The 141,999-nt window shown below is 53.8% G+C and overlaps 1 protein-coding gene and 1 non-coding gene across 3 annotated transcripts; one reads left to right on the forward strand and one right to left on the reverse strand.

Annotated features, from left to right (window-relative positions):
- The first annotated feature begins 5,355 nt into the window (after positions 1 to 5,355).
- On the forward strand, positions 5,356 to 105,373 carry PRDM5 (PR/SET domain 5). 2 transcript variants are annotated; one of them, XM_036240952.1, is made up of 15 exons: positions 5,356 to 5,448; positions 18,149 to 18,232; positions 31,307 to 31,429; positions 42,030 to 42,198; positions 44,839 to 45,013; positions 46,677 to 46,798; positions 48,949 to 49,028; positions 51,814 to 51,898; positions 53,051 to 53,208; positions 60,805 to 60,898; positions 65,258 to 65,418; positions 68,898 to 68,991; positions 80,441 to 80,526; positions 99,585 to 99,689; positions 104,475 to 105,373. In XM_036240952.1, the coding sequence occupies exons 1-15, from the start codon at positions 5,356 to 5,358 to the stop codon at positions 104,637 to 104,639; spliced, it is 1,794 nt and encodes a 597-aa protein (XP_036096845.1). In that variant the 3' UTR covers positions 104,640 to 105,373. The 2 variants fall into 2 exon arrangements, with proteins under 2 accessions (XP_036096845.1, XP_036096846.1); XM_036240953.1 differs by lacking the exon at positions 99,585 to 99,689.
- On the reverse strand, positions 59,285 to 59,387 carry LOC118616629. The gene has a single exon (XR_004956622.1). It is a non-coding gene; the product is annotated as a U6 spliceosomal RNA (small nuclear RNA).
- Positions 105,374 to 141,999: the final 36,626 nt, after the last annotated feature.

A 141,999-nucleotide genomic window follows, 5' to 3' on the forward strand; every position in this document is an offset into this window, starting at 1 on the left:
TCCAGGGAATACACCTGTCACACAGCCCGGTGTCTTCCCGTTTGGTTTCCCATAAGCTGACGTGTACCTTATAACCAAGGACAGAAGTTACCTTCGGGGCACAGAGTGCTCGTCACTTTCAGACTAGCTTGTTTCTTATTTTGGTCACGTATACGATTTAAATACTGTCCTTCACAAGTTAGGTTCAGGTCTAAAAGCTTAAGATTGACAGGCCTATTTCAGTGGCAGGAAATTTTGTTGGTGAGTTAGAAATAAGTGACAGGCATAGACTGTGACCTGGTTACAGAGACTCGGGAAAACCAAGTAAACCAGTGTCCGTGAACATCATGGTCGTGAACTCACCTAGGAGGCCAAGTACAAAGGGATATTCTTCATTCAGATGTAAAATATAGAATTAATATAGTACTTGTATACAATGGGAAAAAAGAGAGAGAAATTCTAAAATAGGATTGTCCAGCAAGGCTAATTTCCCATGACAGCACACTTAGCAAAGGCGTGTGGAGTGAGAAGCTTACCTGTCTGATGATGAAATACTACGTGAAACTTTGAACTGCCAAACAGGAGAAGAAAGAAACAGTTGATAGAGGGGAAGCCTTGGGGAGACCCCGGTTCGATGGGGAATGATGTCATTGGTTGTGTATGTGCCCCTTTCTTTTGAGAGGTCATCAAGACATCAGCACTCAAGCTCATATTTATTTGACATAACATTTTCTATGGAACAAGTTGGTTTCTGTCTCTGTGGTAAATAATTAGTAAGGCATTGCTACACTAATAATTATTTTTACTCTCTACCTAGCTTCAGAGCTTATAAAACATGCTCACTTAATCTGTGATTCTTCCTTATGCATTTGGAAAGGTGTGTTAAGAAAGAAGCTTAAAAAGAAAATAATAGTTGAGCACTGTAGTCATCCTTTTATTTTAATAAAGGAAAAGGGAGTAAAACAAATTGTGAGGTTTTGACGAACATAGGAGCATTGGTATTGCTTTGTTGATTAATTACCGATTCCTTTTAATATTATCATTTCTGTGGATTAAACATGTGTGGCTGAGCTAAGCTGTGGTTATAAACAGGCCACAAAGAATCTGCCAGAGTCGGGGAAACTTTCTGTGAAGACAGAGGTGATCCAGGGGATAGCCTTGAAGAATCGCATGGCTGGGTCTTCTCTTCGACACCACTGATTGGACCAAGCGGGAGCATCTGACCATGACCTTGGCCAATCATATTGTCTTCCCAGTTTCAGGGGAGGGGTTGGAGGAAAGCTGGGAGGGGAGATGAAAGGAATGGAGAGAGAAAGAGAGAGAACCGGAGAGTTCCATCTGTTCTAGAGCCTCTGCTAAGCCTCAGGGTAGTGTCTCTGGAAAGTGAGCCAGTCTGTCAGCCGGACCTCGAATCCAGGACATGGGCATCAGCCGGTCCTTAATCTGAATGACCTCACCACTACATGGGGGATGAAAGCGCCTGAGATCCATCACCTCTCTGAGATTGATAACGGGGCTAAGAAAATGTTCTGTGTAGGGCTGTTATGGTAGGGTCCTTAGGGCTTCAGGATAATGGACCCAAAGAACCCTGTCTAGTTTCTGGAACATATGAGGCCCCATACATGAAATGATCACCCTTGTTAGTTTCCTGCCCTCACTGTCCCCCAGCTTCCTGTTACCCCTCCATATTCTCTCCACCGCCAGCGTTGACTTTGGGGGTGTGGCGACCACTGCTTTATGCTTTGGCTTCTCTTTTTATAACATTACTCACGCTAGTCCCCAAACTGCTAGGTTTCTTCTAATTAAAGGAAGCTATGGTTCTTCCCTGGTTCTGCGTATGAGTGATTGGTGTCACCAATAAACACCAAGCGGTTGTGCCCAGCCGGTGTGGCTCAGTGGTTGAGCGTCGACCCTGCACCAAGAGGTCGCCAGTGTGATTCTGGTCAGGACACATGCCCAGGTTGTGGGCCCGATCCCCAGTGGGGGGTGTGCAGGAGGCAGTCAGTTGATGTTCTCTCTCATCGATGTTTCTATCTCTCTCCCTCTTCCTTCCTCTCTCTCTAAAATCAATAAAAAATATTAAAAACAAAACAAATCAAGTGGTTGTGAGAAACGGAGCGAGCGGACTTCAGGCATCGGGCGCGGCTGCAGGACGCTGTGTGGAACCCACGCCAAGGAGAGATGGTATCGGAGCCAGCATCCAACTCTGAATTTTATTTTCAAAGATTTTTTCTTTTCTTTTTGTGACCCCCACCAAATAAATTGTTACTCTTTTCTGCTCAGGAAGGTTGGTTTTCTATTCATTCACTACCAAATCCTTCTGACTCTCAGGGAAATAAAGACAAATAAACCTCAATGTTTCTTTCTATCAGCCTTTCATTCTAGCAGGGCCGTTGGAAAGAGTCAGTGATAACCCAGACACAATCAAAAGAATTCGACCGCGTGTGCTAAAATAATTAATTCGTGTGGAATTATAACTCAGGTCTTTCCTACCATGGAGACAGGCCTGCGCCGGCACCCACGCTCGCCCTGAGGAACTGCACTTGCCTGAGACATACCAGTTTAAAGCTTCTGCTAAATGCAAGGGTAGAAGAAAGAGGAAACGTAGAAGGAGATCAGGAGCATGACAGAGCTTTCCTGTCAATACTTTGATTTCCTTATTTTTTTTTAAGGCCGGATTGAAACTCCTGATATAAAGCAGATTTTAATTTCCCATTTTTCAAAGAGAATATTGAAAGGTCACTTCTAGCTTTTCAAGTCTTCGGGGATGACTCATTGCACCAGCACCGTCCTACAGGCTCACGCCCCACCCGCTGCTCACTCTGGGCCTTTGGATTTGGCAAACACATGCCTGTTTGTGTGTGTGATACATTGTTTCTATTGCTGTCTGCCCGGCCGAGGGGGAGGGTCCTCAGCAAGCTCTGTCCAATGGAGGAAAAGAACTTCGCCTGCTTTCATGAAATTCACTGTTGGCTTCCCAGCAAAGTCCCTAATGCGGATTTGTGAAAGATCTGGAAGGTTTCTCAGCTTATTCCTTTCAGATTTATCTTTACAAACGTACTTATTTTTGTGCTGTTCCCTTATTAGTAAAGATGAGTATATTCAAGCCCGGCCGGTGTGGCTCAGTGGAGTGAGCATCGCCCCATGGACTGAGAGATCCCTTCCTCTCTCTCCAAAAAATAAAAATAAAAAATATTTAAAAAGACTACATTCAGAAAGCTGAGCATTCTCCAGATGGCAACTTTGTTCCCCGGGAACACAGCACGCAACCACAGGGAGCTGGGCCAGCGCAGGGTCGTCTGCGAACACGTCTGTGAACATGTCTGTGCCCAGAGACACATGGCAGAGCATTTGACTGAGAACCAGGTGGCTTCAGGGCCGGAGCTACAGGTCCTCTGATAAGGGACATTCCCTGGGACAATCCCTCTGGTCTGGTTCCAGCTGGGCCCGGTGGACCTGGTCTGGCCTGGCTCTAGCCCTGGGTTGAAGGGCCCCGGGGAGAAGCTACCGAGCCCCGACCCTTTGAGGCACAGCAGTGTTTTCCAAGCATACCACTGGGTAGTCTGCAAAGCTCAGCACAGCCCCCGAATTCACTTTTAATTAATGAATATTTATTAAACCTGTATGTTTCAAGATCACCTAATTTCACATTTCCCACAAACTTTGTGTTTCTGTGTTGACTCATGTCCTCCCACAGAAAGTTAGATGATATCTTCAGCGGTGGGTCAAAAAGGTCAAAACTCGGGAGAATGATTAAGGCATTGTCCTTCTGGCCTGGCAAACCTCCCTGAAAAACAGATTTGTGTACGAAGGGTCATTTGTTCTATTATTTAAAATCTCCAAACATTGCTATTGTTGCTTTTCTTCGCAATGCTTCAAAAACGAAACTTTTTCTAAACTTTAATAAAATCCTTCTACTTGGGAAATTGGGAACTGTTCCAAGGATTTCCTCGGTCCTGAAGGAAGAGGGAACATTTCCGTGGTGTGCGTTGTGAAACCCCGAGGACAGGCCCAAAATGGAGTCACTTAGGCTAAGCCCCGCAAGCACACTGGTGCTACACTTACACTTTCGGCTCTCCCAGAAATGGACTCTTACACCAGCCGATCACCAGTGGTCTGATCAGCACTAGTGAGGTCACCCGACACCCCTGCAGGGCAAGGACCTCGAAGGAACCAAACTGCTATGTTGTCTAAACCTCCTTCCCGCTCCCTTCCGCCTGCAAAGTCTTTCATTTTGTAAAGTTTCCTGGAGGTCCTATCCACCAAATTGGATGCTACCCTATTCATGGGTTGTTAAATCAAGTCAGTGCGATCTTGAAAATATATTCAGTTGAATTTTGTATATTTTTTTAAAAGAGTGTAGTCTCTCATTTGGCCAAAGTTCTTATATTATCGGTTTATAAGGAACATCACATGTTTATGGGAACATCAATGGTTTCCCAGAAAAGATCCCAGATAGAAAATGACCAAGAATATCAAGAGAAAAGAATAGAAAGCTCCCAGCTCGTCTGGAAGGATGAAACAGCCTTTTACGTTCCTTCTGAGCACACTGCAGTACCTACCAACTTTATTGCATACACTAAAACAAGACCGGTGTGCAGACTTTACTGCCGTGATCGCGGATCCGTGGTTTCGCCGATTCCTCCCACGTCCCCCACCTCCACGGAGGTCTGCGTGAACATCTATTAGGTCTGGGTGATTTTCAAGCAAGAGACAGCTCAGGAATAGTGTATCTTGGGAAGTGTAAGAACTAACCAGGGGTTGGCACCATTAAAAAAAAAGGAATTTCTACTCCATGTAAATATTTCTCGACAAATTTTGAATTAACTTGAAATGAGTTGGTTGCAGGGCGTGCACACCCTCTTTCTCTGTACGTTAAACAACATACTTCAATTGGTCCCCTCAAACAACTATAACTTCAATCCCCTCAAACAAGCAAGAAACAACAAAGTTGCCTCGCTCAGCTGTTTGAAAGATGCGTGTTTCTGGATCCTTCTGGGTAAAGCTGTTTGGAGGATGCCCGGGCTGGGGCTGTGTCAGGCCCACTCCGTTGGGCATCCCGGGAGTAAATCTCCGCCCCAGAGCTGGACAGGGCGGGGGCGCTCGGTGGAGGCCGGGGCGCGGGTCCGAGCCGCCACCTCGGGGCCAATCAGCGCGCGGCGCCCGGCGCCCCTGCCCGCTGCCCGCGCCCCCGCCGGGGCAGCACAGGCGGCGGCTGGGGCCCAGCCAGGGCGGCGAGGAGGGGCCGGGCCGCGGGGGATCCTGGAATCGGGGGAGGTGGGGATTCTGGGAGGAAAGCTCCATTTCCTCCTTCCCGCCGCCTTGCCCCTCGGCCGGCACCCCAAATTTCGATGTGCCGCCCCCCGCGGCGGGAGAATGCTGGGCATGTACGTGCCGGACAGGTTCTCCCTGAAGTCGTCCCGAGTGCAGGACGGGATGGGGCTCTACACGGCCCGCAGAGTCGCAAAGGTGGGTGACCTGGCGGCCCGCGCGCCCGCCTCCCCGTGCGCCCTCCGCAGGCCGGGCGCCGCCGCTTCTCGCCCGGGGGGTCGCCGGCGGCGGGGTGCGGGGCGGGAGCCCGGTCCTGCGGGGCGGCCTTGCCGCCGGACTCCGGCTGAAGCGCCACGTCAGTGCCGGCCGCGCCCAGCTGCCCGGTCGGGGGCGGCACTGCCCCGGCCCTGCGGCAGGATGTCTGTCCTCCCGCTGCAGGAAGTGTCCTCCTGCAGCCTCCTCTTCCCCGGGCACCCGCTTCTCCGCGGTGGCTGCGCCCGCGGGCGGGGGTCCCCACGCGCGCACGCGGCCCGCCGCCTTCCTTGCTTCCTTTCGGATGAACCCACGCGGCCCGAGGCGCCGCGCCCGCCCCGCGCACCGCCTGAGTCTGTTCAGACCCCTCCGGCCGATGCTGGGAGCTGCCAACTACAGGGCCCTTTTTCTCTGCCTCCGGGTTTCTCTCTGACCAAGTCTCTCCTTCCAGAAGTTTAGAGGCACGTGAGCAGGGGAGCACATTGCGCTGCACCCCGGGATCGGCCTGGGAGCGCTGGACGTGGCCAGCCAGGCCTAGGAGGAGAGATGTGAAAACTCCAAACCTTTGGATTTGGTGCACTTACGTTACAGCCCCTTCTCCCCGGACATGTAAAATCTGGAACCACAAAGGCAGGGCTGAGGGCCCCAGGGGAATGTTTACTGAGCAGATACTTTGCGCCAGGGTGGTACCTGGTACAACACCCACGTGAGCAACTTCACAGCACACTCCTGAGAAGTGTTCCTCCCTGAGTAGGAGGTGCAGACACAGGACCCGCAGGGCCTCGTTTCCTGCTGGGCTAGCGAGCTAGGCTTCCAACCATGTCTTCTGAGCCCAGGGCTCACGTTCCTGGCAGATGGTTCCCTGCCAGCTTCCCAGAGCCCCGCCCCACCCCCATCCTCTTAACAGATATTTTTAAAAATGGAGGTGTGGGCAAGAGCAGGCTGTGCAGTAGGGCATGCTATCAGGGGTGGGAGACCCAGGATGCCTTCTCTGGGTATTGACCTCCCCCGCCCCTCACCTAAGAGCAGGTGAAGAGGGACGGACACGTCTCAGAGCACTCCCCTGACAACACCCCCTGTAAGCAGCCTCCGGGGCACAGCTGGACAGAGGACCCCATGGTCATGGTCTCCGATGGCAGTTGGGATGACGCTCAGAGGTGCTCACACAGTACGCACTTCATCTGAGTGGGATGTGCCTGAATAGATGTGTTTGCCAAATGGATGAATGTGAAAGTCAACATTCTCTCAAAGCAGAAGTTGAAATTCTGCTTTAAATTCTTTCTCACAAGATGCAAAAATTCCCAGGTGGGTTTTTCTTAAATATCTCAGGCCTAAATGCAAACACTTAAACGTTATTTTGTTTAATGTTACCGATAGCAATATACTAAGAATTGCACAAATATTAGAATGATTACATCATGCCTGTTTTTTGCCTTATATTACTTAGGCTTTTAAAAAATAGCTGGCCAGTGTACTTTATTTTGATATATTTAATAATTCCAACTTATTTTTTCACGTCGTCGGTTGTTTGGACGTTTTTATTGTTTTGGAGTAGAGAATAAACAGCTTCCCCATCATCAGATCACTGCATTTACTACTGCGGTGCTAAATACACACTTAGGTTTTCCTGGCTCCTGTCACTTCAATATGTGAAACACGATTGTCATCCAGTCACATCTAGAATGCTTACCGATATTCCCGGTGGATGTGCAGGTGTTTGCAGTGCATCCACTGGCATTCTGTGAGTGACAGGTTTGTTATGGTCATAAGACAGAGAATCATAAGGCCATGATCACAGACAGGTGTCTGGATGCCAGGGAAGATGGAGAAGGAGGCTTCCGCCGCCTCACCTTCCCCAGGCCGAGGAGGGAGCTGGGACTGGATCCGGATGGAGGTGAGCGGTCAGGCTGACGCTGAGTGTCGTACATCTACCTGTTTGCATCTAGCTTCTTGGGTCCTCGGTGTCCCCCGTCACCGGTACTAGGTCTAACTCTGGCCACAAGTCAAGGGGTCTGAGAAGAGTATTTCAGCAGTTAAATTAAGGATCTTAGTTTGACGTGCTCGGATTCTCTAGCAGGCTTCGGAGTAGATCACGCTGGGTATTTGTGGTGGTGTGCAGACGTTCCGTCACACGGTCAGAACAGGGATGTGTGGGTGACACTCCTGTTGTAGAAAAGTCTCGCAATCCAGCCGTTCGCGGACTTCACATTCGCGTGTGGAATCGGACCTTCCTGAGGCTCAGGAAGACCCTGCTGGAGACCCCGCCCCCACTCCACTCACCTCGCTGACTGGGGACTCCCTAACCAATGGGACCCCTGAACCCTGCTCTATACACCCTCTTTGTGCAGCATGTGCCAGAGTGGGGCCCCCCTGGCAGAGTCGAATTCAGGCCCCACCGCAGTCCTGCGAGGCTTTTGCTTGCGAGTACCTCTTTGCAGTCCTGGTGCCTCTCGTCTGGGGGGGGGGGGGGGTGAGATCTGCTTGGTGACCAGGAGGACTTCCTTTCCTGTCCCTTGGCTGACACTGAGGGCATGGGATGAGGGGTCGGCGGGCAGCTCTTCTGGGTAAGCCATGGAGTGGCGGGGGGACTAACCAGACGGACTCCTCCCTGCCCGGGCCGACCCTGTGCTCAGAGTCATCTCCGGAGCGCAGCTCCACGCTTCAGGGAAGAAACGGAATTCCCGGGTACGACGTATGCAGACGAAAGTGAAGTCCAGCTGCCCCAAGCTAGTGCGTTAAGTGCATATACAATAAAGCGTTAAGCAAACACTCCCCTACGTTACATTTGTGATATTACAACCATCTTTTCCCTTGCTGGCTTATGCAGTAGTCTCCCCTCATCTTTGGGGGATACGGTCCAAGACCCCGAGCGGGACCGCGGATGGTACTGAGCCCTGAATATACCGTGTTTGTTCCGACACCTGGGATAACATGGAGTTGATAAATGAAGCACAGTAAGAGATCAACCACAACAATAATAAAATGGAGCAATTCCAAGAGCAGGCCCTGATGAAAGGTCTCCGTGCTCTCTGGTCTTCGTGTGGGATGCCCAGCGCGGACGAGGGCAGGTGGATGACGAGGCCCTGTGACTTGGCTGCTGTTGACCTCCTGACGTCCGGAACAAGCACTCGGAGCTTCCTGTGGCGTATCCGAACCCCAGCATCACTACTGTTAGGATGTGGGGTCCTTGTTCAGTAAAGTCAGGGTGACTTGTACACAAGCACTGTGATCTTTGGGGGATACGGTCCAAGACCGTGATCCCTCCCTGTCCGTCTGGGAACCACGGCTTGGGCGGGGGCAAAATCAAGGGCAAGGTGTCCTGTGACAGAGAGGACACAGCTCCCCCCCTCCCACCACACCTGCGCCCTGTCTCCAGCCGAGGCCAGCGCCTTGACCAGGCGTCGGTGGTAGCGACACGTGGTGAGGTAACATCTCGAGTAACAATGCCTGACATAAAGGTTTCAATCTGAGTCTTTGAAGGTACAATAAGCTGGGAAAAAAGGCAAGTTGGATCGGGTTAGAAAAACATGGGAAAGAGGAAACTTCAAAGGAAAAATAAGTGGAAGCCTGGAGGACAAACCACCTACACATACACGTCAGTGCAGGGAGGGATCAGCTTGGCCGTGACTCCCAAAGGAGCCGGGCCTGCCTGCCGGGGCCACAGGTCCGCCCCAGATGTTTGCTTGGATTTCCTGGGGGCTGACGATAAGGAACCTGGGAACACAATCGGAGGGGAGGCGGTCACCGGCCAAGCCCGCCTCGGCGGCGACTCCATCTGGCTTTCTATGCCCTGGTGTCACGGATTAAAAAAAAAAAAAAAAGTACAACTAATCCACTTAATGTTTCCCGAGAAACTTCATCTTTCATTTATTTGTGTTAACAACAGCTACAGTTAATTCTTTCAACAAATATTTACGGAGCCCCTGGACTTGTTAGGCACTGGGCTGGCTGCTAGTGACAGAGGGTGAGTGACAGAGGACAGTCACTGGCTGCTTACACAGCCTGCAGTGGGCTGATTATTGCCCTCGTTTGAGGAAGGCTATATCAATAGTAAGCGAATCAGTCAGAATTGGAACTCAGCTCCCCCGGACATCCTTTTCACTGACACAACCCTGCCCTTTCTCTCTGTGCGGATAAAGTGCTGTTTCTATGCTCGCGTACCTAATGCAGCCACCTACTCAAACACTTTGGAAGCATTATTCTACCAACAGGTGACAAGAGTAAACTCATCTCATCCTCTGGCATTTCTCACCTAACAGTATCTGGTGGAAATCCCTCCAAGTGCTCTTTCTGGCTGGAGTGTGTTGTTTTTAACGACCAACTGTATTTCTGGCTGTGGATGTGCCCGCCCTTCACTGATTTAGGTCTTGTACACGGTTGCTCCTGCCTCTCCACGGCGCGGGTGAACCCAGTGGCAGTGTGGCTGCCGTGGGGCGCGCCCCAGAGGGGCAGGCAGAGGGCAGCCACTGAACACGGCAGGTGGAGTCTGTGCTGCGATCGGTCAGTGCAGCGGAGAAAAGGCAAGTGGAGCTGGGTGGGCTGACATGGCAGAGTGTGTGGGTGTGCAAGGGGGTGCTCTTCTAAGCGGGCTCCAGCCACCCAGCAGGGAGCTCTGGGCAGCGACCTGAGGGAGGGACAAAGTGGCCAGACGTGTTTCTAGAGGTCAGGCTTTCTTGGCAGCAGCGAAAGCAGGGCCCTGGGATGGGAGCTGCCTCTCGTGTCCGGACAAGGAGGCTGGTGAGGCAGGGGTGGGGTGAGCGGGGCTGAGGGTGGGGAGCAGGCCAGAGAGCCAGTGGGGGAAGGGTGTGAGCAGAAGCCACGTCCCTGTGGCCTTTCGGCCGTGGTAGGCACCAGCCTCACTGGGACTGACGTGGGGAGCCGCTCGGGGCTCTGAGCAGAGGGGGACGTGCTCTGACGAAGTTTACTGAGGGTCACTGGTCTGCTGAGAGCAGGTGGGCCCCGGGCAAGTGTGTCACCTGGAGACTTGCCAGGGTTCCACTGCGGCAGGCCACGTGACAGGTACGCGGCTGAGACCAGGACGGTGGCAGTGCTGTAGACGGCGGTGACAGAATGTGCTGCCGAGATGAGGGGGAAGGGCAGGGAAGGTCAAGGACATCCCGAGGACTTGAGCTGGAGAGAGGGGAAGGGCAGGATTTTCCAGTTCATCACTCCGCCTCCTGCAGGGAACACCTCACACCAGTTCTGGGCCGGAACTGGAGGCTGCCCCTCGCCCAGATGCAGCGGATGCTCACGAGAGGCAAGTCTTTCGGGGTGCAGTCACCACCTAGAGTCCCTCCTTCCTCCCAGCTCTCGGGCACTGCCCATGTCATGTTTACTTTCTTTTTGGTACGTGCCCCTAGCGGGAACCGAACCCGGGACTCTCTGGTCCGCAGACCGACGCTCCAACCGCTGAGCCAACTGGCCAGGGCTTCGAGTTTATTTTCTTTGGGGGCCTCTCCGGAAGGACGGGTCTGTGACAGCCGGGGCATGCATACACCTGTTCTGACCCCGCCTATCAGTGGGGAGAGAGAGCTGGAGGCAGGAGCCCCACCCCTGGGAAGCATCTTCCTCCCTGAACAGGAGACCGACAGGTGGGCTTTGCCATCAGCTCACTGGCTCAAAATGTCAGGGCGCGAGACTTTGCCATCCTCCGGGCCTCTGAAAGGCTGCGGTGGCCTAGCTCTCGCGCTGTTATTCCAGGTGGAGAGAAAGAAGTAGCTAAGGCTTACCCGCTGACCTAGCTCTTGCGGAAGAGCTTCTGTGGTTTCTGCTTGCAGGTGGCTAGCTCTCCTCCCTGTCGAAATGGGCAGGTGGTACATGTTTTTCTCCCTGGATACATTGGTACCCTCAACCAGCTCAGCGCTCTGGTACCGAGGAGAGGGGGTACAGGCAGGCAGTCACAGTAGGGAGAGAAGATTGGATGGTTTGCAGAACTGCACTCTTTAGAATCGCACTTTGTGGAAGGCCCAGCTGCACGGCCAGGGAGCACACAGGCACTGAGATATAATTGTGTGCCTGGTGGGGATCCACGCTCCTTCTGTGAAAAGTCATCATTTCACATATAAACGAGTCAACTGCAGGTCAATGCGCTCTCGTGGATTTCGGCTCTGTGCATCTATTTTCTTATTTGCTGCACCATTTCAAAGTAAATTACAGTCTTTAAGACAATCGAGTCCTCGATATTTCAGCGTAAGAGCATTCTCCTCAATAGCCATAATATCATTTTAACACCCAACAGGAATAACAGCGATTTCCTGATGTCTTCGAATTCCAGCCCATATTCAGATTAGTCCCATTACCTCCAAAATGTTTTTATAGCTGTTTGGTTTTGAACCGGGATCCAATCAAAGACCTCCTCTTTCATTGCCTTAGGTCCATCAAATCTCTTCTAACAGCCTCCCAGCTTCCGGCCTCCCCCTTCTTAGACAATGACTTTCTGAAGAGACGGGGCTCATTGTTCGGGGAGGCTCAAGCTGGTGGCTCCCCCAGGGCTGTATTAGCATGTTTCTTCGTCTTCTGTGTTTCTTTTCATCTGGAAGTCAGACACAGATGATTCTACCTTTTTGTGTGTTTGTTTTTACTCCCCGATGTTGTGTGTTCAACACCTGTCCCCGTCCTGAGGTTGCCTTCTCCACTGCAGTAAATGCTGCTGCTTTGGTGGTGGGAACAGGAGGGGACACCGGAAGCCACCTCCTCCCTCTCACGTGTCTTAACCACATGCATGATCCCCAGGTGCTGGGAGCAAGACAGGATGAGGGATGATGATGACAGGGAAGAGGTCTGCGCATGCTCACTCGCCCTTCACCTCTGGAGGGGGCTGGAGAGCCACACCCCTGTCACGTGTCCGTGGCAGACAGCAGGCCTGGAGGGCTGGACCGGGTCACGGTAGCAGGGGTGCGTCCTCTGAGGTCCGAGCACGGCTAGTGCGCCAGCGCTGGGTCCGTGTGACTTTCCTGTTGTGAAGGTCCTCCGTGCTGGGCCACCAGTCTGAGCGGCTGCGGCACGGATGTGTTTCACTGTCCACCTTCGCCTGAGGGCCTCAGCCCCTGCTGGGAAGCTTTGCCTCAGTCATGTTATTAGAATTTCAAAGCGGTGACTTCACTCCAAGGTCCCTCCTTTTCATGAGCTGGCTTTCCCCCCCCCCCCCCCGGGAAGAAGGGCTGCCCTCGGCGTCGGCCGCTGTCGGTCCTCCCCGACAGTTGTCACGAAGGCTGGACAAGTGCCTCGTTCTGTCTCGGTCATGATGTGAGTAAGTTAACTTCTAATGATGGCACATGTGTTTTTTTAAAAGAACAGAATTTTCTTCTGACAGTCATCATGGACTTCAGAACTCGCTGTGTGTTTCGATCCGTCATACTCATGTTCTCCAGTTCTCAAACGGCTCTGAATTCGGCTCGTGGGAGTTCTTTCCAACAGGACCGAAAAGCTAGAAGAAATCTTAGAAACCAACTAATCCAAATTGCTAGGTTTTTTGTTTGTTTGCTTGCTTTTTATCTTTTTAAAACATTTGCAGAGTGGGAGGGAGAGAGAGAGAGAAACATTGATGTGAGAGAGACACATGGATTGGCTGCCTCCCGCACGACCCTGACCAGGGCTGGGGACTGAACAGCAACCAAGGTACATGCCCTTCACCGGAATCAAACTCGAGACGATTGGGTCCTCAGGCTGATGCTCTAACCACTGAGCCAAACCGGCCAGGGCCAGATCCCTAGGTTATGTCGGTGAGGAGACTTGCCGTCCTGATACATCACAGCTGGTTAATGGCAGACCAGGGAGGGTTAGGGTTCAGACCTCTTACAGCCTCTGTGGGTGTGGTCCTCTCTCTCCTAAGAGGAGCAAATCTGCAGAATGTCTTGCTTTCAACTTCTTTCTCATTATATTAAGCAAAATAACAGAAAATGGCCCACATGTTTGCAATCATACATTTTTGTTGTTGTTGTTTATTAAAAGTTATTGTCTAGCCCCGTGGGTGGTGAATTGAATGGATTAACCATCTGCTTTGTTCAGAAACAGCAGAGACGCACCAGTGTAGGAGGGTGCTGGGCCCGCTGAGAGGCAGGTTGGGTGGGGACAGTTTGGGGGCTGTAGGTTGAAAATGTCTGGCGGTCTCATTTTATCGGGCCTGCACACGGTTTTGAAAAGTTGGGGTGACATCCAATATAGATAAGTAGGGGTTTCACATACACGCCGGAGCCTTCAGCCTCCCGGAAACATTTGTGGCTGTCTGGCAGCACTGGGCCCCCGTGGTGATGCCGCGACATTCAACCGGAGCGGAAATGCTGTCCAGTGCGACCCCCTGCTGGCCCCCCTGGCCAGCTCCTGACCCGAACCTGGCGGATTTCTTGTCGGATGTTTGTTGTTTCCTGCCCAGCCTTGTACACATTTGAGATCGTGGCCTTTGAGATAGAAGAGGAGAATTCTAGGAGGGCTCTGGCCACGAAACCACGGGCTGAAGGTCGTGTCCGTCACGCCTGCACACGGCAACAGCGCGAGGGTGGGCGAGCTGGCTGTCTTCTGCCGCTTGTGTGAGCTTGCCACCTGCTCCGCCACAGAAGGTTAAGCCCACGGCGACAGGAGTCCGCTGGGAAATGCTCGCATTTTGAAGAAACTAGTTTGAGACATCAGTTTCCTTCCTATCATCAATATGAACCTCACCTGAGGTGTTGAATATGCCAGGGCATACATATGCATATATATAATGGATATTATAAGGAATCATATAACAATTTTTATTTTTTGCAGGTTGAAAACAGTCACATATTGACAATTTCATATGGTTCAACTAAAAGAAAGAAATATATATAAAATACATACATAGTACGTGCCCCAAATCTTCCTTTCGTAGCTGTGTTACCCAAGGTGGTTTGAAGCCCAGGGGACAGAGGCCACTCTGGGCTCGAAGTCCCATAGGAAGGGTTCGTGAGTAAGGCGGTGTGTACAGTAACGTGACAGCCACAGGAAGGGCTGCTCCTGTGGTGGAGACCACTTGAACCACGAGAGCAGAGGTGGGTGGCAGGTGCCGGGGCCTCCGGGGAGGCTTCCGAGTGAGAGAGGGTTAGGTTCAGGGTCTCCACCTGAGCTACACTGACTGTTTTTTCTCATCTGCCGTGTTTCTTTCCGCTGGGGCCATGGCTGATGCGACTTGGCTCTTCGCAGTTTTGTAACCTTGCAGCCACCGGAGCGCACGTGGGTTTGGTCAGATTGTTCTCCTGCGTGCACAGGTGCACTGGGGTGCTCCCATCCAACCTGGATGGCTCCGAGTTCTCACAGGCGCCTCCTCCGTGTGTGTCCGTGTCCGTGGTTTTCACACTGGGATGGCAGCCTGTGGGTGCGTTGAGAAAGTAAGTCCCTGGGTCAGCGCGGGTGTTCCAGCAGCAGTGGTTGGAACAGGGCAGGCAACCAGGGCGTGCACTGCACGGCGTGAGGGTAGCACGGCTTCCCGCGGTGTCTGCTTTGGTGTCATACGCGTGTGTTTGTGGGCGTCTGTGCCTATGCTGGCGAGATGCAAGGTGTGTTTCCTACAGTGGGCTGAGGAGAGAAGTCGAAGCCGTATTTCTCATAGTCGGGTTATGCTGGGTGTTTGGTCACTGTCGCTAGAGTGCGCGTGCCCTGGGGTGAGACTCCTGCTTCCTTTGAAGGTTCAAAGCTGGACGTCCTTCGGGTGTGTATTTGGCATTCCTTCTTCGTCATTCCTTTGCAGAACTGATCGGTTCATTGTTTTTCCTCCAAGTGCACACTGGCTGTCCTGGGTAGATCGAGTCGCATTGGAAAACATGCACCCAGGCGGTCACCTGCAATAATGATCGAGCCTGAACCCCGTGCGCTAATACCGAATCCTGGAATTCACGACCAGAACTCTCCTGTTTCGGTCTGCCTTCCACAGCGGCTTCTCATCAGCCAGTTTCTTCATTCAGTCCACAGTGTGGAGTGACTGGCGTGGACAGGCCCCTGGCGGGGCAGTGACTGACCGTAGTCCGCTGGGTCGGGCCGTTGTCTGTCCGCGTGTGAGTGGTGGTTGGGAAGGGAACAGCGCCGGAGCCCTCTGCTGAGAACAGACCGCTGTTCCCAGTCCTTCCTCTGACCTTCGCTAGGTGACTGACCCTGAGCAAGCAGGTGACCGGAGCTCCCGGAGTCCCAGTCTCCTTCCTTGTTAACCGGGGACTTTCTCCCATGGGCCACTGGGCGTGTGGCAGGCGGGTTCAGGAGGTTCCATTTCATGTCTCGTACCGCTTACTGAACCGCCATTCAGTACTGGCGAGGTCCCCTGTGAGGTCCTGTGAGGTCCCGTGTGAGGTCCCCTGTGAGGTCCTCTAGTGAGGTCCCCCGATGAGGTCCCCTGGTGAGGTCCCCTGTGAGGTCCCCTGGTGAGGTCCCCTGGTGAGGTCCCCCGGTGAGGTCCCCTGGTGAGGTCCCCCGGTGAGGTCCCCTGTGAGGTCCTCCGGTGAGGTCCCCCGGTGAGGTCCCCTGTGAGGTCCCCCGGTGAGGTCCCCAGTGAGGTCCCCTGTGAGGTTCCCTGTGAGGTCCCCTGTGAGGTCCTCCGGTGAGGTCCCCCGATGAGGTCTCCCGGTGAGGTCCCCTGTGAGGTTCCCTGTGAGGTCCCGTGTGAGGTCCCCTGTGAGGTCCTCTAGTGAGGTCCCCCAGTGAGGTCCTCCAGTGAGGTCCCCTGTGAGGTCCCCTGTGAGGTCCCTCGGTGAGGTCCCCCGGTGAGGTCCTCCAGTGAGGTCCCCTGTGAGGTCCCCGGTGAGGTCCCCTGGCGAGGTCCCCTGTGAGGTCCCCCGGTGAGGTCCCCCGGTGAGGTCCCCTGTGAGGTCCCCTGTGAGGTCCCCAGTGAGGTCCCCTGGCGAGGTCCCCGGTGAGGTCCCCCGGTGAGGTCCCCTGTGAGGTCCCCCGGTGAGGTCCCCTGGCGAGGTCCCCTGTGAGGTCCCCCGGTGAGGTCCCCTGTGAGGTCCCCCGGTGAGGTCCCCTGTGAGGTCCCCCGGTGAGGTCCCCTGTGAGGTCCTCTGTGAGGTCCCCCTGTGAGGTCCCCTGGCGAGGTCCCCTGTGAGGTCCCCCGGTGAGGTCCCCCGGTGAGGTCCCCTGTGAGGTCCCCTGTGAGGTCCCCCGGTGAGGTCCCCTGGCGAGGTCCCCTGTGAGGTCCCCCGGTGAGGTCCCCTGTGAGATCCCCTGTGAGGTCCCCCTGTGAGGTCCCCTGTGAGGTCCCCCGGTGAGGTCCCCCGGTGAGGTGCCCCGGTGAGGTCCCCTGTGAGGTCCCCTGTGAGGTCCCCTGTGAGGTCCCCCGGTGAGGTCCCCTGTGAGGTCCCCCGGTGAGGTGATCATGATTCCCTTTCATAGACGTGTCCTTGGGGCTGTGTCCCACCTGACGGGTGATGCTGGGTGTCCAGTGTCAGCGTGGGGTGGCCTGGGGCGCATGGAGCTTCGAGTGTCTCTGGAGCCTGCTCCCTGACCCCACGCCAGTCCCTGTGTGCATGTATGAAGAGCAGTGTCCCGTGTCGTTGGGGAGCTGTGCTGGGATCTTAGGACCCTAGTCTCGACTTCAGGACTCTCAGGAGCGTTTTCTGCCCCCAAGTTAATAATGAAGACAGCCCTGCTGCTCAGACCTTTCCTCCGTCTGTAAAGTGACGGCGGGGTTAGCTGGTTGTAAGTCCTTTAAGCTCTAACATCTTACTGTCCCCAGGGGCTGGGTTTTCTATTATTCATTAAGTAATTTGTATCCCTTCAAACATTGCTTTGGTGGTTATTCCTACCCCCCCCACTTGTTCATCCAAAGTGTCCCTAGGGTTTGGTGGCTTTTCCGTCCTCCTCCTCCTTAGGAAGGAAGGCTGAAGGCCAGGCACAGCAGGTTGGGAGGGCGCTCAGGGGGCTGTGTCCTCCTGAGCACCTTCTCCAGGACCCGCGGCCAGCGACTCCGCCCCCCGCCCACGCCCTTCTCCATGGGGTCCTGCACGGTCCCTCCCTCCTTGCTCCGCTGCCTTAGTAAGCAAAGGATCGCTTACCTGTTACCTGCCTCGCAGGTCCCCCGGGTGACCGCAGCCACCTGTGCACCAGAGGTTCTCACCTGGGAGCTGGTCAAAGTGCAGCCCCCGGGCCCCTCCCGGGACCGTGATCCCCGCTTCGGTCCTCCGGCAGGGGGGCGGCAAGCAGGCGCGCTGAGGTCACTGGTGTCTGGCTGCCCTTGGCTGTCGGGAAGATGGGCAGAATTCAAACCGTGTTCATGAGTCTCCCTCTGAGAGCGGCAAGCTTGCTTCTTTTTCCTTCATAATTGGGATGAATGTATGATTTTTATGGAAACCAGGTGACTCTCCGCCTGGTGGGCTTGTCTCTCATGTCAGGCAGAACCCAGCGCCTGTCATTCAGGACCACGGGCCGGAGGCAGGGACTCGGGGCCTTGTCAGAATTTGAACGTTAGGCCATTTGACCCCTTTGATCTTGGCTCCTGGATTGTTGGATTCAGGACCTTGGGCTAAGCACAGACTAAGTTGGATGTTAAAATATGGACATGTTTTGTGCTGTATAAATTGGTATTTTAAATCAATCGTGGGGCGTGAAGAGTCAGAGAAAAAGTTTTTAGCGGAAGGGGAAGAGCAGCTTGTTCTCAGTGACTTGACGGTTGTATTAATGCCTTTTCCATACGATGATCCCCACTCAGGGTGAGAAGTTTGGACCGTTCGCCGGGGAGAAGAGGGTGCCGGAGGACCTGGACGAGAAGATGGACTACAGGCTGATGTGGGAGGTGAGGCCCTGGTGCTGCTCGCACACTTCAGGTCTGTCTCTTCCCCCATGTGGTGCCTTTACCAGGTGAGCTCTCGACACTGACTCCAGGTGACCTGCAGCACTGCAGTTCCGACCGTAAGGAGCCGACTAACCGAACGGCTAGCACGTGAAGAAAGTCCCGTGGCGCCGTCTTCCTAGCACTGGGAAGTGTGTGGGGCTCATCACTGGGAAGGAAGCTTCCCAGGCATCAGGAGGTTTCGAAATACGCGCGTGCTTGCCCTGCACTGAGGCTTTGGTGTCTGTGCGCGAGCCTACACCCTTCCTTCACCTGTATTTCCTAGTTGTCGTTCCGAAGGCGTAGAAACGGGTCTGAGCTCCACGGGGGAATGAAAAACCCCGCCTTCAAATGCACCTTCCTTGGGAAACGGGACGCGTCTACCTCGACAGGAGCAAACTGCGCTCTTCGAGCAGGTTGTCCGCTTTCCTGCCCTCCAGACCGTGTGGTCTTCGAGGACCTGAAGTCACAGGTCGTGGGGGGCACGGGCTTTCCGTGCCCGGGCTCACTGCCTGGCGTCTAGAGGTTTCGCATTTGTTGATTTTCCCAGGTCTTCCCCCTTGAGGCTTGATGAGGACACCGTCCTTCTTACCTCCGAGGTCGGGGGGGGGACCAGGGCAGTGACAGCCGGCCGGAGAGCGGCCTGTCACGAGCACGGATGTCAGCGTGTCCGAGCTTCATTTCCTTTTTCCAGTAGAAAAGATGTTGTGCCTCTGGCTAAATAACATGTTCTCGAAAACATAGCTGCCAAGATATATGATTACAGGATCTGCAGGTGTTTTCATAGAAATTGTTCCTCTCCTGTCATTACAGTAAAGTATTTCAAAATAAATGTGCCTACCAGGTGAGGTGAGACCCCTTCTATAATTGAGCCTTAAAAACAATAAATATGGATTTGGGGGGAACCTCCTTCCCAAGCCCCTATACTCCACTTCACGTACACACGGGGGTGGCTCCTAATTAACAACCCCTCCCTCCTCCTTCTGACCACAGGAGACGGGGCAGGGGCGGTGAAGACAGAAATACCTGCCTCATTAATAAGGGCGCAGCATCCCCTAGTGCAGGGCCCCAGAAAAGCTGAACTGGAGAAAGCGACTGGGGTCCGAGGCCAGTCTTAAATCTTGACCTTTGTAACTCATGTGGCAAGAACTGGGCCTGCAAGGTAGGTTCTGAATATCCTTGTCCACCAGCTGCATGGACACCTGGGACCCACTCATGTGGGGGAGCCCAGTGAGCCTGGACAGGGATGGTCCCAGCCCGAGGAGAAGGCACAGCTGGGAGGTGGGCGGGCGCTGGGCTTGCAGAGCAGTGACTGGCAGGATCCGTGGCGGCGAGAAACCCGGAGCCCACTGACCCTGATCCATCTCCCACGGAGGATAAAGTGAGGACAGGGTGGGGGGTGGGGGTTCTTCATGAGAACACGGGCGTGGAGAACTGGGGTTCCTTTCTCATCCTGAGGAATGAGGCGCTGTTTGGAATTCTCTGCAAAGCAAAACCAGGCCTGGGCAGTGGAGCATGAACGCATGATGGGAAGAGTTAGCAAGTTGTGGTGGTGGATTCACAATTTATGTGAAGATCCCAAGGGCCGCGAGTTGCCATGGCATCTTTGAAGTGAAAGAATAAACCAGGAGGACTTATCTATCAGAGACCACACTTTTATAAACACATTCTGACTTATACTGTGGTCCAGGCATGGGGTAGACCAGTAGCACTGTGTTTGACAAAGATGTCATCAACAGCGTGGTGGGACGGGATGGCATTTGCAATAACAGTGCTGGGTAAAAATGATATCCTTATGGCTACAAAGGTATTCTGACCCTTAACTCACACCATATGTAAAAAATCAATTTAATATCATTGTAAATGTAAACATGTCAGGTAGAACAATGAACCTTTAGGAGAAAACGTGGAAGAATACCCCCATGGTCTTAGGGCAGGCGGAGGGTTCTTAAATAGTAACCAACAACACTGGGAAGGGAAAAGGGGTGCATCGGAGACCAGCGAGACGAAGAACCGTGCGTCAGAAGACTCCACGAAGAGAATGAAAAAGCACGTAACAGACGAGGAGAAGTTATTTCTACTACATTGGTCTGCAAAAAGAGCGGTGTTCCAAATGCATTGAGAACTAAAAATCGATTTCACAATAGAAAAATGGGCAAAACACTGGAACAGGCACTTCACGCAAGACGATATCCAAATGGCCAATAGGCATGAATGATGGCCAAGCTCACTGTCATCTGGGACATGCAAAGCAGCAGCAGAAGGAAGTCGTTGAGGGCATTTCATTGGGAGCCTGACATGGTCTGTTCACATCTTTAGAAACGCCCTGTGTCTGTGCGAGAGCAGGCCAAGGGAGGCAGGAGTCTGCAGGGGCACCGGGCATGAAGGAGCCTGTTCTGTGGTCAGGGTGTGGTTTGATGGGGGCTGGGCTTGGACCTTGGCAATGGGCTTGGTGAGAAGTAGCCGGCTTCTATGTCCAGATGGTGTAGCTCCGTGGTTGAGTGTCGACCCATGCCCCAGAAGTGGCCGGCTTCTGGTTAAGTGGGGGATCACACACACGCACAGGGCTCGCTGATGCATTGTGTGGTGGAAGAGAAAAGTCCGGAATGTTTCTGAAATGTTTGGCCTGAGCTACATGGGTGGAAGGTGGTGACGTATCTGACACAGGGCAGTTGGAGGTAAGCGTGAAGTAGTCCACCGACTACTGCACCGTGAACTTTTGAAGACAGAGCGTTATCCTGCTCATCCTTACCTCATGGTATCTGGAACATCAATATAATATAATTGGATAAAAGTACAGTTTATGTCATAGCCAATAATTAATAGCTCATTGATATTCAATGCATATGGTGAATAAATGCATGTTATTTTTAACATGGGCATTCTTAGAAGATGCAAAATTTAAAGATTGAAAAAGATGGCTCATCAGTTCCTACTTGACTCCTTGGGTTTTTCTGCCTTGTAGACGTTTGTTTGTGGGGAAGACGATGATTTGACTGAGAGGTGGTTTTTGGAGAAGCTGGTTGGTTGGTTATTAAACCGGACATTTGTTTAGATGTTTTCCTCTCTCTCTGCAGTTATTTTGTGATTACAGCTGTTCTGCTGTTTGGGAACTTGATTCAGCACCAGGTTTCCAATGTGTTTTAGTTTTGGGGGAAAATGTTTTCAATTGTTTAAAATCTTTTATTTTCCTTGATTGTTTATGGGAGTCTTTTGAGGTGTTTGGAACAAAGACTTGTCTTCACCAAATGTTTTTCTTTTGTGGACGATAACATTTCGTCTTAGGTTCCAAATGGAACCACTCAGCGTAGCTATCTGGGGGCAAATACCACCCAGGAAGCCTGGTGGGACCCAAAGCAAACATCTCGGTCCTTCCTGCCGCCCAGTCCTCCCGCTGGGATGAAACAGCAGAGGGGCGGCGCCTGCCTGCGGAGTCCTCGTGGTTTCATGGCCGTCTCCTCTTCCCACAAGGAGGCTCCCAGCGAGTGTGTCGGCCAACCTCTGGCCATTCCACCAGGCCCGACGTTTGAGGAGAAGAACCCTGGAAATCCACGCCAAGTAGTTTGGTTGAAAAGCAAGAAACACAACAATATCTGCATTGTTGTAGACCTTTCACCGTATTTGTGGTTCTGATCACAACTCTCAGCACTATAAGAGTTTTATCAGTAGATGCGTTTGGCTCCGAGAAACAGCAGCTACATCCTATTTAAAAAACGCGGAGTGTGTCAGGTAAGAGGAAGTTCAGTAGCGTGGCAGGCTCGGGAGCGGTTGATCAGTTAGCTTCACGATGTTGCCCACGTTCGTGCCATCTCTCTGCGCTGCTGACTTTCGTGGTGGCTGGGTCCTCGAGCTGGTGGTGGGCAGCAGCAGGGTTCAGACAAGGCAGTGTCCTTGGGGGCGAGGACACCTGCCCTGTGGTGTCTGGGTCCTCGAGCTGGTGGTGGGCAGCAGCAGGGTTCAGACAAGGCAGTGTCCTTGGGGGCGAGGACACCTGCCCTGTGGTGTCTGGGTCCTCGAGCTGGTGGTGGGCAGCAGCAGGGTTCAGACAAGGCAGTGTCCATGGGGGCGAGGACACCTGCCCTGCTTCTCCACGCGTCTCCCCCAATGCAGGGGGCGGGGCAAAAGTAAGTTCATGGCTGTTTACGTGGAAAATAATACAATAATAAATGATACTACAGGGATAGACTCTGTCTGCGTACTCACCACTGTAGCCTACGTTTGCCCGCCCTGTCCATCCCGTCATCTTGATCGGGATGGCGGAGAGGCTGCCCTACCCCCTACCGGTCAGGCAGAGCCCAGAGCTGGGCGGTCAGCTTCCAGCGGGGCGGCCCTGGGCACGGATTTGTCTTTGAGGAAGGAGGGGGGTGTCCGCTCCCAGGCAGAGTTCTCCACGGGAACGACGCGTCTGTCGTCTGTTCAATCAACAGCTACTGTGTCCTGAATGCGTCCTCCGCCCTGATGGTGCGTGAGGCGCTGGGTTACCTGGGGGACACGTCCGCCTGGCAGAGAAGGGACGTGTCCGTCCGCCCTGATGGTGCATGAGGCGCTGGGTTACCTGGGGGACACGTCCGCCTGGCAGAGAAGGGACGTGTCCGCGTCTCCGTGTTTCCCTGTTCTCCAGGGTCCGAGTGGGGAGCGTGGCAGCTCACTCAGTGCAAGTCTGTCTGCTTCTCAGGACCTGCTGGAGGAACAGGCTTCGCAGGTTCTTCCTAAAGGGGGCGCAGGTGTTTCCGTAGGGGTGCCGCGCGGGGGGGCGTGTCGGTGAGGGGGTGCGTGTGCCAGCCAGGCGCAGGACACTCATTGTCACTACACAAGGCACGTGTGACGACAGGCGATATAAACGAGTGGAGCAATAGGCATGAAGTGAAAGCCCTCACTCTCCGCCCGGGGACTCTGCAGATCGCCTGTGCATCTCCACACATATTTAAGACCAACAGGAATTAGGACTTTCACGTTTATCTTATTTCAACATAAGCGATACTGCTGTTGCTTATCGACTGGCGATCGAGAGACTTCTTCACTAGTTAACAGTTTACACAGGAGGGTCGGAGGCTGGGTGGAATTTTTATGGCAGCTTTATTGAGATATCATTCACATACTGTAAAATCCACTCTTTAAGATGTGCAACTCAGTAGTTTTCCGTGTGCTCACAGAACGTGAAGTCATCGCCACGAATGTTGGAATATTTCTATCACTCAGAAACCCTGAACCTATTAGCAATTGCTCTTGACTTGTTTATGTAAACATTACCTTTTTATATAACATCTCATGTGACGTTATCTCTGAGAGGGCCGTGTTTCTCTAAGTCATCAGAACACAGTGTCCCCTTTTGTCCCCGGAGAGCTGACTTTGGCTCTGTCTCCTGCACGGCCCGATTTCTCACGGAGACTGGAGTGAGCCCGTGCGACCGGACCTGGGCCCCGAGACCACTGCCGCCTCCCAGCTGCTCTGCCCCTGGGCACCGGAGGACCGGGGTGTGGGGTGCCCTGGGGGGTGTTGGGCTGACATTGGCTCAGGCAGAACGCCTGCCCCGTGCTCGAATCGCCCACCTGGTGAGCCCAGAACCGGCTCCTTTGCCGTCTCAGAGTCTTCCCAGCCCAGCGCCCAGGCAGCGGCCGCCCAGCGGTGGGGTTGGCAGGACACTCGGACTCTTTTCCGTCTTGCTTTCCTCTGCTGGTGTGGTATAGGCCTCGGCCTCCAGGGCGGCCCGAGCCAGGCCCTGGGCGAGCTGACAGGAGAAGAGCGACCTCGTGCCTTCGGTCAGCAAAGGGGCCCCAGGAAGGGCTCGTGTCCTGCTGGTCCTGCACGTGCTCCGCCCCCTCCTCACGGCTCTGAACACCTGGCTCAGGTGTGGTGCTGCGGTCACCACACACCGGGTGTCTGTCCCCGCTCCCCGGACTGCCAGCTCCTCACAGTGACTAAATGTCGTCATCTTAGATTTCTAGGTGCACACAAATCATGTTTGTTGAATGAAATGAAAAGGGGTGGAGTCTGTACCTGTGCCCCATGCTCACCCTGGTAGGAGCTGATGACTTTGGAGTGCTGGGCGAGTGGAATGCACACATTTGTCTCCGTTTCCTTTGTGACATCATCAAATGGTTCTGGGGACCTACATCTGGTCGGGGCGGCAGCTGAGTCTCCTGGGAGGCAGCAGGATCCCTCCCCTCCCCTCTCCGGCTTCTCCCCTGTGTCCCCTCTTTCTTCCTCTCCTTCCTCTCCCTTCCCCCTGCTCCCTGCTTTCCTGCTCCCTGCTCTTCCTGCTCCTCCCCCTGCTCCCTGCTTTCCTGCTCCTCCCCCTGCTCCCTGCTCTTCCTGCTCCTCCCCCTGCTCCCTGCTCTCCCTGCTCCTCCCCCTGCTCCCTGCTCTTCCTGCTCCTCCCCCTGCTCCCTGCTCTTCCTGCTCCTCCCCCTGCTCCCTGCTTTCCTGCTCCTCCCCCTGCTCCCTGCTCTTCCTGCTCCTCCCCCTGCTCCCTGCTTTCCTGCTCCTCCCCCTGCTCCCTGCTTTCCTGCTCCTCCCCCTGCTCCCTGCTCTTCCTGCTCCTCCCCCTGCTCCCTGCTCTTCCTGCTCCTCCCCCTGCTCCCTGCTCTTCCTGCTCCTCCCCCTGCTCCCTGCTTTCCTGCTCCTCCCCCTGCTCCCTGCTTTCCTGCTCCTCCCCCCTGCTCCCTGCTCTTCCTGCTCCTCCCCCTGCTCCCTGCTCTGCCTGCTCCTCCCCCTGCTCCCTGCTTTCCTGCTCCTCCCCCTGCTCCCTGCTTTCCTGCTCCTCCCCTGCTCCCTGCTTTCCTGCTCCTCCCCCGTGCTCCCTGCTCTTCCCCTGCTCCACCCCCTGCCCCTGCTCTTCCTGCTCCTCCCCCTGCTCCCTGCTCTTCCCGCTCCTCCCCCTGCTCCCTGCTCTTCCTGCTCCTCCCCCTGCTCCCTGCTCTTCCTGCTCCTCCCCCTGCTCCCTGCTTTCCTGCTCCTCCCCCTGCTCCCTGCTCTTCCTGCTCCTCCCCCTGCTCCCTGCTCTTCCTGCTCCTCCCCCTGCTCCCTGCCTCATCCTGCTCCTCCCCCTGCTCCCTGCTCTTCCCGCTCCTCCCCCTGCCCCCTGCTTTCCTGCTCCTCCCCCTGCTCCCTGCTCTTCCCGCTCCTCCCCCTGCCCCCTGCTCTTCCCGCTCCTCCCCCTGCTCCCTGCTCTTCCCGCTCCTCCCCCTGCTCCCTGCTCTTCCCGCTCCTCCCCCTGCTCCCTGCTCTTCCCGCTCCTCCCCCTGCTCCCTGCCTCTTCCTCCCCCTCCTCCCTCCTCCCTGTCTCTCCCTCCTCTTCCTTCGCCCTCGTTGAGAGGGTGTCCTCCCTGACACACTGCTGTCATGTGGACCCTGGCCGGCTTCTCTGCTCTGGGGCTCGGGCACTGGTTACCTGAGCCTGAGTGTTCCCTGAACACAGATCACAGATCCTGCAGACGCCAGGTCTCCTGGGGTTGACATGAGGGTTTTTTCCCAATATGGCAAGTGAGGTTCCCATGTGCCTTGTTCGGTCTCCACACTCGCCATTTTATTTGCTTGTCTGTCTGGTTTCTTCGTCTGGCGTGTGTGCCCGGTCCCGATGCCAGCCGTCTGGATGCTCAGACAGGAGCAACAGCGGCTGTGTTTGCGCTCAGGGCCGTCCACTGGGTGGCGCGGGGAACTCGGGGGGCAGCAGGCGGCCTGGCCTGGTTCGCCGCCCGAGTCTGTACGTGCTGTTGTGCGCTTCCTTGGTTCTCCGTCTGTTAGTCACCAGGCGTGGTGCTAATTTATATGTTGTGGATTTAACGAAATTTTTCCAGAGTTCGGCACAGCATTGGACGTGAGTCAGAGCCACTGGCGGCGGCGGAGTCCCCTGCCTTCCCCGGAGGCTCTCCCGCCACCGCTGTCTGCCTGAGACCCTGGCGGGGACACGGTGCTTTCGCCCGATACGAGGAAGATGGATGTGCGTGGACTTGCGGAAGCCCCTGCAGTGGTCTGGCCTGCTGTTTCCCGGCGCGTGATGGCTGAGCACAGGGAGCACGGTGCTCTTGGAAGAATGTTAGGACAGCTCAGATGACGAACGCTTTGAAGGGCCTCCGCGTCACTTTTCACTTCGCAAGGACGAGTCATGTTTTTCTTTAATTCAATTATTTTTTAAAAGATTTTTTAAACTGATTTTTAGAGCGAGGAGAAGGGAAAGAGAGAGAGAAACACTGACGTTGGAGCGGAACATCGATCGCTGCCTCCTGCAAACCCCCACCAGGGGTGGAGCCCACAACCTGGGCCTGTGCCCTGACCTGGAATCGAACCGGCCACCTCTCCATGCTCAGGCGGACACCCACCCATCCAAGCCACACCAGCCAGGGCTAGAAGCATGTTTTTTAAAAAAATCTTTCCTTCTGACGGGCCCTGGGGATCAACTGAAACACATACATAGTCTCGTGTCCTCGTTTAAGATGGTGATGTTGTATTTTTCAATCTCAGACATTTCAAGACCCGAAGGAGGGTCGTATTGAAATACGGCCCGGGTCCCACATTCTGTCTCCAGTCGGCATTTTAATATGCAGTTTGCAGGTGAGCAGAGGAGGAATGTATTCTCGTGCACAGAATGGGCCGTAGATCTCAGGCTTCTGTGCCGTCTTTGATCCGCTGGAGATGCTCTTCACCGGGACACGCTTTCTCTCGGGAGGGTGTGCAAGCAAACTACCGCAGAGCGCCCGCTGACGTGCCACCTGGCACACTCGGCACTCGGCGGACCTCTGCAGCAGGTCATTGAGCATGTCTTCCCTGAGTGAGGTGGCATGGCTCTTTGCCTGGCCCATAGCCAGAGCACCTGTCACCATTCTAACATAGTCACCCACCTCGGTGGGTGGGCTCACCACTCACTCACCTGGAACCCTAAAAGCTCTGGAAACCAAATTTCTTTCCTTTCAATAACTTCCTCAGGAGCCAGCCTGGCCGGTGTTTCCATGCGGCTGCTGGTAGCCTCGTGGGTCCTGCCCGACTCCCATGGCTGTTCGTCCTCCCAGCTACCGAAATGAGGGCGTGTTCGGTCACCCCCCGCACGAGGTCATGACAACGCAGTACAGGCGCGGTATCACCTTTCTAAAGCAAAATCCGTCTCCCAAAACAACAGGGGAAGGAACTGCGATACTTACGGGACATTGCCAGTTCTTGTCGATGGGCTTTCTGAGGGCAGAACCGTCAGAGGCAAACAGAAGGCGGAACCGTACCCAGTGGGCAGTCGGTGTTAGTGGGGGAGGACTTTGTTAGACGGTCAACAGCACGTATGTTCACAAGACAAGCTGACAACGCTCCCGTGCACGAGTGGACCACTCGCCCGGTCACACATTCGGGAGGTGGAGTCCTGGGTCCAGGGCGTGGTCGTCAGAGCTCGGGACTCGGGCTTTTACCCGATGTGCTAACAGCCGATGAAGCGAGGTGTCTGTGGACAAAGCATTTGTCCCTTTGCAATTTTAGCTGACTTGTCTTAAAAAGTAGTTTGTTGCAAAATTGAAGACTCTCTCTTAGGGAAAACCCAGTTTTAAAAACTCAGACCAGTACCCCGTGTACCTGCTGAGTGGCACCCCCCCCCCGCCGGGGGCTCCTCTCTGCGTGTTCTCCATGGTGCTCCTCGGGGGTCCTTACGCCTCATGAGGCGAAATTAATAGAGAACATTATTCTTGGTCGGTGCTTCCCTTATGTACATTTGACGTCTCTGGATGAAAAAAACATAATTTAAGACTTGGAGAAAACTGATGAAATGGGAAATGTAGAAACATACATATTTTTAAAAAATTTTATTAGAGGAACTGATTATAAAGAATTAGAGTTGTCTGGCCAGTGTGGCTCAGGGGTTGAGCATCGACCCTGCACCAACAGGTCGCTGGTTTGATTCCCAGTCAGGACGCATGCCCAGGTTGTGGACCAAATCCCCAGTGGGGGGCATGCAGGAGGCGGCCAATCGATGTTCCCTCTCATCCATGTTTCTGTCTCTCTCTCCTTCTCCCTTCCTCCCTCTCTAAAATCAATAAAAGAAAAAAAAATACATTAAAAAAAAGCATTAGAGTTAAAATTTGAAAAGACTATGTAGTAGGTCCCGTTCCTGTTCGTCTTCCCCTCTCCTTCATTTAATAGAAAACTAAATGTCTAAGCATGAAGGCAAATAAAGCAACATTCTAGACCCCTTTTCTGTGAACATTCCCCATCCAGATAATAAATATGCTCCTGTGTCTGCAGTCGGCCCTCTTGAACAGAGAGAAGATTCACATTTACACAGATCGGTATCGATAGCCTGGCTTCACTGTGTTGTGCTCACTGACCTGCCAGCACGTCCTTGTGTGGAGCTAAATCTTTGTGCCTCTCCTCTGCCCGGTGCTGGGCAGGGAGACAGAATCCGCGGTGACTCAGAGTCAGTGCCGTCATCTTCGGTCTGGAAAGGGGCGGACAAGGGCAGCGCTTCTCCCGGACACGGAACAGTGATGTCCGGAGCACAGGACAGCGACAGGGACCCGCCAAGTTCCTCCCCGGTGAACGTTGTCATTTCATATGAAGTGGCCAAGTCACTGTCGTGTGAACGGCTGTGCTGAAGCAGGAAGGTTTTCATTTTCCCGAGAGGTGTCCTCTGCTTCCTACGTGTTCTGCCTCTTTGTACAACTGGCTTCGGCGCCTGTGCAGAGCAGACCGAGTTGGGGTGCGGCTGGTGTTACCGCAGGACGAGAATGTGGCTGTCATTACGGGCCGCAGGTATGCGGGAGACATTCCTCAGCAGGATGGTGGCCAGTGCATTTCATGTCCATGAAAATTCCAATAAAAGGAGATGGTATTTAGATGATGTGGGTTTTTTTGTTTTGTTTTTTATCCTCACCCGCGGACATTTTTACATTTTTTACTCGGATAGAGCGGGAAGGAGAGAGAGGAAGAGAGAAACATCGATGTGAAAGGGACACATCGAGTGGCCGCCACCCACATGACCCAATCAGGGCCGGGGACAAACTGCAGCCAAGGTACATGCCGTTAGCGGGAACCAAACCCGGGTCTCTGTGGACCGCAGGCTGACTCTCTAACCGCTGAGCCAAACCGGCCAGGGCATGGACGATGTGTTTTGATAGGAACAAAGAATACACGTTGGCTGCAAAGGTTGGTTAGATGCTGGAATGTGATACGAAGGAACTTTGAATCTTCTTTCTTTGTGAGACTTTAAAAATGTTCCATGTATTGCCTCAGGGTGTGGTATCAAATTAAAGTAGATAAATGGAGCCTTTAAGAACAGCCATCTGGCCCTGGACAGTTTGGCTCAGCGGTTAGAGCGTCGGCCTGCGGTCCGGAGAGACCCGGGTTCGGTTCCCGCTAAGGGCACGTACTTCGGTTGCAGTTTTTCCCCGGCCCTGGTTGGTCGTGCGGGTGGCAGCCACTCGATGTGTCGCTTCGCGTCAATGTTTCTCTCTCTCTCTCTCTCCTTCCTCTCTCTCCCTCCCACTCTATCTGTACAAAAAATGGAAAAATATCCTCGGGTGAGGATAAAAAAAAAAAAAAGAACAGCCATCTGTCTGCAGCTTTCGGATTTGGTTGCTCTGGAAAGAGAAAGGCTGGATTAGGTTGTCTCTGGACGTCTCCGGTAGACGTCCCAGGAGGAGAAGGCTGCAGTGCAGATGAGCGTCCTGTGAGCAGATGACCGGACAGCTGAAGGACCTCCGTGGATGGTCTGTGGCCTGCAGGATCTGACCTGTGCTCCCTGTCGGATCCCAGTGCCCCCCACTTTCTCTGAGCTCCTTCTGTTCCAGCCGTGGCCTTGTTGCTGTTCCTCCAACAGTGTCTCTCTACCTGCCTCAGATCTGTGCCTTCTCTGCTGGACACGCCTTCCCCCGCCCTCCCCTGGAGTGTCCCTTTCATTTGGAGCTCCTCCCGGACACCCGCTCGGAGCCCTGCCTGGGCACCTCGTCGCCAGAGCCCGTGTGTCTCACCCCTTCCTCCTGCTCTGCTCGGTGGGTCTCCCCGTGCTTCCCCGTAGGTGGTGCTCGTTAGAGGTGCTGGGACCCGGGCCTTCGTCTGCCTTGTTCGCCCAGAGAGTCCGGCCGTAAGCAAGTTCCGGGCACAGGGTAGAGACTCAAGTGTTGGTCAAATGAGTGAACGATTGTCCAGGTGCACGTGACAATGTCTTTTCCGGGCTGGTTGTGCTTTATCTTATACAACAACATCTTAGAGATCTGGAATTTGTTTTTCCTGCCCCAAGTCTGTGTCACGGTGGGTTCCTTGGTGTTGGAGATCTGGAGAGCTAAGTGCTCCCTCGCTGTCCCCCACCCTGGATCCCGGCTGCACATCATCACACAGCGAGCATGGGGTGATCGGGAGATGTTTCATTAGGGAGCCAGTGCCCTGCACCCACAGTGCCGGGTTCCGGGGAAGCTAGATTTGAACCACCCGGGTTGAAGAATGTCCAGTGTGGTACCTGCTCCTTCGGCAGGTTCCCCCCACCCCCAGTGCAAAGATGAGTAGAACGGAGGAGGAGGGCTTACGGCATGAAACAAGCAAGCCAGAAAGACAAAATGGAACTAGGTTTGTTCACCCGCGAGTTAAAAAATGTGAAATCATGGCCCTGTGCACATCAGCTCCTCCCGGGAGGTCCGCGCGCTCCCTGGTGTGGGAACGGGTCCGCGGCAGGTGCAGAGGGGAGTGGAAAGGGTCCTCCAGCCCCCCCTCCAACCGGGAGCCCAGCAGTCACCCTCTTCTGCGGTGACGGTACCCCCTCAACAACGGCAATTGCGACACATGAATTAAGATAAACCGACAAATAAGTAATCTTGACCGGAAGGGGGCTGTCAGCACAGGATGTTTCTGAGAGTTGATTGCAATTGTGAGTCACCTGGACGCCTGCCAAACACAACAGTAGGCTCAGTCGGTGCGTCTGTTTATGGGGAAGCGGGGGTGCTAATCCGGCATCCACTCAACACCTGTTAATAAGAAAGGTGTGCGCTTGCCCGAAAACGCCGCATTCCAACCTTGACGTGTGTCCAAAGGGCCGCCGCCGACCTCACAGTCACCTCGGGGGCTTCTGTGTTCCAGGTCCGTGGGAGCCAGGGGGAGGTCCTGTACATCTTGGATGCCACCAACCCGCGACACTCCAACTGGCTTCGCTTCGTTCACCAGGCACCGTCGCAGGAGCAAAAGAACTTGGCTGCCATTCAGGTGAGCTTGTTGGCGTCGCGTGTGCTAGGCTTGCTCTCTGTCACAGCTGCACCCCGTGTTTCCGGGGGCCTTCCCGTTGGCCTGCTCGGCCACAGGAACTAACTCATAGCAGCGCACACATCTCGGTGCGTCACCGTAGCAGGAAGGGCAGGACGGGCAGCACCTTGGCCTCCCCCGCTTCATGGCCACCCCGGAGGGGAAGGGTTCCGCCCTCTGATACTGTCCGTGGCAGGTCACGCTGTCAAGCACTGTTCATTCATTCCCTGAGTGTTTGCTGATACCTTTTTAATTTGATTGCTTATTTGGCTCATAGCACTATAGCCTGTGTCATTGTTTGCGAAAGGCCTTCTGGAGAAAGGTTCCTTGGGTTTATCCCCACAATCAGACTTTGGGCTTCTTAAGGAAAATGTGTTAGTCAGGGTTCCCCAGGGAGACAGAGCCCGTGGGGCCTCTGTTAGTCTGTCTGTCTAACTTCCTACCTACCTGGAGGGAGGGAGAGGCACAGAGAGAGTCACTGTACGGAAGTGGCTCAGGCGGGGGGGGAGGCCGGCAGGACCCCAGTCTGCAGAGCCGATGTCCCACTTTGAGTCCAGAGGTCACGGGCTGATCGAAACCCGGAGGGAACGGATGTCCTGCCTCACAGACTGTTAGGCCAGAAGAGCACATGCCCCAGTTGGGAGGTCGTCAACAGGGGACTTCTCTCTGCTTGGGGGTGGAGCACCGTTTTGTTCCATTCAGGCCTTCGACTGCTGGGACGAGGCCCACCCACACCATGGAGGGCAGTCTGCTTTACTGAAGCCCGTCTATTTAGATGTCAATCTCACGCGAAAATCGCCTCACAGAAACACCCAAAGGAACGTTAGGACAACGGTCTGGGCACCCGGTGGTCCAGCCAAGTTAACACAACATTAACCTTCCCCGGTGGGGCAGGTAGTGCTGCCAGGCTGGACATAACCTGGGAGTTGGACTTAGGTGATCCCTCGGCGGGAGTCCAAGGGAGAAGAGAAGTTTTCAGAGGGGCTCTGCTATTGGAAGCTGTTGGGCTAATGATGAAGAGAATGCAGAGGTGTCATCTTCTGCCCAGACATGGACGGGTCACATGGGAAAACCCAGTGCCTGGATTTTCAGCTGCGGAAGGGAGGAGAGAAAGAATCGGGGAGGTGACATTTCTTTGCGTATTCACCTTCTGCGATGTCCTGGACACTCGGTGTCCATCGTGGTATTGACGCCCCGAGAGCTTACTGTTTACAGAGCCTTATGCCACTATCACTCGGTTCCAAGCATCAAACCTGCAGAGGCGAGAGGAAGCAGATTGGGTGTTCAGGTGACCAGAGGCATGTGACCTGATGGCAGGGGCCACCACACCTGTTCAGTACAGATACGTACTGGCTAACCAAGGTGGTTGTCCAGTTATGTCTCTCTTTGTACGGAAAAATGAGAGAGGACTCTTTCTAGAGGGTTGGCTTGGACGGAAAACCGCATCTTTTGGCAGCCAGGTGTATTCAAACCGCTTTAAAATTATTTAGGGCGTGCGTTTGTCCAGTCAACCAGCCACCAATGTAGACAGAGCTTTTCTTAATTTGGAGACATTAATTTTTGTGTTTTTTTTTTTTTTTCAAGTATCTTACATGGTATTGTAGTTTCCGGAGGCAAACTGATCTCACGTGATCTCAGGTCATACTTTTAATTTATAGGTTCAGTCTGTGTTTCTTTGCAAATGTTTCTAACTTCAAAATTGCCTCTGGAACTCTGAAACTGACTTTGTGACCTGCTGTTTTGTAGGTGCTTTAATGCTGGTCTCAGGTGATATGAATTTTATTTCCCATGTAGCTGCTTCTCCTCTCTGCCTCGGTCATGACTTTAAGCTTTGCGAGTCCCTGTAGCTGAGTTCCCATCGTTCCTGTTTGTCCCGTCAGATGGGAGCTCTGTCCACTGCCCAGACTCTCGGGGTGTCAGGTGCTGGGCTTTGAATCCTGCTTCGGAGTCGCCCCGTCCTGCTGAGAGGGACCCTCTCGGGAGGGGCAGGCGTGGATTGATCTCCACCTTATTTCCTGCAGTTGCCCTCTTGATGCCTTGATTTTTAAATCCTCACCCAAGGATATTTTTCCGTTTATCTTCAGACACAGTGGAAAAGAGAGAGAGAGAGAGAGAGAGAGAGATCGACGTGATAGGGAGACATCGACGTGAGAGGGACACATCGACTGGTTCCTCCCACGTGACCTGGACCAGGGCCGGGCACAGAACCGCAACCGAGGTACCTGCCCTTGACCGGAATCGAACCCATGATTCTTTGGTCCGTGGGCCGACACTCTAACCGCTGAGCCAAACCGTCCAGGGCTCCCCCTCGATGCTTTATAAAACTTTCGTAATCTTGGCGCCTCGTACAGGTCTCTGTTTCTGAGCGGCCACAGTTCCCAGCCGCCTGGTTTCCACGTTTTCTCCGGACACCGGGCCGCACTTCTTCCTCCGCGGCGGTGCGTGTCCTTCCTGGCGGCCGACGGGCCTGCGCCGTCCGGGGGGTCCCTGCTCACCTGACGGTGAGGTGCGCAGACCCGAGCGGACCAGGCTGGCCCGAGGCTCGGGAGCTTCACACCGGGACTCAGTTAGAACACAGCTCCGAGGGCTGTCCGTGTGCTTGGTGCGGAAGGAAGGACACAACCTTCTTCCCATTTAACCCAGCTTGGCCTTTGCAAGAGGGGACAGATACACAGTGACCTGTTCCTGGCCGTGGAGCGAGGTGTGGCTCTGTCAGCTCCCCCGAGGTAACGTTCTTCCTACCTGAACAGTAGCTGGAGTAGCCGGTGGCTCAGAGCTCAAAATCCCATGTGTCCTGGGGGCAGAGAGTGTAACGTTTGGGTCACAGCGAGCGGACAGCCTGCCATGGGCGGGGCGGTCTCCCGGGGCCTGCGTCCCAGCAGCCCTGAGCTGGGAAGAGAAATCATAATGTTTCCTGCATCGCGTTATGAATCCCTTGCATTCCAAACTGCATCTGAAATTTGGGGTATTCAGGAAATTTTTTATTTGAGCCGTATACCCCGGGAGGAGAGTAAATGAGAACCATTTGTGGCTTTCTGGGTTGGAAATCGTCGATGCTTGGTCCAGTTTTTTTTTGGACACGGGATTAAGAATTTGAGGTCTGTTTTCGCCGAGGATTGGAGCTTCTTTTGGGAGACTCGATTATATTTTTAGTTCTGCGAGTGGTTTGACTTTGGAAAGTTTGCTTTGGACTGAGGATTGAAAGTGTCTGAATTACTGAAGAAGGGTCTGGTAGGCAAACGGCTCTTCCTACAGTCGCACGTTTCAGAATAATCCAGCGAACGGTTTGTTCAGACTTCTGAAGACTCTTCCCACATAGCCCGGAAAGTTCTGACGATGAGAGATGCAGCTTAAAATGAACCAAAGAACCCTTAGCTCCGTGAGCAATGGGTGGTTCTTACTAAATGCTAATTTTGCTACACTCAAGGGAAAAACATGGATAGGTAATATTTGAAAAAATATTTGACCTCGTGTTTTATAGGGTTATTGAATGTTCCTGATCTTTTGTGGTAGAAAACTACTTGTTTAAATACAGAATTAAGTCACTACTTGGAAGTCGAAGGCCGGGGCGGGTCCCTCACGAGGGTGGGAGGGTCTGGGCCAGTGGAAGAGGCACGGGACCTTGAGTGGCTAGCCACACAGCTCCGCCCCATTTCTGAGCTCAGCGTGGATCCCCGTTACCAGGAGACAATGTGGTCACTTAGTATTTGCTCCCAGCTCTGCCTCATGTGAGAACCGACACAAGCAGTTTCCAGAACCTTCTCTGGGGACCTTTCAACATGGCAGAGTTGGGGGACCAAGCGAGTCTCCAAGCAGAGCTGCAGTTTGGATGCCACTGAGCACGGACAGGACTCTGTGCCTTGTCCTCCTCCCCCAGGCCCACGGGCGTGTCATGGTGTCCGTGCAGACGTCGGAGCCGTGGCACCGGCCACGCGGCCAAGCAAGCGGCCCGCAAACAGAAGAGTCAGAATGGCCCATGTTCTGTCTCCTCTGATCCGGTTTCTCTTGTTTGCTTCTTATCAGATTTACGCAAGTAAGTGTCTCCAGTATCTTCTAGACTTTTATAGACGAGTAAGGTCAACTGTCTGACAATTTTCTGTAGTCACACCATGAAAACATCAGGTGGCAGCTTGCAGCTCTGTGTTTTGCTGCGTTGCCTTCCGGGGGGGTGTGGATTTGCCTTTCAGTGGGGAGACTTTCGAGTAGAATGACCAGCACCTGGTCCTGTGAGGGCTGAAACACCAGCCCAGCCGTGGTCACGCGATCGTGCGGGGAGCAGGGGACTTCATTCCCGATCCGTTTATTTCCATTTGGGCCGTCTGTAGTTGACTGGCAGGGTAGGCGATGTCTCCGTGGTTTATAGCAACACAGATTTACTTCTCGTGTGCACAGCCTGGCTGCTGGGGGCCGCCTGCCCCACCGCTCGGTCCACGTGGTGTCTGAAGGAAGGACTTGCATTTTCCTGGCGGAGGGGAAGCCAGCAAGGGCCCAGCCATGTGATGACCCAAAGCCTCTGCTTGGACATGGTTCACTTTGCTCAAAATCATGTGGGTCAGTGCACGTCACCCCGTGAAACCTGATCTGTGCACCCCCGGGCAGCTGAGGGGTGTCCCTACAGGGGGGCGAGCATGGGGACGCCGTGATGGATGACCGTGTGTGTCATCTTACAGTGCTTTGGTTTCAGGGTTAGGTTAATGTTAACAGGTCGACATAGATCGTGCTGTGGAAACCCTTGTTTTCCCTGGTGGTTACAGCTTCGTCCACCGAGGTCTCGACAAATGCCACCGAGTTACAGGCTGAGGCAGAGGAAGGGTTTTTGTAAAGAAGGCCTCAGGGAAAGGTTATTAAATAGGAAATTCGTACTTGTTTTCGTATTTTTCCTTTTTTTTTTTTTTTATCCTCACCCGAGGACATTTTTCCACTTTTTGTTCAGATAGAGTGGGAGGGAGAGAGAGGGAGAGAGAGAGAGAGAAACATCGATGTGAAAGGGACACATCGAGTGGCTGCCACCCACACGACCAACCAGGGCCGGGGACAAACTGCAACCGAGGTACATGCCCTTAGCAGGAACCGAACCCGGGCCTCTCCGGACCGCAGGTGGACGCTCTAACCGCTGAGCCAAACCGGCCAGGGCTCGTATTTTTTCTTATCTCCACCTTCATTGGTTGTCTCCTCCTTCTATTGATTACTGAGTAGGAGTCCACCCCCCCGCCCACACTGGGCTAGATTGTGTAAATGCACAAGCCGGCACTTGTTCCGAGGACGGCCCTGTGTGTCGCTGTGCCCTAGTCCTTCGAGGTGGGCAGGCTGGGTTCCCAGTGCTCTGCCTTTTCAGTGCAGTGCATTGTGTCGGCCACAGTCGGGGTTGTCCTGACGCCGTCCACACGCGGCCAGCGGCCAGCCGACAAGTAAACCAAACCCAGGGGAAGTCCCGGACAGGCGCAGCTGAAACACCACCTCACCCGAGGCCTCCCTGGAGTTCTCTGCGTCTGCACCCGAAGGAGGTCAGAGCTTCCTTCAGAACAAGAGGCTTTTACTTTTGGCTCTTTCGAAACAGCAGGACGGAGCCTCAGATGCCTGCGTGCGTGAAACCTGTGTCCGCGCGGCTTGGCGGTTAGGAAGGGACGGGGGCAGGGGCACGTTGCCGGAGAAAAGCCGCGGTCTGTAAGTGAGGCCGACGTGGGGGTGGGAGAGGACTTGAAAAGCAGGTGCATCTCGCAGAGACCCAGGGTCGGAGCTTTGAGACGTGCGAGCACCAGGAAGAACCGGGCGGGAAGGCACGGCCAGTTCCGGGGCCCTGCCGGCTGCCGGCGCAGAAGCCGTCAGGGTAACGGAATCCTGTCGAGGGGCTCACGCTGTTCTGTGTCGCTCTCAGGGAGGCCCCACCCTACAAGGCTGTGCAGCCCAACTTTCCTTTAACACCCTAGTTGAATGTTCCCCTCGATTCCTTACCACTGTGCCTTTCAGTGGGGCGAGGCCTGACCAGTGACCACGTCGGCCGTGTGTCTTGTCCCTTAGAGTCTCCGCGGCCGCACTGTGATAGCTCTGGGAGGGGTGAGCTGACCCAGGACTCGTCATGTCACAGACGAAATGAGAGTTTCAGGGATGATGAGGGACTGGCTCAGGACGACAGAGCCCAGAGCCGTCCTCCGCATCCACGGAGCCGCCTCCTCGTGTCTGCCGCGGACCAGTAGCTACGCTGAGAACGTGTTCATGTCAGATGTCGATGGTCCACAGAATGTGATTTCCTCCTGTGCACGAGACTGAGGCAACATAGTTAATAGTAGGTTCTGAGCCCAGTGTCTGACGGAAAAGGGAAAATTACTTTCTGAGTCACTGAGAAGTAAACAGAAAGGATACAAAATTAGATGGAGACAAATTCCCTTCAGGGCATACATGCAGTGGGTCGTTTTAGGCTCACCGGGAACACGCGTTACCCAGTAGGACAAACGCACTGCGTGGACTGAGTCTCCTTCCTTCTGACGCAGCGGCACCAGCCGCCCTCCGTCCCGGGCCATCCTGACTGTCCGTCCGCTCTGAACCTCCCCTTGCCGCCAGACCCTGTTGCTCACCATCCGCTCTCTGCCTGCGCCCACCCGGCATCCTTTGTCTGTTCTGTGTCCTGAGGTAGGCACCGCTGACCCCTGTAAAGGTGAGGTGCGTGGGCTGGGAGAGGCTAAGCTAGCCTTTCATGAGGACACGTAGCCGGTCGGCTGTGCCCGGGGCGCCCGCGCGGAGTCTCTCTGCCTCCAAAGTGGAGCGTGTCTGCCGATGGCCTGGCATTTCCCTCCCTCCCTGGCAAGGTTGCTATGGCCACGTGATGACACATGAACGGCTTGAGAAAACCGCCAAGTGCTCCATCATGTGCGGGACCGTCATCTCTTCTACGGGGCCGTGTCCGCGTCTCAGGAATGGGCAGTGAGGTCAGGCACACGTCGGCCGAGGGGCGTTCTCGCTTCTGCTTCACGGATGAGGAAACCGAGGCCACTATGACGAGGAAGATGTCCACACAGCTGGTCCCTGCTCTGGGCCAAGCCCACTCTGGGCACCTCTCTCTGTCCCTCCCAGGCCGGGTTCCTGCTCCCACGTACGGGCGTCCGTTGCCCGTGGACTGAGCCCCGTGATGGCCCTTCCCAACCAGTCTGCTCGGCCCTGGCGCGGGGCGGCTGGGTTACTGGTGTGGGATGAGAGAGTGATGTGGATGAGCACGTTGTATTTAAGACGATTTGCATGACGTTAGCCACTCAGAACGGGTTCCAGTTGACGACAGCTGTATTTGCCCGGCACCTCTTCTGTACTTGTGCGGCAGAGGCGGTCACGGTGGTGCGCACGCCTTTCGGTGGCCCTGCCTCGGGGAACGCTCTCGTGGCCGCTGAGGATTTCATCGTCTGTGACGTCACCAACACGATGCGTCTCATAACACCTCAGCCACCACCGTCTTCCCAGCTGCTTCCAAATAAACAGATCAGAAGTCTACTGTGCTTTTTTTCTTAAACAATTTTTTTTTTATTCTCACCCGAGGACATTGTTCGATATTTTGTTCAGATAGACTGGGAGGGAGAGAGAGAAACATCGATGTGAAGGGGGCACATTGAGTAGTTGCCGCCCGCACAACCCAATCGGGGCTGGGGACAAACTGCAACCGAGGTACGTGCCCTTAGCGGGAACCGAACCTGGGTCTCTCTGGACCGCAGGTTAACGCTCTACCGCTGTGCCAAACCGGCCAGGGCTTCTTAAACAATTTTTATTTGTATTTATTTATTTATTATTTTAATCCTCACCCGAGGATATTTTTCAATATTTTATTCAGATAGAGCGGGAGAGAGAGAGAGAGAGAAACATCGACATGAAAGGGACACAGATAGAGCGGGAGAGAGAGAGAGAAACATCGACGTGAAAGGGACACATCGAGTGGTTGCCACCCACACAACCCAACCAGGGCCGGGGACAAACTGCAACCTAATTTACGTGCCCTTAGCGGAAACTGAACCCGGGTCTCTCCAGACCGCAGGCCGACGCTCTAACCGCTGAGCCATACTGGCCAGGGCTTCTTTAACAATTTTTATTTTTTAAAACTCTCCCCCTCTCCCTTCTTCTCTCTCTAAAATCAATAAAGAAAAAATATAAAGACACAAAAAATAAAAACAAAGTGCATTTGCGGATCCAAACATTAGAATGGCCACCCCGGCTTGAGCACCAGGTTGCAAGTGGCTAAGGACAGCAGGGACTTGATGCTGAGCCTGAGCGTGGCGTCAACACACCTGGCTCCTTCCTGCCAAAGGGCGGGAGAGGGGCCGGGAGGCGCCTGCAGGTGCGCAGAGCCCCCTGGAGAGCTCCGGCATCAGGACTCTGCTTCCCCCACGGGGGCCCTGAAGAAGGAGACGATACAAGGCAGAGTTCTCGGGGGATTAAATCAGTTCAGGGAGCCAGGGGAGCGTTCGAAGAGGCTACTTCTTACACTGATTCAGGTCGCTCACGAAAAGGAAGAGGCTGTTGGTCTGGGCAGCAGTAGGACTTAAACGAAATAAACAGACATCTAGATCGTCCCCTTAAGAGACCAGACCGGAGTCCTAGCCGTAGGACGTTCCTCCCATCACCGAGTTTGTGGCACAGAGATAAACCTGCCGTTGGTTCTTGTAGCCTGGAGTGCTGGCATTGCCCTTACTAAAGGGAAGTTGTAACTGCTGTGCTACAATCTTCTTGTGTTGTAGAGTGTTGTAGAGCCCCGCACAGGCATGCCGGGGCTTGTGGGTACCTCCAGCTAATGTGTCATGTCTTAAAATGTAAAAAATTGCTCTCTTTTCCTGGCACTGTGAAGGCCATCTCAACATTAGTGATGCACACGTAAGGGAGACATTTCAATGAACTTTCTTGGATCTTGACGAGATAAGCACTAGGATTGATGATTGTGTTCTGAAATCTTCAGTAGCTGCAGATTGCTTTGGGGACCACACCCTGGGAGGCCCTGCTTCCCAGTTCATTGAAAAAGGGACCCCTCCGTGGGCTGAGCTGCAACACCGTGTTTTGTTTGTTTTTATTGCACCAAGAGTAACATTTGTATGGACGTCCAGTCACTGTTCTTAATTGGACATGCTTCCGATGTTTCCGGAGGTATGAATTCAAAACCTCCCTTTGTCTCAGTGTTAGGGGAACCTCCTTTAATTAACTGAAGCCAGCGGTCAGACTTGCTTCTGGGCTTTGACCATCTGAATCGAGCCTCCCTGTGTGGTGTCCGATGACTCTGACCATCACTTGTCTCTTCCGGGGCGCTTTCTATAGACATTGTTTTCAAAATTACACAGTAAGGTGTTCGTGGGGGAAATATCTAAAAGAGTGTTGACTACAGACTGCCCTTCTGCCGACAGAGAACCGTAAACACTCCGATGCGTATTTTCCCAGTGTTTCCCGGGGGCTGCGCTTGTGTGTACATACATGCATACGGACATACCGACACACAGTCCTCCCGCCGGCCCTCCCCGCCTCCTGAGATGAGACTGGAGGGCTGGGATGTCACCAAGGGGGAGAGAGCCCGCTCTGGCTGTGCTTCATTGCGTTTCCCTCCTGGTGAGCGTGTTGCCCTGCCCCTCCGCCCCTCCGCCCGCCACCAAGGTTCAGGAAATTCAGCCTGTGCTTTGCCTCTCTCCTCGGCAGCCCCGCCGGGAGCCCACCCAGAACAAATCCCTGAGCCTGTACACGTGCTGGGTGCTTCTCGAGGGGACGGAGCAGCGGCTGGCTCTGTGTTGCAGCTGATTCCTCGGGTGACCTCTCCCGGGGTCCCCTGGGGAAGAAGCTTCTCCGCAGCCTCCCTCGTCTCTGTCCGTGAGGGGGCGGGATTCCTCCTGCGGTAGTTATCTGTCATTGCAGCCCCATCTGGTTTCCATCTTCTGGAATTTTCTGAGAGGCCTTGGTGTGTCCACGGAACTTGTTTTCTCCTTCCTTCCGTCGCTGGGGTGGGGTTTCAGTGCCGCGATGATTCAGCCGATGCTTCGAGCCGCCCAGGTGCCTGGTCTCTTCTGTTTCTGGTCCAGCATTTTGGAAATTCGTCCCAGGCTCGTCATTTGCGGTTCCTTGGGTTTGTGTGGAAACCTGACCGTTTATTTTTCTCCCAGCGCTGCGTTCAGTGTTATTCAAAATGACATCATTTCCGTCGCATTGCTCTCTGGGTGCAGGAATGACACCATCGCTCACCAAAGTGCTTTCTGCTGCATTCATGGGCCTCACAAGGTGGCCTGCGGAAGGCCAGTTAATGATGCAAAATTCACTTTTAGAAGTTTAAATAATTATCCCTCTTTTATTTGGTATGTCTAGATGTCACTGTCTATAATATACATTTGTGCTTTATTTGAAGCTGCCTGAATAGTATGTTTCCATTTCAGTACCCAGATGATCTGGACGCATAGAAAGAGTAACAGTAACTTTTTAAAGGTGCATGGTCCTTAGTGTTTCTTAAAGTGATTTAATTGTTATCAGAAGTAAATGAATGGTTCGGCAGTTATTATTATTATTATTATTATTGAGATAGATTTGTCATTCAACACCGTATTTTTTTAAAATTTTGCCTCAGGAAGGAGAAAATATTTTCTATCTGGCAGTTGAAGACATAGAAACAGACACCGAGCTGCTGATCGGGTACCTGGACAGTGACATGGAGGCCGAGGAGGACGAGCAGGAGGGCCTGACGGCGACCCCGGAGGGGGAGAGCCATCAGGGAGAGTCCACACCTGGCCACACAGGTACCTCTCTCATCGGCGCCTGAGCGAACAGAGGTGGAGGGGAACCGGACTGTGGTGAATCACAGCTGCGTTTCTAGGGTTTTCGCAACATGAAGTTAGTTTCGTGGACACTGCTCTCAGAGGGTGTCCAGCTGGGGACCCACCTTTCTCCGGGCGGGAGGAGGACGCTGGCCTGGGGGGAGGTGTGCCCTGCATCCCTGCCGGGTCCCAGATCTGCCCGCTCTCGTGGGGACTGGGTTGAGCAGGAGGGAGGACTTCCCCAGCCCTGCGTCTGCCTTGCGACCCGGCGAGCCACCGCCTCTGAGACCCGGCTGTGTCACGGCACGTGGGAGGCCAGGCGCTCAGGTGTGCAGGGGCAAACGGCTGTTCCCGGGCCCTACTCTCGCTTGAGCTTCTCTGAGAACCTGAGCAGCGGGAAGTCTTCCTTGGCTCTGACCGCAGAGCCTGCAGGGTCGCTGGTTGTCCCAGCGGCAGTGACCAGAGGTCAGACTGCGAGCCTCCTGCAGTCCCGGAGACATATCGCTGGCCTGTCATGCGCAGTCATCACCGGGCCCTGACCCCGTCCTGGGCGTTTTCACTCCCGAGGGGGCTGGAGGGCGATATGAGGGTTACAGGTGTCAGCCCTGGGATGGGCTCGCCCCTTACGATGGAGTGTGTCTCCATTTGTTTAGCAAGGCCCTTTGTGAGGCGACACTGGGTTCTTTGGTCACTGTGGCAGCAATGGCTTTTGTATGAATTCTTGACGTCATCGGCTGAGAGAGGTCGAGTAGCCTCGGCCTGGCCACCCGATGCTCCCGTCTCTTACTTGAGTTGGACTCGCCACGGGGAGCCGAGGTCAGGCCGTCGGCTCTGCCTCTCAGACACGCACTGTGATTAAGGGGAATGTCACACCTATATGAGATGATGACCAGGTCACAGGCAGACCCATGGTGCTGTGTGGGTGTCGGATATTGAGCGATGGGAGTGATTTTTGTATTATTCTGTGTTTCCTTTTTAAATTTACTTTCTGTCTCCACTGTCCCCGGGGCATGTGGTGACGGAGTCCATCGTATAAACTTAGAATCTCCCGCTTGTCTCTTACCACCCCCATTTATTTTTAGTTAACAAAATAGTCATTTCCATGGTTTTTCTGGAAAGAATCAAACTTAACAGATTTTCAAACATATGAATTAGGTACTTAGAGCGTTGCTATTTTAATTGAGAATTTGGGGCTCTGTTTGCAAACACCAAACTCCAAACCACACCAACACAGCCGACCAACCAGCAAAACACACCACGGAAGCCGCCCGGATGTCTAGCGCTGAGGTTCGTTAAGTCAGTTATGGTGTCTTCACTTACATTTTCTTTATTTTTTACTTTTCTATGTTAAATGGAAAAAAAGAGAAACGTACGACATTGAGTATAGAGCGTGGCCATAGGTAACGTACGACATTGAGTATAGAGCGTGGCCATAGGTGTGGCTCTCCCTGGACTGTGCCTGAAATTGGATGGACGAGCCCGAGTCAGAAATGAATCGCAGTGCTTGTCTGTCCGTGATGGGATTATCGGGGATTTTTACTCTCTTCATGTTTTCTGCATTTTCTAAGTGTGTTCTCGTGTGATGACCAGAAATGGTCGGCACTGTAAACACGCACGCTGGAGGCGGGCAGAGCTGAGGCGGTCCGTGGGGACTGGCCGGGGGAGGGCAGGCCCACCTCACCTGCTGTCATGTCTGCCTGTGACCTGGTCATCATCCCATATAAGTGTGACATTCCCCTTAACCAGTCAGCATAGTTCCCTCAGCTGGGTCTGTCTCGTCCCAGCTAAGCGTGAACTCAGGATGACCCATGTCAGGGAGAATCTTTGGGGTCCAGCTCAGCCCCTGTAATACAGTAGCTCTTTGACGTGAACACTGAACATTGCAGGGAAAATTGCAAATTGGCTTTGTAATAATGTGGTAGAACACAGTGAAATGATTTTTTAAAAACCATGTATTTCTCTCTAGTAACACTTCCTATTGTTTTTCATGGGTAACACTATTATTATTCATAGAGATGATAAGAATCTACAATTCCCATACCATGAAACCCAATTAATATGATTTAAAAAAATTTTTTTTTTATCCTCACCTGAGGACACTTTCCCATATTTTGTTCATTCAGATAGAGTGGGAGGGAGAGAGAGAGAGAGAAACATCGACGTGAAGAAGGGACACATTGAGTGGCTGCCACCCGCATGACCCAACTAGGGCCGGGGACAAACTGCAACCGAGGTACATGCCCTTAGCAGGAACCGAACCCGGGTCTCTCTGGACCACAGGCCAACACTCTAACCGCTGAGCCAAACTGGCCAGGGCAATGTGATTTTTTATAAAATTTTTCTTTATTGATTTTAGGGAGAGGAAGGGAGAGGGAGAGAGAGAGAGAAACATCGATGAGAGAGAACATCGACTGGCCGCCTCCTGCTCGCCCCCCACTGGGGATCGGGCCCACAAGCTGGGCATGTGCCCTGACCAGGAATCGAACTGGCGACCTCTTGGGTCGACGCTCCACCACTGAGCCACACCCGCCAGATGCAATTAATGTGATTTTAAAATGAGGGGGGAACGGAGCAGTGCTCTGCATTTGCACCCCGTCAACCTGTGCCCTTGTGAATGTGCAGACGGCTTCGGCTGTGACGAGGGCCACGCCTGTCCCCAGTGCGAGTCCACCTTCACCAGCGAGGAGGTCCTGGCCGAGCACCTGCACACTCTGCACCGGACGCCCAGCGAGGAGAAGGAATCCAAGTGCAGGAGCTGCGGGAAGAGGTTCCCCGTCCGGCAGGCCCTGCAGAGACAGTGTGTACCCACAGCGTGTCCGCGGAGCTGGGGCCATACCCTTCCTCCTTGGGCTTCCGCCCCGTGTGTGAGACAGAGGGAGGGAGGGCGGGAGGGCGGGGTCATGGCCGCCACTCATCTCGCACAGTGTGGTGACTTTTGAAACATTCCGGTTACGAATGTAGCGAGTGAGCGTGGCGTTGGCGGGCCTGCCTGTGTCCGTTGCCTCTGGCCACGAGCGTGAGGCTCACTGGCTTGTGCGTCTGCCCTGGAGACGGCGCACGGGGTGTAGCTGGTGCGTTGGGGCGACGGGCCAAGCGTCGGTTGTCTGCATCCACGTTCCCGCTGAAATCCATACAAGAAACGTTCAGACAGGGAGAGCGTTCAGAGCGTAGTGAATTCGGAGCCCATGGGGAGACTGGTTGCTTCGCAGCCGCGGTGGAGGGATCCTCGAAAGGTGGTGGGTGAGGGTGTGGCCACGGGATGAAGGGAATGATCCCGCCCGTCGCTCCGCTCCCTGTGTCCCTTAATTTGTGTGGACGCACGTACAATTATTCCTTCACTGAGGCATTTTATAGGATCATGAATTATTAAAGGCAGGGACGTACACACATGTATTTGTAAACTTTTATTTTAACAGAATACCACTTCGCCTACGAGCGACACCTTTTTAACACAGGCTTTTTCAATCCATGTAAGTAAAATTCTGAAATGGGCTACGTCTCTTAGGAAGGCTATTGCCATGTGTTACACACACCCGCTTTGGCTCATGAAAGTTGAGATGAAAAATTTCTGCTCAAAGTTTAAAACTTAAATATGTTTAATTTTTATAATAACAAGAGGTTAGACATTTGGAAATTCTGCTCTAGGCTCTTAAAAAAAACACACACACACACAAGAAAAAAACAAAGGCTATACACTTTATTTTTTAAAAAATATTTTCCCTTTATTGATTTTTAGAGAGAGAGGAAGGGAGAGGGAGAGAGAGAGAGAGAGAGAAACATCGATGAGACAGAACATCGATTGGCTGCCTCCTGCATGCCCCCCACCAGGGATGAGGCCCACAACCTGGGCCTGGGCCCTGACTGGGGGTCAAACCGGCAACCTCTTGGTGTAGGGTCCACCCTCAACCACTGAGCCACACCGGCCGGGCAGGGCCACCCACTTAAGTAGACATTAGAACTGCATCCCACTCAGCTTTGATTGGAGTTAGCGTTACACGTTCTCCACCCAGGACACTTCTGTTGTGCTGGTCCTTCTGCTGGGTCAGCGACAGCCCAGACGGAACCACGCGAGATCACTCAACGCGCGTGACTCGGAGCCGCGGTCTGGCCGTGCGTTCTTGTCTGGGACGTGCCATTGTTGTTCCTCTTACTTCTGTTCCCCTCAGTGCTCTTCAGTGCCCGGCGAAAAGCGGTCTGAGGGACTCCTCCCGAAGGGTCCAGTGCTCCGCCTGTAATCCGCCCTTCAGCTCGGCGTCCAGGTGCGTCTCCGTGAGCAGGGCCGTGGGTGACCGTGGGTGATCGGGGGCCACGGTGGGCAGGCCCAGGCCTCAGTGAGCCAGTGTGGGCGGCTGCAGACCCGGACGCTTTCCTTACCTGCCCAGGTGACGCATGCAGGGGCCTGGGCAGGTGCTGGGGGCCGCGTGACCAAAGCCTCCCCGGCCCCTCCCCGTGTCCCGCAGTTGTGAGCATCACCGGGAGCCGTGCCGCAGCAAAGCCAGGTTCGTGTGCAAGGCTGGCAGCTGTGGGAAGAGGCTGAAGAGCAGAGACGCCCTGAGGAGACACCAGGAAAACGTCCACGCTGGTGAGAGCTCCCGGAGGGTGGCTCCGAAGGCGTCCCCTCCCCGCCGCGGCCATCTGTCTGTCATTGACACCGCGGGGCAGAGAGCCGGCCTTGCCCTCGGAGCGCCCACAGAGACCGGGCCCTGGCCGCGGCTGTTCCTTCCCCCTGACGCTGTTTCGGCAGCTGGTCGCGCTGCACGGCCGGCGTGAGGAGCTCGGTGGAAGGTCCGGCTGGGGAGCACAGCTTCTGGGCAGTGCCCGTGCTCCGACGGCCGGGGTTCCGATCCCTTCTTCCCTCTGAGGCTGACGTCAGGGCGACAGCATTTTCCCGACTCCTTGTCCTCGGCCTCCTATGCGGGCAAAGGGCGAGCCTGGCTTCTGGACAGGCCCGCCTCCGTCGGTTTCCCTGTTTTCTCTGTCTCCGACTGTTGTGTTTAAAACGCTGTTCTTCATTTTCTCCGTCTCTGACTGTAATGTATTATAACAGATCTTTCTCGTCGTCTGTGAAGTTAACTCTGCTGAACTAAGTGAAAAGCCAGATGCTGCAACCAGCTCCGGACACTGGGTCCCGCGTGTTCCGGGGCAGGTGGCCCCCATGTGCAGTGTCTGCATCTTTTCTTCAGTGCTTCTTGGCCTTGGCCTTGGATGTTACAATGTTACTCATTCTGGAAACTTGTGGTGATTTCGTAGGAAGTTGTGTACAAATGAGGTCCTTTGTGTTGCTATGCTGGGGGTCGTATAAAACGTGGGGCTTACAGTTTCCAGCCAGAGGTCCCCATGTACACCCTTTGCCAGGACTGGTACACAGTCTGACCCGTGCCAGGCCTCTCTCCGGTGTCTCCCTCTTCTCTGTGACCTGTACGGACTTTGGGGGAGAGAATATTCTCTACGCAGAAGCAGAGCATGTCCACACGTGGATGTCCACACACATGGATGTCCACACACATGGATGTCCACACCTGTGGCTGCAGAACCCTCTGCTAGAAAGGCTGGGATTCTGGGCAGGAGAAGGGCTCGGAGCCTTGACCCCTGGTGATGAGCAGTGGTCCTAGCCAGTGACGTGAGTTGAAGATGCTGAGAAGAGAGAAGCTGAATTTTTTTGTTAGCGCTGGCCTTTTATTTTATTTTCAGAGAGAGAGGCAGAGAGAGGGAGAGAGAGACAGAAACATCGATGAGAGAGAACATCGACTGGCCGCCTCTTGCATGCCCCCCACTGGGGATCGGGCCCACCACCTGGGCATGTGCCCTGGCCAGGATTCGAACAGAGACCTCTTGGTGCTGGGTCAATGCTCAACCACTGAGCCACACTGGCCAGGTGAGAAGCTGAAAATTTAAATAAGCATTACATTTAAAAAATGTTTATTGAATTTTTAGAGAGAGGAAGGGGGAGACAGAGAGAGTAAGAGAGGGAGAAACATCAATCAGTTGCTTCCCACATGTGCTCTGGCTGGGCGTCAAACCTGCAACCTGGGCATGTGCTCTGTCCAAGAATCAAACCCACCACCGTTTAGAGCAGGGACGGCGTTCTAACCGCGGAGCCACACCAGCCAGGGCAGCATCACATTGTCCCATAGAAACTGTAACATGTGGCTAATGATGGGTGTTAAACCAGCCCCTAGGAGCATGCTGAGCCCCCATCTGCCGGAACTCACAGTGACTGACCTCGTGTTCCGTCCTGTTCTATTCATCTCTCACCTAGCTCCTCCCTTTGTAAGTTATGTATTCCTGAATCTTTTTGAAAATTGAATCTGAGAGTCAAATACCAGATTTACCTGAATACAGGAAAACTACAATAGTATAAAGGTGAGTTTGGCTTGGTAGGTGCTACTGTCCTTGAACCTGCGGATGAGGGTAGGGTGGTGAGGACCTGCGTGTTACCCAGGAGGAAGCAGGGAAGGGGCTGGCTTCCCTCACCCACGTCCCATCGTTCCCCTTCGCCTAAATCCTGTGGACACCAGCTGCGAGATTTTGTATTTGTGGGAGATAACGTTTATCCATAGTCTCAGGCGAACAGTCGCAAACTATTCCCATCTTTCTCCAGGGAGTGAGGACTCCAGTTCTAGACGGAAGAACAGGGGATGTGAGGAGGAGAAAAATCCTTAGAAACACTGCTTCAGATGCTCCTCTGCATATTCTCATGTAAATCATGTTGGTATTTCGTTTCTATTTTAGGAGATCCGAAGAAAAAGCTCATATGCTCAGTGTGCAATAAAAAGTGTTCTTCAGCATCCAGCCTACAGGAGCACAGAAAGGTCAGTAAGATGAAGACTGATGCTCGTCAGGGTAAAAGATGATTTCAGTCATGTATGGTGTCTGCCGTGTCCATCGAAGTTGATGTTTTATATTGTAGAGAGATCTTGTCATTCATTTAAATACAAACATTTTATTTATTTATTTAAAATTTTTTTTTTATCTTTACCCAAGGACACTTTCCCGTCTATCTTTAGACAGATTAAGAGGGAGGGAGAGAGAGAGAAACATCGATGTGAGAGAGACACATCGACTGGTTGCCTCCCACACGACCCCAGGGTTGGGGACGAACCACAACTGAAGCACATGCCCTTGGCCAGAATCGAACCCGGGTCTCATTGGTCAGGGCAGCACAAACATATTTGAAAATGCAAGACTGGATGTGGAAGAGTAAACTCTTCCAAAAAATATTTCGAGTCATTGTTCGGAATCAGTAGAAATAGTCCTCGAATGTCCTCGAATGCAGTGGAAGGCCAGCTGACTCCTTCATCTGCCAGCTTCATCGGTTGCTGTTTCAGGGTTTGGTAGCTCTGAGTCCCACCGGTGGTGGTGGGGTGCAGTAAGTTATCTCTAGAGTATTGATCACTGGTTAGCTCAGTGCGTCATTCCCTCCATTGAAGCATAGCTCCTCTAACAGGCTGTCGGAAGCCACAGGCAGCTTTGACAAACGCCCGATCTAGTCAAAGACATCTTGGATTCAGCTGGGGACATCTAATGTCTAGTAGAGGTTGGTTGCAGTATTTCACATTGCCAGTAGATGGAGCTTTAAAACGATGCCAAATTACATTCTCGTCTAGCGTAGGATCCTATATTACTGGATACTGTCCTGCATTCCAATAAGATGCACTGTGAGCCTTCTTGAAAATTATTTAGTTTGGGACTCGAAATTAAAATTATTACCCAGCCTATCAAGTCAGTACACTGGACATTTTACAAAATGCACGTTATTTAGCGTGATCGGTAAGTAAATTGCGTTACTTATCATTTTCACTCTAAATTTAATTGCTTTATGAAACGTTTTCAGGAGTTTTGAAGATAGCTTTGGCCTGAATTTTCCACTGTAAATATGATATCCAATGCAAAAGTGCTTTCATGCACAGTAAATGCTATTTTATAATTTGGGCAATATCGGTTCAATTCAACCTTTAAAAATGTTGTGTGCTTCAGAAGTCATGAGAGTTGGAAGTGAACAAATAGGATTGTTATTCTGCAGTACTTTGAAGTTTACCTTGTATGTATGACTTAATAGTTTTTTTATATTTTGTATGCTAATAAAAGTTTAACATTAACAATGAAAATAAATATGACTTCACTGCTGGATGGCTGAGAAGGCATACCACCTTCTCTGGAGCGTACTGTTCTGCAGGGTGTTATTATGTACTGCAGACACGTAGAGTTTGAGAACAGGCATCTGTTCTTACTGTTGTTAAATAAGCGTTGGCCCTCAATGTCGGTGCTCAGCCGGAGCCTCCGAGGTCTCTGATGATCGGAGAGACTGTCTTCCAGATGGCTCAGGTTGGACTGTTTTCTTCTATCCCGCACGCCGTCTGCGTACCTGTGTGGACCCCACCCTGCTTTCTGAGGGACCCTGGGGCTCTCTGGACTGCACACACCCTGGTCGGATTAGATGCCCCTGCATTGAGGGGTGTAGTCAGACTGGCGGGGTGACATCTTCTTCTACCTGTTTCTCTGCCTCACCAAGGACCGGCTCTGACCACCGCTCCAGGAGGGTGGCATCCTCCGACCTGCCGTGTGGTTGGGCACAGAATGAAGGCCCAGAGTGCAGGCCTGAGTCTGTGTCCGCCCCTCTCCCCTCGTTGGAGGGCCGCTCGATCCAGGGAGCCGTTTACCCGGAGACAACAGTCCTCCCCTCGTTGCTTCTTGCTGTGCCCGGTCAGAGACTTGACTTTTCTCTCTGTAAGGGCCCTCGCTGCTCTGCAGGGGTGACCGTGGTGTCCTGACTTCCCGCACAAGTGCCTCTGTTGGCCTGAAGCCGAGACAAACCGTGACTCCACCACAGTCATTTCTACTTCTTCAGCCAAACACGGCGGCGCTCCTGTGCCTTGGGGTGATCAGCACTCCCGGCGGACGGCTTCATCCGGTTCAGTCCTGATAGAACTTTGTGCCTCGTTTATGAGGATGAACCGGACTTGCCCTCTCATACCTGCCGTCCAGCCTCTCCGATGCGGTGTCCGCGCGGGAGGAACCGAACCCGCGGTGCAGCTGCGAATTCTGCCACCAGTCGCTGGCTAGAGTTGTCCCCCTGTTGGTGTTGGTGTTTGAGCTTTTCTGTTTCTTGTGTCCTCCTGCGGTGTGAGAGGTTTCCGGGGACCTAACTGTTTTGCAGTCACACAGCTTCTCGTCCTTCATGGTTCCCCACGGTGTGTTCTGTGCCACACGCTGTCAAGTTTAAAATACTGCTGCTACCGTAACAGGAATATTGCTCCCCGCAGGGCCAAGCCTCCATGTGTGCACAAGGAAGAGTTAGTAGGGTACGCTGGTGTAACTGTTTGCAGAGAGGGTCCATTTAGTACCCGCTGGGTAGGTCAGCAGTACCCCGAGTTTCGACAGCGTGCAGTCCTCTTTCCTTCCAGTGCTGTGTGTTTACGGGGTACCGACGCCTCCTGCTGTTTCCGTTAGTGGAAGACAGAAGGACGAGATTAGGGCTGAATTGTAATATCCGGTTTGGTCAGTGCGGTGGCCACTGTCAGTACGTAGTTTCAGTTGCGCTCTATATAATTTATTTGCTTTGACGGTTGAGCTAACTGTCAGTTTAACCTTTTGCAGGTTCACGAGATATTTGATTGTCAAGAATGTATGAAGAAGTTTATTTCAGCGAATCAGCTAAAACGTCACATGATCACCCACTCAGGTAAACTACCTGTTTTTCAATCCGAATTGAAGTCACTGCAGATGTTCAGCTTGTCATTTTCAGGAGCTGAGGGGTCATCCCGGGGCGGCTGTTGCGTGAGCTCAGCCAGAACGAGGTGCTTCCTTAGCTTCCCTGGACCTCGGTCTGTGGGGAGCGAAGGTGGGTGGACTGAATCTTCGGACGACCTCCGGAGCACCCGTTCGCTCGTCCCTCGCTGCCCCTCGAGCTCAGTGTCCGCAGCCTCGTCTGGAATGGGACGCTGGTTCTCCGCTGTGAGCCGTGGTGCAGGGAAATGAGCCCGGTTCCCCCGGTGCCCACAGGCTCTGACCCAGGACCCGGCCCTCTGCTGCCGGTCCGCCTTGCCTGGCGCTTGGCCCCGCTGAGGTCCTACTATGTGTTAGTGAGACGTGTACAAATACGTTTTGAGAATGTAAGATGTTAAAGCCGTAGTTTCATGTTAATCAAGTTTGCATAAAAGAGGGCTGATACCCAGATTTTTAGATACGATCAGCTCTGGATCGTATTTTGCTTGACGAAGTGTCTCTCGGGGGTTCGGATGGCTGTGCCCTGAGGCCGTGTAGTCGGTGCTGCGGAACACCCACTGTGCCTGCAGACAGACTCGCGTTTCAGCGGGCGGACCTGGGGGGGCCGGCGCCCTTCGGACAGGCGCCTTAGAAACGGGCTCCTCTCCACCCCGTGGTCCCCATCCCATCGATCCCGTGTCCAGAGGGGTTTTTCACAAGCTCCTCAGGGCGTGTTTCCCCAGACGCGGAGATCCGCTGGAGGGCTCGGGCCCAGCAGGAGGCGGTGTGTCCTTAGGTGCGTGGCTGTGGGCCCTTCCTGCCCTCGGAGTGCACGACAGAAACTCGGCCCACCGCTGATTTCTCTGGGGGTGGGGTTTCCTCCTTGCATTTGAACTTGGTCTGTATCTGAGCGGCTCCGACGTGTCCGCAGAGCGGGTCTATGAAGGACTGGCTTACACTTCCTTGCGAGCAGCCCCTGGCCGCGTGGATAGACCGTGCCAGAGCTGTCGCTGGGCCTCTGGTCACGTCCCAGTCGACGTTCCCAGGAGCAGTGGCGGGGGGGCGAGGCTGCTTCTCCGTGGGCTCTTTCCCCTGTGCACCTACGCGCCCCTCCACCCCTGTCCCGCAGAGAGACGGCCCTACCACTGCGAGATCTGCAACAAGTCCTTCAAGAGGCTGGACCAGGTGGGCGCCCACAAGGTGATCCACAGCGAGGACAAGCCGTACAAGTGCCGGCTCTGCGGAAAGGGCTTCGCCCACCGGAACGTGTACAAGAATCACAAGAAGGTAACGCGGATACGGGCTCTGTTCCCGCCGTGCGCCCGCGTGCGTTCCTGTTGTCTCTCCTTCAGAGGGCATTCCTCTGTGTCTGGGCGGGGCGTCCCTGGTGACCGGAGGCCCGGGCAGGGCGTCCCTGGGTGACGGGAGGCCCGGGCAGGGCGTCCCTGGGTGACGGGAGGTCTGGGCAGGGCGTCCTGGGTGACGGAGGCCTGGGCAGGGCGTCCTGGGTGACGGGAGGCCTGGGCAGGGCGTCCTGGGTGACGGAGGCCTGGGCAGGGCGTCCTGGGTGACGGAGGTCTGGGCAGGGCGTCCTGGGTGACGGGAGGCCTGGGCAGGGTGTCCTGGGTGACGGGAGGCCTGGGCAGGGCGTCCTGGGTGACGGGAGGCCTGGGCAGGGTGTCCTGGGTGAAGGGAGGTCTCGCTGTGGCTGCCACCTCCCCGGGATGTGACCCCTGGGATCCCTGGGACCCCTTTCCATCCTCCCCTCTCCCAGAGACGTCCTGATTGCGCACCTGATCCTCTTCCCTCTTCCTGAGGGCTGCCGTGCCTGTTCCATACCTTCCTGAAATCCTCCTCTGTGGTGCGTCTGCGCCGCTGCGTCCCCACCAGGTCCCCGTGCATGGCGTCTCCCCCGGGCTCTGGATGCGTTGGCTGGACCTCACCTGTCTTCCCAGCATCATCTCCAGCGGTGACTTCCGCTGTCAACGCTGTGCTGACGAATTCCAAAGGATTCGTCTGTTCAGTCCCCAGGGTCAGACCCACAGTCACAACTGCTTATTTGATACACGACTGGGCATCTTTTTGACCCGATGGATTTCACATGTCCCAGAGTAACCTTTTCATTCTTTCTGCCCCAGATAACCTCTCTTTTGGAGTCTTTCCTATTTCTGTCCATGACAAAAGCGTCGAAACATCCCCGCATCTCTTTTGTCTTCGCCCCTTTGTGGAATCGGGGGGCTGTTCTTCAAGATGCTACGCTCGGCGCGACGTCACCACCTTCTCACACACGGTGCTTTTACCGCCGCAAATCGTCATCGCGGCCATGCCCGTCTAAGGAGGCCTCTTGCCTCGCCACTTCCCACGGCGGTCCTCCGCTCTCTGCGCCCCTAAATCAGCGGGCCTTTGCCTCAGTCCGCGTGACCCACTCCCCGTCCCCCTTGCTCACGGGACTCTCCTCGGGTTATCACCGCGTAGTGTTCTCTCTGGATTTTGGTTTGCGTTTCCCGCGCGCCTCTCGAGCTCTTGTTTCAGAGAGTGTGGTTTCGTCTTACCTGCTGGGTGTAGATAATAAATAGTGTTTGACTCGAACTCAGAGAATGTGTCCAAAGGGACTCAGCATCTTAGCAATGCATGTTAAAATGTCCCTGTGATGTGCTAAATACTCGCTTCTTGGGTTTGGTTGCTAGACTCATGCTGTGAAGTAACATGTGTATAATAGCTTTTCACATAACGTGTTACTTTTTCTCCACTTGCAACATTCCAGGGGACTTACACAGTTGACCCTTGCACAGTGCGGAGCTTAGCGGTGCTGACCCCCGCACGGCCGAAAATCTTGTATAACCTTTGGCTCCCCAAAAGATTAACGCTGACAGACTACTGTTGACTGGGAGTCTTACAGATAACAAGAACAGTCTGTTAACATATGTTTTGTATGTGACATGCATTATAAACTGTATTCTTCCAATAAAGTAAGAAAATGAAAGAAAAGACATGAAAAGACGACCATAAAGAAACAAAAATACATTTACAGTATATATTGGGAAAAAAACAAACTCACGTGTAAGTGGACCTACACAGTTCAAACCCATGTCGTTCAAGGGTTGGCTGTAGTTATTTCAGTATTTGTTGGGACTTTTCAAAGACATTTCTTTTGACATCATTTGAAAAGTTATGATTTCAGTCTCAAAAGAAAAAAGAAAAAGGCACACTTACGTGAGAATGAACAGGTTTGACCGATGGCGTCTCAGACGGTCTCTGCCTAAGTTCTCTCTGGCTCCTCAGGGTGGACCAAGCCATACGCTCGGGCGGGGTCACCTTGGTGCTGTCCCCACTGTTCTGGGCTGCGTGACGGTGACGCCCCTCGGGCCAGTGTCCCGCTCAGCCTCCCGAGCTCTCCTGCTCTCTCTCTGATGAAACTGATCTGCCCACATTTATGAGTGTTTCACAGTGTGGCGGCCGTTATGTGTCCTGTGGGAGTTCGGCCCGGTGCTCTGCACCGTCTCGCGTGCTTCTGGCCATAAATCATGTGGAAGTAATGATGATGTCTCGGGGAGGGCAGGAACAGGGGTGCTGTCAGCCCACCTGCTGCGGGGAGATGAGCTGCCCGCGGGGTCACGGTTCGCGCGTGTGCTGTGGTTCCGGGAAACGTTAGGAGAAAAAAGCGAATCGACTTCTTCTGTCCTTGCTCATTAATGGCCCATAGGACGTGGAAAAGTAGGGATACGTAAGGAAAGCAGAAAAAACCATTAGGTCGAGTCCGTGATCCTCATTTCGTGTGACCAAAAGAGGTTATTTCAAATAAATTAGCTCTTTTTGTTGTTGTTGTTGATGATGATGTAACCTGTGTGCTTTTAGTATACATATTTGATTTATTTGGGGGCCAGGTATTTGAACATGAGATTTTCTTGAAGCGGGAACGTGGTCATTCATTGTGATTGTGACAGTGCACCGTGAAATTTCCAAAGAGTGATTTCTGTTTCTAAAGGGAATGGCTTCATCCTCTGGCCAGTCGTGTGGGTCACCCCAAGTGTTCCTTCTCCTGGACCCTTTCTGGTGATCACTTGGCCTGATTCGTAGTTGTAGTTGAGGACTGAGCTACAATGAAGATTGTCTGTCTGGATCCAAGTACACGTAGGTTCTGCAAACCACAGTTGGACACACGCTTTGGAACCACAGAGGCAGAACCACTCAGTTAGTCTTCACCCCCCTCCATTCCCTATCAGACTTCATGCCAAGCAAGACTGGGCCAGGGTGAACCTCCCCCTTCAGGCAGGACGGGCGTCTGGCCAGACTGAACGGGCCGGGCCCTGGGGCTGGCGGTACGCGCGATGGGGGAGGTGTGTGCAGGGGGCTTTGTCTTGATGAAGTCGAGAATGAGCTCCTGGGGGACAAAGGTGTGTCTCATCTCATGAAAGACCCCTTTCTTGACCCTTTCCGCAACCATCCAGAGGTGAACTTGGACAGGCCCATTGGGACCTCTGGTCACACCCTCTGTCGGAAGAATCCCATTGGGCCCCTGCAACACCACGTCATCCAGTGATTTCCAGACCCAGGGTCATGGCCATTCGGTGGGTTTGAAATCAGCCTTCGGGGCCCTGAGTAGCCATTAAAAATAGCCCAGAAAATGTAAGAACAAGGGTCATTTAATGAAATAATATGTCAGTGTATGTGTTTATGCGTGTGTGTGTGTGTTGGATTTTTGTAGTTAAAGGTATTTCTTTGGTCATCGACAAACGTTTTGAGAGATCCTGCCGATCAGACTTTGACCAGGTGAAAGTTCATGAGACCTTAGAGAAAAGGATAGGCCTTTCTCTAAACAGATCACGGACTAGGTGCTAAAACCACAATTACAGAGCCACCAGAAGAATCCTCGGCCATCCGTTGGGGGGTTCCAGGTTGAGACTAAACGTCAGGCACCGGGTGGTTGCGTCATGGCCCCTTTTACTCCAACTGCGCGCCCGACGTCCCTTCTTTTTTTTTTTTTTTTTTTTTTTTTTTTTTTTATGCATTTTTTATTTATTTTTTTGTTACAGATATTTTACCTTTTTACCCCATTGGCACTCCCCACCCCACCCCACCTCCACCCCGTCCCCGGCTTAGTTGTCCATGTCCATTCGTCATGCATACATGCATATAAGCTCTGTGGTTTATCTCTTCCCACCCTCCCACCCGCCACCCCCTCTTCTGAGGGATGTCAGTCTGTGCCCTACTTCCATGTTTCTGGGTCTACTGTATTCCTCAGACTGTTATGTTCATTATATTCCGTATATAAGTGAGATCATATGGTATTTGCCGACGTCCCTTCTTGGCGCCCGCGGCAGGAGAGGCAGGACGTGTTCATCCTGTGCTGGGTTGTACCGGCTTCCTCCTCATCGCCTCGGAAACTAGAGCGATGCAGCGTGTTATCCGCAGAGTGGGGAGAGACACGGTGGCTGTTCCCGCATTTCAAAGAGCTTCCTCGTGGGAGAGAGAACAGACGTGTGAGGTTGCGGCGGCGGAGCCGTCGGGTGCGTGGTCCGCGACGTGAGCCGGCAGGTCCCGTTGGGGGCAGGGTTGCCGGAAGCGTCCTCGGTTAGCAGGCTCCTCGCGTGGGAACCTCAAGGGCGGCCTTCGAGGAAGACAGTCTGGGTGTCCTTACGCCATCTCCACACACTGTCACTTCGAACTCGGGGGGCTTGTCTCTGGAGCAGTGCAGGGGTCGGGCGCGGCCGTGCCCGGCTGTGATTCCGAAAGAGCGTCGCTGACATGTCATGATCCTCTGCTCGGTGCGGTGTGACCTGCCCTGTCCTGGGCTTGGAAACGCCGCTGTCCCTCCCGAGAAGCCGCTGTCCCTCCCGAGAAGCCGCTGTCCCTCCCGAGAAGGAGACCTGGGAAGAAGCCAGTTATAAAGCTGACAGTAACCATCCAATTCACAGGCCTTGTAAACAGCCAGATGACACACATTTTATGCAGCTTTAGGTTTATCCTGTGACCCAACGGGACAGTAAGAGGCTCGTGATATGCAGAGTGGAGACTTCAGTAACAAAACGTCTTTATTTTTTTTAATGAGAATAGTTCCAACACCCATATTTCTGGAATATTTTCTCCACGTTTATTTCATCTCTGTGCTTCCCTTGAGTTTTATGACTGTTTTCTTGCCTTGCCCACGGCCCAGAGGAGAGCATTTCCGAAGAGCCTGTTCTGTGGAGCCGCTCCCGTTACTGAGAGTGAAGGTTGTCGTGTTTCATCGAGAATGGCCCGATGAAAACCTCATTCTGCTCCCACGAAATTAATATTCCGTCCGCGTGGCTGGAAATGCGCTAATTTGGTAATTATTATATGAAAATTACGCTGTAAACCGTCTGGAGCATTTTTGTGACAGTTTATGAGGTGTCATAAATAGGGGAACGGATTTCCTCACGCGTTCCCAAGTCTGCAACAGGGACCAGGCCGGTGCAGAGAAGGGCCCGTTTCACTGCGCGGCCCGCGGACTCGCCCTCCGTGTCGGCGGATGCTGATGCCGTAACTGGACATTGAAACAGGATTACGCGATGGATGTCGGCGCGGAGGTTGTCTCCCTTCAGAGATGGGACACCGGAGGCGAGGTCTCCTTGAAGAGAGCTACACTGTATCCGGGGCATGTGGACTCGGTCCCTCCACTTACCTCATCTCAGGTGACCGCTAGGGCTCTTCCGAGCGACTGCGCGTGTGGCTTCTCCACGGCGACATCGCGACTCGGTGGGCGGTGTCCAGTCTTGAGACAAAGGCGGTCATCCCCCTGGCTCCGCGCTGTCAAACTGCTTCTTTTTTTTTTTTTTTTATCCTCACCCGAGGACATTTTTCCATTTTTTTTGTTTGTTTGTTTTGTTTTGTTTTAGATAGAGCGGGAGGGAGAGAGAGAGAGAGAAACATCGATGTGAAGGGACACATCGAGTGGCTGCCACCCGCACGACCAACCAGGGCCGGGGACAAACTGCAACCGAGGCACGCGCCCTTAGCGGGAACCGAACCCGGGTCTCTCTGTACCGCAGGCCGACGCTTTAACCGCTGAGCCAAATCGGCCAGGTCTTAAACTGCTTCTTAAAATGCGCTGTTGACGTCCGGCGGCACGTCAATGGGTGTCTTTGGTTCGCTTCACCTGGTCGCACAGCGTTGGGCTGCCCCGTTTCTCCGTAATCAGCCCGCGGGGTCGTGTCCCCAGGTTGACGTGTGCTGGGTTTGGAGGAGAGGAAGCAGGACATAGGGCGGGGCATAATATTTGGGGTGCCTGGAGCAACCCTATGTTTCAGACCTTTTTGCTTTGCGTTTTAGAATTTAATTCTTTCTCTGCCATGATTGTCTGGGTTTCTGACATGGTTAGAAAACCTTTCCCCATTCAAAAATTATATATTTAATCTGTTATGATCACATATATCTCATCCTTGCGCAGGGGCCGGGCTAACCTTCTCTGTATCGCTGCAGTTTTAGTACGTGTGCTGCTGAAGCCATAGTAACTTCACTTATATTTTCTTCTAGTATGCTTAGGGTTTTATGCCAAACTTGTAAAAAGACACCTGCATTGGAATGGGATTTATTTTCTTGTAAGGGGTGTGAAATAGACTGAACCTAATTTTTTCCTGAATGTCTGTAGAGTTGCTTAAAACCATTTACGAAACATTTTATGGTTTTCCTGTCAATTTGAAATACCACAGTTTTCTACCCTGAATGTTCATATACTTATGTAATGAAAGAAACCTTCTTGTTTCTATTTTATTGATCTGTTTCTTTCCACCTATCGTTTCAAATTTCTGTGGCTTACATGGCACATTTGAATATCTGTAGTTTATCCTGATGTTTAAATATTGTTCCTCCTCTTGTTTCTCTCTCTTTCACAACCGAAAAGAGGCAAGGTAATACCTTTCCCAGCGACACTGTGTTCGTAGGTCTTACAATGTCCATTAGACTAAGACAATGTATAAATTACTATGTTGTGAATAAAGAGATTTCCTTTACATTATCCCCTTTATTTTTATACCACATGCATCATAAAACTCCATCGATTACCTAACCTATTTCATTCTAATAAGAGAGCACAGCTTAATTTCTGATACCATGGTGTCATCTTGCCATCCAGGGTGGGATAGGGTTTTGTCCCCTGATTTATGCCCAATGGGTTCATGCTGGTGTAGAACGGAAAACGGGTTTTTGCTTTTGCGTTTTAGATGGAGCAGGTGGTCTGCCGCTTTGTTGGTGATCAGCATCATCTGTGTGTCGTGTTAAGTGGGGCTCGCTGCCTCTGTGCTGTTGGACATTCGGCAAATCGCTGCCTCTATCTGAGCCTCAGCCCTCGTGTCTGTAAATGGGGCCGTCACAGCACTGCCGCTAGAGTTACGCGAAGTAACTCATGGAGAGTGTCTGGCATCGGACACTAAGTAAACATTCAGTGCTTGTTAATTGTCCCAGGAGTGAGCGCTCGGGTTTGATTCGGGGGAAGCACCCCCTGGGATTAGCACTCGTGTGGAGGTACTCTCTGACGTTGAGGGGAAGGGTGGAATGGTCTCCCCGGTCCCTTTCTGTGGGTGGCGCTGGCCTGGCACTGTTAAAGCCTGTCACTGACCAAGGGACATCCGTCTCAGAAGCCACACATTAACAGACTCAAAGGAGAGCCTGAGAATCTCCGTGGGTATTCAGGGGAGTATTTTGTGGTTGTGGCACAGGTTCCATTCCCCAGGTTTCGCCTCTAATTAGTGCGAGACTTTGGAAGGGCACGTGTGTTCTCCTGTGAACACGGCATCTTCGCGTGGAGGGTTTCCCGGGGAGGAGGGTCACCAGGGAAAGCAGGACACTGGCTACGCTCCCTGCTGTCCTCTTCCTCATCTCGAACCCAGGCTCTGCGCTCCCCTGACTCAGTGTCTCTGCCTGCAGACCCACTCTGAAGAGAGGCCGTTCCAGTGTGAGGAGTGTAAGGCCCTGTTCCGGACCCCGTTTTCCTTGCACAGACATCTGCTCATACACAACAGTAAGTGCGTGCAGGGGGCCGAGGGCGCCGGAGGCCCACGCTTGGCCTGGCCCCGGGGGGCGGCGCGGGAGGGTACCGCCTGGAGGAGGTGTCGGCTGGACTCTCGGGACAGTTACTCCGCCTTTTACCGATTCTTCCTTCACCCTGGCTTTATTTTCCCACAGTGAGAGTCACTGTTTTATGAGACATTTTATTTTATATCCCTTCTTCCCGTCATTAAAGTTTGTATAGAAAAATGTTTTCTGTGTTCGGCAAGGTATCTTTGAAATTTGTTCTAAACCAGACATTCGGTCCTTTTTCAATGTAGCAACTTATACGCTAGGCTGCCGAAATGTTCTACATTTTGATCTGAGTAGCAGTTACCTGGGTTTACACACACGCGAATCCCATCGGGGTCTGGGCCCTTCCCAGTAACACACGAGTGTGATGAATAAGGAGCCGAACGGCCTGCCGGATGCAGGAGCGCAGACCTCAGTTGCCATGGCAGCTGGGGAGGGCGGGGACACATCCACTGTGACCTCTTCGTTGGAGGAATTGAGAAGGTTGAGGCGCAGAGAAACGCAGGGACGGACTCGGGGCTCCACGGGCTGGGCAGCCAGGTCCCTGAGCGTCCGAGGCCTTCCCTGCTCACCACGCCGCCTGTGTCCTTGCTTCTCGGGCGTGGTTTCCTGTGGTTTCTCACAGTCCGCCCCGGGCAGTCTGCCTGGCAGTCACACGTGGAACTATGTTTACAAGACCCGGGTGCATGGCCACGTCGCTGAGGGACATCGCTGTGCTGCAGAGAGAATGTCACTGCTCAGCTGAATTTGCACGTGGGTCCCTGGCAGGCGTTCGACACCGCTGCATCTAACATGACAAAAAGACGGCACACCGTCGGAGCAGCGGCACTTCTTGCTTTTAACTGAAGTTGTTTACTCCGTAGAACCCCCTCTACACATGAAATTTCTGCTGCGGATTAGATTTTTAATATTTCTGAGGAAAGCAAAATAATTGCTCATTCTTGACAGCTGATTGTACAGATAAGACTACGGTATCTTAGAAGAAATGTGTTATCAACAAAAATATCTAAAAATCAGAATGACAACGATATTAAAGTTGTTATGACTACTGAGGGTAATGATGGTAATAAATGCATCTTTTCCCATCGAAAAGGTCATGCTTTGATCTCATGCTGCTGCTCTGGAGACGTTCTTAGCGTGACTCTCTGTTCTCCCTGTGAAGAACAACTGTACGTTTAACAAAGTGTGTCGCGTAACAGCAGGGATTCCCATTCCGTCCCACTGTCGTTTGATTAAGGGCAATAACTGTTATGAGATGAATGGATTTTAGAAGAGGAATTTAGAGAGGTGAGTCTCGTTCTTACTATGAAGACTTATCCACTTGACCCGATGCTCAGGAAATTTTTCTTTGGATAGATGAACTTTTATTTTTAATACCAGCAAGGCATTTTCAGGAGAAGGAATTAAATACTTATGATCTCCTCCTGCTGCTTCTCATCAGTTTGAGGCAAAGGATTGAGGCGACCAAGGTTAGACCGCGCTTGTGTGTCTAGTGTAATGTTGATCAGCACAGCGATCGGGGGTTTATGAAGCATTTGGTTTGAAAGATCAGCTCTGGGATTGAGTGAGAAATGGGTGACTTAGGTACAGTTAGACCTCAGGTAAGGCCAGTGAGCTAGAAGGCTGGGAACCTAGAAATAGCAGGTCTTGTCCTACACAACATGACAATTAACACTTGCTTAACTCCACAACATGAAGGCAGTTATTATAAACTTACATCAGCTCCAGATATGAGGAAAACTTGTCATAATTATTTTGGAAATTATTGCTGTTTTCTAAGACTCTGAAAACCAAAAGGCATGTTACTAGCCAGCTGCTTGGTTTTAAAATAGGGAAACATTCTGATAAATTTAAGGCAAAGTAATCTGGGAAAATCAGATGAAATCTCCAATCAGAATTTTAACATTCTGATAAACCTGAAAACCAAGAAATCTGGAATTAAAGTGAAAGAAGAAAGTACAACTCAGTGAGCTTTTCTTCGGGAACCATATTTTGATTCACTTGACAGCTTTATGAAAATGCTTTGACAGGAGCAATCTTGGAGGATTTGGTTTTTAATTTCTTTCAGTGCCCAAATAAGAGTTGGTATTATTAACACTTGTAACCTTCTGTCAACTGGTATTTCATTTTACTCTCACTAGTTATATATTTTATACAAATAAAATGCTTAGATATATCTAAAGAGATATATAAAGAGAGACAGGAAGAGACAGAGATACATGAAGAGATACACATAGAGATACATAAAGAGATACATGCAGAGATACATAGAGATTCATGAAGAGATACATGAAGCGATAGAGATTCATAAAGAGATACATGAAGCGATACATGAAAAGATACATGAAGAGATACACAAAGACAAGCTCGGTTGCAACAGTAACACCACAACCAGATGCACAAAGGCGTAAACAAAGCTCTCAGAATGCACCCTATTCTTGAATAGTTCCATGTGACTTTGTTTCAGACATCAGATTTCAACAGGCCTCTAAGAGACTAAATAGCCATCATTCTGTTTGAAAAGACAAAGGGAGAGTGGTTTCTCTTTTGCTTCTCTCTGTCTTTCTTTAAATTTGCTGTGAGGAAATAGTAGGATCTCGCTGTACCGTGTGCTGGTTAGAATGGAGGGCGTCTGGAGGTTGGAACTGAGGGCATCTCTTACTGAGATGCAGAAAGTTATCTGTGTGTTTTGTCTCAGTGAATGTGTGAATCTGTGCTAATGCAATTATTCTCTAAAGAAGGAAAGTATATTCAAGGACTGGTCGGTCTCACACATGAGTGAGGACTATGTGCATTTTGTAACTTCTGGAGGAAAATCCCTTCTTCTCATCGTACACTTTCATCACTTGGAGTGTATTGGAAACGGACCACTGGAAGTTGGACATGTGTGCTATGAAGGTAGCATTCTGCGAATGTTTAAAAAGTAATCTTCCCAAACACAGGTCAGGAGTTGCTTTCCCTGCAGGCCGAGGCTACATGAGAGAAGGCACCTAGGGGCTGCCACTCTGGGCTCCCCTGCTCCCCCAAACTGTCTGAGAGCCTGGGCAGAACCCCTTCCCTAGTGTTTCACAGCAGACTAAGAGCCACTGGAGGGGCCTCCGATCCAAGTACCCGAGACCAACGACCTGAGACCAACGACCTGAGACCAAGGACCCGAGACCAGGGACCCGAGACCAAGGACCCGAGACCAAGCACCTGAGGCCAAGTACCTGAGACCAAGCACCTGAGGCCAAGCACCTGAGGCCAAGGACCTGAGACCAAGGACCTGAGGCCAAGGACCTGAGACCAAGCACCTGAGACCAAGCACCTGAGACCACGGAGCTGAGGCCAAGCACCTGAGACCAAGCACCTGAGGCCAAGCACCTGAGGCCAAGCACCTGAGGCCAAGGACCTGAGACCAAGGACCTGAGGCCAAGCACCTGAGGCCAAGCACCTGAGACCAAGCACCTGAGGCCTAGCACCTGAGACCAAGCACCTGAGGCCAAGCACCTGAGACCACGGAGCTGAGGCAGCAAGGGCTGGGCGCGGGGTCGAGGCCTCTCCTGTCTGCGGAGGGAGGCTGCGCTCACCCACTCTGCCTGCTGTCAGGACTCAGCGCCCAGCTGGCTGCCTGAACCCTGTCCTCTGAAGGCCGTGAAGATAGTTGTGGGACTGGGGAGAGACGAGGGGCCTCCAGGGCATCTCACTGCTTGACAGAGGCCTTTGTCACAGCGAGAATCTACTTACCTCACACCCCAGCCCCGCCCTGGCAACTTCCTGTTAAAGAAAGTTCATGGCACCTCAAGAAAATGAACTCAAGCCCCACATTCTCCAGTTGAAGAGACCGAACCTAAGAAGGCTAAAGGGTGACTCCTGGTCACACAGGGCTGCAGCAAACATGGAACCACGGTTTGTTGTGGACACGTCCCTTGTGTGCTTGTGCTGGTTGTTAGAGCTCCAGAGTGAACTCGGGGGAAACCAGGCCAACCGGGTCGGCCGAGGGCACTTGGCGGGACCCTGCTATCGCATCTTATTTTTCTCTTTTTTTTTATCCTCAACCGAGGACATTTTTCCATTTTTTGTTCAGATAGAGCGGGAGGGAGAGAGAGGAAGAGAGAGAGAGAGAAACATCGATGTGAAGGGACACATCGAGTGGCTGCCACCCGCACGACCAACCAGGGCCGGGGACAAACTGCAACCGAAGTACGTGCCTTTAGCGGGAACCGAACCCGGGTCTCTCTGTACCGCAGGTCGACGCTCTAACCGCTGAGCCAAACCGGCCAGGGCTTATTTTTCTCTTATATGGCCTCTTGTTTCTAAGGTGAGAGGACCTTCAAGTGTCATCACTGTGACGCGACCTTTAAGAGGAAGGACACCTTAAACGTTCACGTCCAGGTGGTCCATGAGAGACACAAGAAGTACCGGTGTGAGCTGTGCAACAAGGCCTTCGTGACCCCGTCAGTGCTCAGGAGTCACAAGAAGGTGAGTGGCAGCCTGCTGCGGGCCTGACGGCTCTCGTGACCAAGCGACATGGTCACACGTGTCATCGTGAGATGATCGCTCTCAGTTACCAACAGAGCTACCCAAAGTGACAACTAAGACGTGCATGATAGATGTTAGCTCTTCAGAAGGGGTCTGTTTGCTTCATCATTTTTTTCAGAAGAGAGATGATTTTCATATGAAAGTGAACCTAGTTGGGTATGATGTCACCCAGCCCTGAGCTGTGGGGACAGGTGGGTCCCAGTACTCAGTGAGTGGCAGCTTCTTATTTCTCTCAAAGATTTTTGGATTAACACACATGTTTAAAGAAAGAAATAGGAAGCGCCCTCATTATTGTATCTTCCAAAGCCAGGTCAGATGTTGGTTGTCAGGTTCTTTGGGGGTTGCGGTGGCCGGTCCTCATCTCGCACCCTGAGGGCCCTGGACGTTCCTGTCCAGAACATGGTCTGCAGAGGTGTTTGCTCAGCTCAGACGGTGTTCCTGCTCCTGGTGACTTGATCTCTCTGTTACGCACTCAAGCAAACTGGCAGGTTATTTTAAGTAGTTAAGTAGCTACATTTTAAGTATCTTTTTTAAATAGCAGAATCGTTACTGTAACATACACAGTGAAAGGTTCTAGTGTTGACTCTAGAAATGACTGTGGGGTGTTTCTGCCACCTGGCGTAACCGCTGAGTGACTGAGGACACGCATCAGCCTCAGGGTGACCTTCCCGCGGGTGCCCATCCTTCCTCCCGTTGTTCCAACAGGAGCGAACCCAGGAACTTTCTCTTCTGTATCTTTAATGCTCAGTAATAACACTACTGTCTTCCTTTCTTAATATCTTAGTAAGTGTTTCTCCTTCTTTAATCAGCGAGGGGGTCGTGTAGCAAGTGTCCGAGGTGCCGCTGTTGGCCCGCAGGGGCAGGTGGCCACGGAGCCTGGTTCGTGTGCATCCACCGGCATGTGCTTCCCGTGGGCGTTCCGTGTCACTTTTGCACATGTAACCTGTTAAGTACATACCTTCAGTGTCTGTGAAAACCCACTAGCAGATTCTGTACCTAATAATAGGGTATGCTTGTAAATGAGACCAAAGGAGCATTGTAATTCTCTCCATTGCTCTTGCCTTCATGGCCTGTGATTCAGGTCACGCAGCAAAAAATAAAATACTTCTGTGGGTTTCATAAAGGGGTTACAAATAAATCGTAGTTGCCTGATTGGAAGACTCCGGTGTTCGAACGGTGGGTGTATACGATTTGTACACGGCTTTGTCCGGACCAGCAGGGGACGGGGTATTGTGCCCCTTCGGGTGCCGGGACTGGAAGGCAGGTGTGTGCAAGGTGTCACACTCTGGCTTGCTGAGCCACGCTGCGGACCACGGAGCAACGGCTCTTCCCGAGGGGCGAAGAAGGGAGCTGTCGTGTGGAAGAACCGGTGGCGAAGACGGACAGCTCGGGCCGCCCAGCGCAGCCGGAGGGGCTGCCGAGGGCATTGGCCGGGCGGGTGGACCGGGTTCTCGGACTCCAGTCCGGTGTCAACCCTTTTTCCCAAGAGACACAACACCACTCAGGCGTGTCATACGGGGCTCGTTCAAAAATGACAAATACAACAGCGGTATCCAGCTCCAAATTACAATTCTCACAGGAAAGGGACACCGTGCATGCCAGGGAGGCCCCGCCAGCAGCGGCACTGCGCGTGGCACTCCGCTGAGGGTGGGCACAAGGGCGCCGTGCGGGCCGAGGCCGGAGGTGCGGGTGAGGAGGCAGCCAGCCGGCACGTACAGACGCCTTTCCTGAGCCCCTGTCTCTGCGCCCCTGTCTCCCGGCCCAGGGCCATTCGGGTAACAGCGCTCGCTGGTCGTTTGCATAGAGCCAGATGCAGACACTGCCCGGGGGACACGGGCCCACAGGCGGCAGGATCCGCTGTGTGCCTTCGCTTGTGTCCAGGTTATCACTGAGATAAAAAAAGAAAAAAAAAAACTTCTGAAGACAGCTGCCCGGAAAACGTGCAGGGTTCTCGCTCCCCCGAGCACGAAGAGGAGCCGGGACCCTCGCTGGGAGCAGCGACCTGTTTTGATGTTGGCGCCGTGATGTCCCCTGGGGAGACTCCGGGCTGAGTTTCACACGCTTGATCTGTCTCCTCTTTTGGGAAAGGTCTCTCTTTTCTCTATGAACTTTCTAACACCTTATAGAAAACTGCTTAGAAAATTATTTCACTGTATACGTGAATCTACAGGCATGCAGCATTATAATTCGATGCGTGTATACGTACAAAGTGATCTCCACAAGTCCACCCATCAGCACTCGGCCAACCCCTCGCCCAGCTCCCCGCCTCCTGCAACCACCCATCTGTCCCTCTATCTGTGCGTTTATTTTTGTGGTGCTAGTTTGGCTTCCTTTACATCCCACAGATGAGTGAAATCACATGGTATTTGTTTTTCTCTGCCTCACTTATTTTGGTTAGTATAATACCCTCCAGGTTCATCCATGTTGTCACAAATGACAACATTTTATTTTTTTATGGCTGAGTACTATTTCGTTGTATATATATGTACCATATGTTCTTCATCGAATCGCCCATCAGGGGACATTTAATTTGTTTCCGTATCTTGGCTATTGAAAATAACGCTGCTGTGAACATAGGGGTGCATCGAACTTGTTGAATTATCGGTATATTCCCAGAAGTGGAGTTGCAGGGTCGAAAGGCAGTTCCATTTTTAATTTCTTGTGGACACTCTGTGCTGTTTTCCACCGTGGCTGCACCCCTCGGACTCCCCACCCACGGGGCACGAGGCTCCCTTCTCTCCACGTTTCTGCCAGCACCTGTGGCTTATCTTTTTGGTAACAGCCATTCTGACAGGTGTGAGGTGCGAAAACGTGCTTCTGATGATACTCACGGGCCTTCCCTTGTGTGGTGGTTTGTGCCCTGAGTACAGGTATGTCGCGGGCAGAGACACCCCCTCCCACAGACTGCTCACGTAGACCTGCTGATTTGAAAGGTCAAATCAGATGTATGTTCTTCTCGACTTTGCAGCAAAATTAGTCCAGTCGGACAAGCAGAACGCAGGTAACATTTACTTTACCGAGGTTAATTCTGTCCAGTGTGACATGCACGCAGAGAACGTGGCAAACACGTCTAAGGACGCAGCCCCTGGGGGGCCGGGCCGCCGGGCCCCGTCCCGCCCACGCGGTTTTGCTGCATTGACCGGTCTCCCGTGGCTTAACCATGTTAGATGGGGCTCCATAAAGGCTTAAAAAGTAAACGGCAGAATTGTTTCCAAATGAACACTAATGCACGGCTCTAAGGGGCTCTTTGAACCGGAGGGAATACCCATGATAAATGGTTTTAAATGTCATTGTGATATTAAATCATTTTAATGCAACGTAATCCAGGGAAAACGGATTTACCAATGTCAGAGGCACTCAGTCATCTCTCCCTCGGTCTTTAGGTGTATCCTCAACTCTCTTTGTTCCACCCCATCTAGACACACACGGGGGAGAAGGAGAAGATCTGCCCGTACTGTGGCCAGAAGTTTGCCAGCAGCGGGACGCTGAGGGTCCACATCCGCAGCCACACAGGTGAGCAGGGCGCAGCTGCTGCGCAAGGCGACCGGAGCCGGACTCCCCCAGGACAAAAAGAGGGCGGACACCTCCCGACTGCAGCTGCTTTCTCTCCCTTACGGTTTCACAAAACCCGATTTCTGACTTCGGGCGTTTTCGAGTCAGTGTGCTCCCACGGCGTCGACTATCTAACGTGGAAATACCTGGCACACGGTTTGGTTGGGGCACGACTGTGATTGGATGTACACACTGTTCGAATGGACAGAAGGGGGAGGGCAGACTCACCTTCTTTGGAAGGCCAGGGGTCTGCTCTCAAAACGCCCGCCAGGAAACCCAGGAGTGGCATTTCTCGAGAGGCACCGCCCTGTGGAGCCCAAACCTCCTCAGGGAGCGTCTCCCAGCCTGTTCCGTACGGTCCCCTGGTGTGACCTGCGCTTTGAGAGCGCCCCGCGCGCGATTCGGGGACACGGGGCGTGGGGTGCTGGAGAAGGCTGGCCCTCGGGGTGACCAGGTCGTCCTGTGGCTGGAGGGCGTCACCGACCGTGCTCGGCGAGGCCGCATGGTGGCAGGTGCGGGCTTCCCAGGACGCCGCGTTCTGCTCGATTTCTCTGACTCCCGGGCTTGGTAAATCCGCCCCCCTCCCCACCCCAGCCCTTCTTTCTGAAATGACAGGCTCGCTTCTTGTGTATTAAAGACACAAACGTTCACCAGATGCTCGTCTCAGTGGCCACAGTGGCCGTCCCTTTCCCAGCGCAGGGAGCCCGGAGCAGAGCCGGCGGCTGAGCGCTTCTCATCACGGCCGCCCCAGTGCTCGGCCCCGGATCCCAGGGACCAGCCAGAGTGCCCGCTTGCGCCTGCAGGGCCCGGCACGGTCACAGGCCGTGGGCGGTGTGTTTGGGTCTCCTGCTGGTCTGGAGGAGAGATTGGGAGCCTCCAGTTCATCACAGACGAGCTTCCCTTCCCAGCCGCCTGTTCGTCACCTGTTCCCCAGGACACGGGCAGCAGGGCTGGGCGCGCGGGCTCCCACCAGCTCTGTGGAAGCAGGACAGCCCTCGGGGATACCGGAGGGGCTCCCACAGCCGGAGTGGGTTCCCAGGCTCATTTCCTGCCCATGGCGCCGGGCTCCGCGAGGCACAGGGCCCGTCCAGGCCAGTGACCGATGATGACCTGCCTGGTCCAGGAAACACCGTCCACGTCTGGACGCCAAACCCGCCGTTACGTTTGCATTCTCTCTCCTCTCTGCCGCACGGCTGTCGCATCAACACGAGGGCGACAAAGGTGTAGGTCGTCCAGGGAAAGGTGAAGAATTCTGAGGCTCACGTGAGCTCAGTCATTGGAAAGTTTTTGTTTTAGAGCCAAAAGAAAGGGGTTAAAAAAATTTATTTTTCACATTTCCATGCTCATTTACTCCTTTATAGTGGGCAATGGCATACAGGGAAAAAAGTGATTAAATTCAGTTTCACCAGATTTCTTTTTTTTTTTTAAATGGGCTTTATTTATTATTATTGTTTTTAATCCTCACCCGAGGATATTTTTCCATTGAATTTTTTTAGATAGAGCAGAAGGGAGGGAGGAAGAGAGAGAGAGAGAGACATCGATTGGTTGCCTCTCACACGACCCTGACTGTGCCAGGGATCGAACCTGTAACCCAGATACGTGCCCTTGACCGGGAATCGAACCCTCAATGCTTTGGTCTGCAGGCCGATGCTCTAACCACTGAACCGAACTGGCCAGGGCAAACAGGCTCCAACTTTTAGAGTAATTTCAGGTTCACAGTGCAATTAAGAGACGGCACAGAGATCTGCCCATCTGCCCCCCCACATTGGCACAGCACCCCAACTGTCTGCATCCCCAGTCCGAGGCCTGTGTCTGGGATGGTAGATGAACCTACCCGACACATAGTTATCACCCAGAGCCTGTGGTCTACATCAGGGCTCCCTCTTGGTGCTGGACAGTCTAGGGGTTCGGACAAAGAGTGACATGTACCCGTCGTCACCGTGTTATAGTCACTTCATGGCCCTAAAATCCTGTGTGCTCTGCCTGCTCACCCCACCCTGCACCCCGGCAACCACTGATGCTTCCACTGTCTCCGCAGTTTCCCCCAGAGGGTTACGCAGTTGAGTAGACCCCTGTTTTATCTCTAGGACGTGGTGGTTAACCGACAGGCCTTTCAGCGAGGGGACGGTCACTGGAATGCTCTGCGGCCCGGTGGCTTTAGTGGAGGTAGAGTCTCGTCGCGTCCGCCCACTGTGTTGAAGGCGTCGATTCCGGGCTGCTTCTGCGGTTCTCAAGGTGTCCGTCGGTATTTGGGGAAGCAGGTCCTCTCTGTCACATGAGCTAAGTTTCAGGAACTGTGATGACAGTCTCGGGGGTCCCTCCAGCTGGCCAGCCGGCACCACTGGCTCCTTCGCCCCGGGCATGGCGGGTGTGGTACAGCGTGGAAGGGCTCCCTCATACCCCTCTCAGGACACTGCTCACGACTGACGGTCCTTCCGCGAGACAGCGGCCACTCAGCCACTGAGCCTCTACCTGCTGCTCGTCCTGGGAGGAAGGAGTCTTAGCATCTATTTCTCTGTTGAAATGTTTTGTTAATAGTGTTGAAAGGAAACATTTAGAAATTTTCTCTGGTGCCCAGCTGTGTGGCTCAGTGGTTGAGCGTTGACCCTGCACCAGGAGGTCGCCGGTTCGATTCCCGGTCAGGGCACATGCCCAGATTGTGGCCCCGATCCCCAGTGGGGGGCGTGCAGGAGGCGGCCAGTCGATGTTCCCTCTCATCGGTGTTTCTATCTCTCTCTCCCTCTCCTTCCTCTCTCTCTAAGATTGATAAAGAAAAAAAATTTTTTTTACGTTTTTCTCTGGTTCTTCACATTTTGATTGTCTTTATCCTTGACTGCCTCAGGTAACCAACCAGTTGTATCCTTACTTCCTTTCTGTCTTCCCTCTCCCCCTCCCCCTATTCACATTACCGCCATCCTGTACGCTGGGGTGAAGTCTGACAAAATTTGGTTTTTCCATTAACTCTGAGAATACTATTTTTCACACGCTTTGTATCTACTGAAGTCTACTCATTCTTCATAATTAGGTGATTAGAATAAGGATAGTGAGTGCTTATTTGCCTTTATATATTAAGATAGAATATTCTTTTTTTTTTTTTTTTTATCCTCACCTGAGGACATTTTTTTTTTTTTTTCATTTCTTGTTCAGGTAGAGTGGGAGGGAGAGAGAGGAAGGGAGAGAGAGAGAAACATCGACGTGAAGGGACACATCGAGTGGCTGCCACCCGCATGACCGACCAGGGCCGGGGACAAACTGCAACCAAGGTACGTGCCCTTAGCGGGAACCGAACCCGGGTCTCTCAGGACCACAGGCCGACGCTCTAACCGCTGAGCCAAACCGGCCAGGGCTAGAATATTCTTTTTAAAAACCGTTTTTATTGATTTTTAGAGACAGGGGAAGGGAGAGGGAGACAGAGAGAGACACATCGATCTGAGTTGACAACACGGCTCGGCGGCTGCTGCCCCCCCTCCCTGGGATGGAGCCGGAAACCAGGGCCTGTGCCCTGACCGGGAGTTGAACTGGCGACCCTTTGGTGCACGGGACCATTCCCAACCAACCGAGCCACATCGGCCAGGCAGAATAGAATACTCTTGACTTTTAGCAGAGAGAGCCCTTTCTGGAAGCTTCTGGTTCAAGCCAGAAGTGATTTGCCAAAGCGGCACACATGTGTGGTTCATGCAGAACTGAACGAAGGTGTCACCCCTTCCCAGCGTGCACACTGCTCGTGTGACCTCTCCTGTTCTTTAGCAACACACCTGGGCCTTACCGTTGCCCCTGAACTCGCCGTGGAGTTAAGTACCTTGCTCCCCGAATGTGTGATGCATCATCTCGGTCATCAGCCGGTTGAGGCTGTTGGAAGGGACCTGGAAGCTTGGGGGTGTGGTACGTTTGGTCTAACTGACAACTTAGCTCCACCCTGGAGAGACTCTCCCAACGATGGCCCACGACCCTGATCACCCACTGCTGGCTCAGGTTCAGGGCGTGGGTCCCGGGTCAGATTACCGGCTTCTGAGCCCCATTTTATTGATTTCCTCCCTGCCTGAGCTTTACAGCAAATCGCTTAATCTCTTCAAAGCTCGTGTCCTCATCCGGAAAGCCAGGCCGTGGAGTGAGGGCTCCGGGTGCTGTTCGAGGACGCTCGGAGCTGCGTGCAGAGAGCTGGGTGTGCGGCCTGGCTGTCGCTGCTGGCCCCCTGGGCTTCGTGCCTGCTGTCCTCCCAGGGCTTGGCCCCAGGCACGCACACTGCCGGGGCGTCTGACCCGCTGAGCGCGGAGTCACCGTCACCATCTCGCTCTGCGGCCTGTCGCTGCAGCACGCAGGTCGTCCGTGAACATACGTGAGGGGCCGCCGCTGTGGCTGTCACCGCCAGGAAGGTGCCTGTTGGGGTCTGTGGGCAGGCAGGTCTGGGGCCCGTCACCGGCTCCCTGAGCTGAAGTGACAGCGATGGCACCCTGGGTCGGCTGCCATAGCGGGGCACTGTCCCCTGTTGCTTTATTGCTTCTTGGGGTCAGTGAGAACCGGGGTTAAGTCTGGCATGAATTCCACCGGTTGTTCATAAATTATGAAAGCAATTCTAGAAACGGCGTTCGGGGTTTTAAATCTCTGGGCCAGAAGGTTAATTACTCGCCTGCAGTCCCAACCAGCCGCCCGTGTTCGTAGACACCGGCTGTGCAGCCTTCTGCGTGCGCACTGCGATTCCAGCGTAGTCATAAATCACTGTCCTGGGGAACAGTCAACCCTCAGTGGAGACCCTCGGTCAGCTGGAAATGAAGCGTCGGTACAATTTGATTCCACTCGGATGACAGCCCCGGCTGTCTTCCTTCTCTAACGCTTGCACTGAAGGAATTCATCCATTTTTAGAATATGTGTTCACCACTTCAAAAACAGTCGCAGTAAATAATCCTAAGTAACTGCCTAACAATATGAACACGATTCACGGACAGTTAACAAAGCAATTATAAGCGCAGATGAAAATTTAAAGCACATTTTTCCCGTTTTCATAGGCGTCGCTAACGCCCACTCAGGGGAAGAGCATCGATCTTGCTGTATTTCTCTTCCAAGTGGTTGATCACTAACCTTAGGCCGCACCGGGCTCCCGGTACCGAGACGCTGTGGGTGTGGACGGGGCAGCCACGTCTCCTCGGCACAGAAGCCAGGGTTTCCCAGCCTCGCGCCCGGAGCCCCGTCTTCCCTGTGAGGTCCTAGTCACCGGGGAATGCGGGGGCTGCCGACTTGTGTTTTCTCGCTATTGTCACCTTTCAGATAATTTCTGACCACCCGCCAGTGAATGTACCGTTTCTTCTTCTTCCTCTTTTGGTTTCTGTACTCAGCTCCTCCCAGCCAACGTCGGGTTTGGTTACAAGCATAGGTATACAATGGAGGGCGGGGAGAGACTCATTTTGACTTTCATTGGTAATATGGTTACGATACATTTTTTAAAAGTATCAAAGGCCCTAATTATTCAGTGCTCCTCTCAAGATGTGTGGTGGGCTAGGCTCGGAGGCCCAGAGGGCAGAGTGGGGGGTGACATTCGTCCTGGAATATATGCTGTGAGCAGTCACCACCCGGACTAATATCCCAGTCACAGGGACCCTAATGTGATGGACACTGTAAAACACACCGGCGTTGGTAATTCTGTGTTTTCCCTTTCTCCCTTTTTTGTTACGCTGGAATCCACAAAAATGGAAGTGGACCAGGCAAGTTCCCCTAACTGCATTTACACGGCGTCCTCTCCTGGTGAATTGCTAGATGACACGGCAGTGTCCCCCAGCACACCGCGGGGGCTTCTAAAACATGCGGTGCCTGAGTGGTCAGGGGCTCTGCCCCGTCTCCCCTAGGGCAGCGGCTTTCAACCTAGGGGTCGCACGGCCCTTCACAGGGGTCGCCTAAGACCCTGGGAAACACATATTTCCGATGGCGATTCGTAACTGTAGCAAAATGACAGTTATGAAGTAGCAACGAAAATAATTTCATGGCTGGGGGTCCCCACAACAGGAGGAACTGTATTAAAGGGCCGCGGCGTCAGGAAGGTAGAGAACCACTACCTTAGCGTCTCAAATAAAAAAGTGACAACCGCCAACACAACAGCACTCATTCGGTGTGAATGCGTCAAAATGATACTTTTTAAACAATCACGCCAGCGGAACACAGCGTTGGTGCGCGGCAGGAGGTGAGCACTTGGTAACTGTGCAGGAGATGAGGTCGGGGCTGAGATGGTCCCCACAGCTGCCTGTGGGAAGTTCGGGGCTCCCCGGCCCCTCTCGGGTAAGGACAGGAAGGGCTCTGGTTCTATTGCCAGGCGCTTGCTCCGGAGGACATTCCCGAGGACAGCGTTAGAAAAAGACTTGGTTTGTTTTGATTCGGGTGGTAAAGTATTTCAAGAAGTAAAGGTCAGTCATTTAGTCACTTTTTAATGTTTGTATTTGCCCATTTCCTTGAGATAATCAGCCCTTTCAACTTTGAAAAGCAGAGTATCCTCGTAAATATTTCAGGAGTAAACGTCAAGTTCCGATTTTTGTTGTCTCTCTTTCAAAGATGGTGTTTTCGGGTTTCACTTCTTTTTTTATCCTCACCCGAGGACATTTTTCCATTTTTGTTCAGACAGAGTGGGAGGTGGGGAGAGAGAGAGAAACATGGGTGTGAAAGGGACACGTCGAGTGGCCACTTCCTGCACAACCCCAGCTGGGGCCGGGGACAAACCGAAGCCGAGGTACGCGCCCTTACGGGAACCGAACCCGGGTCTCTCTGGACCGTGGGCAGAGGCTCTAACCGCTGAGCCAAACCGGCCAGGGCAGGTTTTACTTCTTTAGATCAAGTGCGACTCTGCAGGTTGGATTAACAGGAGAGTCCAGAGTAACAACATGGGGTGCAGTGAGGTTGGGGTGCAGTGAGGTTGGGGTGGGGTTTATGGCTCCTCGTGCCGCAGGAGGAAAAGTGTTTCCACTCACAGCGAAGTGCCGAGAGTGAGCCTGAGCTGCTGCCGTGTGCCAGTGGGCAGTTCTCCTCCCCGGGGTCCACTCTCCGCCGTTACGTCCTCCTGCGGTCCGGGGCGCAGTGGTGGGGGGAGAAGCCACTGGGTGGGGCAGGCACGATTATGTTTCTTTGGTTTAATTTTTATTTAGAATGAGCCACTTCGATGTTTTTATAACAATTTCCTTAGTCCCCAAAAGTGAAATAAGCCAGCCCAATATTTGTGGAAAACAGATAAATTCTTCTAGAGAATTCTCATGTAATACGTATGCTTTCAAGGTCAACCACTTGGACCCATCCTGGAGTATTTTTATGAAACATACACTATTGAGGTTTTTCTGTTGTGTTTTTTTGTTTTTTTTTTTCATTTGGAATTTGCTGTCTCTGAAATTGATTTTTGTTAGAAAACTCAAAGTAAAAAGTAAAACTGTAACTCCAAAATCTTTCAACATTGTTTAATTACTTAAACATTATTTAATTTGGAGTCTTTGAAAGTAAGCGTTTTAACTTTATTTCACCTTAAATTACATTTTCTGTGTATGTGTAACTTTTCAGAGAATTACGAGAGCTCTCTGAAATCTACATAGCTTTAAAAAATATACTGACAAAATTAAAATGATTAAAATGCTGTCTGAAAATGGTCCATTTTTATTTTAATCAAAAATCTCTTAAAATGTGTTCATTATATATTAAGCTTTCCTGGTTGTTTAAAACACTTTCAAAGCATAGGGGTCATTTCCTGTATACTTTTCCTTTTTAAATTTTGGTAAAATACCCATAAGATAAAATGTATTGTTTTAACTATTTTGTACATTTTTTAATCTTGAAAGTTGATTGTGGTCATTATTGCTCAATCTGTTGCATTCAGTGTGTTTACTAGCGTGATGGAACATTTTCCGAGCCTTCTGACCTAGTGGTCAAACTTATTTCTTAAATCCGTGGTCTAATTTAAGAATATCAAGATATCTCATTTAAGAATACTCAGATTTGCAAGATTTTTCTCTATTGATTTCATGTTATCTAAACATGGATCTTTAGGGAACATTTGTGTCAAGATGTTGGACATGGTGGTGGTTTTGTAGCAGTAGATGGATCGGTGGTATTTGGTGCCTTTAGGACCCTCGCATCATGAACACTTGGTAACCTCCATGCCCTCCACAACCTTAAGACACTGTTTTAATATTAGTATGTTAATCCTTTAGTATTAAAGACAGAGTTCTTCTCATGTCTTTAATTAACATCACATTCTGATTTTTCCCGTTGCCATATTTGCCACTGCATGGTCGCTGTCATGATGCACTTTCTTTGTCAAAGACTCGAGGTGACTAGTTAGGGGACCAGGCTGGACTCTGGAAAGGTGTTCCATGTGGCATCCAGTGTCCCCTGTGGAAGGCACAGCTCCCATTTCCTGAGACCTTTTCTGAACACCTCCCCTCTCCCTTTCACACTTAGAATACTTTTAGGCTCCCTCCACCTGCGCTGTGCTGGCAGCGGGAACGTGGAGGCACCAGGCCAGTCCGGTAACATAATTCGGAGGTGGAGACACGCAAAGTGTATGCTTGAAAAACATCAGATTGGCCCCAGGGAACGACACGCGTCCCTTCCTTCTGCCTTTTCCGAGGACCCAGCCAGGCCCTTCTCCTACCCTCTCCCACAGAGGTCTTCTCAAACCTGTCTCCATCAGTGTCTGAAACTGTAGTGGGTTTTTCCTTTAACTTTTTCTTGCCTTTCTTATTACACGAGTAAAACCGAAGAGACAGTGATTTTGTGAATGTCTTCGTATCTTCATTCCCAAGGCCCAACACAGTAACTAGAAGATATATATATATATATATATATATATATATATATATATATATATACATTTTTTTGAATGAGTGAATGAATAAGTCCGCTTCATGGAGTATACCTTTTAAAATCAACCCTTTACAGCTGCCGTCATGTTTCTCTCTGTGCCCTGATGTGTTTGAAGGAAATGCAAGCAGACGTTAATGTCATTGAGTGTCGCACGTAACTCAAGGAAAGAAGCAGATACCAAGAACCCATCGATTTTGCAGCTGCACACTTGTCAATATCATGGGTGCTGCTGTGCCCAGTAATCTGACTTTGGTAGCTGGAGCCCAGAGTGCATGTGGTATTTGCCAGTGCCGCGCCCTCTCAGTGTCAGGGGTGCTCACCTCTGTGCCACTGTCGAGGTGCAGCCTCTGGGAGGGCAGGACCTGCCCTGAGACACGCCCCGCATTCCTCACCCGCCCCGCTGCTCCCTGCGAGCTGTGCTCACGCAGAATGCCTCCACCTGGGGGCAGAAAGCTCTGGTTAATGTTAACTGTCATTTCGAGAAAGCAGAGTTGCTGTCAATGACGTTAGCAAGTCCCACCTGAATTACACAGAACATTGGCCCTATTGTCAGCGAAGGGGCGGCGTGGAGTTTGGGGTTAAACCCTGATCCCACCACCCAGCAGCTGGTCCGTGCCTTCCTTTCTCCATCTGTGAACCGGGGCTGCGGACGCCTAGGTGGTCACGCTGTTGCAGACGTAAACAGCTGCCGGGCGGGCGTCGAGCACTGTGCCCGGCAGAGCGCAGGTCAGCGGGCGCCTCCCTGCAGCAGCAGCTGCGGTTCTTTCTGCTCCGACGAGCTCTGAGCCTCCTTTTCTTAGCTAATTGTTAGATGAACTAATTTCCGTGTTCGGCAAAATCTGAACACTGTGATGAGCCTAAACAAAGCGAAGTGAGTGTCTCAACCTGCCAGCGATACTACATGGTGGTAGTTATTTGGACTCGCACCATATTGGACTCAGCCTCTACGGACTGGCCGTGTGCAAGGAAGAGAGAGAGACCCGCCTTCTTAAGAGTTCGCTCAGACTGAGGTTAGTTCCTGTTCAGGATGGTTTTCCATTGGGGGGGTCCTCGTTCCCGTGGGCCCGGAGCACAGGGAATGTCCTGGGTGTGCCTTCCTGAGTTGAGGCTGGGAGGTGCGCTGTGCTGGGACTCCCACGAGACGCTACTGCTTCAAACGCAGAGTTCAGTGGAAATGAGCAAGCCACGGGGCCACGGGGCCACGGAACCCGGGTGGAGCGGTCCATGCAGGAAGCAACGCTGGGCTGGGGAGGGGCAGGGCAGGGCCTGAGGGGAAGGACAGCTCCTCCTTGACCGGAGAGGGGTGGGCACTGGAATGATGCCCATGACACTGGACTGAGGGAGAGTCATCACCAGAGAGGACAGGAGGGAGGTGCTGCTTGTCCCAGGTCTGTCCCTCAGTAGAAGGACCGACAGTCACTCTTGTATCTGCTAAAGACGGACATTTTATCCTATCGGTCTTTGGCTGGGGCCAGGGACCAGCATCCGTGTAAGTACCTGGTTCAAACGAGCGAATGAATGGATGAGTGACTGAGTTACCGTCCGTTCCACAGGCGGGCTGTGACCGGCGGGCAGCTGCAGATCCTCCTGGGATTACACTGACTCGCCTCTTTGTCACGTCACAGGAGAACTTTAAAAAAAAGAGTGACTTGTATCTGTGTGCCTGCTTGTTTTACGAAAAGGCTTCGGCTGCTTCCTAAATCACCTCTAGACGAGAGGTACTGTTGCATCAGGAAGTGTGGACCAGTTATCTCTCAGTTTAATGACCAATGTGTTTAACACACGCCAATTCCGAGAAGTTCTGAAACTAATCACCCTGAGATACGCTAGGGAATCTCTTCTTCAAAAGCAAAGTATCGGTGAAACAATTACACCCTTGCGATGAGCACACAGCCCTTCTTGACTAATATGGCGCGTTAACAAACTGGTCCCTGTGGCCCCGCCAGGGTGGCCCCTTGGCTGAGGGTCGCCCCATGCACTGTACCGAAGGCAACTGTTAGGTGTTTCTCTCTCACGTCGATGTTTGTGTGTGTGTCTCCCTCTAAGCATGTCCTTAGTGGGGGATTTAAATACATAAATAAATAAATTCATATAAAATCTTTTTCCCAAATTCTTAAAATCTGGAGATTTTGCCCTGGCCGGTTTGCTCAGCGGTTAGAGCGTCGGCACACAGACCGGAGAGATCCGGGTTTAGTTCCCGCTAAGGGCACGTACCTCAGTTGCAGTTTGTCCCTGGCCCCAGTTGGGGTCGTGTTGGTGGCAACCAGTTGATGTCTCTCTCTCACATGGATGTTTCTCTCTCTCTCTTCCTCCCTCCCTCCCTCTTGCTCTATCTGAAGATAAATGCAAAAAATGTCCTTGGGTGAGGATAAAAAAAAATCTGGAGATTTTATTTGGGCTCAAGTCCTAGAAGGAACACGCATGAGGCCTGCAGCTGGGGACTGTCACTAGTTCGCGTGTCCTGGAGGCGCTCGGCTCAGTCCATGTCTGCAGGGGGGAGGGGTGGTCCACTGCCCGTGGTGCGTGAGCCCCGCTGGGTGTGGAGCGTGGAATCTTCCTGACGTGGCCTTTCTCTCTTCCGCAGGCGAGCGCCCCTATCAGTGCCCGTACTGTGACAAGGGCTTCAGCAAGAACGACGGGCTGAAGATGCATGTTCGGACGCACACGCGGGTAAGACGGCGCTCACCTCTCTCCGGGAGGCGGGTAGGACAGGCCCACCTCACCAGGGGCGGCGAGTAGGACGGGCCCACCTCACCAGGGGCGGCGGGTAGGACGGGCCCACCTCACCAGGGGCGGCGGGTAGGACGGCGCCCACCTCACCAGGGGCGGCGGGTAGGACGGGCCCACCTCACCAGGGGCGGCGGGTAGGATGGGCCCACCTCTCTCCGGGTGGTGGGGGCCATTCTGTTAGACATGCTCAGCTCTGCAGGACGAAGCACAGGCGGAGTGTCTGAAATGACGTGTGTAGCTTTACGGTGGACATTTGGGGATACATTGTCTTTAAAAGGCATAACCAGGAAAGGAACAAAAATCCAAGCCCCCGGTGGGTCCCCATTCTTGGAACTGTGTCTCGGGTTTTAGGAGTAACAGGAGTTAAAAGTGACACACTTCTAAATAAACAGGTTGTAACATTTTTATATCAAACACTAGAAGGTGGCATCTTGCTGGGCATTTGCCAGGAGCGTGCTGGGACAGGCGTCTGTCAGCCTGTGGTCGTGACTGCGAATGAGCAGCATGTTTGCCAGAAACACGCTGAAGACGGGGTGAATTGTGGGGGCAGGCGGAAGGCCAGGCCCGCCCGCTGCGTGTCGGGGTGCCCGGTGCTGCCTGTCTCCTCCCCAGGTGCCCTCCGCACCTGTGCCGTGCGCACCTGTGACTGGACCGCTCTCCCCTGACTCAGGTGGCCCTCCCGTCGCAGGCATCAGCCGAGCACCCAGGGCCTGGCTGAGCAGGGAGACGTCAGCCAGGGTGCAGTGCGGCCTGTGGACGGAGCGGCGTTGACAACACGCGCCTTGCGGGCTGTGCCTGAGACTCTCATTTTTCTTTTTCACGCGCTGATTCTATTTGCTCGCAGACAGCTCTAGCTTCGAACTCTGCTTCCTAAGCATCGGCTAAATACCGACATCCTTTGCGTATTAGTGCAACTTTCTGAGCGTGAAGGAGAGTGATGGTCAGCTGGTGTCATCAAATTAACATCAAGAAACAAAGGAGACTGAAAAAATGTCAAGAGCAGTGTGGGGGACGTCTGGCCCGTGGGCCGTAGGAGGCCCTCGGAACCAACACCCGCTCACAGCACACGCCTCACCGAATTAGCGCGACCAAATACAGCGGGCCGATTTTTAAGCTGATAATTTTGTATGGCCCCCGAATGATGTGATAAATATCCAAATGGCCTTTGGGAGAAAAAGGTTCCCCACCCCTGGTCTGGAGGAACAATCTGTAAGCTCATAGTTTCCCGGTATTATCTGGGTTTGACTCAGAAAAGATCCCATTACACGGGGACCGTGAACATGTCGTTTTCATTTTTGCATCCTCATCGCGACCAGGAGATAACCATACTTCCAGACGTTTTCTTATCGTATTGCAGAAGCGAATTTTAACTCTATTATAATCACAAAAATGACTGCACTTGACTTGGCAAGTCGCAGCTTTAAGAAGCGTTAGTGGGTCCCCACGACACTTCTACCCCCGGGGTGCCTGCCGTGGTGACGCCCGGGCGCCCCGGGAAGGAATGAGACCCTCACTCTGGGTGCTGACCACGGGCTAGGGCCCAGGCGGGGAAGGGAATTCTGCTAAAATCCTGAGAGGCTGAACACTGGGCGTCCAGGGTCGGTCACTTACTCGTTTCCTTCCCCTTGTTTCTGCGGTTTGGTTTCCAGCCGTGGACTGCGTCCTGTCTCCCCTGTGCTCCTCCTGCGCCGTCTGTGGTTTGTTATCAGTTTCCCGTGTTCGCTTCCGACCCACTGGGTGGCCCCGGCCTCCTCCTCCGCGCTCTGACAAGGCAGGCGGTTCAGTGTCTGTCCCCGTGACGTTCAGTTCACCTGCTTGTCCGGTGACCTCGGTCCACCCAGGTCTCGTGACGTTCGGTTCAAGGCAGCAGCACAGACTGTCCAGCTTTTGTCCTCATCAGGATGGCGTGGGGGTGGTGTTCTCTGGGGCTCCCACGTCCTTAGGGCGCCGATTAATTCCTAGCGGCCTAGGGCTGCGGGGCTCATGTCTTCCACTTAATGACTGTAGATGAACTTTCTGCTTAGGAGCCGATAAACACAGGGATCCTTACCCTCGGGGTCCAGGGAGCATCTCCTCTCTGCCAGGGAGGCCCCTGTGCAGGCCCCGGGTGGTCCAGTCCCCATGTGGTCCTGGCCTTGAGGACGGTTCCTCCGAAGGGCTATGTCTCCCGGGCCAGGGTGGCCCAGCAGCCGGGGGCGGGCCTGGTCCTGAGAGGTTCTGTCTCTCTCCAGGCTTCTGTCCCACACAAGACTCAGGCGTTTCTCTCTGCCTGGGTGTCGGAGCTTTCTGAGGGGAGCAGAGCCTCTCTGGGGACGGGTCTCACCTTGGACACTGTGGCTTGAATTGAACCCAAGGTTTGAAAGCAGTCTGGAGAGGAACTGTGACATTTCCCGGGGCCCTGAGGCTTGGAAATGCTCCCGGAGCACTGCCAGCCGCCCCCCCCCCCACTGTGCAGTCGGAAAGCAGGTCTCCCCCAGAGCTACCACCCCCCAGGGCTACCCCCCCCAGAGCTACCCGCCCCCAGGGCTACCCCCCCCAGGGCTACCCTCCTCCGGGGCTACCCTTCCCAGGGCTACCCCCCCCAGGGCTACCCTCCTCCGGGGCTACCCTTCCCTGGGCTACCCTCCCCAGAGCTACCCTCCCCAGGGCTACCCTCCCCCAGAGCTACCCCCCCCAGAGCTACCCCCCCCAGAGCCACCCTCCCCCAGGGCTACCCTCCCCAGAGCCACCCTCCCCCAGGGCTACCCTCCCCAGAGCCACCCTCCCAGAGCTACCTTCCCCTAGGGCTACCTTCCCCCAGAGCCACCCTCCCCCAGGGCTACCCTCCCCAGAGCCACCCTCCCCCAGGGCTATCCTCCCCCAGGGCTACCGGCGGAGGAGATCAGGGGACCCTGCGCCATGCAAGTCCCTGGAGTGCGCTGCCCTGGGCCAGGGCTCACCTGGGAATCACGGCCTCAGCTTTGCAGTCTGAGACACCGCGAGCAGGTCCAGTCGCTGTGGGGACCGAGGGTCCGTGCCCCTAACCAGCCACTTGGTAAACATTCAGTTCAAAATAAGCTGTTGGCTGTAACCATTTAGCACTCATGTCTCCTTTAACCGCTTTTGACTTTCACCACCAGAAGCACCTGGACCAATTAATTAGGAAGTTATTTCAGAAACTCTGCCTTTGAACGCCACTGCCTCACCCCAATTAGCCCGCGCAGGTGTGCGGGTCTGTTCCCAGCTGCTCTCTGGCCAGGTTCGTGCTTGCAGATATTAAGATGCAATTAGCTGCCAGTGGGTGAGAGTAGCCGCAGGTCTTTGCTCTGTGTTTCATTCCTCTTCTCTTCGGAAGCTGCCTGTCCCGACCCCCAGGTGTGCAGCGTGGGTGTGACAAATGTGCGCCCTTCGCACCGTGTCCTGACACCGCGGCCCGCCCTGGGGCTCCAGCCGGGACTGCAGCGGGCGCGGCGTTCCCAGACCTCGGGCACTGCCGGGTGTGCCCACGGGCTTTCGGGGGGCGCTGACGGACCGATTAGGGAACTGCACAGGAGAAACCTGCCCGGACCGTGCAGCTGGCGGATGATGTGGCCCCATGAGGCGTGATGCCCAAGGGAAGGAAGCGGCATGGTTGTAGCTGCCGGAGGAGGAGGGGGAGGAGGAGGAGGAGGAGGAGGGGGGAGGGGGAGGAGGAGGAGGGGGGAGGGGAGGGGAGGGGGAGGAGGAGGGGGAGGCGCGGGGGCGGTGAGAATGTGGCGATGAGTTTCTGCGGCTCCGTGAAGAACTGCAGGGGGTCGTGTAGGGGACTCAGTGTGGAGTCCTCCTGATGCACGGTGAGGCCTGCCTGCACACAGACCATGCAGAAGCCAGGTCTGGGACCCGGCTGGGGTGCCATTCGCGTTGAGCTTGGAGGAAATGGGGGGGCTTTCAGGCACACAGAAGTGCCAGGGCCCATGGGAGAGGTGCCTCCAGCTCCGGCCAGGTGTCCACGTGGCTGTGACAATGTCCACATGGCCAAGTGACAATGTCTATATGACTAATGTCCACGTGGCTGAGTGGCAATGTCCACGTGGCTGAGTGGTGATGCCCACGTGGCTGGGGTGGCGATGTCCACGTGGCTGAGTGACAGTGCCCACATGGCTGAGCGGCGATGCCCACGTGGCTGAGTGACGATGTCCACATGGCTGGGTGGAGATGTCTACGTGGCTGGGTGGCGATGTCCATGTGGCTGAATGACAGTGCCCACGTGGCTGAGCGGCGATGCCCACGTGGCTGAGCGATGATGCCCACGTGGCTGGGTGGAGATGCCCACGTGGCTGGGTGGAGATGTCTACGTGGCTGGGTGGCGATGTCCACAAGGCTGGGTGACGATGCGTGTGGTCTGAATGCCATGAGCCCTGGAAGCATGTTTTGCTGGGTGCGGCGTGTTTTACTTTGAGCACGGGAGGGGCATGAGCAGCTCTCTCAGAAAGGTTGCTGCGAAGTCCCGCTCAAGGGGGACGTGAAGAAGGTTGGTGGCAGCCAGGTGACCTGGACAGGGAGCCATGCCGGGTGGCCGTGGTCGGGGTACAAGAGACCCCTTTGACACAGCACTGACACGTGAGGGTGCCTACGAGAGTCCTGGGTGAACTGGGCGTCCTGGAAGGGGCCATGGGGCATGGTGTGTCCCGTGCGCTGGAGGGACACTCGGGGGGCACATCTGTGTAGGGTAAGTGCTCCGGAGCCTGCTCAGCTACTTCTGTGTTCATAATGAGGTAAGAGGAAGAGATAAAAACACATTTAATAACTTTTTAAAAAGCTTATTATGATTCCAAAGGAAACTTTTTAATCTGTTTTTATTTTTTTATTTTTCTGAACTTCACCGTCTTTGTTCTGTGTGGCCCCGAGGATATGGCTCGTGGCCATGCTTGGAAATGTCCGTAATTCGGTTTTATTGTTTCTAGAACCCACATACTTCTTGGGGATTTTATACGCCTTGTCCATGAATCATCGAAGACGAATGGCTTTAAGGTACTATTGTGTTTTATTTGGCTCGGAAACATACCTGCGTGAAGTCGAACAGTCTCCTTCTCACGCCGCGAGCTGACTTTCCTTTGTAAGAGGGGAAATCATACCACGTGAGAAATAACTTCCTTTCCGGGAGCTGACAGCACCCCTTCCTCCCTTTCTCTGTCCCTGCTTCATCTTTGGGAAGGTTCTTTGTGACGGTCATCAGCCTACTTGGCAGCCGCCCTCTCCTGCTCCTCGCCGCGGTGCCCGGGGCTGGCCGCTCTGAGCCCCAGCAGAGCCCCGTGCCCGCTCCCAGCCCTCCTGGGCCGGCGCCACTCCCCAAGCCGGGCCCGGGCCGCCATCCTAGGGGGCACTGAGGGGTCCCTGACGCTCCCTCGGCTTTGAGAGCGAGAGGCGCAAACCTACAATAAACCGGATTTCATACTCCTGACAAATTCCTTGAGCAGGCAGATTACCCCCCAGGAAACGAGACAGAAGCCTTGTGCACGGACTGTCTCACTCTCTCCCGTGTGCGGGGGTAGAGTCACACCGACGTGAGGAGCGAGCTGGACCCAGGCCCGACATGTGCGTGTTCAGCCAAGTCCTCCATGGCGCTTCCACGTGCTTCCAGTGTGTCTACGCCTGGCTTGATGTGTGGGGGGTGGGAAGAAAGCAGTCCTGTCCATCTCAGGTGTAATGTGCACAACAACAAGATACAATTTGAAAAGGAAATAAAAGCAAAAAGAACAAAAAAAAGAGAGAGAGAAATTAACAAAAAGAAAACAAACAAACAAGAAACAACCGCTCCCCTCCAAAAAAAAACAACAACAAAGAAATGAAACAGCGCGCACTGGTTGGGAGAATGGAAGGGTAAGGTCGTCTCGAGGTGGTTGCCACCGTCTCCTGCCCCGGATGCCACCCTGGCGTCCGTTCCTTGGCACCGGGTGGGACGCCGTGAGCAGGCCCACCAGGAGGATGAAGCAGATGAGGTCTTGCAGGACCCCTGAGGCAAGGCCATGAGAACCCTTGCCGCTCTCTCGTGCCTCTTGGAACCAACCCCCAGCTGTGGGGACCCCAGGCCCCTCGGAGAGGCCAGCAGGCACCATAAGCAGCAGCCAGTGGAGCCCAGCCACAGACACAGCCACAGCCACAGCGGCTCTGAGTGGGGACCGTGGCGGCGCCTGGCCCCCACGAGGCTGTGGGAAATCGTTCGTTTAGGTCCCTCGTTTGCGGGGGGGGGCTACATTCGACGTGAGCCACTGTTTCTTCAGCAGCAGGTAACGGTCCAAGTGTCAAATGTCGCACCGTAGCAGGGTGAGTCCAACTTGAATTGTGCAAAATGCACCTGAAGTGACCTACCCTTTCCTGCCCCTGTGGGGTACAGGGACACGGACATGGACACGTGACGTGCTGCTCCGTTTCTCATGTGTCCCAGGCCCCTGGGGGCGAGTAGCGCAGCTGGGGCCAACGTGATAGCGTGAGAGAGGTACCGGGGGCCTTGAGCTTGTTACCATCTGCGCCGATGACTCATGTACAATCCAGACGGGGTTTCGGGGGGGGGGGGTTACGGAGTCTTTGGCTAACTGATTTATGTGGCTGTGTCCTGAACAGCAGGGAGAGTCGGATCCCTGTGTTGTAAGTCGCAAAGACTTGGGACATGTGGCTTTCTTGACGACCTCAGGCGCGTCTTGAAAACGGAGCGTAGAACACGGCGCCTTCGGGAGCCCTGGAGCCCCTGTGAGCTGTGTCCAGTGGTGACTGCAGGCCGAGCTGGGAGTGTGCCCCTGGTCGGAGACCCTGTCGTCCCCGGGGGTGCTGTGTCCTAGGGGTCACATGCGGCCACGTCTTACTGACTCAGCTGCTGACATGTGGTGTTAGGATGGAAGGGGAAGGACATTCCGGCCCTCCAGGATTCTGGGGCAGGAGCTGACCAGACAGAACATGACCAGGATCCGAGAGGTGTCCGCAGGGTGCTCTGATCCCCACAGGAGAAGCACCTAGCTCACCTGGGAGAGCGTGCGGGCAAGGAAGTGGTCTGCAGGGGGAGAGGGCTCCCTGAGGGGTCTATGTGGATGGACGGACAGACAGCAGGAGCCCGAGGGGATGGACGGACAGACAGGGCCCAGCAGCAGGAGACCCCCAGGAGCCCGAGGGGATGGACGGACAGACAAGGCCCAGCAGCAGGAGGCCCCCAGGAGCCCGAGGGGATGGACAGACAGACAGGGCCCAGCAGCAGGAGGCCCCCAGGAGCCCGAGGGGATGGACGGACAGACAGGGCCCAGCAGCAGGAGGCTCCCAGGAGCCCGAGGGGATGGACGGACAGACAGGGCCCAGCAGCAGGCTGGTCTGGCCCCTGCAGCCTTACCCTGTGGCCGTGTCTTTTCTGTGACTGGACTTTCTGACTAGACCTCCGCGACAGAGGACACAGCGCCTCGGAGCCGGTCGCCCTCTGCTCGCCTGCTCAGGGCGCGGGCACCCCCTGGAACGAGGTCTGTTCTCAGAGCGACAGCGTGTGACGGGAACCTGACCGTGGGCATCGGCACTCGGTGCCCCAGGGAGACCGGGCGGTTCCTGAACAAGCCTGAACCGGGTCAGAGGCTGAAGACGGGTTCCCTAGAAGGAGCGGAGTCGAGGGGCGAGCGAGCCACGTCAGCGGAGCGCTCTGTGCCGGGGAGGGGGCCAGGGCCCGGCCCAGGGTGGCGGGGCCCAGCGGATGGGACAGGGGGCGGACAGCAGGCCACTGCCCTGAGCAGAGGTGGAGACGGGGTGGCGCAGGTGGTGGGGAGACGGAGGAGACCAGCGGTCTCCTCCGGTGTCCCTGCTTGTTGGAAAGAGCTGGAAATCAGGCAGGTGTTCCCCGAGCCACCCCAGCCACGTCTCACCTGTCCCAGAATTCCCTTCTGCATTACAAAGCTAAGCTGATGACCGCTGCTCACTCGCTACGTCTGTAGCTGTTGGCGATACCGCTGTGGGGGCCGTCGAAGGCGCACTTGGCCGACGTTCCCCGTGGGGCGGGACCTGTTCCGAGTGTTGGTCGCACTGACAAGAGAGCGTCCGTGGGTAGTAAGGGCGGTGACGGCGCTTTACGTCTGCAGCGTCCCGGTGCCCACGTGGTTGGCCGTGGCCCCCTGGTGGAGCTGACCGGTGGCTCGGGCCCTCACATCTGATTGGACCTGTCCTGCTCGCCGCCCTGGCTGGGCAGCCCCATCCTGGTCATCGTGTAGAAGATTCCACGTGATTCCCAGGTGTCCGCGGAACTCCGTGTGAACTCGGCGTATCCACACGGAGCGTGTCTAGAGCAGATGTAGCTAAAATAAAACCACAAACACCAGCACGTGGGCTGGTGGTGCTATCTTTAGACTTTAATAATATGCTTCGGGATTTAAGGGAAGCGCCCGCCGTCCGATATGCATACGGAGAAATTGTCTTTGTTTCCAAGCTGGGCAATACACAATTAACTCTGTAAAGTGGAGCTGTTGGGAAAGTGATACATTTCCTATGTTCTCCCTCAAACAGAATTTTATATTCGTCTTCTGCTCCATTCAAGGGGTTTAATTACTAAAGTATCGTAAGAGTCTTGAAATAAAGGACCATCTATTTCTATGAAGAGTCTTGACAGAAAAAACATCTATTTATGTTAATAGATTCAAGAGCTGTGCTATCTTGAGAGATGCATACATAATTCCCTTTTTTCATGAAATCACCCCAGTTATATTTTCATGAAGTGTGCCCTTTTCAAGTCGAAGGGCCTTACTCACGTGCGTATTTTGATGGTACACAGAAGAAAGCAAGTTCATTCGATACCCTTGTCGAATTCCTGTTGTGGGCCAAGCGTTCCGACAGCCCAGCCCGAGGACGCAGGTAGAAGGGAGGAGGCAGCTGGAGCGGTCAGGTGGCTTGTCCAGTCACACGACGCGTCACGGGCAGCACAGACCTGACATTAGATTCTCTTCGTTGCTCAAAGCCCTTCTTCTTCTTTTCGAATCCTCACCCAAGGATATGCTTAGAGGGAGGGAGAGGGGGAGAGAGGGGGAGAGAGACGGGGAGAGACATCGCTGTGGAAGAGGAACCCCATTGGTTGCCTTCCATATGTGCCCCGTCTAGGGACGGCACCCACGACCCAGGCATGTGCCTTGACCAGCAATCGAACCAGCAACCTTTGGGTGCACAGGATGGCGCTCAACCAACTGAGCCCCTGGGGCTGGCCGAGGCCATTTTCTTTGCTACTGTGCAGGGTGACGTCCCGTATTGTGTGAACCCATCTTTTACAGAAATTTTAGGAAAACTGGTGTTGATGTCTCATCTCAGCGTCTCCTGGGTCCCCGGGAGCCCTCCCTCCCCCTCCCCCGCCCACTGCAAGGACCCAGGACTGGGGCTACAGAGTGTCCTGCGGGAGAGAGCGCCAGGTGGCCGTCACGGAGACGCCCCTCAGGAGATCGTAGGCAGTCCCCGCGTGACCTCTGCAGGATTTCCCCTTCGGTTGCACTTTTTAAGCTATTTCCAGTAAAATATTGCTAATATTTTGAAAGCCACCAGGGAGGGGTATCTCTTGGCCCTTGTAATCCATTTTAATACGCGAAATTTTGATGTTGGGGGTTTACCCCTCACATTTTACCTACAGTTCTCCCGTCGACGTTTCTCTGCAACAGGGAATCAGAACAGCATTTCCAATGAAAGGACTTTGCAGGCGGCTTGGCAGGTGTCATATTCTCCCAGGAAGATCCATCGAGGCCAAGAGGGACAGCAGGTGCACGCAGGTCCACGCCAGGGGCCCCGGTCAGGCCGAGGGGCTGGCTCAGGAGGACCTGTCGGCTCTGAGGCACACCGCCTCCCTCGAGGGCCCGTGAATAGTTTTAAATGAGCTGATCTTACTATTTCAGGGTGTGATCCTGAAATGTACTCTCAGGCTCCTGGAGGAAACAGGGGGCCTTTAGGGTAGACGTCATTTATTTTAGTTTCAGTTCAATCACAGTGGCCGTCATTCCCCTTTTCTCCGTAAAAGAGAAAACCTTTTATTTCTGTTTGTCTCTAAAGAGGCCGGTGGTAGTTCTAAGGACACGACTGTCATTTGCAAGGTGACTGACCCAAACCATACGCACCGTGAGGTGAGATCCAGAGAGACGCAGGGACTCTGGCCCCCACCCCGCCCACCTCACCCCGGGATCACTGAAGACCCCATCCTTACTCTGCACCTGACGCAGTCCCCTTCTGGGGTGCTGGGGTCCAGCTTCCAGGCAGGCCCCACCCCTTGCTGCTGAGGGCAGCTGTCACATCACCTGCAACACCCCACTCAGCCCGGGCCAGTTCGGCTCAGCGGTTAGAGCGCCGGCCAGCGGACCCGAGTCCTGGGTTCGGTTCCCGCTAAGGGCACGTGCCTTGGTTGCAGTTTGTCCCCTGCCCTGGTTGGGTCGTGTGGGTGGCAGCCACTCCATGTGTCTCCCTTAAATGGATGTTTCTCTCTCTCTTCACCCCTCTCCCCCTCCCACTCTATCTGAAGATAAATGCAGGAATGTCCTCGGGTGAGGATAAAACAAAAACAAAAACATACCCACTCACCTGCAGCTGGGTTCCCAGTTGAGAACAACCTTTTCTTTTTTTTGCCACGGATCTGGGCATTTCCCGGTCAAACCCTATTTCTGGCATGTATTTTCTAGGTAGTGCACCTTCTTCGCGGGCAGTAAGGCCGTGGCCCCCTTTCTCCTGACTTCAGTCCTTCCAGAAGGGGTGTGAGTCTGAGCAGCACGGGGTGGGCGCCATGTGTCGAACGCGACGCGAGGCCGAGTGTGGACATGGGGATGCTGCCTGGTGGGGAAGTGGGAGCCGAGGGAACCGGGCACATGTTTTCGGGTGCCAGGCCCTGGCAGAGGAAAGGGGGCACTTCCCTGAAAAAAAAAAAATCCGTGTCTTTTCTTTTATTGATTTTAGAGAGAGAGGAAGGAGAGGGAGAGAGATGGCAGCATCGATGAGAGAGAACATGGACTGGCCCCTCCTGCACGCCCCCCACTGGGGATCGGGCCCACGACCTGGACATGTGCCCTGGCCGGGAATCGAACCGGCGACCTATTGGCGCCTGGGTCATTGCTCTGCCACTGAGCCACACCGACTGGACTATACTTATATACTTACATATATATATATATATATATATATATATATATATATATATATATTTTTTATCCTCACCCGAGGACACTTTCCCATTTTTTGTTCAGGTAGAGTGGGAGGGAGAGAGAGGAAGGGAGAGAGAGAAACATCGATGTGAAAGGGACACATCGAGTGGCTGCCACCCGCACAACCGACCAGGGCCGGGGACACACTGCAACCGAGGTACGTGCCCTTAGCGGGAACCGAACCCGGGTCTCTCAGGACCGCAGGTCGACGCTCTAACCACTGAGCCACACCGGCCAGGGCCTTATGTATATTTTTAAATTTAGTTTTCTGTATCATCGTATGCTCCAGATGAAATGGAGATAATGGGAACCAGAACTGAGAGCCCGTTCCTGCCAGTTCCTGGATATGCTTCCATCACTAGGCACCACTGCCTGCACTTGGAGACCCGCAGACAGATGCGCGTGTTCTGCACGTTCCTCCTCCCTTACGGAGCTCTGGTGGACGGCACTGTGCGGAGCCGATGGCCGGTGGCCCTGCGGGTGGCCCTGACCCACAGCCCAGCCTGCTGCTCTGGGGTCTGGTGCTCTGGGAACCGTGACGCGGGACGAGCGGGCAAGGCCTCTGGGGACCGTAATCGGATCCGAGCCTCTCACTTGGGTCGGTGGCTGAGCGAGGGCAAGCTGTGGGTGGCAGACAGCACTGGTCCGAGGACCGGTCCTCCGCGCGGTGGAGAACGGTGGCCTGGGCTTCCTCAGTGGCGCGTCCGAGTGCAGATCGCTTTCGGCTTCAGCAAAAGTGACACGCAGGCGAGAACCCCCGGGAGCTTCAGGACGGGCCTTGAAGCCTGAGTGCCTGGCCACCCGCCCTCAAGCCTGTGACCCTGGTCCCAAACACCCCAGAGTGTTCATGCCCGACGCAGGCTAGACCCGGGCCCCAAACTCAGCACATTGCGGGGCGAGGCGGTTCTAGCCGCTTTTCCTGGACTAGTCTCGACACGCCGTACCCGAAGCTCACCTGAACGAATTCCACTGAATGCTGACCCCTGTCATGTGTCATGCTCTACATCACACGTGTATGTGCAGCCGCGGCACACGCAGACGCTCGCTCGTGTGCGGGGCGGCGGCTCCTTCTGCGCGGTGCCGGCGTGAGTTACGGTTGGCACGGAGCTGGGATGTGGCAGCCTGCCTGCTCTGGACCCACGAAGTAAATACATCGGCTTTGTGGCGGCAACAGCAGTGAAGGAACTGAAGTGAACATGTGTTTTTAGACATGTACGCGATGTCCCGAGTCGCTGCCAAAAAGTGACGTTCCAGCCACAGAACATGCCAAGTTTATCACCAAGTAATACATGACTGGATGGTGAATCCTGCACTTTTCAACCATTGAATCTTGTTTTATTTCTCCGTGGGCACGAGTGAATTCCACATGTGCCCGTTGGGGCGGTGGGCAGCGCCATGGCCACTGCGGGCACCCCGCCTCTTCTTCTTCTGAAATCCTGACCCCAGAGACCCCAGAGACCTGCGGCAGCCCCAGCCCACCCTCAGGGGTGCGACCGGCGGTGGCCAGTGTGTCCTCACCCTGTCTGAGCAGCGGGCTCACTGGGGCTCTGCTCCTTTGTGTGCAGAGAAGAATGACCTTCGCCGACTCCGCCGCCAGGTGCGCTATGGACGTGGACTGGACCCGGAGGAGGGACATCTGGCTGCTGGTGCTGCCGCCGTGATTATAGTCGCGAGCGCGGACTTCTAAGGGACGGTACGGGCTGCAGTGCCTCTCCTCCGTGTTGGCATATAGCCACCGAGGAGCAAGTGCAAGAGCTCAACACACACACCTCGGAATGCACGGGCGTGGTTCCAAGGGAGGTCGTGATTCCACTCGGTCGCTGTCTTAGCATTCCCCAGAAGCAGGTTCCGCGCCACCAGGTCCGTAGAGTCCCCCGTGACTCGGGGACGGGGACTCGGAGACGGGACCCGGGAACGTGGGCAGGCCCTGTGTGAGCGGAAGCTTGACTGCTGTCCTGGTGACAGCCGATGAGGTCAGAGGATGTCGTGGTCCCCTCGGTGGTATCGAAGGGGCCTTCCAGCTGTCTGTCCTAAGTCAGGCGCCGCTGTCTCCTCAGACCTCCGCGTGGCCGCACCTTGCTCGTTGCCCTGCGCTGAGGGGTCTCCCGGGATGCGGGACTCGCGGGGACAGGCAGACGGCCATGGTGCTGGCAAGAAAGTGACGAGGACAGGGACGCCAGTGACACGTTGACGCCCGAGCAGTCAGGCTGGTTGGTAACGAGTCACCATTGCTTCCTTTGTGGAAAGTGGACTCCGGTGCACCCCGGCTCCAGGGGTGGGGTCATCCCGTGTTCTGGGGGTAGGAACGGAATTTCGCGGAAGGGAGCGCCACCCACCAGGAATTGCCATCCTCACCAGAACCTGCCCATCGGTGGGCAGAGATCAAGCTCAGATTTACTTGTGGAACAAAACCGTGTCGGGGAAAAGGGAACAAGGGGAGGCGCCGGCTGTGGGGACAGAACCTACGTCCTGCGTCGTCCCTGGGATGGAGCAAGGTGGACAGCAGTCAGGTTCGGGGAACAAATATCGCCCCGCTCACTCCCGCAATCCCGGGGCCGTCTTCTTGTCCTTTGGTTTTTGACCGTTTAGGCTGACTGATACTTTGTCCAAACCCTTTAGGCCTGAGCACATTCAAATCCAGGACGATCTCTGCCGGGGTGGTCAGGAGTCCTCACCTGGGCCAACGGGCGGGCAGTTTCTCCCCAGCATTTCTGAGGTGCAAGCAGCTGTGTAGGTGACTAGCTGCCTGCCCTCGGGGGGTGCAGCACGTGGACTCAGGGACCTGATTTATGTTGATGACCCGACTCCCTCCGACGTCTGCCCCCGCCTGGAGGCTTTGCTTCACCGGTGGACGTGAACTTGGCTGAAATACACGCTCTCTTGGCTGTGGGTGAATTCGTGGCGTGTGTGATCGCACCATTCTGCTGTGTTCTTATTATTCTCGAAATTGTGTAACGGGACAAGCATGTTATTCCTTTGGACGTAGATATCCCCATCCGCAGGCTTTGCGTGGACAGCTCCTCTCCTGCGGACCTCGGCATACCTGGGGGCTGTGCTCAGAGAGGGTTGGCACTGGCCACCAGCACGAGTCACCAAGCATGCTGCTGATTTCGGAGTGGGCAAGGTGGACGAGATCCGTTCTCTGCAGACTGATGGGGTCTGCCTCTTCAAGGCAAGAGTCTGTGACCAGACCGCGGTCTCATCTCACACCGTTCTCTGCCCTACGCCGTGCCCCGAAATGCGTGTGTCCCTTACCCCGGACGCCGAGTAGATACAAAGGCTCAGGGGGACGGACAGGTGCACCTGGATGCCACCTGCTCCTCTGCCTTGTCTTCGCTTTGCACATCCCCGGGACCCTGCCTGAGGCCAAGGGCCACCATTCAGCTGTGTTTTGCGCAGTTCCTAACACGGTGTCTTGCTCAGGACGCATGGCTATGTGTGCTGGGGACTTGCCCTTCGGTGACGTGGTCTGATGTGGGGGTTCCCTCCACTGCGTCCACTCACTTGTCGGCAGAGCCGGAAACGTCTGTGTGACCTGGTTCATGAGCCGGAAGTCCTGGGTCAGGCATAGCAGAGGACCGTTTAAGAGGAGGTACTAGCATGTTCCGTCCTAAGTTTGCCTTTGCTGGTGGATTACTGGGTGTGAGATTATAACATTTTCTGGAATGTTCCATTGGTAAATGAAGCTCCCTGAAACATGCAAAAAAACAACGTAAGCTGTCTTAAACTTGTAAGACTTGGGTTTTCATTAGCAGGTTGCTAGGACACCACTGATGAATGTTGGAGATGGTAGTTGATGAGAGAAGGCAGGTGCCTCTGGCCAGCTGTGACCGCATCTCCGATCCTCTGTCTTCATGTCGGCTCCATGCTGACAGTAGCTTGAAACTCCACGTTTGGCTTTGGACACACACACACACACACACACACACACACACACGTGTTTGTGTATATATGTCTCTTGTCTTTATATCCTTTATATTTTCATTTGTATTTATTTTTCTCCCGTTTCCTTCCCATATACTTTCTTCTATAGTTTCATTATAATTTATATTTCAAAGTTTTGTAATATTTTAAGATGGGGAGCCTAATTTTCTCCTTATAAAATGTCCCTGTTTATTCGAGGATGAGTCTTCTTTTGTAAGATTTTTTGAGAGAGAGAGAAAAATCAAAAGGATGAGTTAAAATGCAGGGAAAGAAACAGCTCAAGTTTCCCTTTAGACAATTTAAATAATAATGGTCCTGTGTGTCACCGCATCCCTTTTCTGGGGAGGATTACAAAGGACACTCTGAGTGCAGAGACCGCCCACTGTGCTGGGAATTCGGATCAGGAATACATTTCCAGTTCCTCCTCAGCTCCCCTGCAGTGTCTGAAGGCTGCCTCCTGAGGCCCGGCCTGTGTGTCCAGAGCAGCCCTGATGGCCACTGGCCCGGAGTTAGGGTGTGGGCTTCGGTCTGAGGGAGCAGCATGCTCTGTCGCCCCGCAGGCCCTTGGTTGGCCGGCTGCCTGGGAAGATACAGGCCACAGCATGTTTTCGTTCTAAGTCACCGAAGCCCCACGCGCGCAAGTCGCATAGTAAGCATTTCGGAGGCTGACCAGGAACCCCTGTCTTGGCTGCTGGGAGCCTCCTCTCCCGGAGCCCTCGAGCAGGTGGTGAGTGGATGACGTGAGCACCCACAGAGTCAGGGTCCTGCCAGCAGGGACCACAGGGCACGGAAAGGCTGGGCGGGCGGGAAGCCACCGGATCACGGCAGAGGCTGGTCCCCGAGTCAGTGCGTTCTGCGCCCCCTACCCGAGGGCTTAACCTTGGTCGGACTTTTGAGTTCACAAGTCTCCCTCTGCAGTGGCCTTGGCCGTGCGGATTTGCAGCACCACTAAGCTCTGCAGGGAAAATCATTCCGAGTTCCCAGCGCTTAGCTCGCCCGCCGAGTGAGGCAGGTGGTCTGTGCGCATGGGCGGCCCGGAGCCAAGGCGGGTCAGAGACCTAGCAGCTGTCGTTGCTGTCGTACTAATTACTATTATTCCGATGACCTGGAGAGGGTGGGGGCCAGACCAGCACCTGGACGCACCTTGGGCGGCTCCACAAACGGGTGCCGGCCTGCCCAGCGGTTCCCTGAGGCTCTGGGGTGGCTGAATGTGCCGGGGATGGAGAACCCTGGGCGAAGGGTTTGGAGGGAATGGGAGATGTCGGGTTCGGTCCGTTTACCTGGCAGTTGCAAATGGGCCGCTTTGGGTCACCCCAGAAGCCAGGAAGACAAGGTTCTGAGCTGGTTTGGGTGATTCTTTGTGCCAGACACGCCCTCTGCGACCTCTGAGCCAGGGACAGCCTTCCCTGCGGCCGATTCACACCCAGGCATCGCTCTGCGGGCTCAAGGGGGACATTACGGAGGGGCTGCCGGCTTCTTGTCCCCACTCACAGTGGGTGCAGCACTTGGACAGAAAACTGTGTTCTGTCTGCTGAGCTTGCTCTGAGGTTTCTGTGTGTGAGCCGTGCCAGTCATTTCCCCAGAGGGTGTCCCACCAGCCACGACGCCAAGCCGACGAGGTGTGACGCAGAGAGTGAGCGCCCCAGCTTCCTCCGGCTTCGCGGCTGGCCCACGCGTCACCTGTCCAGGGGCATGGTCCGCTAGGCCGGACTGCGCTTTGCCGCGTGTGGAAAGACCACACCGGCTACAAAAGCAAGAGAGTGTGTGAGAAGCCACAAAAGCCATAAACATCTGTGAGACGTTTCCGGCGGCTCCTCGTTAGGGGCCCCGCGCCCTCTGATGGGGTGCAGCGCCCCCCCTGCCTGTCCAGGGACCGTGAGATGTGCAGCCCGATTAAACAGGTGGCCCAGCTGCTGGGGACACACGTCTGGGTGACCAGCCTGGGCACACTGGGGGTGGCCGTGGTTCTGTGCCCGAGCCCCGGGCGGTCACCGAGCCCCGCAAGGCCCCAGAGCAGGTGTTTCCGGGACAGCGCTTCCGATTTCCGATGGCGGCGGCTCACCCAGTCCACCTCCCTGCGTCAGAAATGGTCCCGGAGGAAACAGGACCTGCAGGGCGGAGGCAGCATGGGGATGTTTTCAGTTCCAGAACAACAGGGACGCGCTTTTTAAAATGTCTTTTAACTTTTCATGAGGAAAATTTCAAACCCACGGAAGCGGAGAGGGGGATGATGGGTCCCCAGGTGGCCTCGAGAATTCACCCTTTTCCACCTCCCCGCTACCCCAGCGTAACACTTGGAATTTTTATATATCGCACAAAAATGACATTTAACTCAAAGTTCAGAGGTCAGTCCAATGGTAGGCATCCTTTAGATATGGGGTGTTATAGAATCTGTTCACCTGGGGGCGCTGGATCGGGGACACCTGTGACCAAAGACATTCCCACTGGAGACAAGCGTCTTCAGTGTGGCCTGCAGAACACCCCGCCCACCAACTGCTGGTCCGTGACAAGTCCGGAGATGAGAGCAAGGACCCTTATGGCCCTTGGGCATTGCTGCTCCGATATACACGGGCAATTTTGAGGTATTTCTTTTTTATTATATTTTACAAAGTCAGCAACACATTGGGAAAAACACAATCCTTCACGACAAACAGTTCGAGGTGTGGTTCCCTACAGCCTGTGGCGGGGCCCCTCAGTGGACGTTCAGCAGCGTGGAGGTGGTCTGAGTCCCGTGGCCCCTCAGTGGACGTTCGGCAGCGTGGAGGTGGTCTGAGTCCCGTGGCCCCTCAGTGGACGTTCGGCAGCGTGGAGGTGGTCTGAGTCCCGTGGCCCCTCAGTGTTGGCAGCGTGGAGGTGGTCTGAGCCCCGTGGCCCCTCAGTGTTGGCAGCGTGGAGGTGGTCTGAGCCCCGTGGCCCCTCAGTGGACATTCGGCAGCGTGGAGGTGGTCTGAGTCCCGTGGCCCCTCAGTGGACGTTTGGCAGCGTGGAGGTGGTCTGAGTCATCATGGGGTGGGGGGAGGTGGAGGTGCTGCTGATATCTGTGGGTGCACACAGCAGCTCCCCCACACAAAGCGTGCGCTGGCCCTGAGTTGGGGAGCTGGGGCTGAGAAGCCGCCGGCCAGAGCAGGGCTCGCTGCTGGGGCCTCGTCTAAGGGAGGTTTCAGGTGGAAGCCGTCGGCCTGATGCCTGTCAGGAACTTCATCCAGTCCTGTCGCTCAGGCAATTACCATGGTTTGTGGGGGAAGAGCACGCGGCACCTGGTCTCTGGCGACCGCCAGGCACAGACTACAGTACTGCCGGCTGGAATCACGACCCTGAGCGCGAGATCTCCCAAACGTCCTCCTCTTCTACCTGCAAACGTGCCCCCCGCCCCCCACCCCAGCAATACTAATTTTAGGGAGCGTCCACAGCTGTGCGAAGCCCGCGTGAATGTCCAGGTACAAGGAGCATTGCAGAGGCCACTCCGGAAAGGGCGAAGGTCCTGTTTCCGGGCACCTTAGCTTGAGCTCGCCCACGCGTCCTGAGTGGGCCCAGTGGGGGTCTCCAGCGTGGCAGCGGCGGCTCCCGCCCCGGGTGGGCGGCGCTCAGGCGCCCTGTGGCTCCCTGGCCGGTCCGGAAGTGGCAGGTGCCGCCCCGTCTGGGCGCGCGGGCCGAGAGAAGGGCCCGAGGCCGAGAGAACGAGCTGTGGTTGGGGGGCGACGTAGGCGGCCTCCACGTGCCGCCTGCAGTGTGCTTCGGGGAGACCTGCGGCCATCCGCTGTGGGGACGGCCCCGAGCCAGGGCTGCAGACCGTCCAGCAGGGGTGGGGATGCTTTTCCCGGAAGGGGACAGTCCCTCCTGGCGCCCTGGGCACTCACTGCAGCGCCCTCTCCTTCCCCAGACGGGGGGCGCTGCCACTGGGACCCACAGCCTCTCTGCTCCCTCCCTTGACTGCAGGAGAAGCCCTACAAGTGCTCGGAGTGCAGCAAGGCCTTCAGCCAGAAGCGAGGCCTGGACGAGCATCGGAGGACGCACACCGGGGAGAAGCCGTTCCAGTGCGATGTGAGTCAGCGGCCCCTTCCTCTCGCGGTCCTCCACCACCAGGAGGGCTGTGTGTGCGCGTGCGTGTGCCTGAGTGTGCGTGTGCCTGAGTGTGTACATGTGCCCGGGTGTGTGCGTGTGCCTGGGTGTGTGCATGTGCCTGGGTGTGTGCGTGTGCCTGGGTGTGTGCATGTGCCTGAGTGTGCATGTGCCTGAGTGTGCATGTGCCTGGGTGTGTGTGTGTGCCTGGGTGTGTGCGTTTGCCTGAGTGTGTACATGTGCCCGGATGTGTGCGTGTGCCTGAGTGTGTGTATGTGTGTGTGTGCATGTGCCTGGGTCTGTACATGTCTGTGTGGGCATGTCTGAGTGTGTATATGTCTGAGTGTGTGTGTGTGCATGTTTGAATGTGTGTGCCTGTGGATGTGCACATGTGTGTCTGAGTGCATATGTGTCTGGATATGTGTGTGTCTCTGTGTGTGTGGGGGGGATTGTGTGTGTGTGTGTGAGTGTGTGTGTGTCTGGGTGTGTGTGGGAGTGTGTGTTTGAGTGTGTGTGTGTGTCTGGGGGGTGTCTGGGTCTGTGTGTGTGAGTGTGTGTGAGTGTGTGTGTGTCTGGGGGTGTCTGGGTGTGTCTGAGTGAGTGTGTGTGTGTGTGCTAATGTGCTGTCCCTGCCTGTGGCTGTGCCCCAGGTAAGCGCAGGGTAGCAGTTCTCCCGGTTTCCTGGCGGGGGTCAAGCCTGACTCCCCCAGAGGTCTGGCTCCTGCTCCAAGGCCGCTCAGCCTTTCTTCCCGTGTGAGCACTGCTTCCCGGCGGCTCCCTGGCGCCCACCCGGGTCTGTGCTGGGCTCACAGCAGTCCGACCGGGGACTGAACTGGTCATAGATACTATTCGTTAAAGCCAAACATGAATTTCTAGACCATGCGTAAACGCTTTTGTTTAAACAATACCACTTGCTTAGATGTTCTGCTTATGACATTTGAATTGGAATGAAATTATCGACATAGTTGTTTTTGTTTATTTTTTTATAATTTTAAAAATATGATTTATTATTTTTTCGAGAGAGAGGAAGGGAGAGAGAGAGAAACATCAATCAGCTGCCTCCTGCACGCCCCCTGCTGGGGATTGAGCCCGAAACCCGGGCATGTGCCCTGACGGGGAATCAAACCGGGACCTCTCAGTCCATGGACCATACTCAGTGCACTGAGCCACACCGGCCGGGCAAGTCATATATTTTTTTAAATTCACTGGGATGACATTGATGAATAAGATTATATAGGTTTCAAGTGTATTTGTGGCAACATGGATGGCTCTTGAGAATGTCAGGCTAAGCGAAATAAGTCAGAAAAAGTCAAGAACCCTATGGTTTCACTCACAGGTGGCACATTAAACTGAGACGAAGAATCAAGGAGTATTTTAAGGGAATAAGTAAGCGAATCTGTGGCCGCTTCCCGCTCACGTACAGTCGGTCCCGGCTGGGAGCGGAGCCCGCTGGCCTCCTGACTCCAGGCTGCCCGCTCCAGCTCACTGCCGGGATGACGTCTGTTTCACGTCTGTTTAGAATTCTTTCCCGCGTTCCCTCCACCAGCAGAACATGCCCAGTGTCGGGTGATGACCAGGCTCTCCAGGATGTGGGGCCTGGAGCTCTAATTTCTTTTCCAACTTACTTCTCAGCTGATGCCTGGGCTTGGGCCTTGGTGACCTGTTTGCTGCCCCACATACGCCTTGCACCCCAGACCTCAGGACCTTGGCATATCCCTGTCCCGAATGTCGCTCCCCACTTTAGACATGGTGGCCCCACGCCCCCGGGAAGAGGGGGTTGCTCTCTCTCTGGGCCTTGCTCAACTTCATGCTCGTGACCGTCCACACACTCGTCCTTGAGACTGTGGACTCCATGGGGTCAGGACAGACACCTTCCTCATTCTGTTCCTGACGGAAGAGGCAGGCACATTCTACGTGACAACTACTTGTTAACCGACAAGTTTGTACAGAACTCTAACATTCTCTCAAGGTGCTTTCTGTTAAATGTTTTTTCACTTTATTTTACAACGAAATCCCTTGACCTCCAGCCTAGAAAGATGTTCCCGTCCTTGGCACGTGAGTGAGTACCACCTGGACTGGGCGGGAACGCAGGTAGGAGTCAGGGGCGGAGGAAGCACAGAGCCCCTGTTGCGTGTTTGAACTCTGTTCCCCCCCGTATTTAAAACAACTACAGTCATCCTTGCCTGGGGCTGACTTACAGAGCATCAGACAAGGTCTCTCTCTGGCTGCCCTGCGTTCAGGAAACAGCTTTTAATGTCCACGTGGTTGTTCCACAGCTGTGACCTCAGCTACTCCAAACCCTCTGCCCTGGTCGGCACGCAGCCCTCTGTCCGAGGGTCCCAGGCCATGTCCTGGATGAGCGCCCAGGACTCGAATCCAGAGCCCTTGGTGTTGACGTCAGCACCTGCTTCAGCTGCCCTGACTTCCCACGGTGACCCCGTAAATGGACTCACCCTCGACTCCTCACAGCCCTCCAGGGGCCCAACCGTCTGAAAACCTCCTTTTTAAAAAAAGAGGAGTTCATTTCTTAATAACAGTGTCAGCCAGACAAATGGAAGATGTTCAGTCAGCTCGCATGTCTGTCTGAAGTGTGACACTTTAAAAATAGTTGGCCCTGGGCAGAGTTCTTTCTATTGCAAATGATCTCTAGATGCCTTCTTTGATTTCTTCAGAATTAGTCCACAGCCTTTGGGGCACTTATATTGCTCATGGGGATTATATTTATCTACCAGGCATCTTCCTTCCTTCCTTCCTTCTTTCTTTCCTTCCTTCCTTCCTTCCTTCCTTCCTTCCTTCCTTCCTTCCCTCCCTCCCTCCCTCCCTCCTTCCTTCCTTCCATCCTTCCTTCCTTCCATTCACCAAATATGTTTAGGGTAACTGCTTTTGCCCTCCTGTTCCTTAGGCTAGGAAGGAGGCGGGTGTAGAAACAATGTCACACAGCTAAATGCCCTCAGGTTAGGGTTATGAAGGGAGAGTAAGGCTCCCAGGAGCATCTGACCGCCGACTCTCCGGGAGGACCCCAGGGCTTCCCTGAGGCCTGAGGAGGGGGAGCCCAACACGGAGAAGGGGGAGCACCAGTGCCTGCAGGGAAGGCTGTCCTGGCCGAGCTCAGTGCGTTCCCCTACAGCGGTGAGGACCCAAGGGACAGTTTCAGGGAACAGTCTGACAGTATTTATGAACATTTTTCTAACTGCTGTGCGGAGCGTGGACGGTGGGGGTGGGATGAGAAAATCCAGAGAGATTCAGACGGGATTACCAGCTGGGCCCTTTGTACACCTGCACTTCATGTAATGTTGTTAACCAGCAGCACCCCGTTGCACTTAAGTGAGGAAATAACAACTATTTGCTGTAGCACAACGGGCTGCTGCTCGCGTATCATTCAACATGCAGTGTCACGTGGCGGACACGCAGGCCGAGCGGCCTGAGCAGGCCCGTGCCTTTCTGAGTCTCTGGTTGCCGTGAAGGTCAAATCCTGCTTCCCCAGCAACACGGCCCCCTTTTCTCCGCTCCGTATCTTCAGGGGTCTCCTCCTCAGAACCTCAGCTCCGCCCGGCGTGTTCCCAGGCCGTGCGTCTCCCGGCACACTCGTGTGTGTTCAGGGCATTTCTCCGTGTTGCATTCTGTTGCCTTATCCTACGGCGGGTGCGCTTTTGAGGAATTTCATGCAAATGGAAATTCAGTGAACGACACCAAACTGGGAATGAAAACTTGGCACTAAAAGACCTTCATTTCACTTTCTTTTATGACCTGAATAATCATGCCTTCCATCTTCTGTGTAAATATAATGTTGTGGTTTTTTTTAATCCTCATCCAAAGATATTTTTCCATTGATTTTTTTTTTTGGGGGGGGGAGCATGGGAGGAAGGGAGTGGGAGAGAGAGAAACACTGATGTGAGACACATTGATTGGTTGCCTCCCGTACGACCCTGACCAGGCTGGGGATTGAACCCACGACCGAGGGGTATGCCTTTGACTGGGAATTGAACCAGAGACTCTCTGGTCCGCGCCAGGGGTGGGGAACCTTTTTCTGCCAAAGGCCATTTGGATATTTATAACATTATTCATACAAAATTATCAACCTAACAATTAGCCCGCTGTGTTTGATCAGCTGATGGGAGGAGCCGTGTGCTGGGAGCTGGTGTCCATTTCGAGGGCCTTGCACAGCCCGCGGCCAGACGGTCCCCACCCCTAACCCCTGAGCCAAGCGGCCAGAGCGAACATGACGTTTGTGATCGGGTTGGTGATCGGGTCGCTGAATGCCTGGTGCGCCAGGGCTGATGGCCGAGCTCACGTGAGGTAAACCCATGGACCTGTAGTCGGGTGAGGCAGCAGCAGGAGAATAAAGACCTGGAACAGTGGGTGAGGATGCCCGGGCAGAGCTAACCCTTCCCTTCACAGACAGGACAAACTGAAGGGGCGCTGGGGAGGCACACCCCGCCCTTCGTGCCACTTCGAGAGGTGCCCTCTGGACCACAGGCATTTCGTTTAACAGGCTTAATCGGAAATGGTCGTACAGTCCACTCTGGGGAGGAAGATACTGTTCCAGGAGCTGTTTCCCGATGTGTAGACACAGTAGCGTGCCGTGGGGACAGCTCTTGGGACCTGCGATCGATGTTCGTTACCCTGTTGGATGCTGCCTTCCTCTCATCTCGGGCGGTGGCTGTCGGCGCGGCCAGGCAGCAGGCAGGGCCACCGTGTCCCCTGCAGGGAGGGTGAGCGCATGGGCCCGTGTGGTGAGGTGTGACTGTCTCTCTGGGTCTCTCCTAGGTCTGTGACCTGGCCTTCAGCCTGAAGAAGATGCTGATCCGACACAAGATGACTCACAACCCCAACCGTCCGCTGGCAGAGTGCCAGTTCTGCCACAAGAAGTTCACGAGGAATGACTACCTCAAGGTGCACGTGGACAACATCCACGGCGAGGCTGACGGCTGATGGCGGCTGGCCACGTGGGCGCCGGGCCCCGGCTCCCAGCTCCCCGCCGTGGGCGCCACCGCGGTGCCAGCCTCGCTCCCTGGTCTCAGCCTCTTCTGCCCACCTTCAGAGTCTGTGGACACAACACGCAACAAAGAATACAAGATCCCTCTTTGACCGAGAAATGGGACCCGTGAAAAAAAGTAACTTTGTAACCTTACAAATACAACTTGTGCTCTGTTCTGCACAATTGGCAACAGAGCCTCGGCTGTCCTTGGTCATCTCTGTAATGAAGTCTATTAACATCCCGGTACTGGGCCTTTTTATTTTATTGTTATTTTTGCACACGCACGTGTGTGTGCACTTGTGCACATGCTGGTTATTGCGACTGGTTATTGCTGATTTAGCCAGAAAGAAATGAAGATACTTAGTGCAGACCGGGGGCAGGGCGAGAGCTTTCAACACTCGGGCATGAAAACCAGATGAAACGCTGTTACCAGGGGAAACAGACCAAAGGCGACCTCGCGTCACATCGCCCTTCGCAGTTAGTTCAAAGTAAGGAGGATCTAAGAACTGAAGCGCCTACTGGAATGTCGCCCTTGTGCACAGCCCCTAGGAAGCACCCGGCTGGCTGTCATCTACACAGACTCTCCTCCGGGGAGGTCTGCGCAGAGGTGACGACGCTGCCACACTCGCCACGCCGGGCCCCCTGGGCTCAGGCCAGCCCTGCGGACACGAACCACACAGACACGCGGCCGAAACAGAAGCAGGACGGCCCCTGGGCTCGGGGCCGACAGTGGCGGCCGGCGCGAGGGGACCCTGTCAGTGACGAGCCCAGCGCCCAGCCCCCGCAGCGTCACAGGTCGTGTGCAGACAGGACCCCTCCGAGCAGTTGCGTTCTGTTTTGAAAAGGCCAGTTCCCAGACTCTGGCAGGAGCCGCTCGGAAACACCTTTGGGTTCCCTTCCATCTTCCTGCGCGGACTCGAGGAGAAGTCAACCCTGGCGTTTGTTAGGATGAGATGGTCGCTGACGCTTCAGGGAGACGGGGGCAAGGGGTGGCTTCCTCCTCTGGTCACATTTCAATCACTGCGTGAGAGCAGCCCAGGACAAACCGCCTGTCTGGGGAGGAGGTGGGAGAAGTGGGTCGGTGCTGTCAGGCCGCGTACCGAGGGACCCGAAAGCAGGGACACGAAGCCCACACTCGGAACCGCTCGGTCCGAAGCCCAGTGCAGGGCGCGGGATCCTCAGAAGTTACCTGTTCTGAGGACTTGGGGAGACACGCAATCCAGAGACAGTGCTCTGAAGTCAGGAATCTCATGTCGCAGTTATATTCAGGCTCTGTTCCAGATTTTGGAGGAAAAAAAAAAAAGATTCAGTATAGATATATAAAAATACTAAATTTGGAGTTCACCAGAGATGACTCTAAAAACATACCCCCCCCCCCGATTGTCATTTAGGAGCCGTCTCCGTGTGGCTCTGTAGCATCGTGTATCTGAAATTACAGACTATTTCACGAGGGCGGCCTGGGCTGTCCCTCCCGTGTCCCTGGTCTCCGGTGTGTTTTTAGATCCGCAGCGCGTTCGGCGAGCTGGTCTCTGAGCGTAAAGGGACAGCTGGGCCGTTCGGGTGGCATCACTTACGTCCACACGATGCTGGGGGTGCTGCCTTCTCTAGACGGGGTGCTTCCCGCCCCGGTGATGGGATGCATGGGACCCGAGAGAGGAAACCAAACGCTGATCTGGGGGGACCTCAGCACCCCACAGGCTGCTGGGGAAGTTACCCCTGAAATCACGTGTCACTGGGCTGCAGGGTAAAGCAACCAGAAAGAGCTGCCGTGTCAGGAGGAAGGTCCGTAGTGGAGGGAACTTGAGGAAAGTTGTGCGAGACCCGCCATCTGCCCTTCCTTTTCTCTATTGCTTTTAGAGAGAGGAAGGGAGAGGGAGAGAGAGAAACATCGATGAGAGAGAACATCGACTGGCCGCCTCCTGCAGGCCCCCCACTGGGGATCGGGCCCACAACCTGGGCATGTGCCCTGACCGGGGATCGAACCGGCGACCTCTCGGTGCAGGGTCGACGCTCAGCCACGGAGCCGCACCGGCCGGCCATCCTGCTGTTTCCAGGCACTGAGCCCAAACCAGGTGCTTGGGGACCGTGCGCTGTCCCCGTCCATCCCGAAGACGTCTGGCAAGAAGCCCTGCAGGCCCACAGCGTTCATGTCCTGCACTTTCCATCTCTTAGCAACATCGGCAAGGTGACATTTTTAGGTTTGACTGGGAATCGAGAGCAGGATAGTCGTCGAGGAAAAGGCTTGGGCAAGCTGGAGCAAGGGCAGCCCTTGGAACCCCCTTCCTCCCCCTTCCTGCTGCCACAGAGCGTGGCCCACGCACCGTCTCGGGAAGAGGGCAACGCTCAGGTGTCCGTGAAGTCAGCTCAGTAATTTTAAGAGGCATTCAGTATAGGTAGGTTCCGAAATCCCATTATAGTCATTAGCTTTGAATATGGACATTCAAGGTATTTGTAGATATCGATTTCTTTCTGTTTCATAATTACTGGCTTATATTATTTTCTGTTCCTCCTCCTCCTCTTTTAGTTATTGTTGGCTAGATAGGTACTTCGTCGATGGGCCATGATCAAGTTACAGCAGAAGAGCCTTCATTGGGGATTCATTCTTGGGGTTGCACAGGGTAGTTCAAATGCTACTCCAAAGAAACATCTATTTCGTGCGTGTGCATGTGTATGCGTGTCCATGTGTGCATGTGTGTCTGTGTGAGTGCACGGGTGCATGTATGCACATGTGTATGTGTGCACATGTGTGACCACAGAGCAACCTCTCTTGTGAAGCTTATACATGCGCGTGCATTACTTTGCTCCAGACTCTCTGCACCTGTCTGGCCAGCTCACTGCCGGTGTAGCGTGGATCACGGGAGGTCGCAGCTCAGCTCGTGTGTGAGCTCGTTGTGCTGTGGCCTCTTCCACGGCTAGGAGGGAGGGAGGGAGGGAGGGAGGGAGGGAGGGAGGGAGGGCGCACAGGTACGGGAAATACTCGTTTCTCCCTTCACGGATCTAACTATTGCTTTTGAAAACTCCTCTTGTGCTTGTGCATATTTCTCCAAATAATAAGTAGGTTGGAGGAAGCATGACTCTTTAAGGCCCCGGGACTCCACCACTGGTGTGGAGGTTCGTTGGCGTGTCCATAAATGAGCTTCGGTAGCACTTTACTCTGAGTCTGTAATAAATTTATATAAAGCTCAGTCACAGTGGTGTTGGCCCTGGGTTTTGCTATAGAACCATAACTAGCACAGTTCTGTAGTAACAGATGAACACTTTAAAGTTGTCTTTGCTGAAAGAAGAAAAGTGAATTGCCATTACTCCCTGGCCTCATGCACCCCGTTTACTTCTGAGTGCTTCTCGATGGGAACTATCCCGAGGGCTGAGTTGCTCTCAGAGCAATGAGACAGAGCGCCCTCCCAGGTCTGCCCCGGCCCCCAGCAACGGCACTGGTGAGGAGAACCCCAAGATCGGCAGACACCTGACTCACGGGCGCATCTCAGCAAGAACGTCCTCATGCTCACACACCGAAGGCTGATGAAAGTTATGGCACACGTTTTAGGTGTTCCTGTTTCTAAAGTTGTATTTGATCATCTTGGTGCTGCCCTGATCTTGAGAGGTTTCCCTGATGCAAAAGAAAAATCATCGCCATCGTCATCGTGAGCAGCCAGTGGTAGATCGGACACGGCGCAGTCACTAACCGTGGTCTCCCGGTCAGCCGAGGCGCCAGCTCTTCGGAGCCCGGACCACCCTGGGCTCAAAGTGACGTCATCACCCAGGTTGTGAGTTTGTTGTGTGACGGAATACAAAACATCTATGTTGTGCATTTTCCAAAGTGTTTACCCTCGGGTGAATGTTTAAGCCTGTTGTATTTAAAATTTACAAGGTGAATCCACAATTGTCCTACACTCCGGAGGTATGTCTTCTAGCTGTGCATGTGTGTGTGTATTTGTGCGTGTGTGTGTATGTGAGTGTGCATGTGTGAGTGCATGTGTGTGTATTTGTACGTGTGTGCATGTGAGTGTGTGTGTGTTTGTGTGTGTGTGTGTGTGTGTGTGCATGCCCATTTGTGCACTTGGAAAGCTTTATACTGAAATATCCTAAGAGAGTTTCAAGTAACACTAACCATTTTCTCAGATTCTTATTCTCGGAAAAACTGGTCTCAAAATGAATTTCACTTTCTGAATTTTGGAGAACCAAGAGTTTGAACGTATCTTTTAAGACGACTCACAAGATCCAGGCTAAAATTATTTTTACTGTCCTTTCCACGTGCCACATGACAGTAGATTTCGCAGCTTGGGAGAATTTGGGCAAAGAGAATTTACGTTGCAAGCTTTACAAGGGGAAGTCCTTCACTGTTTCCCTCTAAGAAAATTCCAACTACTGAGGTCAGTTGTTTTTACTCAAGGTAACAGTTAATTGGTTAAGAGGCGGGGCCGCTGAAGGAATTATTGGCATCTAATACGTGCAATGAGCTTCCACAGCAGATAGAAATAGTACGTTCTAGAGCCAGCGGCCCTCCTGGACACCCTGCCTGTGAGCTGAGTGACCGCAGCTGCTTGTCCCCATGCTCAGAGGACAGCCTTGCACGTACCTGTCCCGGTGTCCTACTGAGCGCTGGCTCGAACCTACACACGCTACAAACATCTGCGATCGTCCGTTTGATAAATGTTGCCGCTTTTAACCGATAACTATTTAATCAGTGTCGACATCTAAAAGGCATTGCAAATATGGCCGTTTGGGGGTAACCTGCACCCGGAAGAGGCTGAGATGCCAAGTGGCCGTTTGGCCCGAGCTGTGCTCGTGGTGGGGAACCACGGCGCGTGGCCCCCCAGCACCTCCCGTGTGCAGTGGGCGCCTGTGGGTGCTCATCACCCTCCCTCCCTCCACGGGCCCGTGTGCCAAAGACGGGGCTGGGACCAGCTGGGAGCGGAGCTAGTCCACTGTACTCTGGTCTAGCGTATCAGCCCGTGTGGCTCACCTGTACCTGTGCAGGCACCGGTGCCAGCAAGCTTGGGACAGCGCCATCGATCACAGAGCCGTCCAGGTGAGCTCGGCCGTGGAGTAGAGCAGGTGCAGAGCTTCTGAGTTTCAGTCGATCCAAACTCCTGTACAGTCTGCAGCATGAGCTCTATGGTCAGATGTGGCTGGATTCGCACCGTGACCTCAGGGGGGGGAGGGGCTGCGACAGCTGACTCACGTTGGGAGGTCGGTGACGGAGGCAGACGGGGTGACACAGAGAAGTCTCCAGTGGGTCCCCGACACCATCCCGAGTCTGCTCGTGCTGTGGTGCAGGTGGGACGCAGCCTGTGCCACGTGGTCCTCGGACAGACAGGGCCCAGGGACGGACCGGAGGACACTGGCTTCACGGACACGTGCTGACAAGGAGCAGACCCCAGATGCTGAGCTGAGGTTCAGCGACGGCAGATCAGCAGTAAGGTGGCAACGACGTGGAGGCTTGTAGACAGTGTCCTGCTGAAACGAGACAGGGACGGGAGCTTGGCCCGTCGGACTCCCAGGCGTCATGTCAGGCTCGAGTCTGTTACCATCTCTACCAGGCCCTCCCAGAAATCACGGTCCGGGGCCTGCCTGGTCCTCGGACCCGCACACAGCCGCCGGATGGTGCAGTGTCGCCGCTGAAACCCATACTTCCCGGGACGGCTCTTCTGGCTCCTGGACTCAGCCTTTGTCTCAACCCTGCATTTCAGTCAGTGACACTGGCAAATTTCTGGATGGCTAAATTCTCTACCGTGTTCCGTCCCCTGTGCTCTGAGCCTTCTGCCCTGCCGTAGCCCATGCCACTCGGCACCAGCCCCCACGCCTGCGTCTGCCCCCACCCTTCCCGGGCCGCCTCTGAGCCAGCCTCTGTGTTCAGCGCGCTCTCCGAGGCTCCTGTGGGCTCCCCTCCCCGGGGCTGATCCACGTCCCACGTGCGGATGCTGCTTCTCTCACGTCTCACACACCTCGGCGCCGGCGGGAGGGATCGGCGCCCAGGGTGCCTGGTTGGTGTACTATTCGGAAGTCCATGTAATCCACGTGTTAACAAAGTAAAAAACGAAATGATATGATCACCTTCGTAGGCATAGAAAAAGCATTTGACAAAATTCAGCATCAATATTGGTAAAATTCTTGGCAAAGCAGGAATGGAAAAGAGGATTTCTCCGCCTGAGGGACCGTGAGCAGACGTTTGTAGCTGGCACCGTGCCAGGAGGCAGAAGACAGATCCCCGCCTCCCCCCAGCAGCACGACAGGCCGCCCCACCCAGCCAGCCCTGCCCCGGAGCCCTGGGTGTCCGACAGGCCGCCCCACCCAGCCAGCCCTGCCCCGGAGCCCTGGGTGTCCGCAGACGGCTCCGCAGTCTCGGGAAACCTGGGTGGACTTCGTGGAGAGCACCTCGCTGGTAAGTGTGCTCGGCCAGGCTGCGGGAGAAGATCGTTAGAGAGAGATCCACACTCTCCCTGTGCCAGGAACAAATCATCAGAAATTGAAATATAACAGAGCAGAATCACTCAGCACAGCATCAACAATACAAAACACTCGGGGATGAACCTCCTGAGAGATGTGCCCGGTCTGAAGACCCCGAAGTACCGCTGAGAGGGTTTCACAGGAGAGAGCAGAGGGAAGGAGCCACCTCTGCTCCTGGTTGGAAGGCTCGGTCTTGCCGAAATGGCAACTCTTCCCAAACTGCTCTGTCCCGGTGAAAGCTGCCGTGGGCTTTTCGGTTGGCCCAGAAGTCAGGACGATGACTTCGAAATTCCTGTCCACATGGAAGTGATGGCGATCAGCTGAGCCGTTTGGAAAAGGGAGCGTGAAGGGTTCACAGGAGCTAAGCGCAGTGACCATCGCCCGGCAGTACGGCGCCCAATCAGGGTCTGCAGAGAGCGAGAGAACGACACGGAACCCCGGCGTTGCTAGGGGTGCAGAGGGACTCGACGGGGAGGGCTGTCTGCACCGAGCGGGCAGGACCCCGGGACCCAGGCTGGCCCCGGCGGTCGGTGCTGTGACGGTGAGGCCGTGACCGGCCCGGCCACCTTCAATATGATCTTGAGGACCAGTGAGCACCTCTTGAAAGACGTCCAGACACTCAGAGAGCGAAACAAAATAAAGCCGTCACATCTCCAGCGGCAGTGACGTCCCTGGAAAACTCAGCGTGTGCTAGGACTACAGAGCGATGTACGTGGACGTATCGGATGAGGTCAGGCTCAGATCAGGAGAGAGGCGGGTTGGTGCCTACGTTATTGCGTGGACCTAACAGGCACTGCTCTCGGACCATAACCTCCTGCCGTATCCCTTCCACTTTGAACTTGAAAGTCTCTCCAGGGCCCTGAAAGGAAATGGTGCAAATGGCTCTCCTTTCCCAGGGGTCCGATTTAGTCTGGGAAATTCAACTAAACATCCGAGACTCTCCAGACTTCTCTCTCCTGTGATGTCTCAGCTGCAGGAGAAAGGGCGGCCGTCCTGCCGCAGCTCGGGTCCCGCCCCCGCGGGGAGGCCTGTCCTCTGTCTGCAGGGACACACGCTTTCTCCGCCACGTAGAGACAGTGTTTCAACCGGGAACCTTCGTCAGGTTCGCACTGTAATCAATCCACTCACGTGCCGTCCCGAGTGTGTCCTCAGCCTTTCGTTGCTACCGGCCTGCGTGGGGGCCATGTGTTAGCTGCCTCGTGCAGGAGTCAGGCAGGATCCTTAGCCAACCTCGGTGTCTCAGGTCCCATTCCCCGAGCAGCAACCGCATCGGCTTGTGTATTAACTAGAATTACTCTGATTACCACGCTCTCCATCCTGAAGCCTCCGGGAGGACAGATTTTACTGTTTCTTTGCCTTTCAGTACAAACCCCTGATTCAAGCAAACAGAATGCACGGTGATCCCGAGACATAAATCTTATCGTGGTGACATCTTTGGAGGGGGGGGCACCATTATTCTCAAAATACCCCAAACACCTGGCAAACCCCAAGGCCTCCCGTGGTGTGAAGTCACCCACGCCCAGGACCTGGGGGCCACGGGCTCTGGATGTCCACGAGGATGACAGGAGACAGGGCTACAAAGCAAGACGTCTTTATTTAGTTTGTATAAGCCTCCCATTTTCCACGGAGAATTTAGGGGGCTTAGAAGGATTGTGTCCGTGGAAATGTTTGACGGAAGGCAGCGAAGCATCCTGAGTGACGGACACTGCACAGAGCCCGGCACGGACGGCCGTGTGCGCCCTCCACTGGGTCGTAGGCGATTTTCATTTTCAAACGGATCGAAGCAGAAAGGTTCCTTCTACAAAGCTCACATCAGAGAGTAAACTCCCATTGTTCTCCACGTGCTCAGTCTTCACTCCCACTAGTGTTTTTACTCTGCTGGGCCAACGTGTCAGTGTCTGTTGCAGCCGAGGCCGTCGGCATCCTCTGCCGGGGTGGGGGCGGGCAGCACCCGGCATTCCCCGGACGCCCCAGCTCGGGGAGCTGGGCCTCGCTCATGTCCATTCCCCGGACACCCCAGCTCAGGGAGCTGGGCCTCACTCATGTCCTGAAAACACCGGACTCGACTCCCTGCGGCTCAGCCTGTCTCTTTGCTGAATCACTCTCCTCCACTTCCTGCCGTCTCGTTGTGTCTCCTGTCTCCAGTGTTTCTCTCCAGCCCGCAGGGAGACAGACGTCCCCCGGCCCTGACGAGGGCCTGGTTGGTCCACACTTGGGTAAGACAGATGGGGAGGCAAAGACGTGGGTGACGTGAGACACGCAGAAACTCTCCCGTTCATCCTGGGTCACAGCTGACAGCAGAGTGGCAGTGATCGCTGTGACCCTTTGCAAGAGTCTGGAATGAGCACCCCGGGAAGTCGTGTTCGTTTCTGCTCAGCTGCCGAGTTAATGCGTGTAATGAATTGTCACTCCGAGGGGCACTGGTGAGCCCGAGTTGCTGGGACAAGTCCCACCATCATCCGTTTTTCTGGCTCTGGCCCGCAGTGTACGTTTTCTACAGTGACGAGCACTGTCCCCGGGGAAAAGATGCTGACTTACCCGCACTGCATTTCGCCAGGGTAGATGGCTTCCTGACTCGGGTGGCTCCTGGGAGGTTAAAGTGTCAGCTCGAACGTCTGAGCTCGCGCTGTGTCGGTCAAGTGCGGAGGCTGCACCCCTTCGCCGGCCCTGCGCTGCGGCACGTGCCCCCCCCCAGGTGCAGCTCCGCGGAGGTGGCTCCCCTCGGACGATGGTGTGACACATGGACGGGCATTTTCTCCTTCTCCGGGTGACAGCCACTTCCAAGTCCTCCAACCGGGAAAGGCTGTGACCTGTGCCACGTGGTCCCACACGCGTGGCCAGAGCGAGCACAGGGGTAAGCAGCGGCCCACGCCGCACGAGGATATCGCACCAGGTGTGTGGACAGCGCGCTCTTAGCAGTGAGAGGGATGCGTCTCCCTTGTTCAGTTCAGAGATCGCCACCAGCCTCCCCACTCAGTCCACACGTCAGAAGGTCACAGGTCACGGAAAGTGAGCGAGACGAGACGTCCGCAAGGTGAGGAGATCCACGTGGCGCCCGCTCACGTGCATGTCCTGGGCACCAGTCGCACGGACTGACGGACTGTCACCTCCTTTCCGCCACGGCCCCTCACAAAATAAACATGTGGCGAAAAGCATCTCCTAAGCGAATCACGCATTAGCAGGAATACGATAGCGCGAGGGAAAGAGCCAACAGGGAGATAGTAACGCCACACCCCTGCCCGTCCCCTCTCTGCCGCCGGCATCGCGGGGAAGAACAGGATGACGCAGTCAGGTGTCCTGAGAGGACGGCCACGCGATTTGAACTGGTCAGGAGGACTGTCTGCCGTCGGTTCACGGGCACGGGTCCCGACAGCGGCTGCACAAAGCGCGGATGCTGTGCTTCGAGCCTGGGTCCTCCCTACGATTCAGCCCCGTGCATTTCATATGTAACATATTAATAAGGTAGGCTATGTGTGTGCTTTGTGAGGAAACAGATACTTATTGAGTATACACATTCAAACTGTTTAAGAGATTAGGGTCACATTCCAATACAGACCATCTTTTTTCATAGTCAAGATAGAAGTGTAGTCAAGTGTGCAGAATTGGTGAGATTCTAAGTACTCGAGGTGTATCGCTCTAAAGTTACATTCTTTTTGGCGACACTTTAAGCCTAGCCACGGTGACCACATGTTTGTTTGTTTGCTCGTTTGCGTCTTGGAACCCAAAGGTCCACACAGGAGTCATGGTCGGGTCAAACAAAGTTTTCCCTAGTGCAGGGACTTGCCACGAACGTAGTGACTTACCTAAGAGAAGAGAGAAGACCCCCGTTTTCCATGCAGAACCCTCACACTACGTTCAAGCCAAAACCAAGCCCGGCACTATAACCACCAGAGTATTGAACCCGGGATGTTTTCCCGTGCACGTGGGTGGACATGACCCAGGTGGACTGGAGTGCGGTGCATTGCCGGGGGGGGGGGTGCATTGGGCCAACTGCCCCTGACACCATCACCGGGCCTGAGATGCAGGTGAGGAAGGGCAGAGCCTCTACCCTGGGCACTTCCTAAGTGCTAAAGCTCTCCTACCCTCATGCCGACAAGCAGATGGACTTCACTGTCCATTGCGCCGGTGAGGAAACGGGAGTTTACAGTGTTAGATGGGTCTCACGAGCTGGTCAATGTCCCTCTAACATTGGAATCCGTATGAGGAATGTGGCTCAGAAGCAGAATCAGAGGTGAGATTCAGAGACAGGAGCGTCCTCCAATATTACAAACAGGCCAAAAGAATTTGGTTGTCAGACTTCGAACAGGTGCTTGCAGAGAATGGCTGATCTTTCTGGAGATGATGGAGTCACTGGTTACTGTCATGGGTTTATGGGGGTGGGGTTCAGATGTTGGGGTAGGCTTAGGAGCAGATGTCCTCACTCTGTGTGCCGGGATTTTCTCCCACAAAACTCTCTCTGAGGTTTCAAAGTTTTCTGAAGCCAAGGGAATTATATTTATTATTATTATTATTATTATTATTATGACTACTGTTATCATCATCATCATCATCACACACACCAAAACATAACATCATTTCTAAGATAAACAAAAATAGCTCAAGACTTAAAATTATAATTAGCTAACACACCGTCTAAAGGAGCATTTATTTGCTGTGTTATTTTGACCCAAAAAAAGTTTATTGTCTCCTTCTCCTTGAGCTCAGGAACTGGTTATTACCATGATAACTGGGAAGGAATATACTTAGAGAAGGCAAATAAATTTTTTCATAATGGAATGTGCTTCTGAGTTCTGCCTTCACAAGAAACTTATGCTAAAGTAGGCACTTTTTGTTCAAATGATGAAGATACAATTGTCATTGTGCAAATTATGAAACAAGACTTTTGTATATACCTGTATTCATAACAGTATCTGTTACACATAAGCACGTAGAGGTAAGTAAACAGATAGATAATACGCATACATATACACATGCACACAGTCACACCTGTGCCTTCATGCAACAATGAGGACTGAAAACTACTTGTCAAACATTTCGAAGGGTCAGAAATTTCACTCTGCTACAAGGTGACAAAGTACAGTGATACCTCGGTTCTCGAACGCCTCGGTTTTCGACCAAATCGGGATTCGAGAAACTTTTGTCTCGGAATCCGAACAAATATTTGGAACTCGAACTTCCGAGATGAGCCGAGTTGAGCCGAATGGCGTTCATTCGGCCCAGCGCGCCTTGCTTGCGTCATCAGTGTGAGTGCAGAGAGAGAGTCACGCTTTGTGGAGTCACGCTTTCCTATTGGGTTTCATTGCTTCGGTTCTCGAACAATTCGGTTCTCGACCGTCCTCCTGGAACGAATTATGTTCGAGAACCGAGGTAGTCTGCTAGTTTCACGGATGCTGCCAGAAGACTCGAGACTCCTGGGTCAGAGACAAAAGACAGCTTATTGCTCATGGCCACAGCAGTAGCTAGATTGTCACCACGTTTGCATCGATTCCTGACCCCCAAGTCATACGGGACAATGGGAAGAAGGCCAGGTACCACCCCATATGCACGCAGGTGTGCTGGAAAAGGTGTCCCCTGAGCTTAGGGAACCCAGCTCTTTTATAGTGGGCAGTGAGTCTGCCTGCCTGAGCCGCAGAGGGAGACGTTGCTTTCGTCACACTGCACAGCAATCCAACCTGCCCTTTCTTCTGGAGGGGACCCTGCTTCTCCCCTCCGAGGCCGCTTGCTAAACCAATGTCCTTGGGAAGATATTCCAGCATGAAGGGCGTCAGATATTCAGGAGACGGGTGGGGAACTGTCTCCCACACCCCTGAAGATACTTACTGTCAGCATTTGGTTCCAACAGGGACACATGGCACAGTGCTTGTGAGAATCATCTGGCCTTTGATCCCGTGACAGCCAAACGGAACATGAAGGCACGTCAGATGTGTGGCCCTTTTCCACACCATGTTTCCTAGGAAGCACGTGTTTTCTCCTCGGGGGTCCCTCTGACACGTGGGCCGTGGAGGGCACAGCAGCTGACGGCCTGCGTCGCTGCTGCCGGGAAACCGTCCTGCCCCTGAGCCCCCGCGGGAGGGGAGTAATGGAGCATTAAATGCCAACAATCTGGCGAGCACAGGGTCTTAATCTCTCTCGGCCCGCAGGGATCCAGGCGAGCATGAAAATGAGCACACCAAATGTGGCTTCCTCAGACTCCTCGGGCAGGAAGGCCGACGCGCCGGTGCGAGCTGAGGCGCCGGACCTGGTCTTATAAACGGTGTATTAAGATACCTTCCGCCAAGGCAGCGACCTGCACCAGCCCATGCCAGGCCCCCCATCAGGATGCCGTGCCCTCCCCCGGGCACCAGCAAACAGAGAACTTCACGGCAGTACTTTGAAAAGCCCACGGGAAATGCATTTATCCAGAATGGACAGAGACCTAGAATGGAAATGGTTTTCATTCCAGCTTCCGTTGTAGTCTGTGTGGTGTTTCTAAACACACCATGTGCCTTGGCGTTGATATGATGGGGGTGGTTGGGTGCTGCGGGCATGATTCTTATTTCAATTCTCATGGGCTCCGAACATGGCACAGAGTCCAGTGAAGGGAGCAGATGTTCTAAACTGCCCAGGGTTTGCATCCTGATTCCAGGCAAGGTGCTCAGCCTTCACGGATGTCTGTTTCCTCACTGGGAAATGCAGGTAACTATGTATCCACGGGGGACTGGAGGTTTACTGAGACAGCACATTCTGAACACTGTAGAGGGCAATGCATAGCTGACACTTAAGGTACCCAAGTCTGGCCTCTTGGTTGAGGTTGGGCTGCTAAGTCTGCGGGGCTGCAGGGTGGCGTGTCCTGGGCCACACCAGCTACATACTTCGATGGCCCAATTCAGACTAAGCTCCGGGACAGTGACAGCCGATAAAATCTGCCAACTTGCTTCCCCTCGTGAAACAACAGCCTCTGTCTGGCGCTGATGTGTGTCAGTGTGGTGAGTGGGGAGGAAATGACATTTTTGGGGAGCAGCAGCGTCCAAGGTAAGGGGAGGCGCGGAGAGAACCTTGCTGATGAGCGGAATCCATGCGGCGTCCCTGGTGACAGACGGACCCACCGGCAGCAGGACCCATGAGTGCGCACGATTATACGATCGCCATCTGCCCCCCGGGTGAAGTGATGTCTCCAGCCCCCATTATCTGCCCACATTTACTGTGCAAACCAAACAGCGTTCAGGAATGCGGCCGATTCCACCCGCACAGGCCCTTCTCTGCCAACCCGGAGCCCTCTGGGGCCGGGGGCCGGCTGCGTGGCGTTTGTAAACTCGTCTGGTGCGGTCCCAGGCCCCTGCCACTTTAAGAATTCGGCTTGGCTTGCACGTGTGTTCTTTGTATTTTGTTCTAAACGGCCATGTGGGCAAAACATGTTCAGACCCAGCTTGTTGGACACGCTCTGGAAAAGCTACAGTGCGTCGGGCGGCCGCTGGAGGAGGTGGCTCTGGCGACACCCGTACACGTCCTACATGTGTACGCGGCATGTGGTCCATCATTTTATTCGGAATGGTCAGGACATGACTCATTGCTCTCAAATTATGGAGGCACACTGGGAAGGAAAATAATGTGAAGGAATGTATGATAAACGCCATCCAGGCTACGGGATCAATCAATCACTCTGAAGACATATTTAAAATGTCTGTCGTGAGATGTATCGACGCATCATCCTTCACCTGAAACTGGTACAGCGCATCTGAACTGGAGAGACTTTCTGCATGTACGTTTTTACTCTATAGCCGTACATGTTCCAAGGCCTTGCACTGAGTTCGTGCCTGCTAGGACGTTTGGTCCTGTCCCAAAGGGCCCTGCAGACATCAGGCCCACCACGACAGGTCCTTGAAATGTGATCCTATGCAAAAACATCTAGGGACACACTTGGTCCATCCTGGCCCATCTCGGTAGCCCTGGTGCCGTGACCAGCTCAGCTACCCAGGCCAGGAGGCAAGTCAGCTACAACACAATCACTGGACCAATAGGACACAAGTGTATATTTTATGTATGGACCCTCTAAACCAAAAGTGTAAATAACGACATGGGCTGTTTGAACCCAGGGATGTTTTCCAAGCTTGGGCATTTCTGACAGGACCAGATACAAGGCCTTTCGGGGTGAACCACTGTCTCCGTGGGCGTTCTGGGTGGGACCCAACGTCTGCTACCCAGACCGTGTTCCAAGATGAAGCGACCCCGGAGCGTCAGGTAATGCTTAGTCCTCCACCACTGCCTGTCCACCCACCTGCTGACCTGTGCTGTGGCTGACATGTCACAGTGTGGGGCATGTCCCTGGAACACCGCAATTTCCTTTCTGGTGGTGGTGTGACCACATCTTCATGGCATCTCTTCATTGTTCGCCTTATCTCCTTCCTCTCCTTCTCCCTTTCCTTATTTACCTTTTTGTCTACCCTCCTGTCCTCCCTGCGTCCAGGTCCTCCTACACCCTTTCTCTCTTCACCCTCTTCCCTGGGGGGCATCGGCCACCAGGTGGTCAGGACACGTGAGCAACCCTGCGGGCAGGTCTTGGTGGGAAGGACCTGACACCTCCGCCAACAGCCATCGAGTGAGCCACCCTGCAGTGGGCCCTCCGGCCCATCCAGCCTTTTTTTTTTTTTTTTTAATCCTCACCCGAGGACATTTTTCCATTTTTTTTGTACAGATAGAGTGGGAGGGAGAGAGAGGAAGGGAGAGAGAGAGAGAAACATCGACGTGAAGGGACACATTGAGTGGCTGCCACCTGCACGACCAACCAGGGCCGGGGACAAACTGCAACCGAAGTACGCGCCCTTAGCGGGAACCGAACCCGGGTCTCTCCAGACCGCAGGCCGACGCTCTAACCGCTGAGCCAAACTGGCCAGGGCCCATCCAGCCTTTTGATGCCTGCAGCCGGCTGATACCCGACTGCAGACCCCTGGGAGGCTGGCCAGCCAACTCTTGGCTCACGGAAACCACACACAGTTCACTGACAGCACCAAGTTCCAGAGTAATTTGTTACACGGCAGCAGATACATTTTATGGGTTTAGTTGTATCCTCTCCAAAATTCATATGTTGAAATCTTGACCCCCCGAATGCAAAATGTGACTTTATTTGGGAGTCTTCCCAGAGCTGATCCAGCTAAAATGAGGTCATTGGGGTGGGGACTCGCCCAAGGACACTGATGTCTTATGGGAGGGGGGGGCAATTTCGGGGCAAACATGTACACAGGGCGAGCACCATGGAGGCTGGGAACAGAGATTAGGGTGCTGCTGCTTCACGCCGGGGTGCCAGAGGTTGGCACGTGCGAGAACCAGGCGAGAGGCCCGGACGACTCCCGCTCACAGCCCTCGGGGACAGCCCACACACCGTGAGTTCAGCACCTCAGCCCCCAGACCTGTGAGGCGACCCACTTCTGTTCAGTGATAATGATACAAAGTAACACGAGGCCGAAGAGTCCGCCTTGAGACTGTGTCCTCCAAGCCACCCTGCACCGAGGGGGCTAAGGCCTGGACATGCATTTCCCAGACTCCCGCGCAGGCAGTTTGCACAGGTTAGGGAGGGGACAGGCCCTCCCAGCCGTGCAGAGCGGAGGGAAGGATACTGCCGTCCGCATGGGCGTCAGTCGTGGCCGAGGTGGGCGCGTGGCATCGGGTCTCTCGGAGAACTGCCACGTTGATGGTACGGACAGCTGAGGCCGCTGGTGTGGCTTCCTGTGATCTCTGCTCTCGGCGTGGGGAGTTCAGTTCCCTCCCTTTTTATTCGGGCTCCTAAGAGTCTTCCAGTTGTCATTGCTGCGGACCGTCGCTGATCCTTATCACAGCCACTGTCATCATTGTCATCCTCCCTGACGAAGATTCTGAAGTTTCTGTATGTGAAACCTTGCAAAACCTCAGAAGGTTTTCATGTTTAAAAGCACACATATCCTGCCCTGGCGGGTTTGGCTCAGCGGTTAGAGCATCGGCCCGAGGACTGAAGGGTCGTGGGTTTGATTCCCTGTCAAGGGCACATACCTGGGTTGTGGGTTTGATTCCTGGTCTTGTTGGGGCCATGTAGGAGGCATCCAATCAATGTTTCTCTCTCTCTCTCCCCCTTCCACTCTATCTAAAAATCCATGGAAAAATATCCTTGGGTGAGGATTAACAAAAAAACACCTCCCCAAAAGTACACATATCCATTGTAACCGATAATCAACTATTTTCATGAAAATAATAGTGTTCGTATTGACAGTGCATTTTTTAAAATAAAATAATGTCCCTAACTTATCGTTGACTTTTCTTGTTGTGACAGTGGAGTCGTTCACCCACAAATTAGAATTATGTATGTGTGGTGACACCAAGAAACCCAGAAACAGACCTTAACGTATTTTCCACAGAGCGACACGGATGCACCTGCTCAGTGAACTTGGTTGTCTACAGGACCAGTGAGCTGGTCGCTCACAGAACATTTGCAAACAGGTCTCCATTGCGACCACGTCCAATGGTCCTCAGGTAACAGCCAGGATGAGAACAAATGCTTCAGAGAGAAGCCAAGGAACGGAAGCAGCAGCGCCTCCTATGGCCAGCATCTTTGGAGAAATTATGTCAATCAACTTTAGTATTTAGTCAGGATTAGTATTTATAGGTTTTGAAGTAGTCAAATAAAAAATTGTAACTGTTCTGATGCTTTTTCTCTGGTTCTTACGTATTAAATACGAGCACCATTGTCAGAATGCTATTGAATTGTAATTTAAAATCCCCTGTCTCTTCCCACGTCATCCTCAGGCACTGGGTGACTGTTATGATGACCACGACTTGTGATGTGCTACCTCCAATTCGCTGTAATCGGAGAAGTCATATTTTCAGTCTTGTTTGAATTAAAGACAACAGAAGAGTTGGTATGTTGTGTAGGGGCTGGGACACAGTGTAGAATTATGTGAGACCTCCAGGGCTGAATGAAAATAGATGTCCTTTGGTTTCTAGTCATTACGTACACAGTGTCAGTACTGTGATTTCTGTGCCTTCTGAAACTCAGAAATGCCCCGGACCCTGACATCCTCTTACATCGATGAGAGAGAACATCGACTGGCCGCCTCCTGCACGCCCCCCACTGAGGATCGGGCCCACAACCTGGGCATGTGCCCTGACCGGGAATCGAACCAGCGACCTCTTGGTGCATGGGTCGACGCTCAACCACTGAGCTGCACTGGCTGGGTTCCTCTTATTTCTTGGTACTGCTCAGAAATTTGTAAATCTTTTAGGCCACCAGGTTGTGTGTGTGTGTGTGTGTGTGTGTGTGTGTGTGTGTGTGTGTGTGTGTGTGTGTAAAACATAGTGAGTGTTGAATGTGTCTACATGGATGTGTGTACAGTGAGTGGTTGAGACAAGTAGTTTTTGCCCCTTAAACTAGTTCAATTTCCCATTTTATTCCCAGTTCTTCTACCAAGAGAATGAAACACATTCCTATTTGTCATAGAAGCGAGGTTAAGGCACCTGCCCTTCAAGACGTGATACTGTTTCCTTGAGACGGCTGAGAGCTAGTGTTCTGAATCTTAAACGCTGACGAAACTTGCACCAACTGAGCCCCGTCAGAGAAAACGGGGCCTGTCCACGGTGCCGTGCGCCCCGCGTCCCCCCGACTCTGTGATGCCTCACACTGAGGCTGAGCAACCGCAGGTGAAGGAACCAGACCCCGGGAAGAACAGAGACAAACGAGCCAGAATGGTGGAATGGTTCCTATTTATAGAGAGTGAGGCCAATGTACTTTATTTTGCAGAGGTTCTTTTTAACAGCCCAACTAATAGATGAACAAATTTTTCTTTTCAATTCAAAGCAAATGTCACTGATCGTTTGAGTGTGGATCGCCCAGTGACCTCCACGCATGCGCCCTCCGGTGCGCGCCCCTGGCTCCGCGTGTTTGGCGGAGAGACTCCATTCAGAGCCGCAGGTCAGAGGCGTCCCCCAGCTCGGAAGCATGAGCAGATTCGGTGCCCTCCACCTGCCCCTTCTCCCTCCTGGAGGCAGCTGCAGAGGCCAGTGTGTCCTCTGGGCCGCGCTCTCCCAGGTGCAGGAGAGAGCCCCTGGTTCCCCAAGGGGGTCAGGAATCTAGGTTTCACATGCATCCTTCTTATTTTTAAACCCCACTTACCAGTTCATAGGCGTCATGACATTTCTTCTGCGCGAATATCCAATGTCTGAACTCCTGTCGGAATTTGCGGTTAGAGACGATCCCTCCTTGCGCAGAAGTGGACGTGAATGACAGGCGCAGTGTTCGTCGTCACTGAATTACAGGATGGGGACATTTCTTCAGGTCGGGTGAGCCCAGCAGCATCCATTTTAAATGCAGGCAGACACCCCCAACCTGTGCTGAGGCTGCACAAATACGCTGCACAGAGGGGGTTCTGGAGCCCACGGCGCCCCCCACCCCCTCCACCTAGCGCCAGCCAGCGGAGGAGCGGAGCCTGAGCTGGGCTGCCCAATGCTCGTAGTAGACGTACTGGAGGTAAAAGGGGACCAGTGTGCTATTGCTCTTCAGACCGGGCCGAGGAACCGTGGTGGGGATGCCCGGTGGTGGGCAGCTGACAGATGACCGATACTGGTGGAAAATACATGGGCGGAAAATGTCAGGACACTGGACGGTCTTTCTCCTGGCTGAATACAAGGCGTCGTATTAGCAAAGGAGACGAAAATGTATCCCTAAGAATAAGTGGGGCAAGGTCTTTAGTGACTACCTAATAATAGTAAGCTGGCATTTTTATTCATGCAGAATGTGGTTTAAATAAGAAAGTTGATACTGGATGAATGTATATGCAGGGATACACATACATATCATATATATGCATATACACACAAAGGCATGTGTCATGAATTTATACGCATCTTAGCTCGAGCTCCTTTGGATGGTTTGGAGGCTGGAGGCCTGGGCTCAGGTGCCAGGGGCTGAGGTTCTGGGGAGACCGCTCTCCCGCCTGCAGGCTCTAGGCCCTCACAGGGTGCAGAGGGAGCCCCGCTCTCTCCCTCCTCTCAGGAGAGCGCTAATCCATCCTGAGGTCCCAGCCCATGACCCCTTCTAACCCTAATCACCTCCCAAAGGCCTCACCTCCATGTATAATCACTTTGGGGGTTAAGACTTCAACATGAATTTGGGGGGACACAGACATTCAGCCCATGACAACTACATGTTACCTTTGATCGATGCACAATCGACCCTTACATGTTATCAATGAACGATGACCCTTCTTCCACCTCTCCACCCGTGGCGAGCTGTGCCCGGGACCCACGTTGGGCCAGGCATCCGCCCAGCACCCCGGAGCCCCCGTGGCCGGGAGGAGAGAATAAAGAGCAGACTGTGTCTACAGCATCCCAGCCCGGTCAGGGCGGGGCGGGTGCCGTCGTCGTCCTCGCTGGGTCTCCTGGAGGCTGTGTCGTGTTTCCTGCAGGGGCGGCACCGTGCGGGCGGCAGCGTCACGGCTGCCAGGCACCGCTGCTGGCCGAGGGGCGGCCGAGCCACACTCACACACAGCTCGGAGTGTGGGCTCCGGGTCACCTGTGACTCACAGTCTTCGCAGTGGTGTTGCCGGAGGAGATGGCAGGGGAGCTGGAAAGTGTGTCAACGTTTCCATGACCTCAGTGGGAGGCTCTGGTACGGTGCCCACGGGGGGCGGCGGGCACTTCCTCGTGGAGGGTGGCTCAGGGTGGCTCAGGGTCTGGCCTGGGTCCTAATACCTGGCCTGACAGGGCAGGTCGCAGGAGTCTCCGCTCCCGCCTCCTCTGCTCACCCCTGTGGGCTGCACCTGTGCGCCCGTTGTCCCCGCCAGCCAGGGTCCGCGCCCACTCTGCGGGAGCCGCGCGGCTGTCGCGGCTGTTCCCACGGTTTTCTCCATCAGGGCAGAGGAGGCACTGAGGACGCGGCACCACCCCGCCTTTGAAACGCGGACACGCCTGCTGCTCCCGTCACGCACGGCAGGTGACTCTAGAGGAAGGACAATTGGGAAATGTTTCAGGCAGAGGAAAACACTTCAGCTCACGCTCATCTACTGAAACATCGAACCGTTCAGGGACGACTGTCATGTGACCACGCAGTGGTGAGAACAGGGAGCAGGGCAAGGGCCCGAGGCAGACGGCGCCCTGCGGACCGGGGGACCGGGCTGGCGTTAGTTCGGAACAAACGCCGCAGCATCCGCGGACTCTGCTCATTGATGCTGTACACACGGGCTTTCCCGCCTCGCTGTGTGATACCAGGCATCTTCTCTCTTAATCCTCACCAGAGGACACTTTTCATTTATCTTCAGATAGAGGGAGAGAGAAACACGGACGTGAGGGAGACATATCGACTGGCTGCCTCCCACATGACCCGACCAGGGCCGGGGACGAACCACAACCAAGGTACGTGCCTTTGACTGGACTCGAACCTACGAACCATTGGTTGGCGGGCCGCTGCTCTGACCGCTGAGCCACACCAGCCAGGGCCGCCCATGCACCTTTAAAACTGCATGGAAACGTGTACGTTTCGGAAATAACTGAAGTGAACCCTCGTATAAGTACCGTCCAGGCCAGGAAGGAGAACGTGGCCAACACGGCTGTGGCCGTACTGGTGCCCCGCGACACCCAGGGCTCGACGACAAGATGCCTTTGCTTTTTAAGATCGGCCTGTCCGTCCCTCCCCCAGCACTGGGCTGGCCCGTCTCTGGTGTCCCTGTGACCAGTCACGCTACAGGCTTCCTCCAGCATCTCCACTCTTCTCGACACCGAGACACACGCACCAGCCTGCCCAGGCTGGAGCACGCTTGTCCCTGTAACCGACGCCCCGTCACCCGACGATGCGATCTCTCTGGACGCTGAGCGCCACGGGAAGACTCCGCAGAGCCAGAGGAGAGCCACTCGGTTTCCACGTGCCTACGTGGGGCCCGAGATCGTGAAGAAATGAGGATTTCAATTCGGTGAGTCTGGGGCGGGCTGAAATTCGGCATTTTGGGTGAGTTCCCAGGTGATGCTCATACTGCTGGTCTATGGACCAAACTCGGCATAGCAAGTTTATCTAAAGCACTTAGTTAGTTCATGACGTTTTTAATTAATTGTCGTTTACTATTGCCCATAACAGGCAGTGACTGGGAAGAGGTCCAGGGAACATATGTGCGTGTAGGCGTAACCACGGGCACAGCGCAGGGAGGCCGGGTGGGCGGGGCTGGGAGGAGGGGCGAGAGGGAAACAGGAGGCATCGCGATGCTGACAACAATACAACGGAAGAGAATAAAAATCCCCCGTATCCTAATGACACCAGGCTCTGCCTCCCGCCAGAGGGTGCGCAGGGAGGTGCTCCTCAGCCCCCTCGACTCTGCCCCGTCTGCAAACCAAACATCGAGAGCAGGACTTCTCCCACACAGGCCAGGGCGTGGGACCCGCGTGTCAGAGCTTCTGGCCCGACAGCTGTCACTGGGGCGGCACCGTCAAGGGCTGGAGGTCAAGCGCAGACACAGAGTCGGATGTAGAGTGACGCCCGCCACTGAACCTACGTGGGCCGTGCAGACCCCTCTCATCCGAAGCAGCACCCCTCCTCCCAGAGGCCCGATGCTTGGAGGGTGCACCGTGAACTTCCGGAGCAAGCGGCCTTCAGCTAGGACCTCATGTCCCCGCCTGTCTCCAGGGACGGCCATTAGCCAGGTAGCCGTCGGTCTCCACCTTGTAGCAGCCTGTCTCAGCCCGGCCCCTCAGCACAGCCGCCCTGCAGAGGGAGGTCCGTCTCGGGGAGGGGCTGGAACTGCACCCGGCTGGGGTCCTGTGTCCCAGGAGCCCGAGGGCCGCTTCTCGTCTACATGGTTGTTTTGTTTTTTTCACGTTTTGTTTTGTTTTTTATTTTAATCTGAAACAGATTCAAGGACAACAACAACAACAAAACACCCCAAATGGTATTTGCTTATGAAAGAGTTAACAAACACCTGGATTAATCTGACTCCACTTGAACACGATCACATTTTGAAAAGTGATATATTTATTGCTTCGGCAAACTTTGAATTAGTGGGAATTCACAAAACAGAAATAGAAACATGCAAATCCAAAATGTGACTTTGCAAATCAGCCAGAGCCCGCCCGGGGGCATGCACGCCGAAGGTGGAGCTGGGGCGTGACTGCGGGTAAGTAAATCTGTTACATGACATCTGATAACGGCACCTGAACCCCCGCTCCTCCACACTGCTCATGGCAGATCACGTGTCTCCTTCACGGAGCTCGTGCGTTCTTCCGCAGAGGCAGACACGCCATCGGGTCAAGTGCGTGGCATGCCGGTGACAAGTGCCTCGGAGAAAAACAAGTGACATGAATTAAAGAGAGTCGATGGGGAGAGAGGAGTTGTTGCTTTAAATAGGGTGAATTCTGTTTCTGGACAGTCACCCCTCACCCAAATTTTAGAGCAATTTAGGAAACATTCCAAAGACATCTTTAGGATATAAAAAAAGAGATCATTTCACGCGCTGGTGGTAATAGCCTGCTTTCCGCTGTGAGAATAGGAAGGAATAGAATCTTTCATGGCCTAGAAGGATGTTCAAGTGCAAAGTGACATAAACCACAGGCAGGGTGCTGGGGAGATGTCCAAGGGACTGAGCTCTCGGAAACTTCCGGAAGAGTCGTCGGTGCCTCTCCCTTGTCAAACAGCGAGGCTGTTGGACTAAGTCAGCTTCATCCTCTCTCTGGGGTGGAAGGCTCTAGAAACATCAGTTAAATACTTTTTTTTTTTGGTGAATGTTATTATTTTTCTTAAATATAGAAACTTTGAAAACAACCTCCTTATAAGTTATCTTTTTCCCCTTTAAACTTTGAGGCCCTTCTTCATTAAAAATGTGATACTATGGTTTTCTCTAAAAGGGTCTACTCTCTGAAATTAAATTTAAACTTAAGTAGAAGGCAGTCAGCGTGAGATGAGTGTAGTTCCAAATTCTAACCACACCATCGAACAGATCGGTGACTTTGGGAGACGAGGTAGCGTAGCTGGGACTCCGGAACGCGAACATCACTACTTCGTGGGACGTGGAGATTCACTAACACGAAGTGTGAGGCACCTCTGGCTGTGCCTGGACTCTAACAAGTGCTTTCAAAGTGTGAGTTCCCCCCCCTTCCCTGTGGTTGAGACACTTCCCATGGGTCGCCTGTGTCTCTGCGCACCTGGTGAGCACAGCCAACGGCAGGCGCTCATTCTGGATTTCCTGCGCATAGACGTTGGCCTGATGCCGTCTTGGAAGTCATAGTATTTCCTTCTGGAGAAAAGGCTGACCAGGTTGGCTTGTAGCCCATTATAAAACATCGGGGTTCCCTAAGCGTGGGGTCCTCTGCGGTAGCTGTGGCCCTGCCCCGTGGGAACTGAGGCCCAGGACACTGGTGGCCACGTGACATGCTCGAGCCACCACAGTTTGAGAATGAGGGGCTTTCTGTGGTCTCTGACCCGGGATTCTCATGTCTTCTGCCAGCATGCACCCCCTGGAGGGCTGCCGGTGAGCTTCCCCGTGGGCGGAAATCTTCCCACAGGCCGGCCAGGCCTCGACACCTTCCCTCCTCACCTTCGCTGTGGCACGTGGAGAAAAGTCTACCTTCCTAGTTGAAGCCACTTTCCTGTTTGGGTTTTGTTTTTTTTTATCCTCACCCGAGGACATTTTTCCACTTTTTGTTCAGGTAGAGTGGGAGGGAGAGAGAGGAAGAGAGAGAGAGAGAAACATCGATGTGAAGGGACACATCGAGTGGCTGCCACCCGCACGACCGACCAGGGCCGGGCACAGACTGCAACCGAGGTACATGCCCTTAGCGGGAACCGAACCCGGGTCTCTCTGGACCGCAGGTCAACGCTCCAACCGCTGAGCCAAACCGGCCAGGGCTCCTATTTGGTTTTAAAGCTTGGTTGACCGAATGGGAATTCGAGAATTTGTATAATTTGTAAAACCTCAGGGTGAACATTTTAAATTGAGACGTCAGGTTTCGAACAGTGTGTGTCTTCAGGCATGGATGATCCCTTGTCCCTTCTCACTGAAATAACTGTCGAGGTGACGATGATGATGAAGGCGTAGACACTGATGTCTGTGAAGGTATTATGTTTTCGAGCCAACTTCTGTATTTCCAAACTAGTTCTGCTTCTTTTTTCTTTTTTTTATCCTTCCCCGAGGACTTTTATTTTCCATTTTTGTTCAGACAGAGCGGGAGGAAGAGAGAGGAGGAGAGAGAGAGAGAGAAACATCGACCCGAAAGGGACACGTCGAGTGGCTGGCTGTCTCCCTCCCGCATGTCCCCAACCGGGGCCGAGGACAAATCGCAACCAAGGTACATGCCCTTGACCAGAATCGAACCCGTGACTCATTGGTCTGCAGGCTGATACTCTAATCACTGAGCCAAAGTGGCCAGGGCACTAGTTCTGCTTCTTAAAGTAAAGTTCCTTCAGAGTAATTAGTAACACAAAACAACTATCTATATACTATGACCACAATGTCTAATTCTAACTCAGGAGAAACAATGACCGTTCTCACAAGGAGTATTTATTCCTTCATGTCATATAATCTCTCAGGGGTAGGACACGTACACATATCTAGCTTGCAACTTTTACTCGGGCTTAGAACTCACACACAGAAGTGGTCTTTGGAAGAAAATGTATTTCCTCTCCCATTTCATAATTGAGTTTTATTTCAATCGTTTGAAGATAGGTTTAAAATAATTACACGTGGAGCAAGAATACATTTCGAGAAGTAGAATCTAAACTACGCCTCTCTCTCCTTTTAAATAATGAAGACGTGACAGTATGGCTGTCTGGGAGAGCCAGGGACATGCTTGTCCGGGCGCGTTAGGGTCCGAGCGCGTTAGGGTCCGAGTGCGTTAGGGTCCGAGCGCGTTAGGGTCCGGGCGCGTTAGGGTCCGAGCGCGTTAGGGTCCGAGCGCGTTAGGGTCCGGGCGCGTTAGGGTGCCGTGGGGCGGGGAGAGCAGCGGCCCCGCAGGCGGAGGTGCCGGGCTCTGAGCCGCCTGCCCTGGGCGGAGCCCTGGTCGGAAGACCCGGAGCTACTCACCCGTGCTCTGAATGCCCACTCTCTTCGCGGTGAACACTGTCCACAGCGGTTGTCGAGAACCTTTTCTTCCACAGACACTGTTAACACCTAACCTCCAACGCGAGGACACTGTTACGCAAATGACTGTTTAAACCTCCGAACATTTCACGTTCAACTCCGTTTGTTTTTTTTTTGTTTTTTTGGTTTTTTTTTATTCTCACCCGAGGATATTTTTTCATTTTTTACTCAGATAGAGCGGGAAGGAGAGGGAGGAAGAGAGAGAAACATCGATGTGAAAGGGACACATCGAGTGGCCGCCACCCACACGACCCAACCAGGGCCGGGGACAAACTGCAGCCAAGGTACATGCCCTTAGCGGGAACCGAACCCGGGTCTCTGTGGACCGCAGGCTGACGCTCTAACCGCTGAGCAAAACCGGCCAGGGCTCAACTCCGTTTGTTTTTGAGAGACGGAGTCCTGGCTAGTTCCCGCTTCCTGAGGCTTTTTGTATTCTGAGTTTATTTTCAGGACTAATTGTCCTCACCGACACACACTGGATTTCAGAACAACACGTCATTGGCTGGTCAATGTCTCTGCCATCCAGATGAGTCACCTATCACTCATGCTCAAAACTCAGACCAGATGCCACGGACTCGGGGGCACAGGGTACGGGAGGAAGCGGAGCATTCGGCGGGCGGAGCCGGCTGCCAGGTGTAGCTGGGCACGGCCGCCCGAGCTCAGCTGGAGGCCTGGGACCCGTCGCTGCTGGAGGAATCATGCGTGAACACAGAGCAGGTGCATGAGGTGCCCTCAGAGAGGTCAATGGACACCTGCCTCCCTCCAGAAGATGAATAAGTGACAGACTGACTGCATTTGGAGGTGTCAGCACATTCCTGGCCAGAAAGGCGTCCATGCATTTAGGGTCTCACTATTCAGAAGTTAGCCTGGGACTTACACAGATACATTGGATTTAAAGTGCTGTAAGCAATTAACTGTCATATAAGATTTGCCTTTTTTTTTTAAACACAAATTCAGAGTTCCGAGGTAGTGCTGTCTTTCTCTACAGAAAGGGCCGCGTAGAGATTTCGCACAGCAAAGGGCGGACGGACGTCCTCAATGTCCGCCTCTTACAAGGTCGGGCGGCCCCGGAGGTCGGCGGGAGACGCTGTGGCCTCTCCCAGACCAGCAGAGGAGGGCGCTTCAGACTCCGCAGGTCAGCAAGGCGACACGAGTGACACTTCCACCTTGGAGTTTCACCCCTGAAAGAGACGCCTTTCCAGGGCAAGAGCAGATGTCCTTGTCCTGTTGAAAGCTAGTTTTTGAACTCCAAGGGCAAACAAGGGCAAACGTTGCCTGGGGGCTTTCCGAAAGCCTGCGGCCGCGGTCAGTGCAGCTCCTGCGTCCACGGGCCCAGTGGGACGCGTTGCTGCTCAGAGGCTCGGAACTGAGACATCCCCCCGCGGCCAGTACCTGGGGCGCGACGGCCAGAGGGGGGGCACCTCGGCGCTGGTGCAGTCCGGCTCCCTCCGTCTTAGCCCGCAGCTCGTTGTCAGTTTTCATCGGCTGACACAAGGCCCCTAGTTTCCAGGGAAACAAGGCCCCGTTCTCACTGGGGAGCAGTGACATTGTGGACATTGTCCACTCGGGTCACCACCTCTGGAAATGAAAGGCGGGCGGGGGTTCGCGTGTGACTTTTTGAAAATAAATTCAGAGATCTGCGGCCCGTGGGAAGCGGGGTGCTGCCTGCTACGGCAGGAGGCTCGTGGGAGGGTCACCCACGGGAGCAGGGAGGAGGGCAGCCGGCCGCAGGCCCCACGCCCGAGGGGCAGGTGCTCGTCGCCAGCCCTCAGGGAGGGAGGGTGGGGGTCCAGGAGAGGTGCGGACCACCGGTGCGGGTGACAGAATCACTCTTACTCGCTCCGTCTGCTCCTCCGCGGTCACACACCTAGACCCAAGCCAGGTGTCGCCACGGGAAGACCACGGTGGCCTGCGGCAGGAAACGGGCGCAGAGCTCGGTGAGATGCTGCTGCGAGCAAGTCATGGTCCCCAGACGAGGTGGCGGGGAGTCTGCGGGACTCGCCGGGAATGGGGGGCGGGGGACGCTGGGCTTGTTCTTTTATTTTTTATTTTCTTTTATTTTTTTATCCTCACCCGAGGACTTTTTTTTTTTTGCATTTATCTTCAGATAGAGTGGGAGGAAGAGAGAGAGAGAGAAACATCGACGTGAAAGGGACACATCGAGTGGCTGCCACACACACGACCCTACCGGGGCCGGGGACAAACTGCAATCGAGGTACGTACCTTAGTGGGAACCGAACCCCCAACTCTGGTCTGCAGACCGACGCTCTAACCACTGAGCAAACTGGCCAGGGCTGGGCTTGTTCTTCAAACAGCAGGAGGACCCCAGATGTGTTTGCATATTCCGGGGAACAGTCCAGCAGAAAAGGGGGAATCCATAATGTAGAAGACAGTCCTGAAGCCTTTGGCAAAACTTTTTCCACCTTCTGGAAAATGTAGGGTCTAGAACTGAAGCCACCCAACCACCTTTGGCTTAAAAATTCTGCTTCTAAGAGTCCTTATTCTTTTGGGTTTTTTGGGGGTGGGGGGGGATCACTATCCCATAACTAATAGGACTGTGTTGCTATCATAGTGTCAGGATCTAACTATGATTGTGCTCCTGGCAGCATATGAAGTGAACATAGAACAGACTTGCTCTGACTATAAAATCCGCTGCCTGTCTCTGTCTCAAATCATGAAAAATCAGCTGCTCTGCTCGGTGCATCTCTGCGACATAGAACACGACAGACAGACTCGGTCACTCGGGAGCAGCGAACCCACAGGGAGTGTGTTCCCAGCGACCACTCGGCTGGTGGAGGAGAGGGGGGCGCCCAGCTCACGCCACGGGAGCCACGGGAGCCACGGACCGCCCTCCAGCTCCTCACTCACAACAGGCCCAGGCAGGGCACCCCGCTCTCAGAGGAGCATTACGTCATCTGCGAAATCAGGACAAGTCCCCTGACTTTAGGTAAGACGAGGCCTGCATTCCTTTCCATCCTTGGGGGGCAGGCTGGCTGCACCCCTGCCTGCACCCCGCCTGCACCCCAGCCGTGTGCTGTCCGCCCAGTGTTCTGTGTGGTTCCAGGTCCTCCGTCACCTGACGGAGCCGAGAGGAAGAAGTCACGTGTGCATCTCAGCCTGGAACAGGATCGGCGTGGCCCGTCTGCCTGATCCCTGGGGCCTCCTGCTCTGCTTCGGAAACTCTGACTGTGGAGGGTGTTTCCCCAAACCACACCCCCCTTCGCCCCAACTGCGCCCCCAGCAGACGCTGGGCAGAGCCACAGCACGGGACACGTGCTCACACGGTGTGGCTTCGGGCTGGCGTTGGGGCTGGTCCTGGAAGAGATGAGGAGGATATTTTTCCTGTCCTGGGGATTTTGTATGTTTTTCTGTGCCTTAGATTTTCCCCCTTAAAATGTGGTTGTGAGAAGCAGATGTTCCGTCAAGCTGAGACCTTGGAAACCGCCACCAGAGCCCAGTAACTCAACACCTCGGGGCAGACCCTGTAGCGGCAACGCGGATCTTTCTTTCCTGTGCCGACGAGAGTTGTAGCCGTTGGACTGAGGCGGAATCGCTGCTCCATTTAGCCTGAGCTCAAATGCAGTTACTGTGCAGAGGAGCCACGCAATGCCAAAGAAAGGTTTTTAAAAAATCCTTCGCATAGATCAACGGCACAGTATTTATTTTGCTGACTAGAGAAAGCCAGATGAAAACACCAAAAATTTAATTCTGCCCTAAATATCACAAAATGAACGCCAGGTCCCTCTGAAACACGGACGGAGGTCCCAGCTCTGCCCCTGTTGCAGCGCCCAAGGTCCGGTGCTTGGCACTGCTGGTTGGTGTGGCACGACGGGAGTGCCCAAGGACGTCGGTCATAGCTGTCCTTGCAATGACCTTGAGCCTTGCACACATGCAAGGTTTCTAACCGACAGGACGTCGGTCATAGCTGTCCTTGCAATGACCTTGACCCTTGCACACATGCAAGGTTTCTAACCGACAGGACTCATTCGAGATGTGGAGTGTTTGTTCAAATGACTTTTCTAGTGAAAATCACGTGTGGAAACTGTCTTTATTTTGGGACATTTGTCTGCATGAGGTATGTGACTCATTATGTTGTTTTTATAATGAAGAAACAAATTTGAAACATTTTGTTACAGCCGGGGCTGATTTTCTTAGCCAGTTTCTCAAGTACCAGGTAACTAACCAGCCACAAATACACGAACACGTTATTCGTGGTTTTCCTGTTTTCCCCATGAAATAGATGAGAAGAGGCCCCTGGCTGGGGCGGCCTGGGGTGTGATAATGATAGACCGCTAATAGCAGTTTGTGCCGGGAGACACGGAGCTGTCTTTACATTCACCACAGGAACAAATACGCAAACTTCCAGCTTAGACACAATCTCTCCTCGGGGTGTTGTTTTCTGAAAATTGATTGGACAGTTCATCAGAACTGTATAAAAGATGGCCAGTCCCTAAGAACCACACCCGATTGGGAATACTTTATCAAAAAGCAGAATGTGAGTTCACGGACTGGATTTGGCAATGACTTCCTGTGGCCGCAGCCCCGTCTGTCTTAACTAACCCCCTTCCCCTCCCTTCCCCACCCCCGTCCTTAATCTCGGCTCTGTGGGTTGCACACTCCTGCTGGTCCCTGATTCCAGCCGTGTTGTGGTGACTATTTGCATAATGCGTAACAACCAAGCCAGTGCCCCTCCCAAAGTGTGTCCAGTCCATGACCCAGCACCCGATTTTACTTATCGACCCAAGTCCCTGTAGTCACAACCACCCTGCACCGAATCATCACCATTCGGTTCAGGCTACACAGAAATAATCCCGGATGCTGACGGAGCCACGGGAAAAGGAGGGCCACGTGGATGCCACCCCACAGGCTGGTGAGGGCTGAAGGGTGATGGCCGCAGCCAGCGAGGGGCTGTGTTCCTGGTAGAAGAGTCGGAGGCAGCAAGCCAGTGAGCTGCATGGGCTGATCCCGTAGCACAGGTGCCTCACCTGGGCGCCATCTCTTGAGAATCTGGTTAAAGTTGTGATGGCTTCTTTAGATAAAAGCAAATATGCACACATATATATTTTTTTACTATTTCTAGCAGCTAGGTCTCCAGGAATCTTGGGGTAAGAACTCACCTTGGGACCAACAGGCCAGGGGTTTCAGCGCAGAGAAAGGATGGAGATCATGATATTAACCTCCTGGGAATCCCCAAGAGAAAACGAAAGATAGTAAGAGTGTAATGAGGAAGAACCAACGGGTTCGCGTAAATACAGGCTGTGGGGTTGAAGCGATCATGGGGAGATTTCATGGGGACAAGACCTGCGGGGAGATTAGCTGGGAACTTTGGTGTCTTCTAGGGGATTAAACTGTTGGAAAAGTAGTTCAGAAGAACTGGAACATTTTCCAAGCTCACTCGGAAGGAGGCACTACACCAGATCTTGAGGAATCTTGGCAGACCCTTCGAAGGCCCCAGGGTGCTGGAGTTGCCGACTGCGTCAGAACCTGCAGTCACTCTTTGTTTTATATATATTTATTTTCTTTATTGATTTTTAGAGAGAGAGAAATAGAAATGTCAATGAGAGAGAACATCTATTGGCTTCCTCCTGCATGCCCCCCACTGGTGATTGGGCCCACAATCTGGGCATGTGCCCTGACCAAGAATCGAACCAGTGACCTCTTGGTGCAGGGTCGATGCTAAACCACTCAGCCACACCGGTCGGGCTGCAGTCACTCTTGATAACACAGAATTTGTTAAGGAAAGAGAACTGTCATGTCACCTTGGCTTTGGGATCTACAGGGAAGTGTGATTGAGCTAGAGAAAAAGATGTTCAGTCTTGCCCGGCCGGTGTGGCTCAGTGGATGGAGCATTGTCCCATGGACTGAGAGGTCCCAATTCCATTCCCGGTCAGGGCACATGCCTGGGTTGTGGGCTTGATCCCCAGTAGGGGAAGTGCAGGAGGCAGCCAATCTATGTTTCTCTCTCACATCAATGTTTCTATCTGTCTCTCTCTTCCTCTCTAAAAAAAAATTAATAAAATCATTAAAACAAGAAAAGAAAAAAGATGCTCAGTCTCAAGTGTCCTTCATCCAGCTCTTCAAGGTGCAGGGACTCAGGGAGTGAGGGGGGCATGACCTCAGGTGATCCAAGGGCAGCACGCGGCTGGGGAATGTGTACCTGTGCCCTGGTGCTGATCTGTGGACATGAGAATCCAGAGACTCAAATCCTGGCTCTGGGTTTACCACGACTCGCCTGTGGATCTGAGTAAGTTCTCTGACATCTCTGGTCTCTTTCTCCTACTCAGGACAGGGCCACAGGAGGCCTGAGAGTCTCAGATTCCTGCCAACTCTGGGAGTCGGGGGTCCTCGCAGGGTGGAGACCACTGGGCAGAGGAGCCGCGATGCATCAACCAGGCCCATGTTCCAGGCCCCCTTCACGCCCACCAGGAGGGTGTAGATCGTTCATTGATGATTTAAGCTGATGAACATGATAGATTTCGTGGAAGAGGAGAAGGCCGTTCTCCGAGGGAAGTCGTGACGAGTGTTCCTACCAGCAGCTGGAAACTGGCCGTGTTCGCTGACTTCACACGGCAAACACGGTGCTTGTGGGCTCTGCGCGGCGTGGAAACTCACCGCCGCTTCAGCCCAGCCTTCTGGTGGTGTCCAGAGGAGGAGGTGGGAGCGTCTGCCGGAGACACCGCGGCACTTTCTGCCTCTCGGCACAGGGGCCCTGCCACGCATTCTCGGGCCCGGTTGTCGGTCTCCCACCCTGATGACTACTGTCTGATCTGGGCCGACCAGGGCCCCTGGGGACTGAGGTGGGATGAAGGAGCTGGCCCCCCGGTTTCTGCGGTACCGACTGGCGCTGGGAGATTCTTGCAGAACGAGGCTGGCAGTACCCCTCACAGACTCTGATCTCACCTCTGCATGAAGCGGAACCCGGAGCCGGGGCTCCGCACGCCCCTTAGCCCTGCTGCGGGCGCAGATGTGCCGGACAGGCGGAGGGCGGTCCCCGCGCCTCTGGGCTGACGCGTGCTCTGTGCGCTGCCTTTGCTGCAGCGTCCCTGGCGGGCACACACGCGGGGTACATGCAACGGGCCAGTCCGTGCTTCGTGTCGAAATGTCCCAGATAAGTGTCCTAAGACACTGTCAACAGGAAAGGATCATGGGCCACGTTGGCTGAGAAACTACTTTCGAGGGAGGACAGCATCGAAGGTTCCTCAACTCGCTTGGTGGCTGAAGCGTGAGACAAACTAACGGCGATGTGCATTCAGACGGAAATGAGACACGGGACCCCTTCCGCTCTCCACGCACGGATGCCGTGGAGGGCGGTGCCCGCCCTGGGTGTTCGTGGTTGTGAACGATGTCTGTTACGCAGTGTGCCTAATGATTATTGACTGTCGTCTGACCAGTGGAAGTATGTCCTCGAACGTGGAAGGTCTCTACAAACATTTCTTCCAGCCCCGGCCGGCTTGGCTCAGCGGTTGGAGCGTCGGCCTGCGGACCAGAGAGTCCCGGGTTCGGTTCCCGCCAGGGGCACATACCAAATATCTCTCCCAGGAAACCCTCGCACCCCTAACATGGTTAGTTCCGGTCACCATAGTAGAATGCGTTCATGGTTAGACTCAGGCAAGGGCATTTGGAAGACGGAGGACAGGGCGAGCCTAGGTTAGCACAGGAGGAGGATCCCTGGTTTGGGTAGGAATTTGTATATTCTGGACTCAGAATTATCATCCCTCACGTGTGTGGCCTTCAGCGCGTACTGATCCCTAGGACACAGTCAGCCCCTAAACGGACAGCCGGGTATGGGAGAACAGTTGTAAGATGCGCCGGGTGCCTCCCTTGCTGGCCTCTCGGGCCTGTGTGACCCCCTCCGGAGTCCGGGTGGCACCCGTGAGTCTGAGGGAGTATCACCCATAGTTACTGATATTGGACGTTATCTGGGCAAGAGGAAGGGGCTGTGGTGATGTCACCGTGACTAATCTGGGGACAGGGGAGGAGACTAGTGGCCTTAGCCACTCCTCTGTGCAGACACCGTTCCCTGTCTAGGCAGGACACTGGTCACTGGGTGTGCAGTTTCTGTACATTCCAAGGGCTGTAATATGTACATTTTCTGGATGTCGACTGTGATTTTGTAGAACATTAAAACATTTATATGTACTGGTAAAACCTATTTTTCTTTTAATCCTCGGAGAAAGAGAGAAACATTGACGTGAGAGAGAAACATTGCTCCCATATGTGTCCTGACCCGGGATCCAACCTGCAGCCTAGGTCTGTGCCCTGACCGGAGTCGAGCTCACCTCCCTCCTGGTGCATGGGACAGGGCTCCAACCAGCGAGCCACCCAGCCAGGGCAAAAGCTATTTGTATTTAAACTACTAGAAATTAAAATGATCTAAATGGTAAAAAAAAAAAAAAAAAAAAAGTTACATAAAATTATTTAAATAAAGCTGACATTAATTTGTTTGGAACATTTATCTAAGTTTTAGTAACTATCTTGGTTAAAGTGACTCTGCCCAGTTCTAGGGCTCAGCGTTCATCTCGCTGCCCCGACAGGACTGATCTCATGCCTCCTGTGTTTTACGTCGAGCGCCACACGGATGTACGTTGAAGAGGCGTGTGATTTGTGGGGTCCCGCAAACCATGTGTGTGGGCGCTGTGCTAATTCATGAGTCCTCCCGGACCGCCAACTGAGACGAGAAGAGGTAAGAATACGGATGCTTGACACCAAGACGGTACTTCAGGGTTCCAGGACCCACAGCCCGAAGGAAGCCTGTCAGGCTAGTTAGTGTCTCTCACGGTATCGCTCTCCCCATACCCTCTCCAACCTACAAGCGTCACCCCTCTCACGTCGGCAAGCGCAGCCCACAGATCTTCATGGAGCTCTGGCGGCTTCTGTGACAAGGACACAGGGACCCAGATGGGAGAACTGTCTCTCTGGGGCCCGAACACGTTCAGAAAGGAGAACGGATGCTTGGAGTCCCAGGCCTCGTCCTGCCTGCACTGGGGGGGGGGGGGGGGGGTGAGCGTGCCCAGCTGCCCGCCTGCACAGTTGCCCATGTGCCCAGCTGCCCGTGCGCAGCTGCCCGTGCCCAGCTGCCCGTGTGCACAGCTGCCTGTGCCCAGCTGCCCATATCCAGCCACCTGCATGCACAGCTGCCCATGTGCACAGCTGCCCATGTGCACAGCTGCCCATATCCAGCCACCTGCATGCACAGCTGCCCATGTGCACAGCTGCCCGCATGCCCAGCTGCCCGTGTGCACAGCTGCCCGCATGCTCCGGAAGTGGATTTGCTCCTTTACTGACGACATGTGGGTCCGGGGAGTGTAGAGCCTTCAGCAGTGACCCCCTTCTTAGGGCGTGACCCACAGACAACACGGAGGCTTTTTGAAAAAGTGAGTCTTCGGAACCAGAGAGATTCCTAATGTTCATCGATGCTTTACAGACACAAGAACGGGGTTACTGCAGGAGGAACCCACGCTTGCTCTCAGTCTCGGAAGGGCCGGGTCAGCGCCCCACGTCTGGGGCTGTGTTCAGCCGTGTGCTCTCTTCTTCCCTGGCCTACCACTCACTTTCAAGCTGGTACTCTTCTTAGTGGAGGTCCCTGCTTATTAATATTCATCGAGATAAAATAAAGTTAATATTTTCTGTCTATAGTTCCCGCTCTTTCATTATTCACAGTGTAGCCCATTTTCTCCTAACACGAATTTCTTAGAAAAATGCTTCCGAATGTTGACGTTGCCTGCGGCGCCCTCGTCGGGATTGCTCGGGTCCGGGCAGGGAGAGGCCGCTTCTTCACCGGGCCACTCGGTATTTCTCCGCCCGAGTACGGCCAGAGGCTGCGGCACTATGAGTAAGGCTGCTCTGATTCTTAAATGAAAACGCTTCCGTGATGGTGTCAGTCACTGAACTCTGTGACGTTAAATGCATCTGGACGGGGACAGAGCTGAACAGGGCAATCCAAGGGGTGCTGGAGGCAGTGCAGCCTGGTCCCCTGGGGACGGGGACGTGCCAGGGTGTGTGATGACCAGAACCAACACTAACCTAATAAACCTCATAGCGAATGACTCCCCAGATGATCGTAGTGATTTCAATAGAAACGAATTTACTGCTCACCGAAAGCTACTTCTTATCATGGAAGGATTTCTGGCGAAGCAGCATTGTTACATAATGTCTCTTTAGAAATGAGTGTTCTTATAGAGGGAATATAGGAATCACATCAGTATCTAGAAATTATACTTCTATAAGAACACATCAGCCTGCTAATTATTTTTCTTTCCTTACTCTCTTATGACATGGAATATCGTAATATCAGCTCGTAAACGTCAAGATTGGTGGCAACTAACGTTTTATATTTTGTTTTAACATATTTTTGGAACTGTCGTTTTTCTTCATATAAATTAAAACAAAATAGAAAACAATTCAACAAATTGCTTCTATTTTTAATCATTTCTGACTCTTGCTCTTTACATAGAATCTGAAACTTTTTTGCACTTAAAATTACTCTTCCCTTATTAAAAAATAAGGCTGAAGACCTTTGGAGTGCCAGCTTCAAACTAACAGTCAGAGGTGGGCATTTTCGCATTTCTCCAAACATGTATTCAATGGGTGCTTTTAAAATGTTTGTTGACACACAAGAAAGTCTCTTGGCGTCATGGGGAAGGTGTCACATGGATGTAAGTCAAGACCGAGTGAGTGACTTGTATTCTTGGTGACGAGGATGGAACAGGAGAGGGTCTATGTTCCCACCTGAACTCAGCCGGAAAGTAAACCTTGTGCAGATTTGTGTCCTACGACATCTCCGCATTTGTTATCGTTTGACTTATTTATATAATTATTTGCCTGTTCTTTTACTTCGGATTTGCACTCATTTAAATAACGAGCCCTGAGTGCAGAGCAGAAAGAACTTAGAAAGTACAAATAGGGTTCCTCGTGGCAGGAATTTGGGGGTTTCTTCAACTGAAATATTGCGTTCTGCCTGTTACCAACCCCATGGTCTGGAGACAATGTGGAACACGTCATCCCCTCAAATTCCACCGCAGGGAGCGAAGTGTGACTTTACCTCGGAAGGGCCTGGCCACCCGGGGCTTTTCCATCAGAAGACGATGCAAAGGCAATTTAATTCAGTTTAACTGCAGTTGAGCATCATGATAGTCACACTAAAGAGAGTCCTAGGATGCTCATCATCCCTGCATGTTCTCAGTAGCTCCCTCCAGAATTTTAGGGAAAATATTTAAAGTTAGCAACTTACTTTTATGTTTCCTTTTGGGGAAGGCTAACTGTCCCCTGAAACATGTATCCATAGCTTTTGCAAAACATGTTTTAATTGATAATGAATTACTAAGTGCAAAGAAATATACCTAATATCCCTCATGGTGTGCACTTGTGCTGTTGTTCTTTTAGTTGAATTACAGTGTTAAAATGGGGAAATTTTTCTAATGGTAACATTATTTTCTTTTTTATCCTCACCTGAGGACATTTTTCCATTTTTTATTCAGATAGAGCGGGAGGGAGAAAGAGGAAGAGAGAGAGAGAGAAACATCGACGTGAAAGGGACACATCGAGTGGTTGCCACCCTCACGACCCAACCAGGGCCGGGGACAAACTGCAACCGAGGTACGTGCCCTTAGCGGGAACCGAACCTGGGTCTCTCTGCACCGCAGGCCGACTCTCTAACCGCTGAGCCAAACCGGTCCAGGCAGTAACATTATTTTTTAAGAAGAGTAATCTATTATAGTCCTGGAGGGAATGAGAGGTAACACAATCCCACTTTCATGAACAGCATCCCGATAGCCATTTATCAAAAGGCCATTTCTGCATCCCCAAAAGCCCATAA

The sequence above is a fragment of the Molossus molossus genome, unplaced genomic scaffold (genome assembly GCF_014108415.1).
Source record: "Molossus molossus isolate mMolMol1 unplaced genomic scaffold, mMolMol1.p scaffold_m16_p_4, whole genome shotgun sequence".
NCBI lineage: Eukaryota > Metazoa > Chordata > Mammalia > Chiroptera > Molossidae > Molossus > Molossus molossus.

Bases quoted from the DNA above. Each gene is read 5' to 3' on its own strand.
- PRDM5 (XM_036240952.1), top strand. From the start codon at position 5,356: ATGCTGGGCATGTACGTGCCGGACAGGTTCTCCCTGAAGTCGTCCCGA. The intron at 18,233-31,306 runs GTGAGGCCCTGG...TCTGTGTTCCAG, and splicing joins ACTACAGGCTGATGTGGGAG to GTCCGTGGGAGCCAGGGGGA. The intron at 99,690-104,474 runs GTGAGTCAGCGG...GGTCTCTCCTAG, and splicing joins AGAAGCCGTTCCAGTGCGAT to GTCTGTGACCTGGCCTTCAG.